Genomic DNA, 142278 nt, shown 5'->3' with positions numbered 1-142278 from the left:
ATTAACTAGTCTGTGTGTGTTTTTACTGTGTAGCCCGTCTTGAAGTTTCTAGTCCAGAAACTTCTTATTGCCTCTGTCCTTGTTTGCATTGGGCTCCCAGAATTAACTAGTCTTACTGTGTAGCCCATCTTGAAGTTCCTTGTCTAGAAACTTCTTACTGTATTGGGCTTCCAAAATTAATTAGTCTTACTGTGTAGCCTGTCCTGAAGTTTCTTGCCTAGAAACTTCTTATTGTCTCTGTCTGGGAAGTCTTCACTTCATTGGCAAACTTTACTATCTATTGAAACTGACACCTTGATTGTTGTTAATTAAGCGAGGTTGGAAGTCCCTGCGAGGCCTCTGCACGTCTCGGGTTTGACCCAGACATCTCTGCACGTCTCGGGTTTGACCCAGACACCTCTGCAAAGCAGAGGGAGGAAGTGCCTCTTTTCTTCGGAGTCTGAAAGAGTCAGACACTCATTATTACCATATTCTTGTTAACAGACCAAGCACAGACAAATCTTTCTAGCACCTCTCAGACCTCTCTCCCAAGAAGAAACAAAACACACACACACACACACACACACACACGTAGAGGTAGGGATACCTCTGCGCTGGGCTGGAAAGGAAAAAGAAAGAGAGCCCGAGCTCTGACGTGGACTCACCACTTTCTGGACGAAAGAGGAGTAAGTTTTCGATCTGAGTCAGGGCACCAGAATATATTACCAGAGAATAGCCTCTGTTCTTGTCTTTAGTGTAGGAAAGAATTCAAACACTGAGATAAAGAGTGTCAAGCAAGCAAGGGGTTTTATTAGTTAACAGAGACTTAACAGTGAAAATACAGCTGACCAGAGAGCATCAAGCGGGCTGCTCAGAGGGAGAGTCTGCGAGCCCTGATAGTCATTTTCTTAAGGTTTTTATACCCTTTTTCTCTTATTTCTCCCTGTTAACGTTTAACAGCCAAGTCAGGGACCCCTGTAGAGACCACTTCCTTAAGTTAAGGACCCTATCAAGTTAGGGACCCCTATAAGGACCATTTCTTTGGTTTAAAATTTAACTACATAAGGACCATCTTATTGAAGAATGTCACCACCCCCTGTCTCTTCCTCTTCCGGAGTGCAAGCTCTCCCACTCTCCCTTACATCTTTCCTATAGGGACCATTTTCGCGGCTTAATGTTTAACTACGTACGGACCATCTTACTGAGGAATGTCACCACCCACTGTCTCTTCCTCTTCCCAGGTGCAAACTCTCCCATTCTCCCTTACATCTTTCCTATAGGAACCATTTCCTTGGCTTAACGTTTAACTACATAGGGACCATCTTATTTGAAGAATGTCACCACCCTCTGTCTCTTCCTCCTCCCGAGTGCAAGCTCTCCTGTCCCCCTTATATAAAGAGCTCCCGTCTACTTCATCTTCCAAATGCACTAAACTACACAACACAGCCTTTTCATGTGCTTGTTTGCCACCTATATCTCTTCTTCGATGAAGCACCTGTTCTAATCCTTTGACCATTTGGGGAGAGGCGATTGTCTTCTTATTGTGGAATCGTAATAACCTATTTACATACTCTGAATGCAGGTATCTTATGAAATATTTATCAAATATTTTCCCCAAGTACGCAATTTATCTAGTCATTTACTCACAGCATTTCTTGAAGAGCAGCATATTTTAATTTTAATGAAATCTTTTTTTTATTTTTTAATCTTTTATGCTTCTTGTGTTGTAACAAATGCTTTCCAAATCCAAAGTAGTGAAAAGTTTTCTCCTAAGATTTCTTCTGGAGGTTTTGCACATTTAGTTTTTACATTTGGATCTGCAATTCTTTTTGAGTAATTTTTTTATATGGTGACAAAATCGTTTTGATTCTCCTTGAATCTGATTTTCTGGGTTCATAAAATTGAGGTTATCTACACAGGCCATCTGCCCTTAGGTACCTTTTTTTTTTTTTTTTTTTGCTGTTTATACCACTTTATTCAAACCTGAGCACCTCAATATAAAACTAAACACTGGGAAATGGTTTTCCTTACTAATTCTCAATTACTGTAAATATACAAGTTCTGCTAGCAGTTTATCACTTAAATAGATTAAATCATCTCTGACACATGGTAGATTTCATACAATGAAAAGAACTAAAGAATTAGTGCAATATACTGAACTAATCCAAATAACATGAACTTTGGGAAACAAAGCTGGCTGAAAGATCCTTGCTAACATCACAATACTTAGGTTATGAATTACAGATACATTGTTTATTATGGGTCTAGCAATGTAGGAACAACTGAAGCCCCTTCCTCTGAAAGGGGGAGAGAAATACTTAGCTGTTTTAATAAGTGTACATTTTGTACACTTATAAGCAACTCTTAAATATTACAGAAAAGTATTAAACATATATGGAGGCTACAATGCAGTACCCTATTTACAGTACATCTGAAGATCGAATTTAAAGTAATCAAGTTTGAATGTACATAATTGTTAGTGCATTGACTGTATTATGTCCCAAGGGAACAAGCTCCCTCCCTGCCCCCAAACAACAAAACCACCCTATGCAAATGGCCAGCAGTGATTAAACCGAAATCACAGACACCCGGACTGTTTCATTTTTATTGAAGAGCTCACGTTTGAAGGGAACACTACCCATCAAATGCGTTTATCAGTTTTCGTATTTCTAAAGCAAGATGGGTTACATCTGATTTTTACCACCATTTAAGAAATAACAGGACTGGCTATAATTTAGATACAGTCTGCCACCTGTGTTCATTTTTCCCCTGAAGATGTGGGGCTGTGTTCTTGTGGCTAGTTTATTAAAACGTGGAATGCACACTTTAAATACAGATACCAGGAGAAATTACCATTTGCCCGAATGTTGTAGCTAAACATAAATATCTTTAGAGTCTCCTAAAAAGACAATGTTTTTGAAAGGCCCAAATGAGTAAATTCCAGATCTTTCTCATAGACTACTGTACCAGTTTGGAGGAACTGGCTGCTTAACTGTGGGTCCAGACAATCATTTCTCTATGTCCCTGCTGATGAGAAATGATTCCCCTAACCTTCCAACGAAGCCAGTGTACACACAGCTCTTACTTCTCCCTTCTACTGCTGAAACATTAGTCAGAGGGACACATGCATGTTATTAAAAATTAAGTTCAAAACACTTAAAATAATTCTGTATTAGAAACTTGACTCTATCGTAAGTCTCTTCTTTTTGGAAGTCATACTGGGCTGGTTAAACGCTCCAATTCCATTGTTAACGTTTAGGAAGCAGAAGAATATTCCAGCTAGTTCAAACTAGAGTTTAGTTACTACAACACTGACTCCTGGTTGGCTGTGTGGGTTCCATAAGGTCTACTCCTTTTCCCCTGGTAGAATTGGCTCCTGGATTCTGTGGCTCGTTCTTTGGCAACTTTTTAGCTATTGCCATGAATATTTCATTTACATTCATTGATGTCTTAGCTGATGTTTCCGTGAATAATAAACTGTTATCATCTGCATAGGACTGTGCTTCCTGGAAATCTACAGCTCTTTTATTTGCTAGGTCAGCCTTGTTTCCTGATAAAGCTATTACAATGTTAGGACTTGCTTGCCTCTGAAGTTCTTTTACCCAGTCTTTTGCTCTTGCAAAGGATTCCTCATTTGTGATATCATATACAAAGATGGCTGCTTGTGCTCCTCTTTAGTACATTGGTGCTAGGCTGTGGTATCGCTCTTGAGCAGCTGTATCCCATATTTCAAACTTTACTGTTGTGTCATCAAGACACACAGTCTGGGTTAGAAAAGCAGCCCAATGGTCCTCTCCTGAAATTCATGAAATTGGCCCTTCACGAAACGAAGCACTAGGCTTGAATTGCCAACAGCAGACTCTCCCAGAAGTACTAGTTTGAACTGGCATATTTTATTTCCAGTATTTGGCCCGTTGGGTCTTGTTGCTCCTCGATTAGCCAGGTCCAAATTTGAAAGAAGACCCTAATTTCAGATGCTTAAGTAAACTTCCAGGATGCAAGGTGTCAGTTGTTCTTTCTGGAGGTAGTAACCTGCGACCGCAGCACGCGGGGTTGCGGGGCCAAAGCTTCCCGGCAGCAGATCCCAAGCCCGAAGGATGAAACTGAGGCTGAGGCTGCGGCTTAGGCGGCGGCGGCGTCTACTCCTTGCGCCGCTCCCCTCAGACTGGACGGTGCTCTAGGTATCCTTTTGGAACCTTGTAGGAACTGGTTCCCTGGAGTCACTTTCAGGTCAAGCAGTAGCCTAGTGAGCAGCTTAGTGGAGAATGTTTTGCCTTAGGCATTGAGTTCCTTTGGAAAATTATGCATGTGTAGCCAGCTTCCAGAAGAAGGAACTCCCAGATCTGACCAGAAGCTGCTTTAGGAGGTATGGCATGTCCTTGGCGACTGTTTCTGTAACCTGCCCTGTGCTTTGATGTTATCTTCTGAGAAATTATAACTCGCTTTAACTGTCCCCTCTTTGGAGCACCTTCCCGACCTGTTTGGGTGATGCTGCCTGATTCTAATTATATGTACTCTCCGTAAAAATATTCTGTTACACTAATTTTTTGGAGTTTCTCTAAGCAATTTCAGTTTTTCACAATGGTGGATGTTAATAGTCAAGGCTGTGTTTTGTATATGGATATTTGATTGCTTCAGAAATATTTGTCGAAAAGAGTGTTTTCTCCTTTGAATTACCTGTCACCTCTTTTGAAAATCAGTTAACTATACGTGTGTGGATTTTTTTCTGAACTCTATTTTGTTCCATTGTTCTATATGTCTCTCTTTATTGCAAACATGCTGTTTTATTACTGTTGGTTTGTAAGGGTCTTGACATCAAAAAGTATAAGTTCTTCTCTTTCATGGTTATTTTGGCTATTCTAGGTACTTTAATTTCCACATACATTTTAGAGTCAGTTTGTCTATATAAAAGAAAAAAGACTCCTGGAATATTTTACTAATGTTGCTCCAAATGTATAGATTAATTAGGGAGAATGAACATCTTAACAATATTGAGTCTTCTGATCCTTGAACACAGCGTATCTCTCCATTTATTGAGGTCTCCTTTAATTTCATTCAACAGTGTTTTATAATCTTCAGTGTACAAGTCTTCCATATATTTAGTTGTTTATCCTTAATTATTTCATGTTTTGATGCTATTTTAAATGTTTTTTTATATTTTAATTTTCAGTTGTTCATTGCTATTATAAAAACATGTAATTGACCTTTGTATGCTGACCTGATATCTATGACCTTTTAAAACTCACTTATTAGTTCTATAGACTGTTTTGAATTCCTTAGAATTTTCTATGTAGATAAGCACATTATCTGCTTTGAATTTACTTTGCTCTTTCTCTTCTAGTTTTTTAACAGTAGAAGCCTATACTATTTAATTATTATCTTTCTTCTTTTCTAATATAAACATTTAATGTGGTAAGTTTTTCCTTCAGCATTGCTTTAACTACATCTTACAATTTTTTATTTGTTGGTTGTTCATTTTCATTCATTTCAGAATATTTTATAATTTCCCTTGTAATTAGTTCTTTGGCCCATGTGTTACTCAGAAATATGCTGACATTTAGGGATTTACCAGATATATTTCTATTTTGACTGCTAATTTAATTCTGTATGGCACTGGGTTTGGGGTTATGGTCAGAGAACACACCTCCTCGGATTTTGATTCTAAATTTGTTGAGATTTATTGTATGACCTAGAATATAATCTATTTTGGTGACTGTGAACTTGAAAAGAATCTGTATACTCTTGTAGTTTAGCAGAGTGTCCTATAAATATCTATAGAACAATTTAGTTGATATTGCTGTTCAAGTCATCTATTACCTTACCAGAACCCTTACCAGAACCCTGGTGGTATAGTGGTTAAGAACTTGGCTGCTAACCAAAAGGTCAGCAGTTTGAATCTACCAGCTGCTCCTTGGAAACTCTATGGGGAAGTTCTCTCTCCTGAATTTTTGTCTACTTTTCCTTTTAATTACTAAGAGTGGAAAGCTAAAGCCAGCAACTATAATTGTCAATTTCCCTATTTCTCATTTCAGTTCTATCAATTTTTGCTTCATGTATTTTGAAGATCTATTACAAAGATCATACACATTTAGGATTGTTATGTCATCTCGAATCAATCCCTTTATCGTTAGGTAAATATCTCTGTTTATCCCTAGCACTATTCCTTGTTCTGAAGCCTGTTTTATCCAATATTAATATAGCAAATACTGTTTTTTTTTTTCATTATGGTTCGTATGGTAAATATTTTTCCATCTTTTTACTTCTAACTTACCTGTGTCATTTATATTTAAAGTGGGGTTTATGTAGATAACATATACCAAAATAATCCTGTTGCTGTCAAGTCTGTTCTGACTCATAGCAACCCTATAGATAGCATTTAGTAGAGTCTTATTTTTTCATCCACTCTAATGCCTGTTAACCATAACCTAGCTCAGGGTTTAACTTGTGCAGGGAATTTAACCTTAAACATGTCCTTTGCTTCCTGAGATGTAAAGCTTAGAATTCCCTACCTTTACTATCTTTTTAAAACTCCGGACTATACCCAAGGATTTGTGCAAATGAATGGGGGCCACAGAGACCACCTAGTAACCTGATGTCAGCAGATGTCAGAAAGAGGGACATGACTCAGTCAATCGTGTTGAGACTAGCCAACGGTTAACTGTCTACTCTTTTTCCTCCTCTTCTCTTTTAAAAGCCTCATTATAACTAGCCTAGATTGAGCCTGTTTTTTTTTTAAAACAAAATGGTCTCCATGTATGTATACTGATTAACAGCACAAATAAACCCTACACGATTTCTCTGTGTTTGATTATTTTTTAACAAACTTCAATACGTGAAAAACTCTTTAAAATCAATGGATGAAAGAGGAAAAACTCAGCAGTAAAATAGCAAAAAGACACTGTGGGATAAAAAAAATTAACTTTACCCAAAGAATTTGTTCTGGTGGACTCAAACTGCAAAGCTTCTCGTCAGCAGCCATAGCTCTTAACTGCTACACCACCAGGGTTTCCAAAATCATATTTAGGATGTTTTGAATATTTTTATAAAAGAAATATTTACACCATGTTATGTACATTTTCCTCCATTTTTATTAGGTCATCAGCAATGTCTTGGGACTGTAACTGTATGCCATCCGTTAGAGCTGTATTTCCTCATTTTACGTGGATACATATTATTCTATCCTGTGGATATATTAATTATTTAGCAAATTCCCTATTGAAGGACTGCACATTTTTCTCCATCTTTGGCCATTAAAGTATATTTCTACAATGAACATCATTGTCCATATGTCATCATATACCATTAATTTCCTCTCCATGAGAAAAATTCCTTGAAGTGAGAGTGCTAAGTTGAGAATATATGTAATTTTTAGCAGCTATTTTTTTATTGCCATATTTCTCTCCAGCAAAATCTATAACACTTTGAATTTCCACCAGTAATTTACAAGTAGTCTTTTTCCTTCATCCTTACTAGCAATAGAATTCAATTCTTTTGTTTCCAACCTGGTGAGTATGAAGAGCTTTATCAGCATTACTTTAACACATCCTTCTCTGACTATTTGAGAATTTAAATGTATTTTCTTATATCTATTGGTCATTTGGATTTGCTATTCTCTAAATTATCTAGCGTATCATTTGTCATTTTCCAACAGGGCAATTTGTTCTTGTTGTTGTTTCAGATTTGTTAAAAACTCTCTCCCCCATGGTATAGATCCTAAATCTTCTTTTTTTTTTTTTTCAGAATTATACATATATGTTTTCCAAATCTAAACATCTGGAAAAGAAATGAACCTCAATATTGCATAAGAAAATAAATTCTTAAAGGATTAAATGCTATAATATAAATAAATTTTCAAATCTTACAAGAAACTCTAAGGGGCATATACAATATCGAGCTGAGGAAGACCTTCGTATCTAGTCCTGGAATTTCAAAATTCATGAAAGAAAAGATAGATGTACTGACTACATAATAATTTTTTAAACTGCCTTATGTAAAATGTACCAGAAAAAAAAAAAGTTGCCATTGTGTCATTCTGATTCATGATGACCCAAGTTAATGAGCAATTTTCTTAACATACATTAAGTAGGGCTCTATTTTCTGGTATAGAAATCAAAGGCTTGGTGACATGACCTGATGTGGAAATTTAGACAAGTTATACATGAAATAACAAATTCCTGATGGAAAGAATTAGATGGCTTCAGAAAACTCATTGAATAGTTTTCAAAAGGAAACTAATCCCAATTCACAACACAAAACTCAAACTTTCTTTGATAGGGTTTATTAGTCCTACTGTAGAAAAAGTTGAGGATTCAGTCCCTAGAGAAAGATAGTTTTGCTGAGCAAATCAATGATGAAATACTGCTTCATAGAGATCTCCTCCTTCTCTCTTCCCAGTTGGTATGTGGTTAATTACTATAAACTACAGGTGAGAGTTTTGCAATTTAGTGTTTGAGACTTTTGCCAGAGACCAAAAACAAACACCAATATTGACAGAGAAAGTACACCATATTTCTTATCCATTTTGTAACACCGATTGGAAAAAAATCTCTGAAAATTGTAATTGATTCCCTAGCACTGAGCAATGTGATGAGAGCACAACACGTCCTGGTCATCTGCGATACTGCATTCTTATCCTCCAGTTTACTCTGAATGGAGACCGCATGACTTGCTACATATGGAGTGGAACTAAAAGAAGTTTAATGAATTTCATCAAATTAGTTATACAATTAAGTAGCATATGAAGATGTCATTGTATCTATGTTCTTTAAATTAGTTCTATTTGAATTCAAGGCTTTTTGGGCATAAAAATAAATTGATCCGTCTCTAGTGCTTAAAAAGGAGGTAAGTAGACTATATTTCAGAAAATTAGCAAATAATATGATACTAAAATTTGAGTATTCTAAGCATTCACATCTCATGAACTGTTCATAATTCACATCTCAAGAACAGACCATATTATCTGCTAGGAAAAATCTGATTCACTTAGCTTCAGTTTCTATGTACAATTTTTTAATATATAATGCTATTTTGAATATATTTGTAATCTCTATGAGAAATACGAACTTTAAAGCAGGTGAGGAGTTTTATGTTCTAATCTTCAGACCACTACTTACTAGCTCTAGAACCTTGGGAAACTAACCTCTCTGAGCTCTGCCTACCAAATTAAGGTTTCATAAACTGGAAATTTTTTTGGACAAACTTCTGTGTACTGTTAAGCCAAGCTGGGATGTATTAAATTAGCTGAGTGAAAAAATTCACTGCTATAATTCATCCTTATAGTCCAGCATGAAGGTAGACGTTTTATATGGTATTTGGAAGCCTTCCATACATACATAGGGATATGAGATAATTTGAGAAAGCATGAGAGTAATCAGTTTTTATCATGAAAAGAAAATAGAAAACCCATAATGTATATCCAGAACAGGCAAGTGTCTCTAGATCAAAGTTTATTAGTAGTTACCAGGGGTAGATGGGAGGGAGGGGGAAAGGAAGACATGATGGTTCCTGGACCCTGAGCTTCTGTTAAGGGTGATGGAAAAATTTGGGAAGGGTTAATGGTGATGGTTGAACAACATGATGAATGTATAATTAATATCACTAAACTATACATGTGAAGACTGTAGAAATAACAAATGTTTTACTACCTTGTATTTACCACAATAGAAAAGAAAGAAAATCCATAACGTTACAGAAGATAAAACTAACATCCAAAGCTATTAACTAACTGGTCCAATTGTACATTAACTTACGGGCAGATTTGGAAGTAAAACTCTTGTTACCTCTCTTATCTCGATGCCTTTTCCATAATGCAGATTAAAAAGACGCTTCCAAGGCTTTGATGAATCTTGTTTTTTTTAATGTTCAGGCTCAGATATGGAATGAGAAAATTCAATAGACAGGTGACAGACATAAGGTCAACCAATGTACAAGTAATAAAGGCGGTGATGCTGTGTTCTAAACTCAGGGTTAAAATATTCTAAGATGATCACTGATGCCCAGGCCAGAAGGATTTGTAAAATCCCATCAGCAGCTTTCTAAAATCTTTTCCTTCCATTAAGTTCTGTTGTAACCCAGTAGCTATGCTCCCTTTCTGATTCCCTTGGCACCTCACATAATTCAAATGTTTTGTTTTGCTGTCCAGTTGAATGCTTGCTACTGAAAATGAGAAAAACATTATCTGGAGATGCTGGCAAAAGTAGAGCGATCCACTCTATGGGCTTTGAAGTATTAGCTACAATTGCAAACAACTGGCACAGGTATTAACAGTAAATAATTAGTAGCCTATCTGATAGAATTTCAAAGTGCAGACAGAAACTAGTTTTTTTTTATTTTTTTTAGTTATTTACAGATACTTCAGTCCTAATAATAAAGACAAAAACCAAAATTCAAATTACTTAAAAATACTAAAATTCAAAACATGCCATAACTATTTAATCCGAAGATATGCTGTCAAGAGTGGATAAATATTTGAGGTTACTGCGTGTTTGGAAGATGAACAAATGTGCACAAAAGTGTGTAAAGCAGAAAAAGAGAAGTCAGTGCTCTGAAATCTACCAAGTTCCCCCCCCAACCCCACCTTTCTTTCCAGCCCCATTGTTCTTATTCAGCTCCAGTGCTTCCTGCTAGAGTGATAAATATTCTTTTTCACTTCCCTGTGACTCACTGGGAAAGGCTGATGGCATAGTGGTTAAGTGCTACAGCTGCTAAGCAAGAGGTCAGCAGTTCAAATCCGCCAGGCGCTCCTTGGAAACTCTATGGGGCAGTTCTACCCTGTCCTATAGGGTTGCTGTGAGTCGGAATCGACTCGACGGCACTGGGTTTGGGTTTTCTGGGTGACTCACTGACTACAGAACTTGGGGAGATATTCCATACAACAGGAAACACTAACCAATATATTGTATTGATGACAAAAGCAGTTTATTACTTTTATAAGTACTGAATTAAGGAGTGAGGTGGGTCAATTGATTGCAAAGGAGTTAACTGACTCCTCCTTCTGTAACTTCTACAGAGAGGGCCTCCAAGTTCTAGAGGAGAAGCGCCAGATTTAGCCCTGATCAGGAAAGGCAATTATCCCGGGTTAGAGGAGAAAACATGCAAAGTTCTCATTGATAAGATACTTCCTGAATAATAATATGAAAATTATTTCACTTTTCAATATTACAGTTAGGGTGAACTTATAACTTATCATCCAGACAGGAACACTCCTGAGAATGGGAGGGGATCTCTTAGTGACTATGCCAGGACAGCAGGAGTAAATTAAGCAGTCCTGGTAACAGGGGTCACCCCAGCTGCATAGACTTGAGGGGATATGTACAACACTCAAGGAAATTGTGAAGTATGTGAAATCTCTCTTTACTGATGCCATTTATCCCATTTTGCCAAATTCCTCAGCAGCACTATTTTGCCTTTCTTCAAAAGAAATTTTAAAGAAGTATTAAGAGTTTAAAAAATCAAATTTCTTATAAAGGTTTGCACTCTTTTGGGGGGTCAAAGTCTTAAACAAAAACAATGCTAGTTTGAGAGTAAAATACAGAAAGTGAGCTGGTGAGTAGATTTTTTTAATTATAAAATTAATGCCTGCTTATTAAAAAAAGTTAGAACAAAAAACATTATAAGTAAATTCTGCTTTACTCTCCCTATCCCCATTTCCCAGGGAAACACTTTCTTTTGTTTCTTTCAAGTAAACTTTTTATTTATATGTAAGCACTTGTATATATAAATATATGTAAAATAATATTATGAAACGATGTCCTTTCTCTAACTAATGGGACCATGCTATAGAAATGTCAGCAACTTTCTTTTTTCATTTAAACATGTATTTGAACATCATTTCATATCCGTGTCTATGACTATACACCTCAAATTTCTTATCAGCTGAGAGTAAGGGGACATTTTTGAGGGGATTAACAGCTCTGGAAAAGTAGAAGATTTAAATACACATTGCTAACAATTTGTTGAACATGAATACTAATGAAAAAATTATAATGTGTCATGGTAAGAGTTTGTTGTGATGAATACATTTTTAGCTTATGGAATTGACTTGTAATAGCACTTCTAGGAAATTTAGAACTCCGAATAGTTTCTGCCCAAAACATCTCAGAGTTCCTGCATCCCTGTCATACTTCTACTACACAGCTGTGTTTCTCTGTGCCAGGCACTAAGCCAGGCAATTTACATTAAAGATCACATGTGTACTTCACAGCAGATGGTTACTATGATCCCTATTAATGAGGTCTATGGTTTGGGGATTATGGCGGGAATGGAAAAGTGAGTTTTCAAATTGCAGAGCCATTTTCCATTAGTTGTTGTTAGCTGCCACTGAGTTATCTCCTTACTTACAGAGATCCCATGCATAACAGAATGAAAAGCTGCCCAATCCTGTGACATTCCCATGATTGATTTGAGGCGAAACCATTTTTCAGAAGCGGATCAGTAGGCCTTTCTTCGTAGTCTTTCTCAGTCTGAAAGCTCCCCTGAAACCTGTTCAGCATCACAGCAACACGCAAGCTTCCATTAATGGACAGATGGCGGCTATGCACGAGGTGCATTGGCCAGCTGTCCCGCATGGAAAGCAAGAATTCTACCATTGAACCACCACAGCCCTCTTTCCTTTCCATTGGTAACCCTAGGAAATTTAAAGTTCTAAAAATCTTAAGTAAATCTTCTCTGAGCCCCTCAGAAATCTTGGATCACTATAGTTTATATATATATACATATACCCAAAAACCAAACCCATTGCCCTTGAGTCGATTCTAACTCATAGCAACCCTATAGGACAGAGTAGGACTGCCCTCATAGAGTTTCCAAGGTACTCCTGCTGGATTTGAACTGCTGACCTTTTTGGTTAGCCGTGGTAGCTCTTAACCACTACACCACCAGGGTTTCCTATGTATATGTATTTCACACTGCTCTTTTCCTAAATGTCAGAGGCTAGGCTCTGTGCATTTAATAAATCACTTATATTTCACATCAAGACAACTTTAAACAGTATCGTTATCTTCATTTTACAAAAAAGGAGCCTGAAGATCAAAGGAGTAGAAACATTCCTAGGGCAATGTAACTAATCAGGGACCGTAAGAATATGAGCCCAGGCCTCTCAGACAGCAAATTCCCTGTTATTAAAAATCCTACACTACTTCTACGAGCTACTCACAGCAAAAGGATATGTCTCCTTCAAACATGTCTGACAACTTGCTAGATAGTTGGTAGATACATTGTTTTTTTGTTTATTTATTTGTTTTTGCAGAAGGTGTGGAGTTAAACAATTTAACTGATTCACATAATCAGGGAATCTCACTGACTTTGTGGAGAAATACCAAATGGCAGGAACTGTGTCTATATATACCTAAGAGTATGGAAAGAAGTGAGAACAATGTGTTTATACAACAACAAAAGATCAAAGGATAAATTCTGTGAATATTGAAACTTATGATATACTTTTAAATTTTTGAAATTCACTTTGTTGATATACTTTTACAAATATAGAAACTCACTTGAAATACTTGGAAAGAAATATTTATATTTTTATTCATACATTTTTCACATTATTGATAGTATTGTTATAAAAATTTCTGCAAATTGCTAGCAAAATGATTATAACTGACATAGCCAATAACTATGCCTTTATTGAATTGCTGGCTTTTTTTTTATTTCAGGGAACCAAGAGTTGAACCATTTAACATGAATAAGGTAAATGAGAGCATCCCATGGGAATTTATCCTGTTAGGTTTCTCAGATCTACCGTGGCTAGAGTTTCCACTCTTTGTGGTGTTCCTGGTTTCCTATATCTTGACTATCTTTGGCAATCTGGCAATAATTCTTGTGTCACATCTGGACTCCAAACTCCATACTCCCATGTATTTCTTTCTTACCAATCTGTCTCTCCTGGACCTTTGCTACACCACAAGTACAGTTCCACAAATGCTGATAAATACATGCAGCACCAGGAAGGTAATTAGTTATGGTGGCTGTGTGGCCCAACTTTTCATTTTCCTGGCCTTGGGTTCCACTGAATGCCTTCTCCTGGCTGTCATGTCCTTTGATAGATTTGTAGCTATTTGTCGGCCTCTCCGTTACTCAGTCATCATGCACCAAAGGCTCTGCCTCCAGCTAGCAGCTGCATCCTGGATTAGTGGCTTTAGCAACTCAGTATTGCAGTCCACCTTGACCCTTCAGATGCCACAGTGTGGCCACAAAGAAGTGGATCATTTTTTCTGTGAAGTCCCTGCTTTGCTCAAGTTGTCATGTGTTGACACAACAGCAAATGAGGCTGAACTATTCTTCATCAGTGTGCTATTCCTTCTAATACCCCTGACACTCATCCTTATATCATATGCTTTCATTGCTCAAGCAGTGCTGAGAATACAGTCAGCTGAAGGTCGGCGGAAGGCATTAGGGACATGTGGCTCACACCTAATTGTAGTGTCACTTTTTTATGGCACTGCCATCTATATGTATCTGCAACCACCATCCCCTGCCTCCAAGGACCGGGGAAAGATGGTGTCCCTTTTCTATGGAATCATCACACCCATGTTGAACCCCCTTATATACACACTTAGAAACAAAGATGTAAAGGGAGCTTTTAAAAGGTTGGTTGCAAGGGTCTTCTTGATCAAAAAAAAAGAAAACGATAGGCCTTGCTAAAGACTTGAAATTTACTTAGCTAAATAATCTAATTCTCTCCTGGTTGCTCTATTTTTGCTACTTTTAGAACTATTATGGTGATCGTCCTCAAATAAAATTTCATTGACAGAGAACATATTTTTTTCCTACTGCCTAAAGGTATTCATTGCACAAGTCCCCAAAACGTGTCTTTTTAGATTCCCAAGATAGTATAACCTTAAAATCTTTAAGGTCTCAAGCTTTATACCACGGTTTGTATACGTCAGGAAAAGTAGACATCTTTGAGACTAGAATAAATGCTAGGAACCCTTTCTCCAGAAGCATAACATTTTTATACACATACAAACAAATTTGCACATACAAACACACATGTAAAATTTTTTTCATATCATTGTAGGAGGACTCACCATCCACAGCCCTCTCCTCTTAATTATAGATGTAAGTTCAGTAGCCCTAGCTTAAATTTTTACCATCATTCCCCCATCAAGCCAGTAATAAAATCCACAATAAGTTTTCTTCAACAGTTTTACCCATATCTTTCATTCTCTTGCCATGGTTTTGCACTCAATCTACTAAATTGAAGTGTTCTATTTAATCCCCTCTCCTAAGTACCATTCCAGCTACATTTTGGGCCTTACTCAAATATTGTTCTTTGAAAAAAAAAATTCTTGATTCCTCTAACTCCTTTAACACACAAAGCACTTATCTAAACCAGAAAACACAGCACATCATATAATGATGTCTACTGCTTGTTTCATGCACTTTTCTCGTGCAAGATGAAAAGTTTTGTTAACACCATGTTAATTCCCTTGAGGTAAGTAGCATAGACTGTAATTTACACTAATTCCATCTTACCTTCAAGCTAGTCAAAACGCTGAGGACTATATTCACAAATTGTGCGTTGGTTGTTTGGTGTGATGTATCATAGAACAACCATCTGTACTCTAATTAATGTAAAATTGAGAGAGTTATTGAAAATATAGAATCAGCTTGAGTAGCAGATAGACTGAATGCCGTGCTGGGGAATCCTGTAATCCAATATGGCAACTCAGCACTGACATTTCATAAGGTGGGAACAAAGGATGTGAATCACCTTACTTGATTGGTATTTACTAACTTAGATCATTGAAAGACATTACTTGATTGGTAGTAGATCGTTTATAAGGTAGGACTTCCTGTGGTGGGAACTAACAAGGCAGGATTTCCTGTAACAAAAGCTCGTAAGCCAATTGACTTAAAAGGATGTAGGTATCTTTCTTAGATTGGTTAACCTGTTGCCATCCAGTCAATTAGCGACCCTACAAAACAGAATACAACTGCCGCATGTGGTTTTCAAGGAGTGGCTGGTGGATTCAAACTCCCAACCTTTTGATTATCAGCCGAATGTTTAACCACTGCACCACCAGAGCTTCCTTAAGTTGGTTACAGTTTGGTAATTACAAGGGCATATGACAGGGGTGGGTATTGAAGGATAGTTATGTCATCATTCTGGAAATTCTTCTCTTAGGGGAGTTGCAGTATAGTAGGTACATCATCATTACTAGACATTTCTTAGTTTCATGGTTACGTCTACATGGAAAATGGCTATTGCTAGCATGGAAACGAAATTAGCCACAGAGAAGTCGTTCTCAAACCTCAAGTCAGCCATTTCAGATTTTCTAAGATATATCAAATTTTAACATTCCCTTACACATTCTATTGATCAAGGATTTTGAAAGAAATTCTTTGATCAGTTCACTGACCACTATTCTGAAATAAGACTTTCTTCGGCATAGACTTTGAGCATATGTTTTATTCTGAATGGCTGCTTATTTAATAATCCTTTAAGAATGCAGACGCTGTGCTTGTGAAAAGGTTGTTATTGTTGTTAGGTGCCGTCAAGGTGGCTACAACTCATAGTGACCCTACGTACAACAGAACAAAACCCTGCTCAGTCTTGTGCTATCCTCCCTCCTAAGGAGCATTCTGTCTGTACTTCTTCCAAGACAGATTTGTTCCTTCTCTTGGCAGTCCATGGTATACTCAATAATCTTTGCCATCACCCTAATACAAAGACATGAGTTCTTCTTCAGTCTTCCTCATTCATTGTCCAGCCTTCACATGCATATGAAGTGATTGAAAATACCATGGCTTGAGTCAAGCACACCCCAGTCCTCAGCATGACATCTTTGCTTTTTCATATTTTATAAAGCTCTTTTGCAGCAGATTTACCTAAATGTAATATATCATTTGATTTCTTGATGGTTGCCTCCAGGGACATTGACTGTGCATTCAAGAAGGAGATCAGACAATGAATAGCAGCTATAAATAGTAGCAGAGTATTATGAAACAATAGCTGGGCACCATTTTTTTTTTTTTTCATTTTTATTGTGCTTGAAGTGAAAGTTTACAAATCAAGTCAGTCTCTCATAAAAAAAAATTATATACACTTGCTATACACTCTAGTTGCTCTCCCTCTAATGAGACAGCACACTCCTTCCCTCCATTCTCTAATTTTTGGCCATTCAGTCAGCTTCTGACCCCCTCTGCCCTCTCATCTCCTCTCCAGACAGGAGCTGCCCACATAGTGTCATGTGTCTACTTGGTCCAAGAAGCTCACTCTTCACCAGTATCTTTTTCTATCCCATATTCCGAGTCCAATCCCTGTCTGAAGAGGTAGCTTTGGGAATGGTTCTTGTCTTGGGCTAACAGAAGGTCTGGGGACCATGACCTCCTGGGTCCTTCTAGTCTCAGTCAGACCATTAACCTGTTCTTTTTACGAGAATTTGAGATCTGCATCCCACTGCTCTCCTGCTCCCTCAGGGGTTTTCTGTTGTGTTCCCTGTCAGGGCAGTCATCAGTTGTAGCTGGGCACCATCTAGTCCTTCTGGTCTCAGGCTGATGTAGTCTCTGGTTTATGTGGTCCTTTCTGTCTCTTGGGCTCATAATTACCTTGTGTCTTTGGTGTTCTTTATTCTCCTTTCCTCCAGGTGTGTTGAGACCAATCGATGACTCTTAGATAGCCACTTCCTAGTGTTTAAGACCCCAGACGCCAGTCTCCAAAGTGGGATGCAGAATGTTTTCTTAATAGATTTTATTATGCCAATTGCCCTAGATGTCCCCTGAAACCATAGTCTCCAAACCCCTGCCTCTGCTATGCTGGCCTTTGAAGCATTCAGCTTATTTAGGAGACTTCTTTGTTTTTGGTTTAGACCAGTTGTGCTGACCTCTCCTGTATTGTGTTGTCTTTCCCTTCGCCTAAAATAGTTCTTATCTACTATCTAACTAGTGAGAAGCCCTCTCCCTCCCTCCCTTCCCACTCTTGTAACCATCAAAGAATATTTTCTTCTTTGTTTAAACTATTTTTTGATTTCTTAGAATAGTGGTCTCATGCAATATTTGTCCTTTTGCAACTGACTAATCTCACTCAGCATAATGCCTTCCAGATTCCTCCATGTTATGAAATGTTTCACAGATTCATCATTGTTCTTTATCGATGCATAGTATTCCATTGTGTGAATATGCCATAATTTATTTATACATTCATCCATTGTTGGGCACCTTGGCTGCTTCAGTCTTTTTGCTATTGTAAACAGTGCTGCAATGAACATGGGTGTGCATATATCTGTTCATGTAAAGGCCCTTATTTCTCTAGGATGTATTCCAAGGAATGAGATTGCTGGATCATATGGTAGATCTATTTCTAGTTTTTTAAGGAAACGCCAAATCAATTTTCAAAGTGGTTGTACCATTTTACATTCCCACCAGCAGTGTATAAGTGTTACAGTCTCTCCCCAACCTCTCCAACATTTATTATTTTGTTTTTTGGATTACTGCCAGCCTTGTTGGAGTGAGATGGAATTTCACTGTAGTTTTGATTTTCATTTCTCTTGGTTTTGGCAAGTTTGATTATAATATGTCTTGGTGACTTTCTTTTAAGATCTACCTTATGTAGAGTTCGATGAGCATCTTGGATAGGTGTCTTCTCATGTTTCACCATATCAGGGAAGTTTTCTGCCAACAAATCTTCAACGATTCTCTCTGTATTTTCTGTTATCCCTCCTTGTTCTGGTACTCCAGTCGCTCATGGGTTGATTGTCTTGATAGAATTCCACATGATTCTCAGGGTTTCTTCATTTTTTTTAATTCGTTTATCTGATTTTTCTTCTAATATATTAGTGCAAAGTGTATTATCCTCAATCTCCCCAATTCTGCCTTCTACTCGCTCAGTTATTCTCCTCTGACTTTCTATTGAGTTGTCTAATTCTGTAATTTTATTGTTAATCTTCTGAATTTCTGACTGCTGTCTATGGATTGTTGCAGCTTGTTAAATTTTTCATTATGTTCTTGAATAACATTTTTAATTTCTTCAACTGCTTTATCTGTGTGTCCCTTGGCTTGTTCTGTGTATTGTCTAATCTCATTTCTGATCTCGTTCCTGATGTCTTGAAAAGTTCTATATATTAATCTTTTATATTCTACATCTGGTAATTCCAGGAAGATACCTTCATTCAGAAGATTCCTTGATTCTTTCTTTTGAGAGCTTGTTGAAGCGATCATGATCTGCTTCTTTATCTGATTTGATATTTACTGTTTTCTCTGAGCCATCTATAAGTTATTGTATTAGTTTATGTTTGCTTACTATATCCTAGCTTTTAGTTTTGTTTTGATATGCCCAAATACATTGCTTGAGTGAACTAGTTTGATTATTTTTACCTTTGAAGCTCTAACATCCTGTCACCGGATGGCTAGAGCTGTTATCAGGTATATCGGCCTAGAAGCCCATTCACTTTTCTTGTATGGATTTGGCTCAGGTCTCCAGGTAGTTGGTCATCAAGTGTGTGGTACAGGCTCTGTCCTACAGTCTTAGAGGGTCAGGGGTGATTGGTGTAGGTACCAGAATGTGATTGTAGCAGGTGGTCACACTTTGAACAAGGCAGGGGCTGACAACCAACACCCGAGTGTCTGTGAGGAAATCACGCCCCTGTTCCCTAAGCACATGGCTGGGTGGGTTTTGCAGATGGACCATGGGCACCCAATCCTTTTTGTTGTAAGGGCTGGGAGGTACCAGTTATCCTTGGACCCCTGTCATGGATGGCTGGGTGACCTGAGTGGAGCCACCAGTCCTTAGGCTTCTGATGTGGGTAAGTGAGGACCCTGTTTAATAGGCAAAGTGGTGTCAAACATCAAACACCCACCTCTCCACCACACAGCTGAAACAGTTGCAGTCTGCCAACAAGAGCCTATTCTCCTGAAATAGGCCCACACAAGTCCATACAGGGGGGAAAGTTATTCAAAGTCTGTGGACCGTTTATGTCCGGATAGGAGCCACTTCTGTCCTGAGCGCCCCAGGTTAGTGGAGCTGGCAGATTATCTTTTCCCCCAATTGTGAATTCATTCCTTCTCCAAGGCTGGGAGGATGGCTCAGGCCATGCAGCAGGACCTGTCTCAGGCCCAGGGAAATCAATAGCCACTGAAGCTGGCTTGGGGGTGGAGAGCACGGTAAAACATACTCAAGTACTTAGCTTTTGCTGAGAACGCCATTCTTATCTGGTTCTGGATGTGTGAGTAGGCTTTCTGGCTGGCTGTTTCTCCCTGAGGAAACTGCAGCCAAATGCTACCACCAGCCCACCACAGTCGCTCCCGGGAATGGTGCCTGAGGGTTCCCAGTGATTCAGGTCCGGCAACCTCTATCTGCTTCTGAACCATCTCTTCCTCCCCCTGCCACTCAGTCCATTTTCTAACTTTGCTTTTGATGTTCAGGGCTCCTAGCTTATCATAAATATAATCGTTTCACTTGTTTTTTCAGGTCTTTGTTGTAAGAAGGTTCACTTGAAACTTCTGACTACTCCACCATCTTGGCCCTGCCTCAGCTGGGCACTATTTGGCATCTTCACCATGCCATTGCTTTAGCCTCTTGCTTCTGTGGTTTTATTACTTGAGCGTTAGTGTAGGGCAGGCCACATTAGAGATATAACTGACATCTGATGGCTTACTCAAGGAGCATTATTCTTCTTGTAGGCATTAAATGGGTTTTTTTGGGTAAAAAAAAATTGTTAAAAGTTTCATACAACATTTACTACTTCCTACTATTATTACAAAGACAATGAGTATTTTGAACCTAGTTAACAACAGAGGCCTAATCCATGGCCCAACACCTGAGAGTAACTAGCTGAAAATATCCATAAAAGGGGAGCCTATGGGTGGAGGGACATGGAGCCAAATAACTGTTTGGCAAATTAGTCTAATATCTTCTCCTACCACTCGTGAGGTGTTTATCCAGGTGAAGCAAGACGTGTTAGCTATAGCACAGATCCTTCATTGCTGGGCTAACCAGAAATCTAGGAAAATTTGATTATCTAAAATTACTTTGATGAGTGAGTTCAGTGATTTCAGTCTTAACCACGCTTTAAGAACCACTGTGCTAACAGTTAAAGTAAATAAAAGTTTTTCCTGAGTTCCTGTCCTTTATTTCTATCAATGGGAATTGTGATTAAAAAGGAAAATGGAAGCCAGGCACTAGAAAAATGAACTGAAGTATGAAATAACTTTTCCCAGTGAAAATAGATCATATCTTAAAAGTCCAAATAAAAATATGCTAGGTTACCAGAGACAAATTTGGCTGTGACCTCAAAATCAGTGTACAAGAATTATGAGAGAATAGCAGAGAAATCAGAGTAATGAAAATTGAGCTATTTTATATATATATATTTTTTTAATAAGCCATTCATTGATTCGATACTTTAGTTTTTGGTACATTTGAAAGTAACTTATAGCAAAATTCTATAAATAGTTTATTATTAGCTAGCTTGTGATTATTAAAATATATGTATTCTACACATACACACACACACACACACATGATCCTAGAATCTGTTCCAAATTAATTTAGAACAAACACTAAACTAACTTTGCCTATTTTTATAGAGATACTAAACTGATACAGTTGTTGTTAGTTGCCACAGAGTGGCTCAGGCTCATAGCCACCATATGGTGTTGGTGTCATCTTGTGCCATCCAGTCTATTCTGGCTCATGACAACCCCACAAGTAACAGAGTAGAACTACTCCACAGGGTTTTCTTGGTTGTAATATTCACAGAAGCAGATCACCAAGTCTGTCTTCTGTGATGTCACTGGGTGGATTCAAAATGCTAACTTTTTGGTTAGTAGACAAGAGCAAACCATTTGCACCACACAGGGACCTTTTTGCATCCATTACATGTACATTTAAAAAATTAATAACAAAGGACACATTCAAAATGATACTCAAAGTTCTAAATTTCAACTTGTTTTGCCTCAGGAGAATAAAAATTTTATTAAAAGTCTTCTTTTTGGCAGATTAGGATACACATACATTGTAACATAACATCTTTATTTAGCAATATTGAATAACATGAAATTGAAGAGTGATATGTGAACATAAATTCAATACAATTTTCTCTCTTAGAAGTTTACAGTCTTATTAGGTAAAGAAGCATACATAAATGACATTGAAAGCAGAGATAATGTAATCACAAGGGCCAATGGGGAGGCAGAAACTATTTTGGAAATACTCCCATATCTGAAATGCACTAATAATAAAGACAATATGACAAAGGATATATTTATATGTAAAATTTATCCAGAGTGCTTCTTTTTTGGGGTATATTTGATTATATGCAGGTGAGTGCTCTGTCTTAGGCTGTTGCCCTGTCTTAGGTTGGGTATCTCTAGAGCAGCAAAACCAGTGAAGCATATGTATATACATACATGTATGTATGTATGTATATGTATATATACATATATGCATAGGGTTGCTATGACTCAGAATCTACTCTATGGGAACGGGTTTGGTTTTGGGTTTTATATGTATGTATATACATGTATGTATATATATATTTATATTTACAGAATAAGAAAGAGGGAGGGAGGGAGAGAGAGAGAGAGATTTATCTCATGGAAACAGCTCATGTGGTTGTAGAGGCTGGCAAGATCCAAGACTGTGGGTTAGGTGTCAGGCTAGAGGCTTTTCCTGTCTCATATAGCTGCAGGGGCTGAGCAACCTAAGATAGGCAGATCAGACAAGAGGCTGCTGGCTCACAGGCTGTGAAGACTGACAAATCCAAGATCAGTAGGTAAGATGTCAGGCTGCTGGCTCAGGTCCCATGAACCAGAGGTCAGGTGTTGATGAGCTGAATGCAAGATCCAGAGCAGAGCAAAAGCCAGCAAGCTTTGACAGAAAGTCCATGTATGTTGGATGCAGGCCACACACCCAAGAAAACTCCCTTTTAGATGATTGGCTACTCATAGCAGATCTCATCATGGAGGTGATTACATTATATCAGTCTCATCATGGAGGTGATTACACCATTACACAACTACCAAACTACATCATAACTGCCAAACCACTGAGAATCATGACCCAGCAAAGTTGACACACAGCCTTAACCATCACAAGTCCTAAAATGGGTATTAAGTTATTTAATTTTATAGCTCATTGTAAATTTTGATAGTACATTTTAAGTCTCAGATTACCCCCAGATGTTCCTTAATCTTGTAAATTATATTTGGAACAGCCAGCCCTTTCAAATGTTATACACTGATATCTCAAAACCATCCCTTCATACACCAAATTTAGTCCTTCATATACTGTCTGATAAATGATAGGCTCCTATCCTATTCTGCCAGGATAGAGAGGGGTTGATGAAATGATAGCAAGCTTTACAGTCAACATTCATAAGCAATTTCCCAACTTTTAGAAGCTGTATCCATTATTGCATACTATAAGCAGGGATGGATTACCTAATAAGCAAGGTATGCACAAGCTTACTAATCTGTAGTGCACAATTTCACCTGTTTTTCACCATATCAAAGACATGAAACCCATGTGAAACTGTGTACCACATATTAGGAAGTAAACAGAACTAAGCCCGTACATACCTTTCTTATTGTAAGCCTGTGCATACCTTGCTTACTGATTAATCCACTTCTGACTGTGAATTTTAGGGAAATCCATTAAGATATTTACATTTTATTCAGTGTGTCTAAAAAGTTGTTTTCCCATTGATCCCAAACTTTTTGCATAGGACAATTGTAGAGCTATTTCTGCAGATAAAATTTTTTACATGTATAGAATTTTGTGTCATTTCTCCCTTCTCTGTTTTGGTTTGCAGAGCCTACATGATTACCTCAACCTCTGTGATACCCAACATTTAATGGTACATCAAACCAAAACCCGTTGCCATCGAGTCGATTCCAACTCATGGAAACCCTATAGGACAGAGTAGAACTAACCCATAGGATTTTCAAGGCTATAAATCTTCATGGAAGCAGGCTACCACATCTTTCTCCAGCAGAGCAGTTGGTGGGTTAGAACAGCAGATCTTTTGGTTAGCAGACAAGAGCTTAACCACTGTGCCACCAGGGCTCCTATAATGTTATGTCAAGAGATAGAAATTTTTAGAAATTAAAAAACAATTTGAGAAAATGAAATTTCTGTTCACTATTCCATTTAGTTGACCAAAGCAATTTATTCACACATCAAAATGATTGAGAGCCATCGCTTTCCAGTCACAGTGCTGGCATACATAAAAAGGTGAATTAAGAATGGTCTTTGCCCTCAAGGAGCCCACAATCCAGGGGCTCCAACAGATACAGAAAACAAAGATGTTCCAATCATCTACTGCTGTATAATAAACTTAGTGGCATAAAACTACAACCACTTTATTATGTTCACGGGTTCTGTAGGTAAGGGATTGGGACAGGCTATAAGGTCGCTACGAGTCAGAATCAACTCGAAGGCAAAGTTTTTTTTTTTTGGTTTACATAGGAGATGGATTGTCTCCACAATGTCTGGGCCAGCCTCATCGGGGAAGACTCAAACAGCTGGGGGTGACTCAAATGGCTATGGATTGGACTTATATGGAGGCTTTTTCACTTGCATGTCTGGCACGTGGGCTGGAATGATTTGAAAGATCCACCCAGCTGGGAACTTTAACCATGACGGCTGTCAGTGGCCTCCCTGTGTGGCCTGGCCTTTCTTATAGAGTAATCAAACTTTTTAATACAGTAGCTCAGGAACTCCAAAAGTGAGTTCTAACCAATAAGGCGGAAGCTGCACGTCCTTTTTAGGACCTAGCCTCGGACATCACATAGTGTCAATTCTGTCATATTCTATTGAATGAAGCAGACACAGGTCCTTCTCAGATTCAAAGGAAGGATATATAGATCCAAATTCTCAATAGTAACCCTTCTCATTTGCAACCAAGATAGAGAAGCATGTGTTTTGATAAGGAAGACGTCGTAGGCACTGAAAGCCTTCATCACTCAGTGACAGACATTCCTCCTAGACTGTCTTCTACCCTCATCCTCTTTCTCTCTCTTTGCCTTAAGCCACCTTATTCGCAACAAGGAGAACTTTAAATGGACAATCATAGCTGAAGAGAAGAATAGGCGTTAAAATAGACTTATGACTTATGCTTCCCTTTCATAGATGCTAACATGGCAAACCAAAGAACAGTGCCCATGGCTTTTGCAGGGGTATTCAGGAAATGCACTATATTTCCTAACACAGTATCTTAGGCAAATCATTTGAACTTGATTTAACCAACTGCCAAAACAGGAAAATGCAAAAAAAAAAAAAAAAATTGAATAACTTTACTAAACTCACCCAATAAAATTACAACAATGAATGAAGGTTTGGAAAATTCCTCTAGAACCAAGGATTCTATGTTGATCTGTTGCTATGGTTTTATATTTTTTTGAATCCCTGCTCAATTCCAGTGGTTGCTCAGATCTTTTAATTACTACACGGCTTTGTAGTTCAGACATCTTTGCTCATGTGGAGGACACATTCATTTTCTGATTCTATTCTTCTAGTAGTCAGGGCATTTGCTTGTTTGTTTTGTTTTGTTTCTTGCTTCTTTTTCTTCTTCTCGGTTTGTAATTAAGATTTATATTCCTATTTGCATTTTCATTTTTAATACCAATTTTTTGGTATTCAGTAAACCTCCATTCATGATAATATATATAAGAGAAGATTTGCCATAACTAAATGATTTCATTTACATTTGATGGCCAAATTCTGTCTCTAATTTTCAAAATGTTATCTTGTTTTTTGATTGTTTAAGAATAAAAAGTTCATACAAAAGTGTAGGAACAAGCTGGAGGATAGTTCAGAGCCCACACTTTGGGTATGAATCTAGGCTCTACAAGTTACAATTTTGTGTGCTATTGGGCAATTCATCTAATCCTTGGTGCCTCAGTTTCCTCATCAGGAAGGAGGAGATAACAATAGGACCTACTTCACAGGATTGTGTTGTGAAGATCAAATAGAATAGTAAACAAAACAAGCTTAGCCCAGCATCTCCCCCCACTAGATTGGGCTAACACTTTGAGAATAGATAAGGCATATTTTTATCTTTTCATACCATGTGTCTAGCACAGTGACAAATAGATAGTAGGTGGGCAATCAGTGCCTAATGAATCACTGAAAGAAATCATATCTAGTAGAAACTGCTTACAGTTCAAATTTTTCTCTCACTATTAAACACTAGTTTTGTAAATAGAGTTCACCTGGTTTAAAATAAGGTACTCTAGCCTCCAGAGTCATTAAGTCCATCCGAATCAAATACATTGTTAAGTTTTAAAGTTAAGTTTTAAAATCAGGCTCAGCAAATACCATCCGTTTCTGAACTCTCAGGTAATTTTCAGTCTCCAAGCGTTTTTATCGTTTGCTTGTTTTGTTTGGTTTTCAGTTTTTGTTTTGTTTTTTTCAGGCCTGACAAGTACCCACCACTATCCAAGGTGCTTCGGGTAATTCAGAAGAATCACAACGCAAGCTGAGCTTAATAAATAATTTGAGAAATTTGAGACCTAGAGGAGCTAAGTGATTTGCTGTCTAACAGCATAAAAGTAACAAAATTAAAGTTCAAATGCAGGTTTCCTGATTCCCAGCCCAGTGTTCTGTCCACTGTGGAAATTTCTCATTTAAGCATAGGTTTTCATTCCAAAAAAAAAAAAGCAAAGAGAAATGTACACCTATCCTGCCTGACTTGATAGACTTACTTGGGGTACAGTATACTCTGCCTGCTGAAAAAGTGTAGCTTGTTGGAAAGATGCAAAGTAAATGAAACACAAGTCCCCTGCTTGAGGTCCTTTTCTGGGAGACTGCAGCTGTGATCTAGCCCAGGATCCATGTTAGCGGAAACTCAGGTTTGCTTTGTCCAGCTGACTGGGCAGGCAGTCCAGAGCTTCTGCTGAGTCTGCCTGAGGAACTCTACTGATGAGCATGGCTGCTAGTAACTATGGCGGGTTGCTGCCTATTTGGCAGGCCTGCCCTGCTTCTGAACAAGCTGCTTCTGTCCTCCTTTCTGAGCTACTGTCCATCCAGGACTCAAAGCTTCAAAGTCTGAATATGAATTGCAGCTTGGAGGATATATTTGAAGTCTAAATTAAAACAATAAAAAAATTAGCTTTTGAAAGTTAAGGGTGTTTGCATATTTCAGAAGAGAATACAAAACAAGACACATAAAACCAAAAACCCATTGCTGTTGAGTCGATTCCAATTCATAGTGACCCTATAGGACAGAGTAGAACTGCCCTATAGGGTTTCCAAGGAGTGCCTGGTAGCCAACTCAAAATATATATTGTTACCCAGGACATAGTTATGGCACAGTAATGATTACCAAACACTGACTAGGTATCAGGTGACTTTAGAGATGTTTAACGTTCATCGTTAATTCTTGCAGGCCATGAAGTTATCAATTAGGACATTAAAAGGGATAATTTAGTAAGCAGCTCCCTACAGCCTTTAATACATAAGGCAGTAACAAACAAAAACAAAATACAGTCATTAGAAAGGGATATTTAACTTGTATTACTGGCATGAGAACAATGTTAGCTCAACTATTCTGTTTAAATTATTTTTAAGGTCCACTCCTTTTCATTCCAATTCTACATGATGAAATAATCTAATTTTTTAAAGAAAGTTCATATGAAACCTAGGAGTTTGTGAGAAACGACTATACAGGCACAACATCTAAAATAATTTGGGTTTCAAAAAGTCATAACCAACCTGACTTTTAAAAAGAACTTAAAAATCTAATTTTTAGAAAACTCGTCAACATGGGTGTTTTTCTGATTATCTTCTGATAACATGCCAATATCGTAAAGGTTTTTTCAAGTGTGTATAAGTAGAGGCTATATAGACATATGAGAGTCCCTGGGTGTTACAATGGTTAACATGCTCACTGGAAAGGTTGGTGTTCACTCTGATGATCTACGTCCGAACAACCAGCCATCGAAAATGCTGTAAAGCGTAGTTCCACTCTGACACGCATGGGGTCGGTATGCATCAGAACCACTTCACGGACAACTGTTACATATATACTGAAACCTGTGGAAGCCAGAATTTGATGAGACTGCCTTGTTTTTCTGGGTCTCACAAGCTTTCTGCCTTTGACAGGGTGCAGTCTTACCACTTTTCTAGTGCTTGTTTTAGTGGAAAATATTTGAGCTTTCCTTCTCTGACAGGTTTCTGCCTTATGCAGGTTGTGGCTTTCACAGGTTTTACTGTACAGGTAATCTCTGACTTAAGATGTATTAAAGTTACAGCAAGCCACACTTACAACGGTCCTTTTCTTTTTGTACATCTTATTGTTAGTAATATGTATACATACAATGTTACAGCACATAATTTGCTGATGTTACCATTCTCAGATGTTCACTCGCAGACGTTCACTTTTATGATTGACTGTTCAAAATACTGCTACATAGATTTAGTTGTCTAAACTAAATCAGTGGCTTTAGTTGCTTGAAAACATAGACCCAAATGTTAATCACTTTTCTAAAGTCAAGAGGCAGATTGGGGAAGTGGTGAGATGTTAACGTGAAATATACGAAGAAAAAAAGAAAAGGACCATACAGATAACTCTCACTAATTTTCTGACTAGAAATGCCATCCTCATTTCCAGGAATAATTCAAATGATCCAGAACCTTCCACAAGTGGAATTATTACCACAACTGACAAAATGCCAACGTCGTCTAACTCTTCTTCAACATCGGAGTAAATGTTTATGTGTCGTGTATTTTTTATCTATATATGTATGTATGTATAAAAATATATCTGTAAGTTTATATGTAACGTTTCCAACCCCCAAAGACAAATAAGGATCGGATTTATAAAGATACTACTAATAAAAGGCAATAATAATGAAAACTAAGAAAAAAAATGAGGTATTCAACTTGCATCAGAACCAGCTGTGGACGGAGTGGTAAGAACAGAACCCCATCATAAGTCAGGGACTACATATATATACATACACAGCCCTACATGTGCAATAAATAGAAGAATGAAACCACCAAAATGTCAGTGGTTATCTCTGGATAACATTAAATTTTACTACTATTTTATTTTTTGCATATTTCTGTATATTTCCACAATTTCTACAGTGAACATAACTTTAAAAAGGAGTAGAACACCTAAGACATAGAATCAGACAGAATTGCATTCGAATCCAGGCACTGATTCTAATTTGTTATGTGATTGTAGAAATTACGCAACCTCTCTGGCACTCGATCTCTTTACCTGCAATTAATATCTTCCTTGTGGTGGCCTAGTTAACAGCAGATGATGATATTCACATTTAATTTAAGAGGGTTTCTTTGGATTGCCTGAGAGATCATGTCAAGGATATCACATAAATTTGATTTCTTGGGAAAAGTCATTATACAGACATATGTTACAAAAATATAAGCATGAAGAATTTTAGTGAAAAACAGCAACTAACTACATTTTTAAAATTCTGGACCTAAGGAACTATGAGATGAGAAAAACAGCATTTCAAGTACTGACTGATAGTTGCCATTATATAAAGTGAAAAGGGAAATTTTCATAGTCTTCCAGACCTGTGGCTCAGGTAAAAATCCCATTGTACTGAATTTTAGAATACACAAATTTAATGTAGTAAATGATTAATCATGTTGGTAGAAATTAAAAAGAAATACTCTGAACTGAGTGGAATAGCTTCCAATTAAAAAACAGTCTGATATAAAAAATTAGGATCTACTTTCTATCAAGATACATTCATAAAACAACCATTCAACAAATTTTTACTGGAGTGTTAACCAGGTCATTTTGCAAATGTTGTGCTGAGGATACTGAGACGAAAAACCTGCTCACCCAAGATTGGAGCAGTGTCATCCATCCACGTCATACATACCTTAATCACTAAAAAAAAAAAAAAAAAAACCACCCCATTGCCATTCAAACCACCAACCTTCTGTTTAGCAGTTGTACCACCAGAGCTCCTATACTTCAATTACGTTGTTGTTGTTGTGCACCATCAAGTAAATTCCAACTCACAGTGGCCCTGTTGGACAGAGTAGAACTGCTCCATAGGGTTTCCTAGCCTGTAATCTTTATTTTGTCTCAGAGAGCTGCTGGTGGGTTTGAACCCCAAAACTTTCAGTTAGCAGCTAAGCTCTTTAACTATTTCGCCACCAGGGCTCCTTACCTCAGTCACACAGGAAAGTTTTCTAAGGCCTTGGGAATAAATCTTTACAAAGGACATGTATTCATGTAAAGATTTATTCCTCCACCCTCGTCCACATGTGAGGATTCCTCAATCCTTGGAACTGTGTCTTTTAAACTATTGCTTTGCATCCTTAGCAATCTCTTCTCAGGTGTCTCTTTTCCTTAAAACTTAAGCTACCTGAAGTTTGGGACTGTTTTTTCTTCATCTTGTCACTCCTCTGTGTCTGCTATAGGGCTTTTGACACCCTGGGTCTCCATAAAGTTGAGTGGCAATGATATATTTTTGTATGTATAAAACAACAACAAAAACAAATACATTGCTGCCGAGTCAATTCCGACTCATAGTGACCCTATAGGACAGAGTAGAACTGCCGCATAGGGTTTTCAAGGAGCAGACATATTGGTTGACAGCCAAGCTCTTAACCGCTGCACCACCAGGGCTCCACCTTAAATGCATAAGGTATAGCTATTCCTGTATTCAATTCCTGATTTCACTCATTATCAGCTAAGTGATTGAGGACTACTGACTCAAACCCTGTCCTGCTTCAACTGAAAAATTAGAACAATACTTCCAGCCTCAGAGTTTTTTGAGAGGTGTTCAGAGAAGTAAGTGCTAGACATGTAACAGGCATTCAGCAGATGGTCTAATTTTGTGAATTAACATCATTTTTTTTCAAAGCCCTGTTCTCAAATGCCCGTTGCTCTCAAATGGTTAGATAGAACGCTTAAGGGGCAGTAAGCTTATGTTAATGGTGGATTAGCACTCAGAAAAGGAGGGTGAGAATGGCTGCACAACTTGAAGGTAATCAACGTCACTGAATTGTACATGTAGAAATTGTTGAATTGGTGCATGTTCTGCTGTGTATATTTTTTAAAACAAAAATAAACATATTTTTTAAAATGTACATTGCAATTGGATCTACCCCCTTCTCTGGGCCTCAGTTTCTCCTTCTGTAGAATGAAGAAAGTTAGGCCAGGTCTCACTCACCCCTGAGAGCCTTCCCCATGAAATCTGTCCTTAGGAAGCACAAGATATGACCAGAGGACAAGCCCTACATGGCCTCGCCCTTTGCTATGCCTGTGACTGGGGCACTGCGCAGTCCAATCACCTTTGTCCCAGGACCTGGAAACCCAAAGCCTCAGGTGACCCCCCAAGACGACCCTTACGCTCACCCCACAGGACTTCCACGCCCATTCCTGGCGTGGTCCTGTCTGGCTCCTGCCTCTCCGACTCCATCCTCAGAACTGCAGGTTGATGGTTGAACCGTCTTTCTAGGGAACCTAACGGCAGGGACAGCCGTTGCTGCACGCAGCAGGACGCGAGTTTTTACAGAAAGTGGCAGGTAAGGGTGTAGGGGCACAGGCTGGGGGCGCAGGAGTTTGTTCCACCCTCGTGCGCCCCCTGCGGACCACACTCTGTGTGCCGCGCTGGCCTTTGTCCGGCATCCGTGGTCCAGTGTCAGTTTTCCTGCTCCCGCTCCGCCTCCTCTTGGTTCTAGCTGGTTTCTCCTGGTGCTTATGATTGGCTGCTCGCCTCACTTATATACCTCTCCCTGTCACTCCCATCACTGGACCATCCCTCTTTGCCTAGTCCCTCGTGCTCTGTCAGGGTCTCTCTCATGGGGCTTCCTATGGGCCACTGCCTCTTCCCCTCCTGCTTATATATCTAATACTTACATATATGTAAGCCTGCCTGTGCATCTTATTTGTTTAATTCCTTCGTTGGTCTATCCCTAAGCCAACAGCAGACGATTTTAATAACTATACATTTATAGGAAATATAACCATCAGGTAAGCCAAGGCCACATCCATTACTTTATAACACTTATTCAGGTATAAAATGTACTTTTTTTTCCCCCATTAGGGATGGTTGAGTGCCTTAGCAGAGGTAATAACTGGCAATCTAGCATATCAGTCAACAGCATATCAATGGTATAGACCAGGGATCCTGGTAAACATTCTACAATAAATAGGCAAACCCAACAACAAAAATTACCTGGTCCAAAATGTCAATAGTGCTGAGCTTGAGAAATTTTCCATATACCCTTCACATAGCTCCTTTAAATGTTGACATCTACTTAACTATGGTTGTTAGATGCCATTGGGTCTGTTCCAACTCATTGTGACCCTCTGTACGACAGAACAAACCACTGCCCAGTCGTGCACTATCCTCACGATCCTTGTTATGCTTGAGTCCATTATTGCAGCCACTATGTCAGTCCATCCTGTTGGGGGTCTTCCTCTTTTTTGTTGATCCTCTACTTTACCAAGTATGGTATCCTTCTCCAGGAACTGATCCCTCCTGATAACACATCCAAAGGATGGGAAACAAAATCTTGCCATCCTTGCTTTTAAGGAGCATTCTAGTTGTACTTCTTCCAAGACAGGTTTGTTTGTTGTTCTGGCTGTACATGGTATATTCAATATTCTTCCCCAACACCACAACTCAAAGACATCAATCCTTCTTTGGTCTTCCTTATTCATTGTCCAGCTTTCACATGCATATGAGGCAATTGAAAACACCGTGGCTTGCGTCAGGTATAACTTAGTCTTCAAGGTGACATCTTTGCTTTTTAACACTTTAAAGAGCTCTCCTGCAGCAGATTTGTCCAATGCAATATGTCGCTTGACTTCCATGGGCCACTCCCATTTTACCCTTTGATTCCTGGACCCATGAACCCTGGCTATGGGAGAAACAGCACCATATATTGGACACTGGTTTAGAGCATATACAGTCTCCTAGAGAACATTGCCCCAACCCTGCAAGGTATTGGCACCTAACTGGAACTGTAATTGTGTCTTTAGAAGGCCATTCCATCATTCTATCAAGCCAGCTGTTCAGGATATTGGGGAACATGGTAACCAAAAATCCAAAATAAACCCATTGCTGTCTAGTCAATTCTAACACACAGCAGCCCTGTAGTACAGAGTAGAACTGCTCCACAGGGTTTCCAAGGAGTGCCTGTTGGTTAGCAGCTGTAGCTCTTAACCACTATGCCACCAGTGTTTCCAGGGAACATGTTAAGACCAGTGAATTCCATGAGCAAGGGGCCCATTGTCTCACTTCACTGGCTGTGAAGTGAGTCCCTTGATTGGAGGCGATGCCGTGTGGGATACCATGACAGTGGATAAAGCATTCTGTAAGTCCATGGGTGATAGTTTTGGCAGAAGCATTTTGTGCAGGAAAGCCAAATCTATATCCAGAGTAAGTGTCTATTCCAGTAAGAACAAAACACTGCCCTTTCCATGATGGAAGTAGTCCAGTGTAATCAATCTGCCATCTCGTTGCTGGTTGGTCACCTCCAGGAATGGTGCCATATCAGGAACTCAGTGTTGGTCTCTGCTGCTGGCAGACTGGGCAAACAGCAGTGGCTGTAGCCAAGTTGGCCTTGGTGAGTGGAAGTCCGTGTTGCTGAGCCCATGCATAACTTCCATCCCTACCACCATGGCCACTTGGTTCATGAGCCCAGGGGGCAGTGACAGGAATGGCTGGGAAAAGAAGATGACATGTTTCAACAGAACACATAATCCTATCCACTTGATTGTTTAGATCCTTCTCTGCTGATATCACCCTTTGGTAAGCATTCACATGAGACACAAATATCTTCACTTTTTTTGCCAATTCAGAGAGGTCTGTCTACATGTCTCATCCCTATACCTCCTTGTCTTCAATTTTTCAATCGTGTTCCTTTCAAGTCCCTGACCATCCAGCCAAACCACTGGCCACAGCCCAAGAATCAATATACAATCATACATCTGGCCACTTCTCCTTCCAAGCAAAGTAAACAGCCCGGCTCACTGCTCAAAGTTCTGCCCATTGGGAGGATTCCTCTTCACTTTTGTCCTTATGGGAGGTCCCAGAAAGGGGCTATAGTGCTGTTGCTGTCCACTTTCGGGTGGTGCCTATATGTCACACAGAACCATCTGTAAACCAGGCACGAGTTTTCTTTTCCTCAGTCAGCCAATCATAAGGAACTCCCCATGAGGCCAAAGGTGCAGAATGGGAGATGGTAGGTAATGTGACAGAAGTGCAAACCATGGGCATTTGGACCACTTTCTTGCACAACTTACTTGTGCCTTCAGGTCCTGCTTGGGACTATATCAACTCTCCAGCCCTGTGTCATAGTTTAGTCTGCAGGGACAAGGGCCAGTGTGACATCAAAGAATAGTATGTTATGTGTTTTTTTATCACAGCATGTCAGGTCAAAGTCATCATAACTTAAAAGTTGTTTACCATATTCTTCACATACTTAAATGATTCTATGTCTAAGTTTCTAAATTTTTTAAATAACTTTCTTATGACTTGTGGGTTTCTAATGACTTATAGTTACTCTCAGAGAGCATCACAAAGGTAGACATATTTCTAAGTTCATATTATGAGTGCTTATACATATTCATACTAGCGATTTACACATTATGTGATTTGGGATCGTTATAGAAACATACAGAATAGACATGCCCACCGTTGCTCCTTAGTCTCTCGTCTTCTTATGTCTTGTTGGAAAAGGGAGATCTCCAAGCAGATCTGCATTAACACCCTAGACCCCTAGGAGGCCACGGTGCTGTTCTTTAAATTCATACACCATTTGTTCATTTACTCGAGAAGTAGTTATCAAGCGCCTACAAAGTCTGAGATTATTGTAGGCACTGAGTACCCAGCCATGAGAAACCAGACACAAATCCTCTGTTCTCATGGAGGTAAGATTCATGTGTGTGTTTTGGGAAGAGGAGAGCGACAAAAAAAAAAAAAAAAACAAGTTAACTAAAACGTAAATAAAGCAGGAGAAAAGAACAAGACCAAAAAAAAAAAAAAACCAAACTCTTTGCCATTGAGTCAATTCCAACTCATAGCAACCAGGAAGAATGTGCAAATTTCTCAGACATTCTTGAGAAAGTGACATTGCAGCCATGACATGAAGGTGGTGAGGCAGCAAGCCAGGCAGATTTCTGGGGAGAAAATCATTCCAGGCAAGGGGTAAATGCATGAAGGCTGGAGCGTATTAGGTGTGACAGCAGGAAGGCTCATGTGCCTTAGTGGAGTGGGCAAGGGAAAGAGCAAAGGCAGAGAAAAGGTAGAAGTAGAATAGATCCCGTAAGATTCGACTTTTACTCTGAGTAAAAGTGCACCATTGGAGGGTTTGAGCAGAAGAGGGACATGGTAGATCATACCATAGGCAGGGCAGAAGCAGGGAACACAGTAGAAGGCTACTTCAATAATTCAGGCAAGAGATGCTCGTGTCTTTTGGGTCACCATGAGTCAGAATAGATTCAATGGCAACTGACAACAACACTTACTAGGTCTCTACTCTAAGCCAGTATAAAAATGGTGTGGGGCTGGCATCTGGCCCCCTCTAACTTCACAAGGGGCTTGGAGAATCAAGATCAACAGCCCAAGGTTGATTGCTTTGAGGCAAAGGTCACACATGCCTCCTCTCTCCACCATCTTTACCAATTCTGACACCAACAATCCTTCCCACAGCATTCTCTACTGTTCTACTGAGTTCAATATGCAATGGCCACGCAGAACTCACAGACAATACTCATGATTATGAGGTTTATAGGGAAGTTACAGGTTACAATTCAGGAACACTGAGGATGCAGTTCAGGACAGCCTCTTCTCAGCCATGCCTACAGGCAGAACTCTCTTGGCCCCTCAGCCTGGCCTCTGCCCTGCTTGGGTAAGAATTACAAAGCTCTTTTAGCTCTGCCACTAAGCACCAAGAGGCACCCCATTCTACCAGTAAGCCTCAGCCCGAAGGTGCTCAGCTCTAGCTCCACTAAATACCTGGAGGCACTCTACTCTGCCAGCAAACATCCTGCCCAAAGGGACTCAGCTTTATTGCTCTGTCGGCCAGGAAGCTCAATTCACTGTCTCCTGTCCATCTCTCTTGCCACCATTTCACTGCCACTGCTTCGCACCGTCTTCAGTGTTACAGCTCTTTCTCTCTCTGTCCCCTGGTTCCAGGAGCTTCTCAGCATGAGGATCCTCAGTCCAAAGGACGCGCTCCTTTTCTGGCTTTTCTTCCTTGGTGGGGGTAAGATCCTCCCTCTGCTCTGGAATTGTCTCTCTTTTAAGCGTAGAGTTATGGCAAAACTGATCAATCCCCTTGGTTGGCCACAATTACCTTATTCGCACAGTCCCACCCAATCACTTGGGTGGAAGTTACAAGTCTATGGCAAGAAAGGCCACACAAAAGCAATGCATCGCATTGCGGCCAGGCAGTGTACTAAATATTTATAACGGATTATCTCATTTAATTGTCACCAAACAAAAACCAAACCAGCTGTGGCAACCCCATGTGTTTCAGAGTAGAACTGCACCCCACAGAGTTTTCGTGACTGTGACCTTTCAGAAGCAGGCTTTTCTGTCGAGGCACCTCAGGATGGATTTGATGCATTAACCTTTCAACCTTTCCATTAGTAGTCCAGTGCTTAACCATTGGTGACACCCAAACCCATTGCTGTCTAGTCGATTCCAGCTCACAGCGACACCATAGGACAGAATAAAACTACCCTATAGGATTTCCAAGGCACAGCTGGTAGATTCGAACTGCTGACCTTTTGGTTAGTGGCTGAACTCTTAACCACTGCACCACTAGGGCTTCTAGGTGAAATCCAAGGACTTCTTAATTGTCACAATCACCTTATAAAAATAGATACTGTTATGCTTATCTCATAGATAAAAAAGTTGAAATTCAAAACAATGAATTGGCTCACCTGAAGACATACAACTACTAACAGGTATTTTCAAGATTATCCATTCCTAGCTATGCATTGATAGGTGGCTAATTTTCTTAACTAAAAGAAGGAAGGAAGTGAGCCTGCAGATAGCTGCAGAGCCACCCAGCCATGCCTATCCTAGATCTGCTGACCTTCAGCTAATCTGTAGATCCTCGGGGGGACAAGCAGTTTTTTAAGTCACTGTATGCTGAGGTGGATTGATAAGAATACAGCAAGAGCTAACAGATAAAACACCAAATCAAGATGAATTCTTTGAACTAGCTGTGTGTTGTAGAATAGTCTCTATTTGAAGCAGCATATCCCTTAGCTTTGAAAAAAAAAAAAAGACTCATGTAAATCTTCAAGACTTGCATTTTTAATGCTAGTCTTTGTCAATCATTAGTTTGCACTTGGCATTTAAGATTGCTAGGAGATATAAGGAAGAAAGGCCTGGTGATCTATTTCCAAAAAATCAGCCATCAAAAACCCTATGAAGCACAGTTCTACTCTGGAATCCATGGGGTTGCTGATGGCAACTGGTTTTGTCATTGTTGTTGGTTTTAGGAGATATAAAGAATGGGTTTTTTTTTAAAGAAAGGACTAAATAGGAGTGACTTTATGATTTTTGTTTTTGTTTTGAAAGGAATATAAATATTTTTTCCGACAGCAGTGGGTACCTTAATATAGTGGGGTATTTTTTAAAAAGTCAAATCAGAAGAGTAGATGTAAATATTTTACTTTGGTATCTCAGGAAAAAGTCTAAAATCTCCTTTATCTCTTTTCGGACACCTGTCCTCAGCATCTGCCTTTATCAGCTTCTGGCCTGCTGTTGTGGATTCTGACTCATAGTGACCCTTTAGGGCAGAGTACAACAGCCCCATAGGGCTTCCAGCCAGTGGGATCACTACGGGGTGCGGATCACAGTGGGTGACACTATCAGAGGAGATGACAGCAAAATGGCTGTTTATAAAATTTTTGTGCAGTATTTTCAGCAGAAATTTATTATTTTTTATAAAAATATCTGTCGTTAGTTATAACAGCAAAAACATTTTTTGTAAGCCCAGCTTACATCAATATACCTATAAGGCTAAAACTCTATGCTCATTTATTTTTTGAACCTTCTAATGAGTTCTGGTCAAAGCTGCCATTATTACCCAATTATAATGATGCTCAAATCACGTGGCTTCACCTGGACAGCAACAGGTACGCGCTGTTGTTTTCATTGCTGCTGGGGTTCTTATTGTCTTTGATTTTGTCAAACTTACTGCTGATTTAGCTACAACATTGTGGTGGTTAGTATTTGTGAACCTATATCAATAACTTTTTTGAGAATGAAGTAGTAACTAAAGGAAAAGGAGAAAAATCAAAAAAGCTTCCGCTCAGTTACTAATGATATTGTAATTCAATGCAAGATTTTACAGAACAATTTTGTTGTTAATATTCATATAATCTAAGAAATATTATGCTTAAGCATAATATTTGAAACTATATATATGTTAAGCATAAAATTTTAAACTATATTTATCACATATTGTTCCATGATTAAAATTAATGACACTTCTACAAAAACATTACTAAGGATTCTGTATGGTCTGGTATGGGGGGAGGTCCATGGGGGATAGTGACACCATGAGTTACTGCACTGAGTGACACCAACACTAGTGATGATGCTATTTCCAGTGAAAAGGAGGAAGACGCTCAGCAAGATGGATTGACACTGGCTGCAACAACGGGCTCAAGCATAGCAACAATTGTAAGGATAGCACAGGGCCAAACCTGTTGCCCTGTAGTCATAGCAACCCTACAGGACAGAGTAGAACTGCCCTATAGGGTTTCCAAGGAGCAGCTAGTGGATTTGAACTGCCGACCTTTTGTTAGCAGCCAAGTTCTTAACCACTGCACCACCAGGGCTACATAAATTACCTTCCCAAACAGGAAAGGACAATACTTGGCTTTATGGTCACATTGATGTTGTTCTCAGGTGCCATCAAGTCAATTTTGACCCATAGCGACCCTATGTACAACCGAAGAAAACACTGCCTAGTCCTTCGCCATCTTCACACTCATTGTTATGCTTGAGCCCATTGTTGTAGCCACTGTAACAATCCATCTTGTTGAAGGTCTCTTCTTTTTCACTGACCCTCTATTTTACCAAGCATATTGTCCTTCTCCAGGGACTGATCCCACCTGATAACATGTCCAAAGGATGTGAAACAAGTCTGTCCATCCTTGCTTCTAAGGAACATTCCGGCTGTACTTCTTCCAAGACAGATTTGTTCATTCTTTTGGCAGTCCATGGTATATTCAATATTCTTTGCCAACACCATAATTCCAAGACATCAGTTCTTCAGTCTTTCTTATTCACTGTCCAGTTTTCACATGCATATGAGGCAATTGAAAACACCATGGCTTGGGTCAGGCACAACTTAGTCTTCAAGGTGACACCTTTGCTTTTTAACATTTTAAAGAAGTCTTTTGCAGCACATTTGCCAATGCAATGCGTCGTTGTCATTTGATTTCTTGATCACCGCTTCCATGGGCATTGATTGTGGATCCAAGTAAAAAGAAATCCTTGACAACATCAATCTTTTCTCCATTTATCATGATGTTGCTTATTGGTCCAGTTGTGAGGATTTTTGTTTATTTTATGTTGAGGTGAAATCCATACTGAAGGCTATGGTCTTTGATCTTCATCAGTAAGCGCTTCAAGCCCTCTTCACTTTCAGCAAGGAAGGTTGTGTCATCTGCACAACACCAGTTGTTAATGAGTCTTCCTCCAATCCTGATGCCACATTCTTCTTCATATAGTCCAGCTTCTAGGATTATTTGCTCAGCATACAGATTGAATAGGTATGGTGAAAGGATACAACTCTGACCCACACCTTTCCTGACTTTAAACCACACAGTATTCCCTTGTTCTATCTGAACGACTGCCTCTTAATCTATGCACAGGTTCCTCATGAGCACAATTAAGTGTTCTGGAATTTCCATTCTTTGCAATGTTATCCATAATTTGTCATGATCCACACAGTCAAATGCCTTTGCATAAGCATAGGGAATAGAAACTGCAAAAGCCTGTGCTGGGCCTATGCTTGGAGGGTTCTGAAGAACTGCAAAGAAGCCAGCATGGTTGGAACATGGTGAACAAGGCCTGTGATGGGCAGAGATGAAGCGTGGATGTAAGCGTGGGTGTAAGTGGGGAGCAGGAGGGCACGTAGATCTTGTGGGTAGTTTTAAGGCTTTGCGGACAATCTTCAGGAATGCAGCTTGAGCTATACCTGTTTACGTGCTATACCCACACCACCACCATCGTAGCTGATCCCCTAAGTGAGGCCCTCATAAAAGAGGGGCTGCAGGTGCTCAGAAGGTTAGGATGAAAATGAATAAATGAGCAGCATGGGGAAGACAGTTCTTGATGAAGGCAACTTCCAAGTTAAAAGGAGAGCAGATACGGCAAAACTACTGGAGCAGGGACTCTTACCCTAGGTCCAAGCCCTGAAATAGATTGCAAATGTGTGTGTATACACAGGTTTCTAGGGACTGGGTCCAGATTTTTCATCAGGTTCATCTGTGAACCCACATGCTAAGAATCCCCACGCACATTTTAAGGGAACATGGTTAGAAACATCAGACCGTTGGCATTGAAAAATAGTGAATTTAACTTCAGAATTTGGCACTTCTGATTGTATTCATGGCTGACAAGCAATCTCCTTTAAAAAGAAGAGGACTGTAGGGAAAATTTCATGCTTCAAAGGAAAATTATAGCACACTCTTTTGTGTCATCTGATTCTAAATTCCATGGGAGCTGTTTTACAACTCTCTAAATTGTAGATAACTGATATCAGTGCAAAATAATTCATGAATTTAGACATGCGAATTATCCATCAGGTGGTAGAACACCCTCCCCCCAAAAAGTATTGCCCTTATTTACACATTTCAATATTCCTTGTTTATAAATGCTTCCGGCCTTTGGAAGTAGTAACTGGTGGTACTAACACTTCATGAATACTTCATTGATGAGTTGAATAAAATCTTTTAAATATGGGCCCTTTTTTATATCTATATCAGAGTCATGACTTCAACTTTAAAAAAAAAAAAAAATCCTTTAATGAAGGTCCCTGGGCGGTGCAAATGGTTTGCCCTCTGCTGCTAACCAAAATATTGGCAGTTCTAACCCATCCGGTTAGGCCATGGAAGAAAGGCCTGGCGACCTGCATCTTTAAAGATTACAGCCAAGAAAACTGTATTGAGCAGTTCTATTCTGTAACACATGGGGTCGCCATGAATGGGAACTGACTAGATGGCAAGGTGAAGTTTTATCCTTTAACGAGACTTTTGAGCTGGATTCCACTGAAAGGGAATAGTGCCACATCCGTAACTATGGCAACCGAAGCATAAGGCAAACCCTTAGAATTCCCAGATTCCTTATCTCTTCCCTTTTCTCTGGGGTAACCAATACAGGCAAAGCAAGGGTTCCTATTTCCCTTCCCTCCTCATTACTCCTTCCTCGCTTCCCCTTCTTCTTTTCACACTCCGGGCTCCTACCTCTTTTCCTTCTCTTTTCTCTCCTCCTCCAGAGATTCTCTCCCGACTTCCTTCCCTTCTTCTTCCCTTCTCGCACCTTCTCTTTTTTCCGCCTCTTCCATTTCCTCCAGAGCCCACCTAACGTGGAGCCTCCTCACGGTCAAAAATACTCCCCTCTTTGTTTTTTTTCTCAATCTAAAGAATTAGGCATCTTCCAAGGAGCTTCTGGGGACTCTAAAAAATCCGGAGCCTCGGAGCTCCACAGTGAGAAACCGACCGCCCGCGGGAGTGGGGAGCTAGCAGGGCAACCGCGCGACGGAGACGCGCCCGGGACTGGGCTGCCTACACTCCGGCCAGCCTCCAGCATTGCAGAGGCACGCTCTGAGCTTGTGAAAGAGTTTCCTTAAAAAAGGAAAGAGGGAACACTGCACGGCTATAATCAATAAAACCCGAAAAACTATCTAAAAAGGTTGTTTTAGAAAGTGTTTGGATACAAATAACAGGAAAAGGAAATCCTTTACTAGACTAATCAGGAGGCTTTGTACAAGGAAGCATTGGTGGTTCAGTGGTAGAATTCTCGCCTGCCACGCGGGAGGCCCGGGTTCGATTCCCGGCCAATGCAACGGCTACTTTTTTTTTTTTTTTTTTTTCCTTATATAACCCTTCCACACATCTTAAAAACGTTCTGTTTTTCAAAGGTCGGATGCTTTTCTGATCAGTTTTTTTGTTTGTTTTTGGTCACTCATACATTTTGTGACTATATAATAACCTGCAATGGCCTCCGCCAGGTGAAAGAGGCAGGCAGGCTGGCGGGAGGCTGCTTCCCTAGAGACACGGAGTTCGTTTGCGTGCAGAATATTTGGGATCAATGTACAAGTGTGCTCTGAACTTATCTTATGTGAGCCATGAATAGCATCACCGACCCTTGGAGAAAAAGATCGTTTCTTTTTGTAGCATAAAGAAACAGCAACCTTCGGAGAAAAATATAATAAAGGAATTACTTCAAGCAGTGGCAACCCCGTGGAGCAGAGTGGCGCAGCGGAAGCGTGCTGGGCCCATAACCCAGAGGTCGATGGATCGAAACCATCCTCTGCTAGGGCTTTTATTTCTATTAAAAAAATATATTGATGACATTAAAAATATATATTCACCGATTTTGCATCTACTGACCAAACGACAGCTTCCGAAACAGCGGACATAAGTTTTCACTTCTTAGGGACGTTTTGGAATGAAAATAATACGCAAGTCAGAAAGTAACTTCCAATTAAGGAATGTAAAATGTCCCTCTCAGCAGATAATTTATTCAAAACACCTCAGCTGAAAGGCCTCCGTCTCTGCTTACTGCCATATTGTAGAGGAGAATATATTTAGAATTCTAAAGGACCGTACAGAGCTCATTTCACTTTTAGAGATTCAGTTAAAGGCAATCGGAAGTATTTAAAATTGCAGCTCCCCCAGCAATCTCTCGCTCCTGTTCTGTTTTCCTCCGTAGCACTTAATCACTCTGTAGCATAAAGCGTATTTTATTTTATCAATTAATTCATTATTTTTCTCCTCCATGGTATGTAAATTCAAGAGGACAGGGATTTTTGTCTGTTTTATGACAGCGGTTGCAGCAGTACCTAGAACATGGCCTGATGCATCTTAGGTACTTGTGATTTTGTAAATATCACTTAAAAACCACAATTTCTGATTCATTAAACGGAAGTATTCTACATTTTTCCCCCTCCTTTTACCTTTTAAAAAATTACAGAAGAGAACAAAAATAACCATACAGAATTAACTTATTACTTCATATCATGTCATATTCACTACAAAACTTTTTTATAAAGAAAAAAAACACATTAAAATTAAAGTACTCTTCTACCTCATCTCTAATCCTTCCTCGGGGCAATTCTATCACGAGTTTGATGTGTATGTCTCCTATACCGTTTTCACTCTTGCTAACATGTATGGCCATGATTATATAATTTCCACCTGAGATGAATTTTAAAACAGTGTTCGCAGTAAAAAGCTTCCTAATTTATGGATCACATGGGGACAGATGTGATTTATCTAAAAGAAGAAAACTGCCAAGAAAGATGGAACTTTATTTTCTCTTGGGTTCTGTTTAAGAAATGGATTTCCAGTTTTCCAGTTTGTTCATGGATTTTGTGACCATAGAGAGAACATTCTCTCAAAGTGCTGAATTCAGTTTATCTCTTAATCTTCTACAAAACACTAATTCTGCTCTCTAAAGACTTTCCTACTAGCAATCATAAAAATGAAACCAGAGCAGCTATATTAAAGACAGCCATTTTGAAAAGGACCGGAGACTGTGGACCCTCAAAGCACACTCTCTTCGTATAGCATAATTTGTGCAAGATTGAAACAATTCTTGTCATAAATTACGTTTGTTACTGATAGCTCACGTGACCCACATGAAAGAGACTTATTTTTAGAAACATTTTTTGGTGGAAGAGACTTTGACAATCACTTTTATATGAGGAAAAGGAGACCAGCAAGATCATAGAATTCAATAAATTACATGGACAGTGGTGACAGCAGCTGGAGCAGCTGGAGTAGCGGTGGGGTTGAGGCTGGTAGAACTCAAGCTTTGTCATGGATCAGAGTTGGAATCTGATCCCTAAATGTTGCCCACTTCATAGATTTGAATGAAAATTATAGAGATTTTCAAACCGTAGATATCCTTAGAAAGGCCCAGAAAACTCTTTGTGGGGCAACATTCGTATGGCAGAGAGCTGAGTGTCTATTTTGTGAGACTTAGAGGAAAAAAATGTGATTTTTGCTCCGCACCTTTCTTTCGATACTTAGCACCAAGAATCATTTGCAGTTTATCAATATAACTCAAATTCTGTCTCTACAGTGTTGTAAAATAGCCTAATCAATCAAAGACGCACGCCCCCATAGAATAAAATAATCCCGGAGGCTCCACTACTCAGCACCCACACTTTGGAATCTCTTTTGTCCACTTCCAAGTCTTTGGTAATTTATTCTGGTAATCCACACCCCTTTTGTTAATAATCTTGTTTTTCCTTTTTAATTCTACATGCCAGATTGTCAGTTTCTGGTGCCAGCTTTTAACTCTAAATAAAAATAAGAGGTGGAGTTCCAGCACCCGGTCTCGAAAACAGGCCCCTCTAAGCGCTAGAGAGAGAAATCCCCTTCCTTGGAGCTGCAGAAGAAAAGAGCTTGTCAGGTATCATAAAATGGACCTGGCCACTGATATTTCTAACAGGAGATTTTTTCAAAGACACCCAGACCTCAAACATTATTACTATGATCTGTGGAAATAATCTTCAGCTTTTATCAGTTGTAATTCAAATCGATTGTCTTATAAAAAAAAAAAAGTTGCTGCCCTAGTAATAAGATGCAAATGGACATTTCTCCCCCACCCCCCACCCCTGCCCTTGATCTCTTAATCCTTGTGATATTTCTTTGCTAAATCAGAAGAGGAAAATTTGTTCTTCCTACTTCTCCCATATGCATGGAGGTAAAGTAAATAAGTAAATTAAAAGTAGTGATTTGCTAGGTAAATAGCTGATTTAAACAGCCTGAGAATCTGTGCCTTATTTAAATAGGCAGTAGGAGTCCCTGGGTGATGCAAATAGCTCAACTACCAGTCAAAATGTTGGTGGTTCAACCAACCCAGAGGTGCCTGTGAAGATAGGCCTGGGGATTACTTCTGAAAGGTCACAACCTTGAAAACTATAGAACAGTTCTACTCTGTGCACATGGCATCACTATAAATCCGAATCAACTCCATGGCAACTAACAACAACAAGGAAACAAGAGTTGAAAAGAGAGCGACAAACTAGATTCAGGAAACAAACCCATTGCCAACAAATGAATTGATTCTGATTCATAGGGACCCATGTGTTACAGAGTAGAGCTGAGCTGCATCTTGCCTGTTACCTTTACAGGAGATTTCCAGGCCTTTCTTCCACAAAGCCACTGGTTGGGGTTGAACCAGCAACCTTTGAGATGTCAGCCAAGAACAAACTGTTTACACCATCTATTTGCACTACCCAGGGACCTCTGAGTCAGAGTCTACTCAACAGCAATGTTTTTTTTTTGGAGGCGGGGGAAGGAGTGGGTAGGTACCTTTTCAGGAAACAACGGTGAGCCAATTTGCAGAAAGGATTAATACCAGGAATGGGAGAGGCTGAGATTCAGTTTAAGACTCTTGTGGTCATTTTACCTTTCTCTTTCCTTTTACTCATTGTAAGAAAGATAGGAGGCATGGGAGCAATCACTAAAGATAAGGAACTCTCAGAGACAGTAGAAAAGTAGGTAGATGAGAATGTATCACAAGAAACAAATGTAAAAAGAAAGGGTTTATATACCCAGTTAACTATCCAATCCATAGTAAACAATTCCAACACAACTTTTACCTCATTACTGATTGTGAATTTGAAGAATTTTTAAATTTAATTTTACTTCTCCACTTCTTTACTCATTTACTCAGCTTGCAGAAAATGCCTGCTGTGTGCAAGACTCTGTGCTCTGTCCAGAGGCATCAGGTGAGGGATGGATTCTTTTCAGCTGAGGATTAAGAAAACTGAGAAGGCCTGGGCACTTGAAATGGGCCTTGGAGGGGAGCAGAGTGGACAGCTTGGAATAGGCACAGAAATCTCTGTTGATAGCCAGAGGTCTTCACCTGTGAGATCAAGAAGACCTGATGAAGTTTGCAGACTTTTTTTTGTTGTTGTTTAGTCTGCACCATGTTATACATATTTTATTACTGTCTTAGTCATCTAGCGCTGCTATAACAGAAATACCACAAGTGGATGGCTTTAACAAAGAGAAATTTATTCTCTCACAGTCTAGTAGGCTAGAAGTCCAAAGTCAGGGCGTCAGCTCCAGGGGAAGGCCTTCTCTCTCTGTCGGCTCTGGAAGAAGGTCCTTGTCATCAATCTTCCCTGGCCTTGGAGCTTCTCCTCCTCGCAGGAACCCCCGTCCAGAGGACACGCTCTGCTCCCAGTGCTGCTTTCTTGGTAGTATGAGGTCCCCATGTGTCTATGCTCGCTTCTCTCTTTTATATCTCAAAAGAGATCAGCTCAAGACACAATGCAATCTTGTAGATTGAGTCCTGCCTCATTAACATTAACTGCTGCTAATTCCATCTCATCAACATCTTTGTTATTGTTGCTATGTACCGTGGAGAAAGGGCTTACAACACATAGGAAAATCACATCAGATGACAAAATGGTGAACAATCACACAATACTGGGAATCATGGCCTAGCCAAGTTGACAGATATTTTTGGAGGACACAATTCAATCCATGACATTTGCCAATGTCAAAAATTTAGAATATTTCCGATTAAAATGCATGTACTCTTAAAAAATCAGAAGACTCACTGTCCTTGGCCTGCATCTCCACAAAGCAGTTTGGTGAAACTGCATTGTACAAGGTGTATATTCTTCAGTGTTCTGCAGTCCCCAAGGGTCGCCTTAGTTTCTGAGTCAGCTGGCATTTATAAATGGTGCTTGTGCTGTGGCTTTTTTTTTATAGCACAATTTTGAGAACAGTGAAATATGTGTTGGTCCCTATCTCTATCAAAACTGGTAAAATGTAACAGAGTGTCAGAAAACTGTATATTTGAAGAAAAATAGCAAAGAACATGTTTCTTTGTAAACATGAAACAGGTTTTCTACCATTCAGTTAGTTTTGCTCTTCTCTGCTCAGCCCTTGTGGGCATTTGACTTTTAACCTCTGGTTTAGGGAATATTGCTACTGCGTCTTCAGCCACAGTTTAAGCAAAATGTAGACATTTTATGAAAGAGAATTTGAAATAGCAGTGATTTAGGAAATAATATCGGAGCCATTATTCCCTATCCTTGAGCACAGAGAACGTGACCCAGGTGGAACTGGGCTCACAAGAACTCACAAGGACACATCAACTGGGCCATGAGGTTTAAGGACAATAGGATAATCTTGGAAAATGTCTTTTAGGGAACCTTATTCACATAAGCCAGAACACAAAAGACCTTTCATTCTTATCTTTTTTCTATTAACATATACCAAAAACCAAATCAAACCCACTCCCGTGGAGTCGATTCTGACTCATAGCGACCCTATAGTGAACAGAAATTTGTTGGCCCAATGAAGACCCTTCTGACTGTCTTTACTGAAGCCTGTACCAGTAATTATTAAGAAATACAATTCAAAATATAGGATGACAGTTTCTAGCCAATCTGTGAAAAAGTGAAGCTTTCAGTGGTTTTGCCCATTTGTAATGTTAATATACACTGATGACTGTAACCTTCCTTGGACTCAGGCAGACATGGCTGTGGTGGCATGCTTGTCAGTTTTCCCATTCTTGCTTACTCTGTAATATTTCCTTGGACTTGGGCAGACATTAGTTCTGGCAGCATGCTTGTCCACTTCTCAACTTTTGTCTTTTTGAATATATGCTGAATAAAACTTTCTTTTTGCTTTACTAAACTTTGTGATTTTTTTTCCCCTACAACAGCAGTTTGGAATCAAAGCATGGGAAAATGGCCTCAAGTGCTTTAGTAGGGCATTTGACTTGGTTGGGAAATAGGAACTGTCAAAAGAGGACAAAGAGAAATATTTGGAAAGGAAAGAAACATTCTACTTGCAAAGAGGGCAAAAGTGTCAGACTCTTGAAAAAATCACAAGTATTAAAAAAAAAAAAAAAACTTGCAGAAATGACCAAGGTTACCAAGTTTACATAGACCTGTTCAGAGTGGAAAAAACTGCAGCTTACATAATTATCATATTCATAAAAGTCATGACAGATTTTCAAACAACAACCTAGCTGTTCAGGTTTACAAGGAACATTCAAGTTTTTATTATCTTGGTGACCAGAACTACAGAGCAGGACTCTATTATTTTTTACTTATTATAGGATGCAAAGTATCTTGGTTTTATATTTTTATTTTTCGGAATGGAGCGGGGGCAGCTCTTGCCAGGCCACAAAACTCGACACAGCACAACTAATGGTCTCTCTCTCTCTAATACGCTCTTTCGGTCTTCTCTTTTACACACCCGGATCCATGCACGCGTGCCCACGAGCGAATCTTGCAGAAACTAGCCTAAATTCAGCGGTTAAAGGGAAACAGAAATGGCGACCCTTCCCTACAGCTCTTCAGTAGAGCGCTGAGGTTGGAAAAGGGAAGCTTTTAATATGGGTCTGGGAAGCACAATGATTTGGATTTGTGCTTCTCTTTTGCCACAAGATGGCAGAAGAGGGCAATAGTCAGTATCCCAGCCGCTCCGGGTGGAATCACTTAGAAAATCTGTGAAGGATCGAAAGAAAAAAAATAACCTTGGAAACGGAGCACGGAATAAAAGAAATGAATGAGGTGCCGATGAGGTCTGGAACACAAGGAATTAGGGGGCCTCTTTCAATCAAGTATTGTGGCTTGTCTGTGGGCTCCTTCCCCAGTTCCCAAGGCGCAGAGCCTCAAAGACAGCGGCTCAGCAATCAGAGGACTTCATTTTAGGGACGTGAAGGACAAACTCGTATATTTCGCATGATCAGCTGACCTGTTGATAGGATTTTGGGGGAGTTTGTTGTTTGTGACAGGGACAAGACTGTTCGTCCGAGATAGAGCGCCCCCGCTCCCAACTTCAACGGACGAGACAATAGGGAAATACGGAAAAGGAAGTGGCAGGGCTGGGGTGGGGTGGGGATTGAAGCCTGAAGGAGGAAGAGGGTGGAGCTTGATATTTTGCTGTCTGACCCAAAAAAAATGGATTTACGAAATCAATCATTTACTTGAGAAAGGGGTTGACGGGGTGGCGGACGAAGTTAATATTCTGAAATGCAAGAAAGAAGAATTCAGACACTACTGAGAGGTTGGTGGTGGTGGTGGGAGGGTTTTGAAGGACTTTTTTAATTTACGTGAAAACTACCCACCACTCCTTGGAATTCTCCACACCCTAGTATTCTTAGCCAGCCCTTGTTTTGGCCTGCCCCCTAATCTGTGGTCTTTTCTGGGCTCCGCTGCTCCTTAAACACTGGGTTCTCCGACTTTTGTTTCAGAATACCTGATCGCGGACTCAAATTCCAGCTTGAAAGCAGCTCCCTTGCCCGAATAAATCCTGGCCTGGCTGCCTGATGAAAATATAAGACCGCGCTTTCCGAAGTTGCTGGGTTTGCTGCTTAACATTTCATCCTTAAGGAAATTCTCTGACCCAAAGGTCATAGCACTAATAACTCTATGGAGAAGTCCTACTCTGCACACGTGGGATTGCGAACAACTCCATTCAGCCCCTGTTCTGTAGTGAGTGGGAAGTAGATTGAGCCTTGGTTGTGAAATGGTGAAGACGTACGACTGCTAACCACAAGGCGAGCAGTTGGAATCCACCAGCCGCTCCTTGGCAACATTATAGGGATTTCTACTCTCTCCTAGAGGGTCGCTGTGAGTTAGAATTCAATCGACCGCAATGTTTTTTTGTTTTTGGGGGCGGGGGTGAGTTGGAATAAATATCCAGAAGTTAACTAACTTGCCCAGGATTTGACTGTAGAAAACAAGACTGTTAATTTACAGCTTCTGACTCTTGGCTCCAGAACCGGGGACATTTTAAGCAGATAACGTAAAATTCTAAAATGTACCTCTTCAAAACCCACAACCTGAATGACATACTAACTAATTGCAGCTCCAGGCGGGCTTTTCAAATAGTATTGCTGGCCAATAATAGAGGGCGTTACTCGCATTGGTGATTAGTAACCCCAAGCGAAATTTTCGCTACTGACGCAGAGAGTAAATTGCAAGCCTCTTAGTTTTCAAAGGGCGACAAAGAAACAATACTAAATTTGTATGGTCCACACGCCAAGAATGGGTGCGGAAATCTTTCTACATTTCCCCCTTTCCTGCTATCTGCCTCTACTAACCAGCTCCCCTCTCCCCCCCCACCCCGCCCAACACACACACACAAGAAACAAGACTACAGGCAAAGTGCATCAGCTATTTTCTGAGAATGTGGGTGGCTCTGAAAAGAGCCTTAGGGGTATGCATTGCCGAGGGCGGCTCGCTTGGCGCTGGTGTACTTGGTGCCCTCGGACACCGCGTGCTTGGCCAGCTCCCCGGGCAGCAGCAGGCGCACGGCCGTCTGGATCTCCCTGGACGTGATGGTCGAGCGCTTGTTGTAATGCGCCATGCGAGAGGCCTCACCAGCGATGCGCTAGAAAATGTCGTTGACGAAAGAGTTCATGATGCCCATGGCCTCGGAGGAGATGCCGGTGTCGGGGCGGACCTGCTTCAGCACTTTGTATACGTAGATGGAGTAGCTTTCCTTGCGGCTGCGCTTACGCTTCTTGCCATCTTTCTTTTGCGCCTTAGTCACTGCTTTCTTGGAGCCCTTCTTAGGGGCCGGGACAGACTTAGCCGGTTCAGGCATAGTTAAGAGGAGAAAAAAGTGCTCAAGAAACAGGACAAGCTGTGGATGCGTCGTGTTCTTTCGATTTATAGCGTCATAAGCAAATAATAGTAAAGTTCTGTGTCTGATTGGCGCCTCTTCCGTGAATGACATAAACGACAATATTGTCCAATCAGAACACTCATTTTAAAAAATTGTATTTGCATTGGTTAAAATGGATCTGCCGTTTAGCCATTGGCACAGCTTCATTTTCGCGCCTAGCAATAGCTATAAAAGGTGAGTTTTTATGTACTACTACTCACTTTTGGCGGGGGTCAAGATTAGTTCATCATGTCTGGACGGGGAAAGCAGGGCGGTAAGGCTCGCGCCAAGGCTAAGACTCGGTCTTCCCGCGCCGGACTCCAGTTCCCAGTGGGCCGAGTGCATCGCCTGCTCCGCAAGGGGAACTATGCAGAGCGGGTTGGAGCCGGCGCGCCGGTGTACCTGGCGGCGGTGCTGGAGTACCTGACTGCCGAGATCCTGGAGCTGGCGGGCAACGCGGCCCGCGACAACAAGAAGACACGCATCATCCCGCGCCACCTGCAGCTGGCCATCCGCAACGACGAGGAGCTCAACAAGCTGCTGGGCAAAGTCACCATTGCGCAGGGTGGCGTCCTGCCCAACATCCAGGCCGTGCTGCTGCCCAAGAAGACCGAGAGCCATCACAAAGCCAAGGGTAAATAAGGTCTAAACTCTATCACCAGTTCAGACTTCGAACTAAACCAAAGGCTCTTTTCAGAGCCATCCACCAGTTCTCAGGAAGAACTGAACACATTGTTTTCTGTAAACCTATAACAAATAACCTGGCTAAAACCAAGCACATAAAACTCACTTTGCTCAATTTAAAAATAAACAGCTCATCTTTATTGCCCTTTCCCCAGGAACATTTCGTTCTCAGTCGCTAAAAAACAAAGTTGTGACAGTTTCCTTCTGGAAGAATGTCACTTAGGTCATTTCTTTTCTCTGGGCCTTTACCAAAATTGTAGAACCTGATGGTTCATTGATACCTAAAACCTCACTCTTAATCCAAACGCTTTCTCAGTGCTACCCAGAATTACTGGTAAAGTCTTAATCACTGATGATGCAAACTTATTACCGCACACATACTGATTAAGAACACAGATTTTCATGTTGAATAGTCCAGTAAGTTCCTTGCATCAAAATCGGTTAATGAGAAGATAGCTATTCATTCGTTTCATTTAGTCGAGCACCTATCAAGCCCTCTTAACCAACGCCACGCTGGGCAAAGTAAAGTTCCACTGCTCCAGGGTCGAATGTTCCCGAGTCTACTTTTAAACTATCTTTGTTTTGAGTTTTGGTAGTCATTAAAAGCAGAGCTTACTGATACAGTGATGAAACAAAACTTTTTTCAGAGACTAAATAATAACGTTTTCTGCTGGAATTTTTTTCGCGTTACTGAAAAGGAAAAAAGGCTCCAGTGAAAATGCGTTTAAGGATCGTTTAGGCGCTGACTTCCACAAATTACTGGTCAGATTCCCTTTTCACTGGTGGAATCGTAATAAGGTGATTGGTCGAAGGCAGTAAACTCAAATAGGATGGGGTACAGCAATTATTCCTTCCTGTAAAAAATAGAAAATAAAACAATTATTCTTTCCTGTAAAAAATAGAAAATAAAAATGAACACCATGGAAAACAAAACCGTTTACATGGGGTGGAAGGAACCAGATAAAGAAAGAAGTAACCAATTATGTTACTGCTGTAATAGCTCTGACCAATCAGGGTCGGAGCATTAGTATAAATTCTGGTCCCAGTATCACTCCTTCAGTCGCTTCTTTTTAGTGCACGACTGTTGTAGCTATGGCTCGTACCAAGCAGACAGCTCGCAAGTCTACCGGCGGCAAAGCGCCGCGCAAACAGTTGGCCACCAAAGCTGCCCGCAAGAGCGCGCCGGCCACTGGCGGCGTAAAGAAGCCTCACCGCTACCGGCCCGGCACCGTGGCGCTGCGCGAGATCAGGCGCTACCAGAAGTCAACTGAACTGCTGATTCGCAAGCTGCCTTTCCAGCGGCTGGTGCGCGAGATCGCGCAGGACTTCAAGACCGACCTGCGCTTCCAGAGCTCTGCGGTTATGGCACTGCAGGAGGCGTGTGAGGCCTATCTGGTGGGGCTCTTTGAGGATACCAACTTGTGCGCCATCCACGCCAAGCGTGTCACCATCATGCCCAAGGACATCCAGCTGGCCCGCCGCATTCGCGGGGAGAGAGCCTAAACTGTCCATCTGGGCTTGCTAGTTTTTTTTCCCTTCCCAAAGGCTCTTTTCAGAGCCACTCACACTCCCACTGAAAGTAGCTGCAAACACAGTGTTGACGTTCTGGGGCAGAATTGTTGAAAAGGGGAGGAACGTTACCACCGAGATACCCAACGACTGAGATCTCATTTAGCTGCAAAAAAAAAAAGTTATAACCATCAATTTCACATTAGCTACAGTGGTTAGCAGTGGGTTAAGTCAATTTTCTTAAAGCAACTGTCAGCACAAATGAACAAAACCACTTCCCGGATTAAAAACTTCCCTAGGCCACTTGGACAATCTATATGTTAAAAGCTGTTTGGCAGTTTGTCAAACAGACTACAATGGGATTTAGAACACAGTTATTTGCATTTCCTTCTCTGCAGTGGTTAAAAGCTAGGCTGCTAAACAAAAAGTTTGCAGTTTTGCTCCTTGGAAACCTGTAGGGCAGTTCTCTCCTATAGGGCCACTATGAGTCGGAATCCACTGGACCGCAACGGGTTTTTTGCTTTTCCCCCACTTAGGTGGCTGCAACAATGGGCTCAAACATAACAACTATAGTGAGGCTGGCGCAGGGCCGGACAGTGTTTCGTTCTGTTGTACATAGGGTCGCAACGAGTCGGAACAGACTGGATTCCACTTAACAACAACCCCCCCTTTAGAATGTAAATGTCTGGGGAGATGAGTGCTTTGTTTTGTGTACCCACCGTGCCTAGAATGATACCTTAAACTTGCTCCATAGAGATGAGTTAGTTGAACGGTCTAGATTCCCAGGAGACAGAGGCTATCTGTAGTTAAGTGAATTCAGGCAATGTGGGTGTTTTTTGTTCGTTTTGTTTTGTTGCCCAGGTATCTAGCAATGGTTAGTAGACTTCAACTTGTCTCATACTGAATTTTATATATATATATCACTCCAAAAAGAACAAAAAACCTGAATATGATTGGACTTAATCAGTATGAGAGAAATGTTACTGTTCAAACTGTAACATTTGATTCTCAAGAGAGTCGTATTGCTTATTGTCTAGCAGTAATTTGCCTTCTGGCAATCCTACAGATAAAGCTCTGAAATGTTTACTATCCTTCACATTCACTCCAAGATTTCGATACTATAAAATTAGCAAATTACCCCATCCATCGATTCTTATTTGCCAGCTTCCAGGAGCCTGACAATGCAGAAGTATGTCTGAGGAGCAATACACAGGCACCCTGCCATCAAAACCTGGTTGCTGAGCCCTGCAGGCTGATTGCCTGACCTTATATTGATGACTTCGCTAAGGTAGAAGCTACAGCGGAGTTATTTGAGGCAACAGCTCCCACCCCCGCACCCCACACCTGAGGGCTTCCTTATGATTCTGTATCCGTTACGTGATGACATACCTACGTGTATGAAACACCAGATCCAGGAGATATGCATTCCCCCAAATCTAAAGAATTTTACTCATTTTTTCTTTCTATAGAATATACATGCCATAAGCCAAAGTTGTCTTGTTCCATTCACTATTGTATCTCTAGAATGGAAAGAGCCCCACATAGGACAGGTATCCCATAAATACTTGTTGAATGAGTGAATTTGCTAACTTGTATGCATTCTTTGCTTTAAAATTCAGAAAGCACTGGCATATATTATTTCCTTTGTTCCTCAGAGAACTTCAGAAAGGATAGATCGATTGTTTACAAAGAAATCCCAGAGAGGACTCAGCCCAAATTTTGTACCTTAAATAAATATACTTCATAAATAAGAATGGTTTTAGCTTAAAGAGATACAACGGTCTTTTATTTCCTACACAATAATTCCCCAAATTGTCCTGTTTTTAAATTCCAATACTCTCTTTAATCTGCTTTCCCATTCAGTCTCACACATTTCATCCCAGATGTGTAGCCACCACTATTTTTATTCTCCATGGTGAGTAGATGTCATATTGACAACAACTATTATATAAAGCTTTATAGTTTCCAAATATATTCACATGTGCATTTTGTATGTGACCCTGACAATAGTCTCTAGGGTTTAGAAGGGGTACAAGGTACTCTCTTACTAGCTCTGCAAAGTTTGTCTTTTCCAGTACTGCTTTAGTATTGAAGGACAGCCCTGGGCTGGTGGATACCAGTTCATAATTCTTTCCACAATCTCCGGCTGAGAGCAAAGTGGGAAGGAGATGATCTACATAAGCCTCCAATGGCTATAATAACCCATTGCCATCAAGTTGCCCCTGACTCATAGTGACCCTATAGGACAGAGTAGAACTGCCCCCACAGAGTTTCCAAGGGGCTGCTGGTAGATTCGAACTGCCGACCTTTTGGTTAGCAGCTGAGCTGTTAACCACTATGCCACCGGGGCTCCACAGGACAATAAATAAGGAAAATATTTAAATAAATAAGCTGGGAGGCAGAGAGCCCTGTTTTTCTTTAATAGGGAAGGCAGAAGTTAAATGTTTTTCTTATCTCTTTTAACTCCTCAGCATTCCAGGTCAACTACGGACTAGTGAGGATATTTTCAATTTGAAGCCTATATCTGGGTATAGAAGTGGTGGTTTTAGGAAATGTCCAAAAATTCTTTGATATGCCTCTGTATGTTTCTATAATGATCTCAAATCTCATAATGTAGAAGTCACTACTATGCTTTTGAAATATATATGTATAAGCACTCATAGCGTTAACTTAGAAATATGCCTATCTTTGTGAGGCTCTCTAACATTAACTATAAGTCATTAGAAACTGTTAAGTCATAAGAAAGTTATTTACAAAAGCTTTGAACTTAGACAAGAAACTTCAAGTATGTAAAGAACATAAACAACCTTTAAGTTCACTTTGACTGGCATGCTGTGACACAAGAAAATAGAACATAGTTAATATCTAAACAACCTCCCTAATCTCTAACCTTGAAGAAAAAGTGAGTCCTTCAGCTGGTTTCTAACCCCAGAGAAAAGAAATAACATCCTAATCTTTGATGTCACACTGCACCTTGTCATGTGGAGCCAAGGTAACAAATTCATATAAAACCAAGACTCATTGTCATAGAGTCGATTCAGACTCATAGTGACCCTTTAGGACAGAGTAGAACTGCCCCATACGGTTTCCAAGGCTGTAAATCTTTAGCAGCAGGCTGCCACATCTTTCTCCCACAGAGTGGCTGGTGAGTTTGAACCACTGATCTGTTGGCTGGCAGCTAAGTGCTTAACCACTGTGCCACGAGGGCTCCTCAAATTCACATATAAACCCTAAATTTCTGCTCACTCACAGAGAAAAGGCAGAGATGGAACTGAGATTCTGTCTGCCACCGCTGACCTTGAACTCTAGCTATTAGAAACCTCCACCTCCTTATAGCCAGTTCAAGCCACGGTTAAGCCTTCCTCCTGAGACCTACTATTAAAGGCAAAAGCCTGAAGTCTGAAGATTTGGACTCTAAACATTGAATTACCTTTGTTATTGTAATTGTTAGTTCTAATTCTCCTCTTCTAAATGAATGTTGTGAGATCTTACTTGTATGCCTTATCATGACTACCTTGCAATAAACTAAACAAATTTATGCATGTTAAACCTGAGTATCTCTCTATTAAACTTCTAAGATAAAATCTTATAACAGATTTTATCTTAGAACACAACAGGTAACTCCTCCCTTCAAAAAGCGGAGCCTAATTCCCCTCCTCTTGAGTTTTTTTTTTTTTTTTTTGTATGGGCTGAATTTAGAGACTGCTTTCTAACCGATGCAGTAAAGCAAATAACATAAAATGAAAGTGATGGTGAGCTACTTCAGAGACTGTGCTTCTTGCTTGCTCTCTCTCATTCACTTGCTCTGCGGAACCCTGCTGCCATGATGGGAGGACACTCAGGCCGCCCTGCAGAGAAACCCGCATGGCCAGAAGTTGAGGCCTTCTCCAAAAGTCATTGGGGAACTACCACAGCCATGTGGTTGAGCCATCTCTAGCTCCACTCAGTCAAGCATCAGATGACTGCAGCCCCTGCTGACAGCTTCACCCTTCACATTTGAGTCAGAACCAGAGTTAAGCCACTCTCTCTTTCCTGACTTTCAGAAGCTGTATGAGATAATTAATTTCTTCTTGCAAGCTGCTTGTTTTGGGGTAATTTGTTACACAATAAATAACTAATATAGTAGGAAGAACAAGAGTTAGGAGTTATGCAGTGAAGTCCAGCTAGACTACATGAGATGACCCCATCCCACAGTTCTGCACCTCACCACCGACAGTCTGGACCCGCAGGAATTTGCCTTAGTCATTGCCCAGGAATCAGCAGGATTTTCTTTTGCTGCTACCCAGAGAGGCTAAAGACAGGTTTAATGCTGCCAGAGATTTAGGAAGTGGATGAAACCTATTGGCTGCTCAGGTAGGGCTACTTTGCAGGTATGGATGGCTATCAGTTTTGCAGGGGAAAAATCTCACATTTCTTTTCAATTCACCCAGCAATAAACCAATTGCTGTGTGTTCAGACATTAACTTACAAACTACTGGTTCAGTTACCCTTGAGTCAATTCCTACTCATGGCAATGCTATGTATGTCAGAGTCAGAATGTGTTCCATAGGGTTTTCAATCCCTCCTAATGTGAGAAGGAAAAAGAAAAAAACCCACAGTATTTATTCCATGTAATCAACAAGGATTTATTGGGCAACTCGGGAATTAGCACCATTATCTGCTGAGGCAGACAAAAAGAAAACATTCAAGTAGTACTTCATTTAAGTGAAACAAGATTCTCAAACTCTTCAAGAAATCTGAATTCCGGGTCAGCCAGTATGTTTCCTCTATGCAGGTGGAAGAAACAAATTAACAAAGTATCTGATTTAACAAAAAGAATTAACAAGTATTTACAACTTTGGAAAAGCTAGATGACTATGCCTGTATCATTCTCAGGGCAAATTGCCAAGGCAACCAAACAAAATTAGACCTGTCAGAATACATTATATTCACCAGATAAATGAACACTCAGTGTTTCTTCATTAAAATAACATATTCAGGGACAGTTGCTATTTGATAAGGCAGAACACTGCCTGGTTTTTCTGTAGTTGAACAGGAAGAGGTAATTTTTCTTTTTTATTGCTAAGATTATTTCACCCGAAGAAATAGGGTTTACACCTTCAAGGTTAAGCATTGGAATTCCATTATTACTTAATAGAAAGAAAAAGAAACCAACCTAGAAGTTCAATGAGAAATGGATTATTAACTGATAGAACATGGGACATGTAATTTTTTGCATGTGCATTAATCATAAAGAGCTTACAATGTGCTTGGAAAGACTAAGTCCTAGGATAAAATTAGATCGTTTTTCAAGGCATAAAAACCAATCACACATGTTTGAAACAAAAGGTAAACATTGCTGACTGATACTCAGAAAAAGAGGGAATGTGGGAGAAAGGGCTGCCAAAGTTTCACAGGGAAAAACCAGAATCTGATACCTTGAAGAACACAAGCAAGTGGGGCCTTATGAAAATAATTCCAAACAGCTACATCTTGGAAACCAACCCAACACGTTGTCTTTTTAAACCCCACCCCCACCCCCCCCCGCCCCGGAAGAATGTAGTCCATGGTTTCTGCATTCTGAACGTGTAAATTCAAGGGATGAAGTTTCTGGGTGCAGTTGATTTCCTAGTTGAGAGGAGAGGAAGAGAGGAGTGTATGGAACCCCCTAGAGCTGAGCAGCATTTCTACCTGTTAATCGACTCTCCAGGGAAATGGCGGGGGAAGGTCTTCCTTCTTCAAAGAACTTCCTAAACTGTTTCTAAGTGGGATGAAGGGGGAAAAAAAGAAAGTTAGCCCTCCCCAAATATGTGACTGGGGGCGGTAATGGAAAAAGAAAAGGGAAGGCGATTGGATGAGTAAGGAAGAGGACAGGGAAACAATTTTGTTAAAAGTGAGGAGACTCACACTGAAGGTATAATCAAGGAGCGTTCATTGAAGTCAGCCTCTTCTCAGGCTGACTAAACATTATACGGAAAGCACTTTTGAGGAGGCTCATTAAATCGAGATTATATGGAAAGTATTTAGCATACGAGACAGTTACACGAGCAGCTGAAATGAGTGCAATCCTCCCTCTCAAAAAGGGTCACGCTATCCAGCAGCCAGCGATCAGTGCTAAGAGGTGACTGAGAACAGCAAACCGCATGGCCTGACCTGAACAAAGGAAGGGCCTTGCATTGGTGGGCGGGCGCAAAGCACAGTAGGAAGAGCTGTTGGACCTCTATACACCCAATAGTAATTCTTGCTTCGGCATCTTTTTGAAAGTAGGAGTTTAAGCACCGCCCCCCGCCTTCCCCCCACCTCCCCGCCCCCGGGCTCCGGATCTGAGAACTGAGGTGATACAGCTGGTGTAAGGAGTTCCCAAACAGGTCCGATTAACCACTATATAAATCGCTACCTCTAAAGCTTGACAGACTGTCTTCCGTCCAGCCATAAACATGTCTGGTCGCGGCAAGGGAGGTAAAGGCCTCGGCAAAGGCGGCGCTAAGCGCCATCGCAAGGTCCTAAGAGACAACATCCAAGGCATTACCAAGCCTGCTATCCGGCGCCTGGCGCGGCGTGGCGGTGTCAAACGCATCTCCGGGCTTATCTACGAGGAGACCCGCGGGGTGCTCAAGGTCTTCCTGGAGAACGTGATCCGCGACGCCGTCACCTACACCGAGCACGCCAAGCGCAAGACAGTCACTGCCATGGACGTGGTCTACGCGCTCAAACGCCAGGGGCGCACCCTCTATGGCTTCGGAGGCTAGAGATTTTGTCTACGTTCTATTCCCCAAAGGCCCTTTTAAGGGCCACCCACAAAATCTGTTAAGGAGCCGGGTACACTTTGAAAGTCAAAAGTTCCTTAATGATAGCTGGATCGTGTTTTTAATATACCTTCGGGGGTTTAACCAAACACTAAGGAAGAGAGTAGTTTAAATTGATAGTAAGCATTAAAGCAGTTACTCCCCTTCCGTTTGGCACGCCGGTAACAGCGTAACCAACGTCTCCGAGTCAATGAAAAATCCTGGGTCGGTAGACTAGCGCTGTTGGCCACATGCATGCCGCATGTGTCATTGCTCCTTTGTCCTATGACTGCTTTCGCGCCACTACATCAGTTCGCGGTACAGCATGGCTTGCAAAGCCAAAGGTAGTGACTGTAGATCGTTGTGTTAAAAAGCATGATTTTTAAATTTTAGAAGTACTAACATAGCACACTCGAATTTCGACCCACATTAGAAGCCCCCATTTACGAGTCAATTTCCTTAATCTCAGTTGTTCCTTTAATGTTATTCAATAAACTTTGTCCCAAGAATTCAGATACTCAAGCAAACAGGATTCTCTTGTAATTTAGACAGTGCAAACTCCAACAAGTTTTTTTTCTTTTAACCAGTAAAATACTTTTTTTTTTACATTTCCTAGGCTGAAATAGTGGCCCAGTGTTTAAGAGCTCGCCTCTCTAAACAAAAGATCAGAAGTTTGAATCCACCAGCCGCTCATTGGAAACCCTATGGGGCAGTTCTACTCTGTCCTAGAGTCCCCATGAATCGGAATCGACTCGACGGCAAAGAGTTTGGTTGGTTGATGTTTTTTGTTTTTAGTCTGAAGTGGGAGCGGGAAACATTTTGTATTAGGGGATTAATCTGGGGGCCAATTCCGCTTGCGTAGGCTAAGGCGGAGCAACAGTAGACGGTCCAATCAGAACGCGAGAGTCACTATAAATAATGCCACGACCACCTCATACCTTAGTCTCTCCAGTGCAGCAGTCACGACTCCTTACTCATGGCCCGAACCAAGCAGACAGCCCGCAAGTCCACCGGCGGCAAGGCGCCCCGCAAGCAGCTGGCCACCAAAGCCGCCCGCAAGAGCGCCCCGGCCACCGGCGGCGTGAAGAAGCCCCACCGCTACCGGCCCGGCACCGTGGCGCTGCGCGAGATCAGGCGCTACCAGAAGTCCACCGAACTGCTGATCCGCAAGCTGCCTTTCCAGCGGCTGGTGCGCGAGATCGCGCAGGACTTCAAGACCGACCTGCGCTTCCAGAGCTCTGCGGTCATGGCGCTGCAGGAGGCGTGCGAGGCCTACCTGGTGGGGCTGTTTGAGGACACCAACCTGTGCGCCATCCATGCCAAACGTGTCACCATCATGCCCAAGGACATCCAGCTGGCCCGCCGCATCCGCGGGGAGAGGGCATAAACAGTTCTCAATATTTTTCTCTAAAAGGCTCTTTTCAGAGCCCCTCAATTCTCCCCAAGAAAGAGTTGTTAAACTTCTAAAACACATACTGATATCTCAAAAATTTTTCTTTTTTCTTTTGCTTAAGTCCCTGCCACACCGATAGTTACGCAGGTAGATTATTCTAGGGTGTAAAATAGCTGTGCGTTTTGCAAACCCCCAACTTAACACATTGAGGGTCGGCAAGTAAAATTGTGCAAAAGCAGATGAACTTTCCCAAGGTACTTTATCACTATGCATGCCATTGTAAGGAACCGAACAAGTGACCTTACACTGTAGTTTTCTGTATGTAGGGGTTGGGGAGCAAGGCCTGGAGACTTAACTACCGACAACACTTATCTAAAATGAGCTGCCTCTAAAGTTATATGAAAATTATTTGCCGAGACTTTATCAATGCTCTTGTTATACCTCTGTGAAGTTGGTTTTCATGATTTTTTTTTTCTTCAGATACAGAAGCACAATGGAAATTAAAAGCCCAAAATGGCAATTGAAAGCAGTTCCTGGTCTCTGCACGTAGAGTTCAGATTTTCTAACAAGCACTCCATTTATTAACCTTATCCAGTATTTTACCTGTATACTACCATCACTACTTCATTTTACTGTTGACTTTTTTGGGTACATATCTTGAGTTCAGAAGGCGGCAAAGAGTTATATTAAGGCAAATTTTCTTCTGTTTTGGCACAGATCAGCAATCTCATTCTCTACCACCCTTTCCTCAATTTGCTCTTCCAAAGGGGCTGCAGTCCTAGCCACTGGTTCTTTCTAAAGATTTCAGAAACTATGGAATTGGTTCACAAAAACTGTTCAGAGGGAGGAGGTCAGGAGCCTCTTCCTACAGATTCTCTAACCTAGAGCTCCTTTAGTATCTGTCTGCTAGGGGGGTACCAAAAACCAAGCCCGTTGCCATCGAGTCGATTCCGACTCAGCGACCCTATAGCAACCCTATAGAGCAGAGTAGAACTGCCCTGTAGAGTTTCCAAGGAGCGCCTGGCATATTTGAACTGCCGACCCTTTGGTTAGCAGCCATAGCACTTAACCATTACACCACCAGGGTTTCCGCGGGGGGCGGGGGTGGGGGATCAATTTACTGCCTATTCCAAGCTTCAAAAATAGCCTTGCCCTCGGTCCCCACTCCACCCTCATCACTTTCCCAGCATAATAGTGTGAGGCCAGATGATCTAGGTTCAAATCCCAGAGCAGATAGTTGCTAACTTTATAACCCTGGGCAAGTTAGCGATCCACTCTCTAGGCCTCAGATGTGCAGCAGTGAAATGTGACAGATAAGTAAAAACCTGTAGTGCAGCATACTAAGAATGTTCTCTGGCACTTAGTAAATGCTTAATTTATTGTTATCTCCTCTCCCTACTTTAAACACAGCACCTCCCTGAAAGTTTTGATTAAAACCATAGAAATTACTTGGTTAGAACATTTACTTGTTAAGATCTCCTTTTCATTAGTTCTCAATTTGCACTGTTTCGAAAGAGTCTTGTAGTAATAGCATACCATCATCTGTGTCTATGTGGAGGCGTCCACAACACAGCAAAAGGACCAGATGGTGAGAACTTTAAGCTGTGCAGGTCACATATGATCTCTGTCATATATTCTCTCTTCCTTCTTCCCTTTCTTTCATTTTGCAGTCCTTTAGAAAGATAACTGTTCTTAGTTTGAGAGCTATAAAAACAGGCACTGTCCAGATGTGGCCCACAGGTGGTACTTTGCCAACTATTCCAGGTGCTCCCGGAGGGAAGATAAAGTGCATTGGCCATTTGAGCCTCCCCCCCCCACCCCCACTCCACCCCAGGTTTTCACTGGCAAGAATTGACTGTTGGTTGCATCAGAGATTTGAATCATCATTTGATCTCCTTTATCAAGTGGCCATAAAATCTTTTCATTTCTTCCCTTAAATAAATAGCAAACTTCTCCAACCTCATAGTCATTGCCTCAGTTCTCTTCAAAGTTAATGTTTTCCTGAATTCTTCTGAACCCCTGTAACCTCCAGCCCCTCCATACCTAATCTAACCTTCTCAAAATAGCCTGTTATTTTTCTAAAATATGCATCTGTCAGAACTTAAACACACACAAATGTTCACATTGATGTCTCCTGGCGTCTTGCAGAAAATGATTTTCTCAACTATGCAACTGGTTCAGTGTTGGTGAACATAAGAGGCTTAGTAAGAGCACTGGGAAAAATGTATTGAAAGCCTGATAGGATCCTGTCATCTAAACGTGCACTTCATTCTGGAAGATACTGTGAGCCCTCGAATAATTTTCAACAGGTTTGAGAGATTTTTCTAAAGCAAATTATCAGAGGCAAGCATTTTTTGGTCCTCATTTTCCTGAATTTGCCCAAGAACGAGAGAAAGCATCTCGATCAGATAGCATACCAAATTCAAATTTAAATCTGGGCTTTGGAATCTGAAGCAAGAGATCTCCGCTCTTGCTGCAACGGGGAAGAAGTCACACTGGCAACTGAGTTTTTCCAAGCTGCAAAGTCCTTTTTCTCTAAAGATATCAGCACGTGGAAACTCTGAAAAGGCAGAACAGATTTTTAATTTGGGGCGGTAGGAAACCAGTTGCTCTATATCTGTGTTACTTACAACACTTAGAAACAAAGTTTATACCAAACGCAAGAAACCTAGTGTCTTCCCTCCTGTATAAATCAAAAGCTGAACCTCTGAACAAATCCTTTTAGAAAACTTTTGTTTGATACTTAGTAGAAATCTACTGCAACATACAACTAACTACCGCAATGACCCCAACCGGGTGGATTCACACTCAAAGCTAAAGGGTTTTTAAAAAATATCTTTCAACGTCTGGTCACGATTCATGAAAACACGAATAAGTTTGTGAACCTGGAGGCTCTTTTCCTCCTTTAGAGCTTCAAGGAGCCAAATTCTGCACCGTTGTTTTTCTCATTTAATCAAATTTTGGCGACTAACAAACACAACTTGGGAGTCCAACTCCGAGAGGCGTCTGCCCGAGGGCGGTGGATTGGACTCTCCACCAATCACAGGCCAGGGCCGCCTTATATAAGCCCGGGGCTTGAACGAGCCAGCATTGCAAAACTTGCTCTCTTTGGATTTGAAACCTCTCCTGCAATTTCTCCTATCGCCATGTCGGAAACGGCTCCCACTGAGACTGCCGCCCCGGCACCAGTGGAGAAATCCCCCGCCAAGAAGAAGGCAACTAAGAAGACAGCTGGGGGCGCCGCGAAGCGCAAGGCAACCGGGCCTCCGGTCTCCGAGCTGATCACTAAGGCTGTGGCCGCTTCCAAAGAGCGCAACGGTCTCTCCTTGGCCGCGCTTAAAAAAGCGCTAGCCGCTGGCGGCTACGATGTGGAGAAGAACAACAGCCGCATCAAACTGGGTTTGAAGAGCCTGGTGAGCAAGGGCACCCTGGTGCAGACCAAGGGCACTGGCGCCTCGGGCTCCTTCAAGCTCAACAAAAAGGCAGCCTCCGGGGAAGCAAAGCCCAAGGCCAAGAAGGCTGGCGCCACCAAAGCCAAGAAGCCCGCGGGGGCCACTCCTAAGAAGCCCAAGAAGGCAGCTGGAGCCAAGAAAGCCGTGAAGAAGACTCCGAAAAAGGCGAAGAAGCCCGCGGCGGCAGGTGTTAAGAAAGTGGCCAAGAGCCCGAAAAAGGCCAAACCTGCCGCCAAGCCGAAGAAGGCTGCCAAGAGTTCTGCAAAGCCAAAGGCAGTGAAGCCTAAAGCAGCCAAACCCAAAGCCGCCAAGCCTAAGGCAGCTAAGCCCAAAGCTGCAAAGGCTAAGAAGGCGACTCCTAAGAAGAAGTAGGTAGTTGGCCTGGTGAAAAGTCTAAACCCCAAAGGCTCTTTTCAGAGCCACCCAAATATCTCTGACAAAATAGCTGTACACTATCCTAAGTATTTCGGTCTTTCGTTATCCCATTTTCACTCATACATTAGGTTGAACAGTGTTGAGGTTTTCCCCACTTTTAAATCTGACCATTTTTACTGTATGCATGCATCTCATCCATCTTTAAAATGTTACTTGAAGGAAGCTTATTTAAAAAGCCCGCGCCATTCTCCGATTGGCCAATAACTGCCACATTGTCTCTTCGGCGGAAAATTTTATGCAAGAATGTGCTTCGTGCCCCCCAGTACACCACATCTAAAAAACCTGTTGGGGGGAGTTAATATTTTTTACACTTTGACTTTAAAAAGGGTGACACATCTACTGGAAAATCTTAGTGACACCTACCGGACCTAAGATAAGTGACCGTAAATGTTGTGCTTTTACTGGCAAATACTGACTATAGGTTTAGGGTCGCTATTGAGCCGGAATCGACTCGACGGCAATGGGTTTGGGTTTTTTAAGTGACCCAACTCTTCCACAGAAATAGTGGGTGGCTCTGAAAAGAGCCTTTTGTTTGGACACTGCTATTTGGGACCTTATTTGCCCTTGGCCTTGTGGTGGCTCTCAGTCTTCTTGGGCAGCAGCACGGCCTGGATATTAGGCAGGACGCCGCCCTGCGCGATGGTGACTTTGCCCAGCAGCTTGTTGAGCTCCTCGTCGTTGCGGATGGCCAGCTGCAGGTGGCGCGGGATGATGCGCGTCTTCTTGTTGTCGCGGGCCGCGTTGCCCGCCAGCTCCAGGATCTCGGCAGTCAGGTACTCCAGCACCGCCGCCAGGTACACCGGTGCGCCGGCCCCGACCCGCTCGGAATAGTTCCCTTTACGGAGCAAGCGGTGCACTCGGCCCACGGGGAACTGGAGTCCGGCGCGGGAAGAACGAGTCTTGGCCTTGGCGCGAGCCTTACCGCCCTGCTTTCCCCGTCCAGACATGATGCGGCAGTAGTCACTAGCCTGAGCAAACTGTGAGGTGGAAAACCTCAATCTGCGGTACTTATACACATTGCCGGGCGCGAAAATGAAGCTCTGCCATTGGTTAAAGGTGACAATTACACTTAAGCCAATGGAATCGTGGTTTTGAAATACACTGATTTTGATTGGACAAAGTTAATATACTACGTCAATCAGAATTCGCCTCCAATCAGACACGTGATTTTACCGAACGCTTTCTTTGCATGAGGGCTGCTAATAAAAGGACAGCGTCCAGCTTCACATTCATTACTCCTCATTCTCTCGGGTTTCGTCATAGTTTTCTCTAGCCATGCCAGAGCCGTCCAAGTCCGCTCCCGCCCCGAAGAAGGGCTCCAAGAAGGCGGTGACCAAGGCGCAGAAAAAGGACGGCAAGAAACGCAAGCGCAGCCGCAAGGAGAGCTACTCTGTCTACGTGTACAAGGTGCTGAAGCAGGTCCACCCTGACACCGGTATCTCCTCCAAGGCGATGGGCATCATGAACTCCTTTGTCAACGACATCTTCGAGCGCATCGCTGGTGAGGCCTCTCGCCTGGCCCATTACAACAAGCGCTCAACCATCACGTCCAGGGAGATCCAGACGGCCGTGCGCCTGCTGCTGCCTGGGGAGCTGGCTAAGCACGCGGTGTCCGAGGGCACCAAGGCCGTCACCAAGTACACCAGCTCTAAGTGAGCTGCTAGCCTGTGGACCTAGTTAATTGTCCAAATCTACACCCCAACGGCTCTTTTCAGAGCCACCCATACTTTCAAAAAAGAACTGGGACACATTTTGTCCGCCCTTATAAACAATGATAGTTTCCGTCGGTCTAAAAACCAAACCCACTGCCGTCGAGTCTATTCTGACTCAGCGGCCCTATAGCACAGTAGAACTGCCACCGCCCTATAGGGTTTTAAGGCCTATAAATTTTTATGGTAGCCAACTGCCATATCGTTTTCCCGCAAAGGGGCCGGTGTGTTCGAATCGCTGACTTTTCTGTTAGCAGCTGAGCGCTTTAAGCACTGTGCCACCCAGGTTCATGTATCTTAGTGCTCAACTGGTATAAAAGTTACTATTTGGTTTTACTGTGTTTCAAGTGTCTGCTGCCAAATTTTCTATATTGTAAGCAATGGAAACTGAAATTTTCTTATTTTATCTAACATCCTAACTCGGAAATTAATGCTAAAACTCAACAGTTGACAAAGCTACTCGGTAAAGACCAAGCGCCATTTAAAAAATCTATCGGCTTCTATTGAAAATAGCTGAATGTCTGCTTCCCTTACAAGTTACAAGTCCATGTTTTCATGCCCTCAGTAGGGTGCTCCATGAATATCACATAAACATTGGTTTGAGAGAAAATCATCCCCAGGCCGTCTTCCCTTTAGATTCGTTTTGTAACATAAATATTGGAAATGTGCTTTCTTTTCACTTATAGGCCTCCAAACCAAAAACGCATTGCCGTTCCGAGTCGATTCCAGCTCATAGCGACCCTACAGGACAGAGTAGAACTGCCCCGAAGGGTTCCAAGGTTACAAATCTTTATGAAAGTAACCTGCCACATCTTTCTTCCGCAGAGCTGCCCGTGGGTTCGGACTTTTGGATTAACCAGGCTCCTTCTCCGTAAAGATTACAGCCTTGGAAACCTTATGGGGACAGTTCTGCTCTAGCCTATAGGGTCGCTATGAGTCAGAATCAACCTGACGGCAACCGGTTTGGGTTTTGATTATAGCTCCAGCCACATTGCTCCAGGTGAGGTCAATAAAGTACAGCAGAAATGATGGTATGTCACTTCCAAGATTAGATTATAAAAAAGACACAGAGGCTTCTGCCTTGACTACTCTCACTCTCTCTGATCAATTCCTCCAGAGGAAGGAAGCCAGCCGTTGTTATGAGTAGTCCTCTGAGATAGACACCCACATACTGAGGAACATGGGGAATTCATCCCTGGGCCACAGGGCCTGCCTGCGCTGACTTATCTAAATTTTACACAACCGTTTTTAAAGATTTTAAGGATTGGAAATCATAGACTAATTTAGATTCTGACACACACAAAAAAAACTTAAATTCTCTGCTATTGATTCTATTTCCAGTAGTGGTAAACAAGAAAACTCAGATCAACCCTGATGCTGAGAACTAGAACACAATATGACTGGAGGTATCAGGAAGCTATCAAGACAATACAGAATAACAGAACCAAAAACCAGGAAAAAAGAAAACCTAGAGTGTTATACAGCTGGAAAATATGAGGAAGAAATTCTCCACATACTATTATGGAATGATTTTCAGGATATACTTTTAAGTGAACTAAAGCAAGGTAGAGAAAATTCTGTTTAGAATGTTACTATTTATCTAATTGGGGGTAACGCAGTCCCAGTGCCCCAGAATATAAGTGAACATTTAATGCACTCAAATGCTAACCGAAATGTTGGAGGTTTGAGTTCACCCAGAGGCACCTCAGAAGAAAAATCTGTCAGCCTGCTTCTGAAAATCAGCCATTGAAAACCCTATGGAGCACAGTTTTACTCTGACACACATGGGGTTCGCATGAGTCAGGCGGACCGACTACAAGACAACTCGTAACTGGTAAGGATACATACAGGTATGCTTATAATTTAAAAAAATAACAATGGAAGGATGAATCATAACATTAAAACATTGTTACCTATAAGGAGATAGAGGCTGCAGGCTGAAGGAGACAGGCCTCTTTGAATAAATATAACTTGATTTGACCTTGGATCCATTTAAAAATATTTCACATAATGATAAAGCCAAATTTTAAAGAGCCCAATCCCTAAAACATCAACAGCAAAATTAAGGAAATTGATCTGCATATCCAGATTGAACCATATATACACAGAAAGGTATATTACAAATACTCTGAAAACCATTAATTTGAACATCTCTCATGTGATACACCCTAACGCGGCAGTTGTCAAACTTTCTGATCTCAAGACTCTTTTACACTCTTAAAAAAGTATGGAGGCTCCAGAGTTTGTGTTTATGTAGGTTATAACTGTTAACATTTACCATGTTAGAAATTAAAACTGAAAAAAAGTAAAATATCAATTTTGTTAATTCATTTAAAAATAACAATAATAAATCAATTTTATAGTAACATAAATAAAATATGAAAAATAGCTACATTTTTCAAAATGACAAAAAATAGTAAGAAGAGTGATTTGCATTTTTGCCAAACTCTTTAATATCTGGCTTAATAGCAGAGAGCTGGATTCTTGAATTTGTTTCTGCATTCAGTCTGTTGCAATGTAATCCTCACATGAAAATCAGAGTGAAAGAGGCAAGTTTTAGAATTAATATGAAAATAATTTTAGCCTCGTAGACCCACTGAAAGGGCCTCAGGGAACCCCAGAGGCCTCCAGACCACATTTTGAGAATCACTACCCTAAGGTCAAGCTATGAGTCAGAATCGATTGGACAGCAATTGGTGGTAGTAGTTCCCAAAGGACATAAAGGCAAACATTTCTTTGATATAGTAACCACATTGCTGGTGGTACTATCGGAGGTGGCTGTGGCAGAAGCGAACACACAGGGTACTTCGAGAATGCCTTGGGAGTTAAATTAGAATTTGGGTTCCCAGCAATAACAGCCATTAAGATGAAATTTGCTCCTCTGAAATGACATTTCAGTGATCAGTGCATCAGAGTTTCTCAGGGAGCTCTCTTTTGGCCCTTGATCTATGATAGCACTGTAGGAGGTGGAGACTTCCTTTACAATCTAATGAATTTACCACTTGCCCTTCTAAATAAAAATTAGCACTTGGCTGGTCATCTGAAAACAAGTAATAGAGAATTATTTGCATCTCAAAAAACTATTAAAAAAAAGACTCTGTGAACTGTTGTAACCACTAAACTTGGTTGTATTTGTTAGGTAACATTTTTGAAGAAAACTGATGATATGTTGAAATGTTTTTCCATCCCTTAAAGTATGCTGTTTGAATGTTCTGGATGCTGCAATATCAATATTTTAATATGATTTCTGTATTTAAATAATATAGCTTTTATTCCAGTTAAAGGATGAAACAAAATATTTTAGGCAACAAAGAGATATTGTAAGGATTAAATTATTTAATACATATAAAATCCTAATATCACTGTCTGGCATGTCGGGGGACAGCCCCAGCAGGGAAAGACCCTCACTGTGTGTCCTGGCAGATAATCCGAAGAACTGACACATGGTCCTTTCCAGGTTCATGCCTTCAGGGAAACTTACTGACACAGACAAGCAGCCGCTCTCCAGTGGCAGCTGGCTGGAGCATTTTCTGCAATCACCTAGCAAGGGACCCAAGCTTATATACCATTCCAGTTGGGATCAAGGCTCATTGTTTTCTCCCACACCCTTGGGTAGTCAGTGTTCCCAGGGACTTCACATCCAGGCCCAGATGTTTTCCTTCTTGTTGCTAAGGTATTCCTCAGCCTTGGCTGCTGGCCTAGTCATGCCACTCCCAGCCCAAGTCCATCCCGAATTCATTCCCAGCATGCTTCGGGGAAGAGCAAAGCTGATTCCATCAGGGAGGGGATGCAGATAGCTGAACAGCATTACCCCTGAATACCCTCCTAATGTCCCTACGATCTTACCGCCTGCTCTTCTGCGATAGCCCTCGGACTTGGTATGCAGAGAAGCGTTGCAAAACCAGACCACATATTCAGCATAACCACCAACACAGGAAAAGACATAGTAATAAGAGTTCTAATATCACCCAGAAGCCTGTTCACCAGGTGAATGGGAGGGATTGCAGCGAGCTGGAGACAGGGCCAGCGGTGTCATATTTGATAGCAGTGATGTGTTGCTGTAAGTCCTGCAGAGCCAAAGACATATTTTTAGAGGCATCAGGGATACGCATGCAACATTCAGTTTTTATCATGGCACAGGTACCACCCATACCCCTTAGGGTAACAGGCTACGTCCAATTTGCACAGCTGACCCTGCATTAACACTCATAAAGCCTGTATTTGTTTTACAGTTTCTGGGCGGGGGTAGACTTGGACTTTATCCATCACTGCTTCAGGCACCACTTGCATCTTACCTGACCAGATAACACCCAAGTACTTGACCAACAAACCAGGCCCCTGCATTTTTCCCTCGTTCACTGTCCACCCCCCAGCTGGAGGTGTATGGCTACCTTACCAGCTGCAGTCTGCAAAGAAGCAAACAAGTTAGAGGTCAGCAAGACATCATCAATATAGTGGAATATGGCCACCGCAGCAGGGGGAATCTACCGCTTGAGGGCAGCAGTAACCCTGCCATGGCATATGGTGGGGCTATGCAGGTACCTTTGTGGGAGCATGGTGAAAGTCTACTGCCTCACCTCTCAAACTGGTCCTGGATTTCTGAGTGTAGAGGGATGCTAAAGAAAGCATTAGCCAAGTCGAGCACATAGCGGTAGGTGCCCAGTGCCTCTTCTATTTGTCCCATCATCTGTGTGACGTTGGGTACAGCTAGCTGTAAACAACGGAGGAGTCGCCTTATTCAATTCCCAGTAGTCTACTGTGATTCTCCAGGAGCCGTCTGGCTTGTGCATTGGCCAGACAGGACTATTGAAGGGGCTTTTGGCAGGTCTCACAATCTCCACTGGGTGTAGTTCCTGCATGGCCTCAGTGATTTCTTGGTGCCCGCCACGGAGGCGGTACTGCTTAAGGGCCATGACCCGAGCTGGGAAGTGCAACTGCACAGGCGACCATTTAGCATTACTTTTTTTTTTGTACTACAGTTTTTATGGCTCTCACTTGCAGGTGGAACTCACTGGAGGTCTGTAGCTCTAGCCCCAACAAGATATCTCTGCCCAGAATATATTCTGGTATCGGGACTAAGTATACGTGGTAGGCCTTTGGAGGTAGCTTTCTAATCTGCAGCACTAGTTTGATTTGGTGCACCCTGACATCCCCACCCCTGTACCCATCAATAGCTCTGGTATCCACCAGAGCCAAACATGTTGTCTGTTAGTAGGGGTCCAGTGTACGATCATTTTAACGTGTGACCTCCGGTCCCCTGTCACACAGCAGAGGTCTTCCTGCACCTGCAGTACACCTTGGCCACACCCCTAGTCGAGGGGTGAGGGATACTCCCACACCTCAGCAGGGGGAGCCTTAGGCTTGGCCTCCTCTCATGGACTGCAGTCATTGCCTTTGTGGAACCCAGATCTTTTGTCAGGAACAATTCTACACCAAAGAAACAAATTTTATAGAAGAGACAGTTTGATCAAACATACTGCACAAATAAGAAATACCGTTACCCTTGCAGGGAAATGCTGCATTGAGACCCCAGACTGCTTGTCTGAGTTGCATGGTCCAGGCTGGGGTTGTCTTGTCCCCTCCCATCAGCCATTTAAACCTGTCCATTTTGAAGTGCTCATTTGCGCCTATGTCTTGGGGTGATAAAGAGTGTGAAGAGTTCATTCAAGATCCAGTGGAAGCCTCTGTATAGGATAAAAAGCCCCGATATCATTTACCTGTCGAGAACACCGTGGCCTGTTGGCTCGGGAATCTGTCCCTGCACAGATTTTAGCCTTGGCCAGGGTCTCGTAGCTTGGTCAGCTTTCCTGTGCTATCTAGCATTTTCTGATGACAGTGGTAGGCTGTGAGCGCAGACCCAGTCTAGGATGGTGTGTGAATCTCCATGGACAGTCCTCTCTTAAATCTAGAAAGGTGGTCAACTGCACATTTCTGCTCTGGAGCAGACAATGCTTCAGCCTCTGCAGTCGGCTGGTTAAACCAGTCTGCTTGTTGGCTGTTTTCTACTCCCAGCATAGGGACTTTTCTGATGATTATCCACACAGGTAACAAAAGCTTAGCGGGAGCAGAACTGATTTTTTTCTTTTTTTTGTCCAGATGTCTCACCTCTACAGGGCTTGCTTTATATGTCAGCCCAAGGGTTGTCAGTGACCAGATTGAATGGCCAGGCTTTTAGTTGTACCCCACATCACAGTTTCCTTGTGCCCCTCTAAAAACGGTCCTAACTACAGCAATTTTCATCAGGACTTGGAGGCAAAAGTTTACAAAGGTGTACGTTAATACATCAACATCATCAGTACATACAATAAGGATTTGTAGGGGCCCCAAGGGACTTATCTATAGTAAGGCTGGGGTAAGTGTCTCAATGATAGTGACCTCAGATCCAAAGTATACCTCACTGGACTTTGATTGTAACACACGGCCTTTGCTCCTCGCTGGTTAAGAAATAATCATTCTTAATTATTTCTGAAAAAAGATCTGGGAAAAGTTGGCAAAGCCCTCACTCATTTGTCGGGCCATGCCTCCACCACACCAAGTGCAAGCATGGGTCCAGCCCAGTTGCCTGGTAACCTGGAGTTAGGCCCCCTCTTTCAGTTTTCCCCTTACCATTGCAACTACAGCTAGGTTGCTGTTCAGTTACCTTGGCGGGGGCAGCTATCAGAGAATTCTGAGGTCTCTTCAAGGTCGCTCAACAAAAGCTATCTTGTAAGGACATTTTACTCTTTTTTTTTTTTTTTCTTTTTTCCCTGCAGTTTTAACTGTTGCTTTGCACTGGGTGTTACAGGGTGTCGTCAGCACTAACCAGCACTAGGGACTTGTTTACCCCCTCCAACTAGCTCCAGTCTCATGCTCTACCAACTGAGAACTGAGCTAGCTGGGCTTCGCAGGTCATTCCGGGATTTCTCCCACGAAAAAGCATAGGGGCCAGGCTTCCCCACACAGAGATCGCTGGCCACCCCGGGATTTCCCCCGAAGACGTCTTTTGTTTCTGCAAAGGGGGCACTAATGTTTCAGTGGAGGAAGAATACGCAGTATGCAAATCCTCCAGTTGCAGCTCTGCTTCCAGCTGCCTAATTAAGGCTCTAGGGACTGGCTCTGCATCAGACGCTTCCCTCAATGCTGCAAGTAGAAGCCACCCCACACAAGCCACCTCAGCGCGGCCATCTGGCTTTTGCCTTGGGGCCTCCCATGAATATTGCCATGCCCACAACAGTGGCCAGGCAACTCCTGCAACCAAAACACTAACGTCCCTCTTCTCTTTCTCGACATGCGAAGACTCTAATAACTGCAACAATCCCTGTGGCGTTTTCGAGGCGTCCCCGTACTCACGCACAGGTCCCCAGGCATCAACAGCCTGGGCTAGTGGTCCCAGGGCAAGCGTTCCTGGCCTCTCTGGGATTTCCCGCAATGGAACCCACTTTTCCCCACCCATCTGGGAAGGCCTATTGTGCTCCCCAGAATCCTGTCAACTACACCACTTGTTGGGGGACAGCTCCAGCAAGGAAAGACCCTCACTGTGAGTCCTGGCAGATAGGCTGAAGAACTGGCACATAGCCCTTTCCAGATTCAAGAGTTCAGGGAAACTTACTGACACCGGCAAGCAGCCGCTCTCCAGTGGCTGCCAGCTGGACTATTTTTCGCAACCACCTAGCAAGGGACCCAAGCTTGTATACCATTCCAGTTGGGATCAAGGCTCATTGTTTTCTCCCACACCCTTGGGTAGTCAGTGTTCCCAGGGACTTCACATCCAGGCCCAGATGTTTTCCTTCTTGTTGCTAAGGCATTCCTCGGCCTTGGCCGCTGGCCTAGTCATGCCACTCCGGGCCTTGTACCTTAGCCTGAGTTCACCCCAAATTCATCCCCAGCATGCTTCAGGGAAGAGCAAAGCTGATTCCATTAGGGAGGGGTTGCATATAGCTGAATAGCATTACCCTGCAGGCACATAGTCAATAATCATGTAATAAAAAATAATTAGTATCAATGTTATCAATAATTTCATTGGTATGTTTGCCTTATTAGTTTTTTATTTTAATTTTATGACCTTTCCATTTTGTATTATATATACGTGTTTATGTGTGTATGTATATATCAGTGTGGTGTGTTAATTTAAAACATTGCACCAGACAATGTTAAAACAGGTAAGGATAACTTTATTCCAAAGGATTATTATACATGAGGGGAGGGGAAAGGACTAAGGTGGGAAGGACCATTATAATAGGTGGGAAGGAGACTATTATAATGTGGAGAGAGACCAGAAAGAAGTAGAACTAAGTCTGAGCTCAGCTCCACTGAAGCAAAGGTTGGGAAAGTTTTGAAGGACTAAAATGAGCTAGTGGCAAAATACTGAAAGACTATTGGGGAAGTTAGGCAATGGAGTCTGTCAATCACATGGAGTTATGTCCTGAGTTAACTGTTCAGGCCAGATGAAACACGTTTGTGGTGCGATGGATCAGTTGGGGTGGGCTTTCTCGTCATGGTCTTGTCACTCCCACTCAAGTGATTGGGTGAGACTGTGCAAACAGGGCAATTGTGGCCCACCAAGGGAATTGATCAGTTTTGCCATCCTGCTAGGCTTGAAATGAACCATCCCAGAGGTGGGAAAGACAGGATCCACCACCACCAAGGAAGAACAGCCAAGAGTAGAGAACTTTGAACCTGAGATCCCTGCACTGAGAAGGTCCTGAAACTAGGAGAGAGATAGAGAGAGAGAGAGCTCTCAAGAAGCAGAGAAACAACAGTAGGAGATGGTGTGGTGGGCTTCCCATCTGGGGAGAGGAAAAGCTGAGCACTTTGGGCCAAGGCTTACGGGTGGATTAGAGTGCCTCTGGGAACTTATTGACAGAGTTAAAAGAGCTTTGTAACACTTGCCCAAGCAGGGCAGAGGCAGAGGGTATACCTGTGGGCATGGCTAAAAAGAGACTCTCTTGATGGAAGAACTGTAACCTGAACCTGAATTGTAAACTTTTGCTTCTCTAATAAACTCCATAGTAGTGAGTATCATCTTGTGAGTTCTGTGTGGTCACTGCAATGAATTATAGAACCCAGCAGAGAAGTAGAGAGTGCCGTGGGAGGGAAGATTGGTGTCAGAATTGGTAAAGGTGGTAGAAAGAGGAGGCATGACTGACCTCCACCTCATAGGAATGAGCCTTGGGCTGTTGACTTTGATTCTCCTTCCCCCTTGTGAAGTTAAAGGAGGTGTGGCACTGGCCCCATGCCATTGTAATAATGTTCAATGTGGATTCTGTACGGGCCAAGGAGAGGGAAAGATAAAAGGCCTAGAGTCAGGAAGAAGTCTGCCTAGTTTAATCAAGCTGAGGGGACTGTTCAGGGTGTCTTGGTCAGTCATATTCTAGAACATGAAAGTGTAAGGGATTTCTTTAACCATTACTGTTTTCCAGGATCACAGGGCTTTGGTAAAATTCTACATTATATATATATATGTGTGTGTGCGTGTGTGTGTGTACACACACACATATACTACACCTTCTCCTCACTTGTCCACTCTTCCATTGTTTTAGTCACCTAGTGCTTCTACAACAGAAATACCACAAGTGGATGGCTTTAACAAACAGATGTTTATTCTTTCATAGTCTAGTAGGCTAGAAGTCCAAATTCAGGGTGTCGGCTCTAGAGGAAGGCTTTCTCTGAGGGCTCTGGAGGAAAATCTTTGTGATCAATCTTCCCCTGGATTAGGAGCTTCTCCCCACAGGAACCCCGGGTCCAAAGAACGTGCTCTGCTCCCAGTGGGGCTTTCTTGGTGGTGTGAGGTCCCTCTGTCTCTCCGCTCTCTTCTCTCTTTTGTATCTCAAAAGAGACTGGTCAAGACACAATCCAATCTTGTAGAGTCCTTCTTCGTTAACGTAACTGCCTATCCCATCTCATCAACATCATAGAAGTAGGATTTACAACACATAGGAAAATCACACCAGATGACAAAACAGTGGATGAGCACACAATACTGGGAATCATGGCCTAGCCAAATTTATACACATATTTTTGGGGGACACAGTTCAATCCATGACCCTTGTTATCTGACTTTTCACTTTTACTATAATAATAAAAAATCTACTATCTGATTGTTTTGTGCATTAACGACTTATGTCTGGCATTAACAAACATACAAGGTGAGGGTAACACTGGCTATGATGGTTAAGGTTATATGTCAATTTGGGCTGCCTGAATTTTCAGTGGTTTAGCAGTTACGTAATTTGACAGTTATGTAATGATGTAGTTATCCTCCATTATGTAATCCGATGTGGTCTGTCTGCATTTTCACATTACGCCAATTCATACAACGACCTGGTCTTTGGAACCTCACCATGTTGGTAACTGAGGAGATAGTATACACATACACACAGTGCATTATATATACTGGCATCAACACACCACAGATTTCAAATAATTTAAATCATTTAGTGTATGTTCTCTGGCCCAATCAAAATAAGGTAGAAATCCATAATGAAAAGATAACCAGAAAATCCCTTGTTTGGAATTTAAAAATATCCTTCTAAGTAAGTTTGGGTCAAGGAATAAATTACAATGGAAATTAGAATATATTTTGAACTGGAAAATAATGGAACTACTACATAATAAAACTCATGGGATGCTGTTAAAGCCATGCTTAGAGGTAAAAATATAAATGCATAAGTTAAAAAAGAAGAAAGGGTTTTTAATTAATCAGCTAAGCAGCATATCAAAGAGTTAGAAAAGAAGAACAAATTTAACCCAAAGAAAGAAGGAAAGAAAAAATAATTATGGGAGTGGTAATTAATGTTGTTGAAAGTTTTAACAATTGGATTTCCTCCGTCTTGTACCAGGTGCTGCCTGTGCTCTCTTACTTCCAGTGATGGGTCCTCTTTGCCAGGTGATCCATTTCCAAAACTGCGTCTTAGTGCCTGCTTTGTCAGACCACTCCTGGTATCAACTATCTCAGGTTTTGTTCTCTGGGAAACCAACGGAGGCAGTTTAGTACACATGCGTGCAGGATGTTTATTAAGGTGATCCCTGAGGACCAACACTTTTTTAAGGTATTGAAAGGAAGTAGGAGAGGACAGAGAGAGAAGTCAAACCGTGATGTCCAGCCAATGACTACCTTGGCCAAACTCACAGATAACTCTGGAGCTAGAATGAGCCACCTTTCCCAGTTGTCCAGAGCTGGACTGAGGTGGCCTGGCCTTTATACTCCTACATTCAATTCATTGTTTGTGGACCACCGCAGGAAGGGAAGTGACCTTGGGTGAGGCAGTACTCTTTAACTGAGATACTCATTGATGGGGTTGACAGATGGAGGCTGTCTGCCAATAACACTCCCAGCAGCAGAGGTAAGAAGCCCTTTATTGAAGGGGGATCTGGGTGGCAGTCACATTGTCTACTTTACTTAGGTTGCTATGTGCCATTTTTTTTTTAAATATTTATTCCACAAGGACACCAAAAAGTACAAATACAATAACTGGTCAATTTTGATTATTCTAATCTCATGGTACAGAATAACAGTGAGATGGATGGAGAATACAAATAGATTCAATCCTTTGAGGTTTTAACTATATAATCCATGAGCCAAAATATATTTTATACACACATACGCTGAAATATACACACACACATATTATGGTACAATTATTTTAATTGAATACAGCATGGAATTTCAATTTCTTAGAGACTTTTGGTCAAATACAGTTATTCATCGCTTTAATATTCTACTGGTTTATTTTCAAAATGTCAGCTAAAGTGTAGGAAAAATTGCTAAATTAAGATAAAATTATAATGCAATTGAATTAACATCAAGAATTATTTTTAATTGCAACCAATGTCAGAAAACAATTCATGTATCAATTTTCGAATGAAAAACTAATTTGCATTTCAACTTTCACCTAAAACACAATAACATTAAAAATAATATAATTAAAAAAGAATTATTTTCAAAAGTCCATTGTTATACAACTTTACCTTATAAATTTGAGTGAAATGATACACAGTTCATATACAACTTCCTCCACTTATCTGTCAATTTGTGGTACTGTGGGGGCTTGCATGTTGCTGTGATGCTGGAAGTTATGCCACCGGGATTCAGACACCAGCAGGGTCACCCATGGTTGAAGGGTTTCAGCTGAGCTTTCAGATGAAAATGACTAAGAAGAAGGACCCTTTGGCAGTCTACTTCTGAAAAGAATTAGCAAGTGAAAACCCTGTGAATAGCGGGGGGAACATTGTCCGACCTAGTGCCAGAAGATGAGCCCCCCAGTTTGGAAGGCACTCAAAAGATGACTGGGGAAGAGCTGCCTCCTCAAAGTAGAGTCGACCTTAATGACGTGGAGTCTAGATTTCAGGACCTTTATTTGCTGATGTGGCATGACCCAAAACGAGAAGAAACAGCTGCAAATATCCATTAATAATCAGAATGTAGAATGTATGAAGTATGCATCTAGGAAAATTAAAAAATTGGAAATAGTCAAAAATGAAATGGAATGCATAAACATCAATATCCTAGGTATTAATGAGCTGAAATGGACTGGTATGGCCATTTTGAATTGGACAATCATATCGTCTACTATGTTGGGAATGACAACTTGAAGCGGAATGGCATTGCATTCATCATCAAAAAGAACATTTCAAGATCTATCCTGAAGTACAATGCTGACAGTGATAGGATAATATCCATATGCCTACAAGGAAGACCAGTTCATATGACTATTCAAATTTACACACCAACTGCTAAGGCCAAAGATGAAGAAATTGAAGATTTTTACCAACTTCTGCAGTCTGAAATTGATCGAACATACAATCAGGATGCATTGATAATTACTGGTGATTTGAATGTGAAACTTGGAAACAAGAAGGATAGGTAGTTGAAAAATATGACCTTGGTGACAGAAATGATGTCGGAGATTGCATGATAGAATTTTGCAAGACCAATGACTTCTTCATGGCAAATGTCTTTTTTCACAAACATAAACAGTGACTATACACATGGACCTCGCCAGATGGAATATACAGGAATCAAAATGACTACATCTGTGGAAAGAGACGATGGAAAAGCTCAATATCATCAGTCAGAACAAGGCCAGGGGCTGATTGCAGAACAGACCATCAGTTGTTCATATGCAAGTTCAGATTGGAACTGAAGAAAATTAGAACAAGTCCACGAGAGCTGAAGTATAACCTTGAGTATATCCACCTGAATTTAGAGACCATCTGGAGAATAGATTTGACGCATTGAACACTAATGATCGAAGACCAGGCAAGTCGTGGAATGACGTCAAGGACATCATACCTGAAGAAAGCAAAAGATCATTAAAGGGTCAGGAAAGGAAGAAAAGACCAAAACAGATGTTAGAAGACACTCTGAATCTTGCTCTTGAACGTTGAATAGCTAAACCAAAAGGAAGAAATGATGAAGTAAAAGAACTGAACAGAAGATTTCAAAGGGCGCTGGAGAAGACAAAGAAGAGTATTATGACATGAGTCGGAACCAACTCGGTGGCACCTAACAACAATATAAAACTTATATAGTTCCATATTCTTGAAACACTGTTTCAAAACAACCAACTAGTAATAGACACTGGCACATTTGGATTATAGCATATTTTAGGTGCAACTCCATATTCATATCACATATACCCCTTTGCCGTGGAGTCCATTCCTACTCATAGTGACCACATAGGACAGAGTAGAACTGTCCCATAGGATTTCCAAGGCTGTAATTTTTACAAAAGTAGACTGTCACATCTTTTTCTTGCAGAGGGGTTGGTTGACCTTCTTGTTAGCAGATAAGCACTTAACCACTGTGCCACCAGGGCTCCTTATATAACTTGATAAACCAAAAAGCCTGTTGCCATCGAGTCCGGCTCATAGCAACCCTATAGGACAGGGTAAAACTGCCCCATGAGGTTTCCAGGGAGCGGCTGGTGGATTTGAACTATTGACCTTTTGGGTGGCAGGCAAGCTCTTAACCACTGTGCCACCAAGACACCATATCACATGTACATACTCCTAATATTAATTGAGGTAACTGTGTAACTTTAGAGTTTTGTTTTTTTTTCCTTAGACAAGAACAAAGACTTTAGAAATTTACCATTATAGAACATTTTATTCTTAGGAAAAACATGAATCCTTGCATGAATAGGCCATGCCTATACTCTCGATTTTGTATTCTGAAATAATTTCATAATTAAAGCAGACGTTATATACAAAGTAATTTTTAAAGGCTTAAAACTCACACACACACACACACAAACCCTTTATTAATGGATTTTTTCTTCATTCTAAACCTCTGAGGAAATCTTCAGGGAAATATTTTGTCTCAATGTTTTATTATAACATACATGTAAATTATTCATTTTACTGTCATGTCGAATGTAAAAAATCAGAAATTTGGAATTACAAATCACCTAGATTAAAAAAAAAATACAATGTAGTTTCCAAAAAGATGTAGGCCATACATACTTAGCTTTCATTCTGAGGCCTTAAGCAAAGATTCAAAGTAGTTTCCACCCCCCGCCCCATCTAAAGACCTCAGGCTTGAGAAGCTTTTAATGGTCAGCCATTCATTTATGTCCTGGGCATATGAAATTTGAACAAAAGGGGAATTCTGCATCAGCTGGTCAATTGGTAGAATAGTGTAAATTTTTTTGTTGTTGTTGTTCTTGTGTGACAAGGTAGTTCATAAATTTACTAACTAAATAGATAAGAAATATATAAATGACTATATGGCACTTTGTCTTTGCCTTTTAATTTTGTTTTTCACAGTGATAACCTATAATGCTACCTAATTTTTATTTATTCCTTTTGTGAAAATGTGACTGTAGTTTTTTGTGTAATTCAAAAAGAAAGCTCTGGAAAGATACAAAGATTGGTCTATATAATCTGTTATTGTTTTGACTTCATATCACTTTAAGTGGCTTTCAATTTTAACCTTTTTTTTTTTTTAGATTCTTTTATGCAAAATTCAATTATGCTTTCTAGGCAAAATTTCCTCCACTTTAGGATCTTGGCAGTGATTCTCCTAGCAATGGTGATTGTTGAAAGAAAAGATCTTCTTATGTTGTTGAAATGTGTTTGATAGGCTGAGATTTAGAAGAAAGAACTAGAGATTTACTCACAGCACAAAGAAATCTCCTAGAGCAGAGGAATAAAGAACTCATTGATGATACCTTAAATGCTGAAAGGAAACTTAAAGACCATATTGTTAAACCCCTGCTCTATTTACAGTTAAAGACCAAAATATCAAAGACATGAAAAACCGGTGAAATTGTGCACTACAGATTAGTAAATAAGCACAATTAAACCAGTGTATACCTTTTTTTTTTTTTTTTTAATACCTTGCTTAATGGATAATCCATCCCTGGTTCCTTTGTTCAATCTGCAGTCTAGTCTTGGTAAACACACCATCGGTCAGGAGACTTGATCTTGATGCCGTGAGAAAGAGACCAGATGTTTGAACTTTGCACACACTTGATTCACATGGTGTGGTCCTTCCAATTGGACTGAACACTAAACTGTTAACTTGCTCATCTTTTTCCCCTTGCTTCTTTCTTGCTGTGTGTTTTCAACTGACTTAATAAAAAGTGTGAAATAAAGTATATGATTCAAACATTTTAATTTGGTCTGTGAGCCTTTCCGTGCTGTGTCCTCCTGGGATAGCCTGCCTGGTAGTGTACTTAGAGACTACCAGGGCATCAATCGTCATATGATACCAATAAGGGCCCCCTCTCACAACAAAAATATGGGAGAGAGCCCCTTGTAAGCAACCTACAGGAAGTGGGGAAAAATAGTGGAGAAGCATTTTGGTTAGAGGAAAAATTAAGTGCAAAGGGGCTGGGATTATTGAGTACTTCATGTTCATTGATCCCTAGGAATATTTCTGTGTGTGCTCAAATTTGTAGGAGTTGATAGGAAAAATTATTTTATAGTTATTAGCAAGTGTGGAAATTTTTCCTTTTTCTTTTTCTTTTCGGTGCTATATATCTGCTCTACCTTGTGCAGCCTCCCAATAGGTGCCGCCTTTATGATTTGATGACAATATCAAAAAAGGTGAGCTTCTGAAATAAATGTTAAAAGGGTATTAGGAAATTGGTAAACTTGTTATCTGCAGAAATCATACACATTTGAGAGGACGGAGATAAAAGATGAGATTCAGGTGTTTTTCACACCAAGCAATCTAAAATGTAACTAAGTTGTAATTGAAATAATGTAATGTGCTCCATACAATACCATAACTGAAAGAGAGTAAACTGCATGGAATTGAGAAGTGAGTGACAAAGAATTAAGCTTAGTCACCGTGTGCTCTGATTCCAAAGAGAAAAACGTAAATTTCTCTAGGCTGCAGAAGGGCCATTTTACTCATGAGAGACAGCTTTAAGAAATGTCCTTTAGGGTTTAATTCTTTCATCTATTTCTATGTTCCAATCTCCTCCTTTCAGCTCTCAAATTGTTCTTTAGGGAAAAAAATACAGAAAAAATTACTTTGGGTAGATTATGCCAATTAAGGTATAAATTCCAACATAAAATAATAAAGTAACATCTTGGTTTGAATTAGCTTAAATCAATTTCCCCAAAGCTGATCAGCAATGGCATAACTTAATCAAGACTTTTCTGCAACAGAGGGCTAGACACTTGGCTCACAATGGTGCAAATAACCCACAAGACGTACCTTCGAGTTCTCTCCCCCCTCTCCCCCTCCCGCCGTTTATGAATTTTAACTTTCTAAAGAATGAAGTTATCTGGCACCTGATGTATGAACCTTGTACGAAGGGACCAAATTCTCTCTGCATGCTTCCTTCCACTCTGCCCACAGATTTTACTGCCTCCCTCCACATATTCTTCTAGATACCTTTTCCCTGCTGACGAATTCAAGTAAGTCATTTAAGCAGTTTCTGATAGCTAAAGGCTTAGAATATATATACATATACATCCTGTGTATGCAATTTTAGTAAGCAATAGCTTCTGTAATCTTTATCTTGAGCCTGGAGAAAGTGTTTAGGTTTAATTCAATCTCTCTAAATCTTCTTCCAAACTCTCCTGAATTTTGATCTCCTAATACCCTCATTCTGTAAAATAAAAACAATGCTAGAATTAAATGCTAATTATCTGCATTAGTGAATAGGATTAGAGACATCCATACTATGACGAATAGTGATGAAAAAACCAAATGTATGATTCTGTTGTGCATAGGGTCACTATGAGTCAGAACCCACTCGACGGCACCTAACACAATGACATGGTTAATTTACTGCCCTCAAACATTTTGGGAATGAGTTGGTAGAAGAAGTGAAGATATACAAATGAAGAAGGTAAAATCTCTGGTCTAACAGAACACACACACAAATGCATACTAGATATACAAAATACAAACACAGACATAACACACACAGAGAACTGCCAGAGAGCTGCCACAAAGAGGTGAGAAGCTTAATGAACATGAGGTTTACAAGAAGTGGAGGACCTGAGAGATGACAAAGTTCAACCAGGCCAGGACAGTCTGGAGCTTCAAAGAGTCCTTGAGACTTGAATAGGCCTTGAAGGATAAGTTAAGATTTACATATCTGGCAAAGGAGGGGTGAACAGCATTTAATTAAGTGGATTTCATGAAGTACAAATTCAATCAATTCTGTGTTGCATGCAGATTCAATTACACCAAATAATGTTAAAAAAAAAAAAAAACTGAAATTAAGACCCATCACAATCCTTCAAGAACTCTCTGGGAATCAAGATTCTTGGTCTAGGGAACTTAGTCTATAGATTCAAGACCAGGGGTTTTGGAGACTGGCTGCTGAATCTTAATTTTCGCCGAAGCCTCGAGCTTTTGAAGCTACAGGATTTTTAATGACCTCTGTGAGTTTTCTTTTTCTCCTCCTCCTGCCCCCCCGCCCCCCATGGAAACCCTGGTGGCGTAGTAGTTAACTGCTAGTAGTGGTTGAGTGCTACGGTTGCTAACTAAAGGGTTGGCAGTTCGAATCCGCCAGGCGCTCCTTGGAAACTCTATGGGGCAGTTCTACTCTGTCCTATAGGGTCGCTATCAGCCGGAATCGACCCGACGGCACTGGGTTACTGGGCTAGGCCTGCCCCTCCTCTCTAAAAGAAATTAATAATATCTACAGGGACATTGGTGGTGTAGTGGTTAAGTGCTACGGCTGCTAACCGAAGTCCGCCAGGCGCTCCTTGGAAACTCTATGGGCCAGTTCTATTCTGTCATATAGGGTCTCTATGAGTCGGAATCGACTCAACCACAACGGGTTTAGAGGGACATTATCAGGTTTGGAGTTCTCATGTATGTTTTCTTTTATGACAAACTACATGATGCTTAGAACTTATTTTACAAGAGGGTTTTCCCCCTCTCTATTATATTTTTCAGTACGGTATGTGATATATGAGAGGAATATATGTAACATACATTTAAGGTATAAAGCAAATTATATCAAACACTTCTAGCCCCGAAACAAGGGTGTGGCCAACAATTTTATTTACCTTGGTGCTTTTCCCCCATCCCCTGGCCCTGCCTTTATCACCAAGATAGACATCCTCTTGATTTTTAAAATTAACCAGTCTCATTAAAAAAAAAAAAAATTATAATTACACACACATGCTTCTATATATGCTTAACTAACAGACAATTTGGTTTTACTTTTGACTTTTGACCCTTATAAAATGTTATATGCACCTTGGGTGATTTAACATGTTTCTGAAATTCAGTCATTGTAGTTCAATTACTTCCTCTGCTGTATGATATTCCATTGTGTGAATATACCTCAAAAATGTATTTATTATTTTGACTGTGAACATGTTGTTTCCAGTATTTTGCTGTCAAGAACAGCACTGTTTCATTGTTGCTTATCTCCTTTTGCATGTGTGCAGAATATGGTCTCATGTAAACACCTTGGAATGAAGTTGTTGGGTCACTGGAGCACCCTAACTGGATTAAAGATATCTTCACAAAATTGCAGCAAACAACTCAGTGTGGAGGCGTTCCCAAGCTGATTCCCGGCAAAGATCAAACTAGTTTTAAATATGGTATTAAGGATTTTAAATAGGAAGTTGGATTTTGATTTTCTGAGTTAGGAGTGGGGTGGGGAAGTGGGAAACAGCCCTTCTGCTTATTTTCTTTTGAAATTTCTTCCAGTTCATAAAAGAAACCTGTTGCTGTCGAGTCGATTCCGACTCAATGCAACCCTATAGGACAGATTAGAATTGCTCCATAGGGTTTCCCAGGAGCGGCTGGTGGATTTGAACTGAGGACGTTTTGGTTAGCAGAGGTAGCAGGCCATAACTCTCAGCCACTGCGCCACCAGGATCCCTTCAAGTTAATAAACAGTAAATTCAGTAGTAACATAGTGAGAAGGAAGACATGGAGCTGAACCCTGCCAGGAAAGTGACATTTAAAATCTTTCCTCACAGTTAATGCTTTCCCAGATAATGGGGAAAAACTGCCCAGAAGGTGGAAAATGTGTTTTAAAAGGAAGATTGAGGATAGGAAGTAGAAACAAATTCCATCCCTCAAGAGGAATTTCACTCAGAAATGTGGGTGGGTAAGATGTCAGGGTTCCTCCCACCAGCACACAGAGCCTGGAATCCTTACATGCGATTCCTTCATCAGGACAGACGCACAAAGAGAAACCGATGGACAACTTCAAACTACCCGCGCAGCGTCTGGATTAGCCATTGACACCAACTCGTCTCACGATTGGTGGCTTGCGAGTGTTTGAATCCGGTTCCAACTTTCTTTCCTTGTCTATCTTAAAATTTTGCATACCTAAGCTCAGGAACTCATCTATTGGGTCCCTATGAGTCGGAATCGACTCGAGGGCAGTGGGTTTGGTTTTTGGTTTTTAAGCTCAGGAAGATGGGAGAGCCAGCATCGCCCCAAAAGTAAATGATTAAAAGAACGCTTAAGGCAATCTGTATGTCTACCTTGTTGTGTGCCGTCAATTCCGACTCCTGGGGACCTTATAACACAGCATAGAACTCCCCCATAGGACTTTCTAGGACCGGCTGGTGAATTCGAACTCCCGACCAAAATGTTAGCACCCTGAGCTCTAAACCACTTGTTTACCTTACTATTTATTAAGCTCCTAGTATTCTGACTCATAACAACAACCCTATAGGACAGAATAGAACTGCCCCATAGAACTTGCAAGGAGCGCCTGGTGCAATCGAAGTATCGGCCTTTATGGTTAGCAGCCGTAGCTCTTCAACCATGATGCGACCAGTATTTCCATAGGGCTTCGACGGCACTGGGCACTGGGTTCGATAGTAGGGTATGAATGAAAGTGAAGACTGTCCAAAGGAAACATTCTTACCAGGATAGTAATTTAATGATCGGTAGACTGGTTTGGGATAAAGGGTTTTAAATTTTTCCCACACTGGCTTTCTGTGAGGCTAATCCTGACGCTTTTTGATATAAAGCTATATAAAATTTTCTCGAGCTCTGCTGCAGTACCTATTACGTTGTAGCTTAGTCATCTCTAATGACATCCAGATAAGTAAACGGAGAAAAGTAAATTGTTTCCTTCTAACAAGTATAAATCACTTACCGACAGTTAAGAAAGTGCCAGTTCTCTTTGGAAGAGAGAGTGGCTCTGAGAAGAGCCTTTGGGGTGTGGATGGGGCCGGGTCGATCGCTCCGCACAGGAACTCACTTGGAGCTGGTGTACTTGGTGACGGCCTTGGTGCCCTCGGACACCGCGTGCTTAGCCAGCTCCCCAGGCAGCAGCAGGCGCACGGCCGTCTGGATCTCCCTGGACGTGATGGTCGAGCGCTTGTTGTAATGGGCCAGGCGAGAGGCCTCACCAGCGATGCGCTCGAAGATGTCGTTGACAAAGGAGTTCATGATGCCCATGGCCTTGGAGGAGATGCCAGTGTCGGGGTGGACCTGCTTCAGCACCTTGTACACGTAGACCGAGTAGCTTTCCTTGCGGCTGCGCTTGCGCTTCTTGCCGTCCTTCTTCTGCGCCTTGGTCACCGCCTTCTTGGAGCCTTTCTTCGGGGCCGGAGCGGACTTAGCCGGGTCAGGCATGGTTGCAGGTTAACTGCGAAGGAGATAAACAGGAAAAATGAACGTGGGGCTGTAAAGGCTTTATACATTCCTGGACACGTCACGATTCCTGGACACGTCACTATTAACTTTGTCCAATCAAAATCAGTGTATTTCAAAACCACGATTCCATTGGTTTAAGTGTAAGTGTCCCTTTAACCAATGGCAGAGCTTCATTTTCGCGCCCGGCAATGTGTATAAGTACCGCAGATTAAGGTTTTCCACCTCAGTTTGCTCAGGCTAGTGACTACTGCCATATCATGTCTGGACGCGGGAAGCAGGGAGGCAAGGCTCGCGCCAAGGCCAAGACTCGCTCCTCTCGGGCTGGTCTCCAATTTCCAGTGGGCCGTGTGCACCGCCTGCTCCGTAAAGGGAACTATTCCGAGCGGGTCGGGGCCGGCGCACCGGTGTACCTGGCGGCGGTGCTGGAGTACCTGACTGCCGAGATCCTGGAGCTGGCGGGCAACGCGGCCCGTGACAACAAGAAGACACGCATCATCCCGCGCCACCTGCAGCTGGCCATCCGCAACGATGAGGAGCTCAACAAGCTGCTGGGCAAAGTCACCATCGCACAGGGCGGCGTCCTGCCCAACATCCAGGCCGTGCTGCTGCCCAAGAAGACCGAAAGCCACCACAAGGCCAAGGGCAAGTAGAAGTCGGGATTGCTTTCCAACAACTCAAACCTTCCATTCAAACCAAAGGCTCTTTTCAGAGCCACCCACTTTATCACTAACAAGAGCTGCGCTGCACAATTTCATCCAATAGCTAAAACTTTGTTGTTTTGAAATACCTCTTATACCTGGGTTTACTATAGAGGAAAAACAAAAGAAGAGAAGCCAAAAAATAATGGAGGGTTGCTTAGGGATATACAGTTGAAACAGTGAGTAACCTTTTTAAATCGGTTATATACCCTGAGCATAAAGTTATTTTTTAATCCTTACCCAGAGCCCCTGAATTCTAGAAATCGGGTAAACTCATCAAAATAGGGACCTTTATCTCCCTGTGATTCCCTCTGCAGGATTCAATGTCCATCTAGGGCAAAACTTAATGCACTGAGTGTTGGGCCTACCTTCCCCTCCCCTCCTAATTCACTCAAATCCTAGTACTTACCTACGTGGTAAACCAGGCACCCTGCTAAAGAGGACTACAATGGTATTTCAGATAGGTAACATCCCATCTTAATGGGAGTTTCAAGGACTGTTTTAAAAAAAATGATAAAGGTGGTGTGGAATTACATTATGAAGAGAAGAGCATGTCAACTGACAATAAATGTTATAAAAGATGGACATTGTGAATCGTATTCTTTACCTTACTTGCCAGGGTCATAAAGTCTGATTCCTGTCAATGGTTTTTACTGCCTCTTTCCCTGGCCATCATCACTCTCCATGCCCTCCCTTCAGAGTCACCCTAGCTAAAAAAAACTGGCTAGAGGCCCTTCAATTCCTCTCCACTTCACATACCAACTAATAACTACTTTTCCTCATGAAAACTTTTTTTTTTAATCTCCTACCTAGTTTTGCTATTTCTTGAATTTCTATTGCATTTCTAGTTCATTGGAATCAATTTACTTTCTGAGTCTCTTAAAATACTTGTACTACTTTTAAATCTCAACTGCAATCAAATGCAAATAATTTTCCTTTGAATAAAACAATGACCACAGCAATTAAAAAAAAAAAAAAAACTATTGCTGTGAGTCGATTCCAATTCATAGCGATCCTATAAGACAGAGTAGAATTGCCCTGTAGGATTTCCAAAGAACGGCTGGTGGATTCTAACTGCTGACCTCTGGGTTAGCAGCCATAGCTCATAAACCAAAAAAACCAAACCCTGTGGCATCAAGTCGATTCCGACTCACGGCAACCCTATAGGACAGAGTAGAACTGCTCCATAGAGTTTCCAAGGAGCGCCTGGCAAATCTGAACTGCCGACCTGTTAGTTAGCAGCCCTAGCACTTAACCACTACACCACCTGGGTTTCTGCCATAGCTCACAGGAGGTAAATAATACCTTTTTTCTTTTTTTAATCTTATGATCGTTTTGATGACCATTTGATGTTGGATGAACCGAATTCTGATCTCAGTGAACCAAATTATTCAATTGTTTCCTCTTTTAAAAAGTCTTCTGTATTACTGTGTGTATAAATTTTAAACAGGAGCCTTTGTGGCACAGTAGTTAAAGTGCTTGGCTGCTAAAAAGATCAGCAGTTCAAATCTGTTCAAAACTTGAAATTTCAAGTAAATTATATATCTCTTAGGAAGGTCAATGAGTTCTTTCTAATTTTAATAATAAAACATGCAGTTATTATTGATGTTAATGATGTAATTACTAACATCTGCTTAAATGCATAGTTTCTATTCCCCATAAGAACCACCGCACTGTTAAAATCATGCCATTATATTTATTGGTGTAATTTACGTAAAGACTACAATCAATAAATCCATAACCAAAAAATTAACAAATGAATGTAAATTTTCATATTTTAAATAAAACATTCAAGGGTGATATAGCATTGTTCATAATTCCACACATTAGCTGATTTTTTTCAATTGACTATTGCTCCAATCTCATTGGATAGAGCACCTACTATTCTCCTTTGGAAACCCTGGAGGCATAGTGGTTAAGTGCTACATCTGCTAACCAAAAGGTCAGCAGTTCATATCCACCAGGTGCTCCTTGGAAACTCTATGGGGCAGTTCTCTGTCCTATAGGGTCACTATGAGTCGAACTCAATGGCAACGGGTTAGGTTTGGTTTTTTATTCTCCTTTATCTTATACATGAGATAAACTATATGCATATCAGGAAAAATAATAAAACTTGTTTTTAAAAAGGAAGACAACAATACTTGCAAAAAAAATCTTGATAAAACTGTTTAGATAGTTCTAATTGCAATTAGAACATGAAGAACTATTTAGAGTGCACCCTGTCATTTTCATAAGAGATAAAGTTCACTTTTAGTGGCTGTTATAGATTGAATTTTGTCCCCCCAAAATGTGTTGTAAATCCTAACGTCTATGCCTATGGTTATAATCCCATTTGGCAATGGTTTTCTTTGTTATGTTAATGGACAGGATTAGTGTGGGGCCTGTTTTGAGTCAATCTCTTTTGAGATATAAAAGAATTTAAACAAGCCAGAGAAGCAGAAATTGGGGAAAATGACTGCCATGCCACTTGGGGATCACCAAGACGCCAAGGAATAGGAGCTGAAGAGACAAGGTCCTTCCCAGAGCTGACAGAGAGAGAAAGCCTTCCCCTTGAGCCGGCACCCTGAATTTGGACTTCTAACCTCCTAAACTGTGAGCAAATACAATTTTGTTTGCTAAAGTCACCCACTTGTGGTATTTGTGTTATAGCAGCACTAGATAACTAAGTCAGTGGCCAAAGATTTATGGAAGCATTGTTTAAACTTTTTCTTTCTTTGCCATTAATTTGTCTCTCCACAGTCTCTGGACAAACATAAAGGCACTTTGCAGTTTCTTCCCATACTAGAGTTAACGTGTACCTTATCCACTAGTTTACAAACTCCCTCTGGGTGGAGAATGGATTTTATTCACCTTATATTTGCATTCCCCCTAGACCCTACATCTACGAGAGGGCAACAGAATGTAGTCACTAAATTGTGTTAATTTCATAAAAATAAAAATCTTTATGAAGAAAGGAATAATATAAAATAAAAGCTAAAAACAAATTATAAACTAAATGTGGTTGAGTTTGCATGGAAGTCTATAGGTTTAAAGTAAAATGTGAAGGCTATTAAATGAATTCAAAAAAAGGTAAACTGGAGGAGACAGCCTTAAGATCAAAGAGATCAGAGGGGCAAAGACCAGCTGAAAAGACTTAAACTGCAGAAAATCAGTCAATAGACCAACTGTCTGATCTGCAACCAAGCATGGGGATGGTGCAGGACTGGGCAGCATTTAGTTCCAATGTGCCTGGAGGGCCCGCTCAATGGCACCTAAGAACAACATCACGTAGATACAGTAAATCATTTGGGGAAAGGTTGATCTGGATGTTGGTCTACATCGTGCTTCCTCTTTCAACCTTTCAGTCTCACATTTAAATAAAATGCTACTGAGGTTTATTAAATATTAATTATCTGGCCGAATAATGAAACAGCTTAAATGAATGATTTGGGGAACCAGTGCTTTGGAGAAATGTAGGAACTCTGGCATGCGGTAGGAACTAGGGACCGAGATTAAGGGATGCCCAGGGCACATACACATTTCCAGGGCTTCCCGCCCCCTCCCCCCCAAAAAAGCTTTTTTAACTCCATTTCCCCTAAAGTTCATTTTTTGTGCTTTTATAACTTTCTCCTCCTTCAGACTTTTTGTCTATGCTTACTATTGCAACTGTTTATATGAAAATGTTAGCTTTATTAAGCAGATTGCTAGGCCTGCCTTCCAAGGTGCCTCTGAATGCATTTGGTCCTCCAACCTGTCAGCTAGTAGTCCAGTGTTTAACCTTTTGCATGGAACTCCCTGTTTAGCTATTAAAATGCCAATTAAAAGGTGTTTCAAAACATAAAATACCTGGTAAAGATTTACATAAGTACATTAGAAATTTGCACAGAAGAATAATAGATGGTAGCTGTTTATTTTGTTTCAGCCTAACCTAATAAACATTAAAAATAAATTTTAATCAAAGGCAAATTGTAAAGAAAATATATAAACACATGTTTAAAATGAATGTTGACTCTGTTAATAATAAGTAATAATAACTACCATAAAAATAAAAATATAGTAAATATTAATTATAGTAAGTTTTTACTTACAGAGGTTGGAGGATCAAAGACACTCAGAGGCACCTTGAAGGCAGGCCTAGCAATCTGCTTGCAAAAGGTCACAGACTTGTAAACCCTATGGAGCAGTTCTACCCTGACACACATGGTGTCTGCGTGAGTCAGAATCAACCTGGTGGCAACTAAGAACAACAACTATAAAGTTGGAAATGTAATACTGTAGTTAAACATATGTGGAGAATTATCACATTAAGGAGCTCATGGTTACTCCCTTTACCAAAGTAAATATTACAGTAAAAACTTACTACGAAGTAGGCTCTGTGCTAAGCATTTTGCTTAAATTATGTCCATTAAATCTTATAGTAACCCTATAAGTACGTGTTACTGTCCCAATCCCACTTTATAGATGAGGAGCAAAAATGCGCAAGTCAGTTGAAGTCAGTAGAGAAGGTTTAATTTAAAAACAGGTTTTTTCTAACGCCAAAGTTTGAGCTCTTAACCAATCTCTAAAGCAAACCACCGAAGAACAAGAGTTTACAACGAAATAGGTATAAAACGCAAAAAAAAAAAGAACCCGTTGCAGTCGAGTTCATTCTGACTTATAGCGACCCTATAGGACAGAGTAGAGAACTGCTCCATAGGGTTTCCAAGGAGCGCCTGATAGATTGAAACTGCCGACCTTTTCATTAGCAGCCTTAGCTCTTAACCGCTACACCACCCCGGTTCCCAGAATAGTCATAAGAGTGTTAAAATTTTCATTTATGTTAGAATTTTAAAACTCCACAGTATAACCCTGGCTTGTAAAAAATACATATATATGCAAATAAAATTATTTCAAATGACATATATAGATCAATATTATATTGTTAAATTGAATTATCTTTGAGTCGTGAGACTGTAGATGGTCCCCTCCTAATCTGAATTTTTAAGTGTTCAAACATGAACAAGGTTTGCTTTTGTAGTAAAATAAGTAAACCTTATTGTATAGGAGCCACAAACATTACTTGGGTTATTATGAATCAAAAAGATATTTATTTTCAAATTTCATGAAATGATTCTGCGATTTCCCAGAAAAAAAATCTTAGTGAAACTAGCTTAAATTTTAGAAAGAAAAATGAGGACAAACCTGCAGTATCAAATTGTGAAGCCTCTAATTCTGCTACAATTTATAACGTTGATGCAATAAAAAAGAACAGAATTTTCAGTAATGGTTCCAAGTATAGTGAACAGGTAAATTTATGTTAAATGTGGACAAGATAAATTATTAAAAATGCAAAAACTAGCTCCTTGATGAATCGCTAAGGAATTGGTTAAAACTACTAAGGAGAATTCAAAAGAAGGAATAAGGAGAGAGTAAAACTCACTTTTTTGAAAATTCTTTAGATAAGGCAAATTGATTAAAATATAATCAATGCTACAAAAGTCCTTATACAGCATTATCTAAATTTCTTAGGAAATATTTAGGTGTGTATTTATTGGTTCACCAAAATATTGGCAGTAGTTGTTCAGGTGTGGTGGGATAATGGGTTATTTCCTTGTTTGTATTGTTTTGAATTTTCTACAGTATTAGTGTTTTGCTTTTGCATTGAAAAACAAAATTTTAAAGCCTTAATCCTTAACGCAAAACCACAATAATAGTTACCGTGTTAAAACACACAGGACAAGAAAACAAGGCTTTCTCCGCCCCCTTAAATTTCCCGCCCCCTCCACGGCGGGATTTTCCGTCTCTTTTCTTGAGGTTCTCAGTTCGGTCCGACAACGGACCTATAAAGACTGCCGCGGCCAGCATCACTCCAGACTAGTACCGCTTGGTCTGTCTAGTCATGTCTGGTCGCGGAAAGGGTGGGAAAGGCCTTGGTAAAGGCGGAGCCAAACGCCACCGTAAGGTGCTCCGTGACAACATCCAGGGAATCACCAAGCCCGCCATTCGGCGTCTGGCTCGGCGTGGTGGTGTCAAGCGCATCTCTGGCCTCATCTACGAGGAGACCCGCGGGGTGCTCAAAGTTTTCCTGGAGAACGTTATCCGTGACGCCGTCACCTACACCGAGCACGCTAAACGCAAGACGGTCACAGCTATGGATGTGGTCTACGCGCTCAAGCGCCAGGGGCGCACCCTCTACGGCTTTGGCGGCTGAATGCGCTTTTTTCCTTAACAAAAAGGCCCTTTTCAGGGCCCCCATCATCTCACCTAAGGAGCGGTGATGCTGATTGCTAGGACCTTTTACTGCCCCTTTTGGCATGGTTCCGACTCATAGGGACCCTAAGGGGCAGTAAAACTTCCCGGTAGTTATTTCTAAGGAGCCGCTGGCGGATTTGAAGAGCAGACCTCTTGGTTAGCAGCCTACCTCTTAAACACTACGCCACCAAGGCTCCAGGGTACCCACGGGAGAAAGACCTGGCGATATGCCAAGTATATTAGCACACTAGTAAGCTAATAGAATATTTAGAGGCAGGTTGCCAGGTCTTTATCCCTCGGAGCAGCTGATGGGTTTGAACCACTGACCTTTCATCGGTTAGCAGCTGAGCACTTAACTAAAGCGCTATCAAGGTTCCTGTAGAAGATTTAAAGGTTATGACACCAAGTTATTGCAACAACCTCCCCTGCTCCTGCCAAAAACACCAAAAAAAAAAAAAAAAAATTATGGTCCTGAAGACATTCAAATCAATAACTACAGTCGGTCAAAATCCCAAGGAATAAAGAATTTAGTCAAAACTTAGTGAATACTCATGAAATTAACAAAAATTAGCAGAGACACTCTTCCAGTATTTAAAAACAGCTAACTTAGGGTTTCATCTACAGCCTACTCATATCCCAAATTCTTAGAGCTCTAAAGATGTCTGAGAAAATTCATAGACACAAAATATAATCTTCCTGTAAGAAAGGAAAAAGAGTTACACTGATCGAAGCCAGAGAAAGTATCTTTATACTCAACTGTGGGCCAGCAGAATCCCTAGGGATGCCCAGGTAAAAGCCTGCTGGAGCCACTTGAACTGCTTTGCAGAGGAGTACCCCATATACTGTTTAAGCCCAGGAACTCCTTTTGGTTTCCAGGGTGAATCTCAGGTGGCAATCTCCTGAACTATTAACTAAAAGTTCTATTTCTGTAAGACTGGGGGTGGGGGGAAAGGAAAATAATTAGCTTTTACAGTAACTCCTTATCTATCTGGGCCAAGCGGCCTCTCAGTTACTGGCTTATTCATTTTTATTTTTCCCTTTCTTACACTTTCTTAGAAGATTCACAGCTTACTAAAATGTCACACTGTAACAAATCTAACATTAAAAAGGAGATAAAAGAAGCAACCCACAAAGTTACTACACACTTCAAAAAAAGTTGATGAGAAAAATATCAAACAGCAAAAACAGCAGAAAAGTTTTGGACACCAGGTGCCTAAGCCAAAAAAAAAAAAAGACATTCTGTATGTTGTTTGGAGAATGCATTGAACCCCTTCATTTCACCAAGAGTTAACCTTCTGAAGGTCTGGTATCATTACAGCTTCGCATCGGTTTTTTGTATAATTTTTGACAAATCTCTCATTTCAAAAGAAGAAAAAAAAAATCTGAGTATTCTGTGCATAATTTAAATAATATTATTATAGCTAAAATTTTAATAGTTTCTTATCTTTTGAAACCTATGACTTATGTTCATATCCCGATGTAATGAAATATTACCGTTTCCAAATCAAGGCCACAGACATTAAAAAATAAAACCATTAAGGCGTTATTTGTATCTAAACTATCTTTGGCGTTTCCCAAGTAGCCACTAGGCCACACAAAACATTTGTTCTCACATTTTATAAGAAGGTATACTTTATATTTTTAATTAGCAGTACACAATTATGAGAGCTGTCCTGTTACATATTGTACAAGATGAAAAAAAGGCTGGCAAATCAATAAAGGAAAATACACCTCTAAATTAATTAGGTAAAGTGTTACTAACATAAATGTTACCACTTATACTTGTTAAATTGTATAGAACATGTTCACATGAAAGACTAATACAAAAACTGCCAACAAACTGATTTTGTTCCTCCATATAAATGCCCTTGTCGTTCGGTGGCAAACACTATCAGAAGGCCCTGGATGTTTATCAATGTCCTCAATATTCATAGCATCATACCTAAAAAATATGATTCTATCCTTCTCCATATCGCTAATGTTGATTTATATAATAAATCAACCAGACATATACTGTCTTATCATCAACAGATGGCTCTTGCTTTTCTCTACATTTATCTAAACGTCCCTGCTACAAAATACAAATCTCAAGAAACATCAGAAGTAGTTTAATAAAGGACTGTAGAGATACCCGTCAGACTTTACCACAGGGCTGATTTAATATTTTTCCAGGACATCATGGAAGTAGATTCTCAACCCAAGACCATCAAAGCAAGAAATAATCACTTAGGACTGATGAACTGACTTCATTGTGGCTGCTCCTTGGAAACCCTATCAGTCCGTTCTACTCTGTCTTATGGGGTCACTATGAGTGAGAATCGACTCAACAGCCCTGGGTCTTTGGTTTGAAGTTTTTTTTACTAATGCCTTGGTAACATACATTTAGTTGCTCTCTTTTTCCAACTGACTCCACAAAACTTGAAAAAATATTCTATAAAAGATCCGATAAATTGTCAGGAAAACTTAAGAATAATGATTCTGTAGAAAATATATGATATATATTGATTGGCTCTGCAAAACACTAAGACTGATTGAATATTATTGAAAATGTTTTTATTAAAACTCATTACTTTTTATCGGAATGTAGTAATTAACATAAGAACTCATTTGTCTTCCTAAAACAAGCAAGCCTTTATCTCTCTTCAAAACAATATAATTAAAACAGACCAAGTAGAACAGAACATAAAATGTTAAATACTTTGTTACAAAATACATGTCCAAGGGACTGATCACATTTGATAAAAATCCTTGCTGTTGGTTTCCTGACATTTTCTCAGAATAAAAGTGTTGGATTGTCCAAAACTTGAAGATGCTATTCATCATATTTGTAATATGTACTTCCAGACTGTCATGTTTTAATGTGCTGTCAGTCGGTCTTAGTTTTTGGACATCTCAGAGAACACAACTTAATGACTTTAATAGGTGGGCATTTACAGAAACAATCTTTCAAATAAGGATGCACAAAAGATATGTGAATGGTATGAGATCAACACCAAAAAAGGAACTTTGGTGTTGGGAAGATAATTAGAAAAGATAAAAACAAGATGCAATGCTTGCAGCTACACCTCACCTCAAAGTTGGGAGAAGACAACTGCAATTCACACCCTTTGACTTTTGAAAAGACTGGGCTAATTGTTTGAAGAAGCTATGTCATATTGCTAGCTATAAATAATAATGGTGGTTTAGAGTTTTAAATTTATCTGAAAGATGGATTAAAGAACTGGAAATTCTAGGGGTGGACTGAAAAATGCATTTCTTATACTATTTGAGAATTTTCAGTTCTGCTATTTTTTTTTTTTTTTTTTTTTTTTTGCTATAGGAAGAAGCAAATGTAATGGATGAAACTCGTAAGGTGTTAAGTATAGATAAGTAGTTAGTAAGTAGATCATGTATGTGTTAAATGTATAGAGAAAGGGATAAAGGACCAACAGATATGTAACATTCATGAGGCATTCATTATGCATGAGACAGCTGGACATTAAATATGAATGAGACACTTGTGAGACATATATACAGCACTAAATATACCAGTTGGAGCCCTGGTGGTGCAGTGATTAAGCGCTACAGCTGCTAACAAAAAGGTTGACAGTTCAAATCCACCAGCCGCTCCTTGGAAAGCCTATGAGGCAGCTCTACTCTGTCCTATAGGGTTGCTATGAATTCGAATAGAATCAACGGCAACAGGTTTGGTTTCTTGGGTTATTGAAGCCCTGGTGGCACAGGAGAACTGTGATCCATAGGGTTTTCACTGGTTGGTTTTTCATAAGTAGATTGTCAGGGCTTTCTTCTGAGGCACCTCTGGGTGGGTTCAAACCTCCAAACTTTTGGTTAGCAGTCAAGAGTGTTAGCCATTTGCACCACCCAGGGACACCGTTAAATATACAAGTGGCACTAAATATTCATGATGCACTAAGTATACATGAGACATGTAGTGTGCTCAATATTCATGGTGACTTAAACCAGCTACCCACTGATGACATCCATTCTGACCCCACCTGTCCTTTGCCCCAGAAACCCAAGGCTATTCAGCAGGCTAATTGGTGAGTGTCTTAGTTATCTAGTGCTGCTGTAACAGAAATACCAGAAGTGGATGGCTTTAACAAAGAGAAATTTATTTCCTCACAGTAAAGTAGGCTAAAAGTCCAAATTCAGGGCGTCAGCTCCAAGGGGAGGCATTCTCTGTCTGTCTGCCTTCTCATTAATGTTCCCCCGGACTAGGAGCTTCCCTGCACAGGAACCCTGGGTCCAAAGGACACCCTATCCTTCAGGCACTGCTTTCTTGGTGGTATGAGGTCCCCCTGTCTCTCTGCTTACTCCTCTCTTTTATATCTCAAGAGATTGCCTAAAGACACAACCTAATCTTGTAGATTGAGTCTTGCATTACTAACACAATTACCGCCTATCCCACCTCATTAACATCATAGAGTCAGGATTTACAACCAAACCCAAGAAAACCCACTGCCGTCCAGTCGATTCCAACTCATAGCAACCCTATAGGACAGAGTAGAACTGCCCCATAGAGCTTCCAAGGAGCACCTAGGTGGATTTGAACTGCCAGCCTCTTTGTTAGCAGCCGTAGCACTTAACCACTACGCCACCAGGGTTTCTGGATTTACAGCCCATAAGAAAATACAACACATAGGAAAATCATACAATACCAGGAATCATGGCCCAGCCAAACTGATACACACATTTTTGAGGGAACATAATTCAATCCTTGACAGTGAGCTACAATACTTCTCTTTCCTCTTTGATAGAGCAAGTATCTGTCATTGGCCCAGGGTACCTTCCATCTTTGGTCCCTTTTGCTGAAAACTGAACTCAGGTCTTCATAACTATATGATCAGCCTGGATGGCTGCTGTGGCAGATAGAAAGATAGGCTCTACAAACATTGTGTAATCTATGATTCTGCTACTGTGGTCCTTCTGATTGCACCCTATCCTAAGTATTAAAAAACTCCATTTCTTTCCACCTTGCTTCTTGCTGTGTGTTTAAATTGGTTTAATAAACCATGCATTCCCAAAATTTTAATTTGGTCTGGCGGGTCTTTCTGTGCCATGATTCCTGGGAGAACTTGCCTCATAGTTACTTGAAGCCATCAAGGTAATTTCCACAGATTAGCAGGGAATCAGGAGTGGGAAGCAGGGAAAACATGAAGAGGCTAATGCTAGTAATCTACAGGAGAGATAGTAGTTGCTCACACCAGGGTGGTAGCATGGCAGCATTGAGAATTTGTCAATTTCTGTACATACTTTGAAAGCAAAAAAGAGTATGGTTTCTTGAATGGTTGAAAGTGGGGTATGGAAAAAAGATAAGGATAAAGTTAGAACTGAATGGGAAAGACAGTGAAAGAAAGTTGGAAGAGGAGTATCAGGGGTTCTGTTTTGGATATGCTAAACTTAAGACGGGAATCCTGGTGGCATGGTGGTTAAGAGTTTGGCTCCTAACCAAAAGGCTGGCAGTTGTAATCCCAAAGTGCTCCTTGGAAACTCTATGGGACAGTTCTACTCTGTTCTATATGGTCGCTATGAGTCGGAATCTACACGACCGCAACGGGCTTTTTAAGCTTAAGATGTTTACTAAATATCCATGTTAATAAAGAAAGTAGGGAGTTCGATATATGTCTGAATGTGAGAGAGGCTTGGGCTAGAGATATAAAATTGGAAGTCATTAATGTACAGATGGCATATAAAGCCTGAGCCTAGTGAGATCTGCATGGGAATGAGTGTAGAGGAAGGAGGAGCAAAAACTTAGCTCTGTGGCTCTTCAACATTAATGGGTTCGGGAGAAGTGGAACTAGCAATGAAGACAAAGCTACTGGAAAATAGAACCAAGTAAAGAATATATAAAAAACCAAAACCAAACCAGTTGCCGTCCAGTTGATTCCGACTCATAATAGTGGAGCTATTATTTCTTGTTTTAAAATGGGAACCAGTTGGAGCTGGACTCACAAGGACTTGTCACCTGGGCCCTGAGATACAAAGACTATTTAGCTAGGACAATCTTGGAAAACATCTTTTAGGGAATCTTTCACATAAACAAATCATAAACAACACAAAAGACTCACATATTTCCACCCTTATCTTTTTCTGTTAGCATTTGGTGAATATGAAGACCTTCCTGACTGTCTTACTGAAACCCATACCAATGATTATTAAGAAAATTCAAAATGTAGAATCACAGTGATTAAGCAGTTTCTAGCCAATCTGTGAAAAGGTGAAGCTTTCAATGGTTTTGCCCCTTTGTAATGTCAATATATATGGATCATTCTATAATATTCCTTGGACTTGGGCAGACACGGTTCTGGCAGCATTCTTACTCATTTTCCCACTTTGCTTATTGTGAAGTATTCTTTGGACTTGGATAGACATGGCTTTGGCAGTATACTTATCTGTTTCCTATGTTGCCTCTGAACATATGTGGAATAAAATCTTGCATTTGGCTTTACTAAGCTTTGTAGTGTTTTTACCCTAGAATACATCCCTAAAGATTTCAGCCTTGAAAATCCTATGGGACAGTTCTACTCTGTCCAATAGGGTCACTATAAGTCAGAATCAACTCCATGGCAGTGGTTATTTTTTTTGGATACTGTCAGTGGTAGACCTCTCCTGACTATACTCATAAACAATCCTTTACCAGTGTAGAGTCCTGAATAACCACTGAAATTGCCAAATCTGTGTTGATACATTCTAATTCTCAGGGCATTTAGTCAAGTTACCGTTTCCTGTTTGCTAAGGTTTTGGTGTGAGTAAAGACTATGGTTTGTTTTCAGGGGCTCTTTCCCTAGTATAACCGGAAAGAAAAGCCAAGCAGCTGTCTTGGGTTTGTAATGTCTTAACTCCAACTGCCGAACCTTGTTTACAGCAAAACCTATTTATGCAACAACCTTTAAGCCATCAGTAGTGAAGCCATCAAGCATAGATAAAACAAACCCATGAGTTTTGATCTAAATCCTTTAGGAGAAAAATAAGAATTTGAATTCCTGGATGGGACATGTATACTCTCTTTGAAATGAAGAATAATTTGCCCTTTGTCTCTTAATGTGGGTCAGAGTTTTGGGATGAGGGTGTAGCTGCTTTTGAGTGTGTCCTCTTACTTAAAGCTGACATTGATAAGAAGGTGACAGTAAAACACTGATATTCCCCCCTCCCCATTTGAAAAGTCCTGTGGGACCGGGAGGAGCCCTGGTGGTTAAGAACTTGGCTGCTAACCAAAGGGCTGGCAGTTCAAATATACCAGCCTTTCCTTAGAAATCTTATGGATTCTCTGTCCTGTAGGGTCACTATGGATCAGAATTGACTTGATGGCAATGGGATTTTTTTTTGTTTCTGTTTTTGGTGAGACCAGGTATCAATGGGAAGTGCTAATGAGACATATTTGAGGTTACCCATTTCTAGAGATTCTAATTTAACTGGTCTGGGGAAGAGCCAGTTATTGACATTTAAAACAAACTTTCATCAGTGATTCTTATTTGCTGTCAGGTCAGAGAATTTAAAACAAACTTTCATCAGTGATTCTTATTTGCCGTCAGGTCAGAGAATCTCTGGTCCCTGTAATGTCTGGGTTTCTTTTTGGTGGTAAAATTCTACGCTATGCAGAAAAAAGAGATGAGATTAATAGAAAGGCAGTGAGAACATGGAGTTAGGGAAAGACAAAAACCATAACAAACCTACTCAGTCACGCTGTAGGTGGCCATCCTCAGAAGAGTATGGAAGGCTCCTCCTGCCTTTCACTTAACCACCCAGAATGTGACTACGAAAGCAACAAAGCATGTGACATTGTAGGAATAATCAAGAAAATCTCTCAATTTGACAAAGTTATTTAAAAAAATGTGTTAATGACACTAGGGTATTTCTTATTGCTCAATTAGAGAGACGGGGGAGACTAGGCCTCTTTTAAATCCAAGTACACAATGGCTGAATCTTGAGGACTGGAAAGTGGTTGTTAGAAAAGGTTGCTGTCATCTAGGGGTCACAAAGTCAGATGCAATTAGGGGCCGGGCATAAACGAGTAATAACAAGAAGTGATTCATATTGTACTTATTGTGTATCAGGCACCGTACTAAGCACTTTTCATTTATCAACTCATTTGACTAAGCTAGGCACTGTTATCATCATTGTCACACAAATAAAGAAAATTGAGGCCCAGAAAGGATATGTAACTGTACTCAAGTTCACACAACTAGAAAATGATTGGTATAGGTTTGATTTCAAGCCTTCGGCTTCCAATGCCCGTGGAAACATTTCACCATGTTGCAACACTTTGGTAGTAAAGTTGTAAAACAGGCGATTTACATCTTAACTTTTTTTTTTCATTCGAAACAGAATGATTATTCTTTATGCCCAAAAAAACTATGTGAGCCCACTTAGCAGTGCCAGGTCTAACAATTTTTCCAGAGGTAAGAAAACTATACATTATTCATATAAAATATCTTTCTAAAATAACTGACAAAACGATTTTAAAAAGACCTGTGTGAAAAAAACACATCTGCACTCCATAAGTGGGGCCATAAGTTTTTCACTTTTGACTTAGTGGTTAAGTGCTATGGCTGCTAACCAAAGGGTCTGCACTTCGAATCCACCAGGCGCTCCTTGGAAACTCTATGGGGCAGTTCTACTCTGTCCTGTAGGGTCGCTATGAGTCAGAATCGACTCGACGGCAGTAGGTTTGGTTTTGTTTTGATTTTACTGTATATAAATCAATGTTACTGTAACTGCTCCTACTGAATTTTTATTTGGTATCGCCAGTGACACATTCGTCATTTTCATCAATGTCATAAAATAGCTAACCCCAGTGAGTGCTGATTATGAACTTCATCATAAAAAAAAAAAAATCTTGTTCAATAGTTAATTTAAGTAAGGAAAGCTCTCTCAAACCCCCTTGTGGTAAGATTTAGACCAGCAACAGTCTCTTAAATGTTTCTCCATGCACCGGTGAGACTATGCTGTTAAAGATAATCAAAACTCGAAGAAATTGAAACATGAGGTTTATTCTGAGCAGCTATGGCAGTGGCTATTCTATATGCATATAGGGAGACCATTCTGATTCCAACAAAGCAAGTGACTGGAAGTAGACTGGTTACAATGAGGCTTGTGAAGGGGAAGGAGAAGAATAGAAGATCATAACGTAATTGACTGAAACCTACCCTCCTCTTTTTACTGAGATCAAATGATATCTGGTCACAAGGTGGTCCTGGCCCTCCACCCACCCATAGCCATGATATCTTTTGAAATTTAAATGAAGGCAGCCTTTCTTCGAACAGGAAAGAAAACATTAGCAACTTTGGGTGAAAGAAAAACCACTGGCAGAATTTGGTCTGTACTTTTTATGGTTAATATTTAGTTTTGTGGGTAAGAAAAACCTTAAATTCAAAGTAAGATGTTTGCTTTAATTTTTCCCTTCAACAACACCAGTCACCCTTTTCTGATTGACAATAGGTGCTATATTTAGGAAGACCTTCATAAAAACTGAACTTCAACAGAAGCCTTAAAAAAAAAAAAAAAACAGACATCCTCCTCCCCTCTCCCCCACTACTTTGTGTATTCCTGGAAGCGCTTAAATTGCAAACAGACCAAATTGACTTAATGATCTCCAGTTTTAATTGTAGCTCCTAAAAAAAAAAAAAAAAAAAAAATTTTTTAGCTCCTGGGTGGTGTAAATGGTTATTAACACTATGGCTGCTAACAGTAAAGGTTGGAGGTCCAGCACAGCCAGAGGTTGACTCCGAAGGCCTGATGATCTACTTAAAAAATCAACCATTGAAAACAGGAGTGGACTGAATGGTAATTGGCCTTTCTGTTGTTTTAGCTGGCTTTAAAATAGCTTCTTATCTCACACGCTTTCCTCTCCTTCAAGTTTTAGATCTCCAGTGTCTACCCTTGTCTCCCAGGAACTGGGTAGCCTTATAAGAAAACATTTCAAGCACACTGGCCCTAATTGCAACAACTTCAGTCAATTACTCATTCTTTCTGGGACTCTGTTTTTAAAAGCTTTACAGCCCTTTGTTTCAGGGGAGTCTAGCCCAGATTTGTGTTTGGGTTTGCTTACAGCTACACAATTTCTTTCCCTTTTACCCTTTTTCTCTTTTTTCATGTTACTTTTTGTGTCATTTTCTTGCCTGTTTTAACATTCTCCAGTGCAATTTTTGGACACCCTTAAGAAAATAAAAATAACAATTTCACAATATAACTTCCCTAATTTGGGGTCTCTCAAGTTTTTCTTTTCAAACATCACTGCCAAGGCTTATTTTTTGCCAGTGGTACAGTACGCTATTGGAGTAAAAATGCCCCAATTATGTCTACAGACAATAAATTGTTAAAACCTACGTGGTTAGGGAACAGGTATTGCAACCCACAATACTGGTATCTAAAGGCTTTTTCCCACATTCTCTACGCTTGAACATGTAAGTCGTTAGTAAACTGCAGATACCCTTAAGCCTAGTAATGGAAGGCTGTCCCTTAATGAGCCGACTAACGATCCCGATTGACAACTTCAGCCATACCCTAGTGACATTGTGCACGCATGCTCATAAGTAGGCACAAACTGAGAAAGGGCAGAGCAAAGCAGGTCTGCAGAAAGCCAAGCACACGTGCTAAAAACTTCACTCATGTTAAACAACTGGCCTGAAAACATTAATGGACGCCATTTATAAACATTACCAAGTCAGCATCACGGCTCCTCAGCAGAGTGGGGAGGGGGCCCTGAAAAGGGCCTTTTGTTGTGAACGAAGAAAACGAGCACTCAGCCACCAAAACCATACAGGGTGCGCCCCTGGCGCTTGAGCGCGTAGACCACATCCATAGCCGTGACTGTCTTCCGCTTGGCGTGCTCGGTGTAGGTGACAGCGTCGCGGATCACATTCTCCAGGAAGACCTTGAGCACCCCGCGGGTCTCCTCGTAAATGAGACCAGAGATACGCTTGACACCGCCACGCCGAGCCAGACGCCGAATGGCGGGCTTGGTGATGCCCTGGATGTTGTCGCGCAGTACTTTGCGGTGGCGCTTGGCACCGCCTTTCCCAAGGCCCTTACCGCCCTTACCACGACCAGACATTGCGAAGTAAGAGACTGAACTAAGGCTTGTGACAGCTGCAGTCGCGGCAGAGTCTTTATACGCCGGTCGGCGGACCGGACTGAGAACCTCAAGAAAGAAGGCGGGAAGCCACGCCCCGGTGGGGGAGGGTAACCTAAGGGACGGAGAAGAGACGTGTTCTCGTCTTGTGTTTTGTAACATAGTAAATAAAATTGTTTTGAAGGCAAAAGTAAATATTGTAGGAAATTGAAAACAATACAAACAAAATTACAACCCGTTATCCCACTACATAGGGACAACTATTGCTAATATTTTGGTGAACAGATAAACGTACACATAATTTTTCACAAGAAAATATATATAGTGCTGTATATATCGTTCTCCACAGTGATCATAATTTAATCAATTTTTCTTATTTAACGACTTTTTTTAAAATTTATTTAATGTCTGCTAATTTTTTCTTACGAATTCTCCTTAACACCAATTCTCTAGCAATTTATAACGAGTCAGAATTTTTTAAGTCATCTTTTCACTGCTGATGAAGTACCACCTTTAACACTATTGTTGAAACCATTCCTGATATAACCTGACCTTTGTCCTGCAACTTTTGAAAAGATTCCATCATGTTGCCTAACAGTAACTTTTCAGAAACTTCAATAACTTCCTCTTGGTTGTGTTTCGTAAACCAACGGCGGTTGGCAGCTAAAACCAGATTCCACAGGCCCTCACCTTCGCGCATGCGCAACCCGGCTGGACTCAGCGGAACCAAGGTGCTATACCCCTTAATAGAATATTTAGTCACCGGACACTTGACGTTTGAGCACTTCCGCCCGCACTTGCGCAGTAATAAATAAATAAAAACTCCCTGGCCGTTTAAATAAAAGTGACCAGAGCTTTAGTAAGTCATCAATGACACCCAACCTTTATATGAACCTGTATAACTCCACTTTCCCGAACCCCATAAAAATGTAACGCTCACCCACCTCCGGGAATCAGATTTGAGGAAACTTCCTCTTGGCTCCTTGCTCAGCACTTTGCGATAAAGCTTTTAAAGACCAAACCCGTTGCTGTGGAGTCAATCCCGACTCATACCGACTCTATACCCAGTGCCATCGTGTGGGTAAAACTGCCCCAAGAAGTGCCTGGTGGATCCCGATTGTCGACCTTTTGGTCAACAGCGAACAACTACGCCACCAGGATTTCCTCTTTAAAAACCGGTATCGAATAATTGGAACTCTGTGCGAACCAGGCAGGAACCTACTTTTGATTCGGTAGCACTAATTCTTTTGTTTCATATTTTAATCAATTTCCCTGGTCAAAAGAGATCTGTGTTCATAGTTTAAAATTTAGAAAATTAACATAAAAATGATAGTGATTTTTTTCTCTGCTTAATATTCCATCATAAGGATTTTCTATAGTAAATTTAATAATGTATTTTATAGTTGTTTTCTTATTATAAAGGATACCTGTACATAAGTTTATTTCTTTAGAATAGCCTTCTTGAATTGAAATGCTTTGTCCTAGAGAATATCGATTTTAACACATATGATTTACATTACATTTTCCTCAAAAGTTTTATCAAGTTCACGTGCCAGCAATAATGGTTACGTATATAATTTCACCATCACTAAGCATTACCATTTTTTCAATCTATTTGGTAAATTCAGGGTTTACATTGGTGTAGATGATTGTTTCGTCTTTAGTTAATCAGCTGGATTTATTGTACCACCTTAATATAAATCAACTTCTTTATTAGTACTGGGAACTGTTACTGCTGTTTCCACTGAAAGATGTTTTAAACATTGTAACTTTAAAACTTGTTTCAAGTTTTTTTGTTTGTTTTTTAATGAATCCCCTTTGGGATTTTGGTCATAATCCCATTGCTTTTCTTAACTAATTGGGGCAGATAGATTAACATCTTTAAAAGACTGAGTTCATTAGCTCTGTTTACTGTCTATCTTTTACAGGAGATGAAAGATGAATTTTCGTGGCACTATATTTACCAAAGCCATAGTCTGACTTTTTCTCTTGACTTGCTTTTCCATATTCATAATTAATTTTCTCTGCATGCTCTTTCAGAACTCTGTGTATCAGTATTAAAGCAGCTGTTTTTGTCATCCTGATCCTGTATTACAGTTATTGATATAAACCTTGGTGCATCTCTCTGTGAATCCAAATCTTCATTTTTGGCCCAGGTAAGTTTTTTAGTTCTCAGCAAATCTACATCTGAACCTATATGTGCATATAAAATTCATGTATTATAATATGCATGCATAATATATAGTACATATTCTACTAGAGATAATTCATGTACATGGTTAAAAATTTTTTTTAATTAGGAAAAATGAAAAAATACCTATAATTTCATAATCCGAAGATCACACTATTAACTTTATGATATTTATGCATTGAAATATTTGTTTTTTCATATAGTTAATAATTTTTACATGCATGGAGATAAATATTGTGAAATTCTTTTAACTGTAAAGAAATTATAATAAATCCTGGTATCATTTAAAATATAATTTCTTGTTTTTCAATGTTTCTGTATAGATATGTGCTTTGGAAAGTAGTTAAGATCTCAGTCTCTGCAATCAAACAAACCTAGGTTTAAATTGTGGCTTCGGTGCAGTCACTTTTGCTCCGTTTTAGTTTCCTCATCTATATGATGATGACAAGGACAATACTTCCCAGGTATACTCTAAGAATTAATGGAGATAATTGAGTAAAATAGTTAGGCTAGCTTGTAGTAAGATCTTCCTAGTATTGTAGAGCTAAAATTTATGTTTAGTATTTGTTTATTAATATTTTGACATTCAATTATCTTTTTGTAGAGATGTTAATTCATTTATTCTATTTGCATTTATTAGTACAATAAAGTACTCATAACAATAAATTTTCTTGTTTAAATTTCTAATATATTTGTGTAAATCTTTACCTAGAAGTGTATGTTTTGAAACAATTTCTAAACAATATCCTAATAGCTAAAATATAATAGGATATAATCACATGAAGATCCTCTTGGAGGCTTCTTCTCCCCTATCTCCCCACCTCAAACATTACCACTAAATATACTTTTATATATACAGTTAAATGAAATTACAGTAAACTTAGATAAAAGACATCAGGGAAGAGTTAGTTATAAACCCAAGACCTGGTTTGCCTGGAAGCCTCAAAGAAAGTTTTGTTTTGTTTTAATCTCTAGACAGAGAAACTCCTTTTCCCCCAGGAAGATCTTGTGTAATCACAGCGTTTGCCTAGTATGCCTGCCTTTGTCTAAAACGTTATTGTTGTATACCCTCAAGTCTCCAAAACGTAAAACACCCAATGCAGTTGCCAGTGAGTCAATTAGAACTCATAGCGATCCTATAAACAGACCAACTAGACCCTTCAAAATATGGGACCCAAAAACCAGTTAAGTATTGCTCTTTTATTATTCCACAAGAAAGTCAAGTCCATTAACCATATCTAGGAGGAATTAATGTTTCTGAGACACTTCACAGTAGCTGGCCTAGTTTAAAAGTACCCAGCCTCCACATTCCTCTCTACCCTCCCGTACCCAAGCCCAAAGGCCTCTATGCAATCTCAGCCTCATTTAACTTTTAACTTTTTTTTTTCAGTTCTACATCACGATTTTATTTTATTTTTTTTTTTTGTCATAAGTATTTCTGTTAACTATTACATTGACACATTTTATTGACCTTATTTTATAGGGTCACCAATCATCCAGGCTCTGTGGGGAAAAAAAGGTGAATAAGACCCAGTCTTCATTCTGCATGACTTCAGGAAAAAAAAGACAGTCATCAACAGCTCTAACATCAGCTTATACAGTTCTATGCTATAGGGACAGGGCAGAGTTCTACATGTGTGTGGAGAAAGAAAGATTTAAGTATGGGTAAAGCAACTCGAAAAAGAAAAGTTTAAATGATGCTTTAGGAAGTATTCTGTGATCGAAATATATACATTTCACCTCGTCTAAAATGACTATATACAATTAGAACATAGATCTAAAGATTCCCTTGTGTTTGTCAAATAAACAAATCTAGACTTTGATAGGGAGAAACTTTATTCAGAAAGAAAAATGGGAAACAAAAAGAAACTAGTGTAATATACCAAAACAACTTGGTACAACCCTATAAGACAGAGTAGAGTTGCCCCATAGCGTTTCCACAGAGTGGCCGGTGAACTTAAACTGTCAACCCTTTGGATAGCAGCCATAGCTCTTAACCACTATGTCACCACGGCTTCTAGTGTTACAAGACCTACTATGTAGGGTTGCTATGAGTCTAAGGACACCCTGGTGACTTAGTGGTTAAGGGATACAGCTGCTAAACAAAGGATCGCAGCTCAAATCCACCAGGTGCTCCTTGGAAACCGTATGAGGCAGTTCTACTCTGTCCTATAGGGTCACTGTGAGTCTGAATCGACTCAACAGCAATGGGTTGTTATTATTACAATAGGGATAGCACTCTAGGCATAAGATCAGCAAGCATCACAAAGAGTTAGGGCATCCTTGAGTCTTACCTACATCATGTGGGAAGGGCGGTCATTTGCAGTAATCCATTTTCCTGAATGCAAAGTGGGGGTGGTTCTTTAACCATTGATCTTTCCCATTATCATAGGGTTCAGGTAAAATTTAACATTAACATGCTCCATTTACAATAAAAATAGCACACAAATTTACCAGATTTTCTGGAAAGTATTTTTCTCTCCTGTTTTAAAACTCAGAGGAGCTTTAATATTTCCTCCGATGTTTTAGAAAACGCATACTCGTCTACCAAGAATAATATCAATAATTAATAAAGTAAAAAGGGGAAATTATTTTTTAATCACATTTTGAACATTTTATTCTTACTTAAAACATGATGTATATCCTTTGCTAATTTTTATGATAACTTATTAAATGTGTCCTGAATTGGAACTTCTTAGCATAAACTACACTGAAAAAACAAAACCCCATTGCCGTCCAGTCATTTCCAACTCCTAGCGACCCTATGGGTCAGAACAGAACTGCCCGCATAGAGTATCCTAGGCTGTAATCCTTACAGAAGCAGATTGCCATATCTTTCTTCCTCGGAGCAGCTGCTGGATTCAAACTGCTGATCTTTCAGTTAGTGGCATTGTACTTTAACCACTGCACCACACACTGTTACAAAATGACTTTTCAGAATTTGAGGCTTCTTTTAAATAACTATGAGAATTTAAAGACACTTGCAAAGCAATCCGAGTGCAGATTCCTTTTGAATTCTGCGTTGAACCCACCTTCTCCTTGTAGATAAACTTCACATCCCTATTCAAGGCATACAAACCCTTGAGTCCCTCAGGGTCTTTTTTCTCTACTTATCCTTTCAGATTTATGTCCAGTCATTTCAGCCTCCAGCAACTGTAAAGGATGCTCCCAGCCCACTCTGTGCTGGGACCTCTCAGCCTTGAAATTGGGCAGGCACCATTTTGCTTTTTCCAGTTTCGGTTTTGGAGTCTTAATCGTCTTAAATTTTTCTTAGAAAGCTGTGGACTTTCTCATTGCAGGAACCTTTCTTAGCACATATTAGGCATCAGGACCTGTTTGCGGAATAAACGAGAAAGGGTGGAGAGGGATAGGTGTATTGAATAAACAAAGCTCGAGGTTTGCCTTAAGAACAAGTGATTTGCACACCCATGTTCATTGCAGCATTGTACAATAGCAAAAGGATAGAGACAACCTAGGTGCCCATCAGCAGATGAATGGATAAACTGTGGTACATACACACAGTGGAATACTATGCAACGATAAAAATGAATCTGTGAAGCATCTCATAGCATGGATGAATCTGGAGGGCATTATGCTGAGTGAAATAAGTCAATCAAAAAAGGACAAATATTTTATGAGATTACGCACAAAAAGAAACAATCTTTGATGGTTACAAGGGAGGGGAGGGGTAGAGAGAGAAAAGCACTAACTAGACAATAGGTAAGTGGTAACTTTGGTGAAGGGTAGACAGTACACAATACTAGGGAAGCCAGCACAACTCGTCTAAGTCAAGGCCATGGAAGCTCCAGACCGGTTAGACCCTATAGGGCAGAGTAGAACTGCCCCATACAGATTCCAAAGAGCACCTGGTGGATTCGAACTGCCAACCTTTTGGTTAGCAGCTGTAGCTCTTAAACCACTACCCTACCAGGATTTCCATGGAAGCTCCATTGACACATCCAAACTCCCTGGGGGACTGCATTACTGGGCTGAGAACTGGGCACCATGGTCTTGGGGGACATCTAGTTCAGTTGGCATAACATAGCTTATAAAGAAAATGTTCTACATTCTACTTTGGTGAATAGTGTCTGAGGTCTTAAAAGCTTGTGTGCAGGCATTTTACATACTCCACTGGTCTCACCGCATCTGCAGCAATGGAGAATGAAAAAAACCAAAGACACGAGGGAAAGATTAGTCCAAAGGGCTAATGAACCACATGTACCACAGCCTCCACCAGACTAAGTCCAGCACAACTAGGTGGTGCCCGGCTGCCACCACGACTGCTTTGATGGATCGCCATAGAGGGCCGTGGGCAGAGCTGGAGAAAAATGTAGAAAAAATTCTAACTCAAAAAAATAATAATAAAAAAGACCATACTTACCTGTCTGACAGAGAGTATGGCCCCCGGACACCCTTAAAACCAAAACTTGTTGCAGTCAAGTCGATTCCAACTCATAGCGACCATATAGGACAGAGTAGAACTGCCCCATCAGGTTTCCAAGGACTGCCTGGTGGATTTGAACTGCCGACACACTTATAGCTCAGTTTAATGAAGTCACTCCTGAGGTTCACCATTTAGCCAAAGATTAGACAGGCCCATAAGACAAAAAGGCTAAATGGGCACACCAGCCCAAGGGCAAGGACAAGAAGTCATGACAGGACAGGAAAGCTGGTAATGGGAAACCCAAGATCAAGAAGAGGAGAGTGTTGACATGTCGTGGGGTTGGCAACCAATGTCACAAAATAATATGTGTGTTAGTTGTTTAATGAAAAACTTAGTTTGCTCTGTAAACCTTCATCTAAAGTACAATAAAAAATGAGTAAAAATAAATGATCATGTAAAAAAGAACAAGTAAACTAGCCACACTTGTACTCTCCTGTTAACCCACTTTCCACCTCTTCCCTCTCAAGCAAAGATGTAATGCTAGTCCTTCCCTGGATTTCCTCCAGTCAGTGGTCCAGCACAGTCCTCAAATCAGACATGCCTTTAATTTCGACTTTATCGTCAGAGGTACCAGGTTGTCCTGCCAACATGGAAAAGAAAAAGAATGTGCCTCTCTGTTGTGAAAGTATTAAAAGGAACTTAAGAGATGAAGGAAAATTTTACATTTTCTTACTCTTCACACTTAGCCTGACAAAAAACTATTCTTTTTCAAACCACGCTTGTTACACCACGACTAAAAGCCACTTAATCGCTTTAACAGTGTTTGTACTTCCATAGGAGTTGTAATCCACTTGAGAGCAACTGGTATCATTATACTGTTGGGGGGCAGAGTGTGTGGTAAATTGTGTGGAGAGGCAAGAAACTAGAAGACAACCTAATGTAGTCAGCTGTTTTGTGACTTCAAATCACCAAATCTTCAGTCAGCCTTATCACAAGTTACCATAGGCTGTAAAGTCTGAGATTTTAAGAGATGCAGGGGGTTGTGAGGCTGCTGCAGCTTAGGGAGCAAGAAGACACTTTACAGAGAAATCTGGGCAGTGACGTTGCGCAGCCTCCACCGAGACCTACAAATTTCGTATCCTTCTCCAGCTCTCTTTGCTGTAATTACTCTATAATTAGCATATAGGTAGGTATAGGTAATTTTATAGAGAACCCTATTAACTAATAAGGCTTTCTGGCTACTGGTAGTACACCGCGAAACTTTCGCTTATGATCACAGCCCAGAGGCCGGGATGTTATTTGCATTATTAGGTCTTAATGAACCACACGAAATTTGTGATACTGAAGAGCAATTGCAGCTTAGAGATGCAAAAATATACATAATCCGCAAGTCCAAATACATGCCAAAGAACGACAAAATACTTCAGTGAAGATGTTGTGTTTATACACGCATGAAAGCAAAACCAAACCCGCTGACGTAGAGTCGATTTCTACTCAGTGACCCCATAGGACAGAACTCCTCCGGAACCAGATTGCCATGCCTTGGGTTCGAACTGCAAACCTTTTGGTTAACAGCCGAGCGCTTAATCACTGCGTAACCAGAGCTCATTTAAGAAAGCATAACAATAGCACAGTGGTAACAGCGACCTAGCTCTTTCTTGGAAAGCGTGGATGGCTCTTAAAAGAGCCTTTGGGGTTAGGAGCAAAGACGCTTACTTAGCATGTTTACTTGGAGCTGGTGTACTTGGTGACGGCCTTGGTGCCCTCGGACACCGCGTGCTTAGCCAGCTCCCCAGGCAGCAGCAGGCGCACGGCCGTCTGGATCTCCCTGGACGTGATGGTCGAGCGCTTGTTGTAATGCGCCAGGCGAGAGGCCTCGCTCGCAATGCGCTCGAAAATGTCGTTGACAAAGGAGTTCATGATACCCATGGCCTTAGACGAAATGCCCGTGTCCGGGTGGACCTGCTTCAGCACCTTGTACACGTAGACGGAGTAGCTCTCCTTGCGGCTGCGCTTGCGCTTCTTACCGTCCTTCTTCTGGACTTTTGTAATGGCCTTCTTAGAGCCCTTCTTGGGAGCCGGAGCCGATTTAGCTGGTTCAGGCATTGTGAAACAAAACACAACAGCTGAAAACAGAAGCTGCTGGTACTACCAGTCCTCTTTACTTATAGGCACTTATGCAAATAAGGGGAGTAAAGCTCCTCTAGTTATTGGTGGGGTTCCTGATGATGACGTTAATGTCATTTTTGCCCAATCAAATTACTCCTTATGTAAAACCCCGTTTCTATTGGTCCAAATGAAAATAACGTATTGACCAATGGCACCGCGTTGTTTTCGCGCCCAGACGTGGCTTTAAAGAGCGCTTTTGGCACCTTTGCTCCAGTCATTACTGACAGGAGCTGACGCCATGTCTGGACGTGGCAAGCAAGGCGGCAAGGCTCGCGCTAAGGCTAAGACTCGGTCTTCCCGGGCCGGTCTCCAGTTCCCCGTGGGTCGTGTCCATCGTCTTCTTCGTAAGGGTAACTATGCCGAGCGAGTTGGGGCCGGCGCGCCAGTGTACCTGGCGGCGGTGCTGGAGTACCTGACGGCTGAGATCCTGGAGCTGGCGGGCAACGCTGCCCGCGACAACAAGAAGACCCGCATCATCCCGCGCCACTTGCAGTTGGCCATTCGTAACGACGAAGAGCTCAACAAGCTGCTGGGCAAAGTCACCATCGCGCAGGGTGGCGTCCTGCCCAACATCCAGGCCGTGCTGCTCCCGAAGAAAACCGAGAGCCACCACAAGACCAAGTAAGGAACAAGTTTGGAAACTTAAAAAAACAAAGGCTCTTTTCAGAGCCACTTCTATAGTCATAAAAAAAGGTGACACGATCTATTGCATATTCAACTGCTTTTTATCAAGTGTTGACGCTTAGATATTTGGGTTAATCCTTACTAAACCCACACAGTTAGACCATTTCCACATATTTTATGTCCTTGAAAGGAACCTCAGCTAAGACATTCAAGAAACTGAGTTGATGAAAGTACACAGTTTCTTGGAAATGAGGCTAACTGAGGCCCACGTATGTGGATATTGTAGGTAAATAAGGTGATAAACCTTCCTGTCTAAAAGTTCAAAGGGCCTTTGAAGGACGCAGTAGTCGATTCCACTGATGCAGAGGAACCTATTGGGCTGTCAGGGTAGTAAGTCTTGTACTTAGCTTTAAAGAATTTTTAATTATGCTTACTGTAATACTCAAGTCGTATATACTCAAATAGAACAGAAATATTACTATCTGACATTGGTAAGTTTATTCGTTTTCCTCAATTGAGGGCAAATTCCTCATTCTATTTCCCCAGCGTCTAGAATCTAGAGGAGGTAACGGGTGTGTTAATAAAGAGGTAGACATACGTTGGTTACACTTTCAAAAATTTTTTGCACTTAGGGGAATTTGGAATAAAAAAGGAAATTGCTGATGAAAGCCTTAGAAATCATCGAATTAAGGATCTTTAAAACACCTATGCATTTCATGTAGGAACTCAGTAATCACGTCTGTTAGTGCAATACTGAAATAAAAATTTTATGAAATAATACTTGTCCTTATTTTATAAGATGTGTTCTGATATTTTTCTGTTCTACTCTATGATATTGTTGTACCTGGGTTTTCTCATATTCTAAATATGATATAATACTTGTCTCGTAAAAAGTCTTGTGATTAGCGTATGACTTAAATACTTGCTTAGAATACAGCCAGGTAAATAGATGGCTAAGCACAGTAGTCCAAGTGTGGTGGTAGTATGGATGATGATGATAATGACAAAGGTACTGTCTTCAGAGAAGGCAGAGAGCCATTTTGAGAATAGTGACAGAAGTCAAAGATCCTGAAATGTTCTCACTATTTCTAGGTCTTTTATTAGGGATCCTGGAAAGGACTAGAATATGCCACTTAACAGTTTTGTCGTCTCAAGAAATTCAGGTACAAAAATTAGGTCTTCTGTTTCCCCCTTTAGTAAATTTTAATGCACTTACGCATTCAATTAATATTTATTTAGCACTTATTTGTCATGCATCAAAGATGCAACATTTATGACACAGTGCCTGTCCCAAAGAAACTCAATCTACTGGGGAAAAACACAAAAAAGCAAGTAATTAAAGAACAATGTAGCAAGAGTAACCATGAAAGAAAGCACTAGAGTATTAGCATAGAGGAGGGTTAAGATCTCTGGCAGGTAACATCTGATCTGAAGATTAAAGGAAATTGGGTATTAGTGGAAAGAATGAGGATTCCAGCAGGAAATGAACATCACCAGAAGACTCATGGCTTATGTGCAGGGATGACAAGTCGTTCAATATTGGCAAAAAAAGCAAGGGATTGCAAAAGACAGGAGGAAGGAGACAGATGATCTGTAGATCACTCCCTTGGCTTTAAATACTTTTTATATAATAATGATTCCTAAATCTTTATCTCCACCCCAGATTTATCTCCTGAGTTCCAGACGTGCATATTCATCTACCTTCTGAAATTCTTACAGTTTTCCCAGGAAATGCAAAATGCATATCCCATGTTGAATTCAACACCTTCATCACCAATTCTGCATCTCCAGTAAATGACATCATCGTCTACCCATTATCATGAGCCAACATGACTACATCATTGAATATTCATTTTTGTGTGTCATTTCTATAGCAAAATGCAAATGCTTGACAGGGAGATGAAAGCATAAGTCCAAAAAGAGCTATAAGGCTACCAGACTACCATAGTTTGGAACATAGTGTTTTGAGAGACATGACATATCCACGTCCACATAACTAGGACTACCACTGCTCCTAAATAATTTTTCACATAATCAGAACTGAAAGGTTAATTTGAGTGCATATATCCAGGAGAAGGTGTCCTACTCAGCCAGCAAAAGTATTGATCAGTGCAGGCAGGATGATCTCTGTGTGGGCCTTTCCTGACTTATGAATAGCTCTTAGTTTCCCAGCCCAGAAAGAGAGAGTGCAGTGCTTACACAGTCAAGAATACAAATCTGTTTAGTAATTGACCCCAGATCAGATCAGCGGGGGCACCCAAGTGGTTCTAGAGAGAATGCTTTCCCTCCAAAATACTGTATCTATCTCTACAGAAGGCAGATTCTGGAGAAGGGACACTCAGTACTTTGTTTATGGTGTTGATTTCAATAGAAAATATTAGAATATTAATTTTGTAAAATATAAGAATCATCCTAAATTTCATATGTAGAAATCCTGGGTCCCATTTCCCATGAATTCACTCAAAGGAAAGTAATAAGTATGAAGATTGCAAAGGTTGCAACAGTGATTGCATTATCTAGTTACAAGCAAAGTAACCAATTCTGATAACTGAAGAGAACACATAAATAGCCAGGTGAACGAGATAGAGAATTCAAGCTGCTTTTATAAAGTTCAGTGTAAAACTACTATGATCTCCACTTAAAAATGCTCCCCTAACTGACAAGTTGAGGAGGGACAGAGTTGATGACACACATACACAAGCCAATTACCCAGAGGAAGTATTCTTGAATGCTCAGAAGATAAGCGTGGAAGAGAACCTAGAATTTAGATACCTAGAAATCTGAATATGAGAATGAGTGGAAAAATGCGTCATGGTCCACAAGAAGCTAGTTTTAGTACCCCTAGCAGGATCACAGGAGCCTGGTGGCACAGCAGTTAAAAACTCTAACTTAAAGGTCGGTGGCTTGAACTTACCTAGGGTGTTAAAAATAAAAGCATGGTGACCTGCTTCTGTAAAGAGTACAACCAAGAAAATCCAATGGAGCAGTTCTACTCTAACAGATGGAGTTACCATAAATCCTAATCAACTCAAGGCAACAGGTTTGGTCTTGTTTCTGGTTAGCAGGTTAATGTGTTACCTTCATTTAATGTTTTTAAAAGTGTTTCTTCTCTATTCTTTCGTGAATTCATTTATCAAAAAAGTAACAATTGAGCAGGTACTACACACCAAGTACTCTTCTAGGTACCGGTTATTCAAGAGTGGATACAGTGAGTGGAAGCAGTCTGAAAACGGCATTAAAATCTTTGTATTTTAAAGACCCAGGATGCGAACTGCACTGTATATTGTACTAGAAATAGGGCCTGTTTGCCCAAATTTAAAAGTATCAGTAAAGTACGGAAACAGTCCTTTTCCAGAGTATGTGGGTGGCTCTGAAAAGAGCCTTTGGGGACATGAACTTGCGAGTCTTGAGACTTAGGCTCTCTCCCCGCGGATGCGGCGGGCCAGCTGGATGTCCTTGGGCATGATGGTGACACGTTTGGCATGGATGGCACACAGATTGGTATCCTCAAACAGCCCCACCAGGTAGGCCTCGCACGCCTCCTGCAGCGCCATGACCGCCGAGCTCTGGAAGCGCAGGTCGGTCTTGAAGTCCTGCGCGATCTCGCGCACCAGCCGCTGGAAAGGCAGCTTGCGGATCAGCAGTTCGGTGGACTTCTGGTAGCGCCTGATCTCGCGCAGCGCCACGGTGCCGGGCCGGTAGCGGTGGGGCTTCTTCACGCCGCCAGTGGCCGGGGCGCTCTTGCGGGCAGCTTTGGTGGCCAGCTGCTTGCGGGGCGCCTTGCCGCCGGTGGACTTCCGGGCTGTCTGCTTGGTTCGGGCCATAGTTAACAGTCTTAGCTTGCGTCAGGAAGAAATGAAGAATAGGCGTAAAGCCGTCTATTTATAGTGAGACTAAGAACTTGATTGGATAAAAGGAGGCCCTGCCTACCCTCTCGGTAACCTGATTGGTTATGGACTCGGAATTTTTATTTGCCGGGCTCCAACTCCTGCGGTACTCTTGTCCTAGGCCTGAATTTTTTTCTGGTAGCTTCTGTTATTCCTGCAAATGCGTTCGCTCTACGCCAGAGCTTTCAAATAGAAATAAATGCGAGCTACATAAAGTTTACATTTTCTAGTAGCCACATTAAATAATAAGAAACCAGGTGAAATTAATTTTATAGCATTTTTTAACCCAACTTAGCCAAAATATTATCATTTGAACATGAAGTCAATATAAAAATTATTAATTCGGTATATCCCAGTCCTGGGTTTTTTTGATGCCTCGTTTGTTTTTGCACTGTCTGAACTCCAGTATATAGTTTATATTTACACATCTTTGTTCGGACTAGCCACATTCAAGTAATCAGTCATAATTGTCAAGAGGCTACTGTATTGGATAGCACAGCTTTGTATCCTCATTTCAATTTATTCTACCGACACAACTTCAAGAACTTTTTTTTTTTCCAGCAGGAAAATAAATTTGTTTTGGGATGTGAGGAATTCAAGAATAACTTCATTAAAAAAAAAGTTGCTGTAGACTCGACTCCGACTCATAGCGACCCTATAGGACAGAGTAGAACTGCCCCCACAGAGTTTTCAAGGAGCTCCTGGTGGATTGGAACTGCCGATCTTTGGTTAGCAGCCATAGCACTTATCCACTACGCCACCAGGGTTTCCACAATAACTTCATAGAACCATAGGAAAAAAAAAAAAAAAAAAAAAAAACCCGTTGACTTCGAGTCGATTCCGACTCATAGCGACCCTATATTCATAGCAAACCCAAATAAACCAGACCCGTTGCGGTAGAGTAGATATGGGGCAGAGTAAAACCGCACGCTAGGGCTTCCAAGGAACGCCCAGTGGACTCGAACAGCCAGCCTTTAAATGGCTCTTAACCACTACGCCAGCAAGGTTCCCTTTATAGGAAAACGCATTTTTAAACTTGTTTTCACTTTAAGATAACATAACAACTCTTTAACAACGTAATTTTCTGACTACTGTAGAAAAGTTCTGCCTTTAAGCTTGAAGAATCTAGCATTACATCAATGCATCGAAATATAATGTCTTGAATAAGTTTGAATAGAATTTAGCGTGTTTTATCCTGAAACAAATAGGTCATCACAACTTTATTTGTGGACAGGGTAAAGGGAATTCGGAAAAACGTTTGAGAAACCACATTTAAGCAACGTCCGAAGAAACGTGTTACATCCTATCCTCTTTTTTTTTCCAGTAAAACTTTATTTACAAATATAGACAGTAGGCCAGATTTAGCCCACGAGCTGTAATTTACCGACTCCTGCCATTGACGATACGTAGACGACCTGGCTGCCCTGGGGGCTGTGGCCCAGTCGGCTCCTCACCACCACCACCTGTAGCCATTCAGTCGATTCCCACTCATAGCGACCCTATAGGACAGAGGACAATTGCCCCATAGGGTTTCTAAGAAGTGGTTGGCGAATTCCAGATGCAGACCTTTTGGTTAGCAGCAGAGCTCTTAAACACTGCGCCACCAGGGCTCTGCTCCTCGGTGAGATGGGAACCACTCTCGGGTAGATGCTGTGCTGAGGGTTGTTGTTGAGGGCAGAACCAAACCATTAAACTAAATCCGTTGACATGAAGCCGATTGCGACTCACAGTGACCCTGCAGGACAGACTAGAATGGTCCCATAGGGTTTCTTTCCAAGGATGTAATCTTTAAAGAAGCAGACTGCCACATCTTTCTCCAGCAGAGGGGCCCAATGGCTTTGAAATGACGAGTTTTTGGGTTGCGGCCGAGCGCTTAAACCACTGCGCCACCCAGGATCAGAACCAAAACCAAACCCAGTGCTGTCGCGTCGATTTCGACTCATAGCGACCCTATAGACAGGGCTCCTTATTTGGAACTTTCTGACCAAGTGGTGGGCTCACAGCAGTGTGAGGACTGCGCCGCAACAGGCTGAGTCTTCCTCACGAGGGGAACCAACTACTTTATTCCAGATCAGGCCCAATCCTCTTACCCTCACATACACAAGGTCCCTTGGCCCTGGGAGGGCGTTACTATTACTGGACCCTCTTTGTCCTGCAGGAAACCCTGGGGGAGTACTGGTTAAGAGCTACGGCTGCTAACCAAAAGGTCAGGGATTCAAATCCACCAGGCGCTTCTTGGAAACCCTATGGGGTGGTTCTACTCTGTCCTATAGGGTCGCTATGAGTCGCAATTGACTCAACGGCAATGGATTTGCCCTACAGGATCGCTATGAGTTGGGCTCCACAGCAACGGTGTTTTTTGTTTTTTTGTGGGGGGGTGGAGTAGAGGAGCCCTTGCGTTATGGCCTGACCATCAGCCTTTCTCTGGTGATAAGCCAATTGTAGCTCATCCCCAAGTCCAAAGCTTCTTCCACCCACGCCTCCAGTTTTTCTCCGGCGATGACGTTTGTCACTGACTCCTACAGCTGCAGCACTTCCTGCTCACTGACCTGCGCCCAGGCCTGCGCCTGTGCGGCCTGGCAGGCCTGTTCCTCCGCCTGCCGCCGCTCCTGCCCCCTCACCTGCTGCAGCTTTGCCATCCGCAATTCATGCTGCAGCTGGCTTTCCGCCTGGTTCCAGGTCATCGGCTCGGTGCTGGCCGCCTCCTCCTGGGCTTTGCACTAGGCTGGGACCTCGACTCCGGCCTCTACTTCCGCACCTCGGCCACAAACGTCAGCGTGAGGACGCACGCGGCCTGGCTGTACCCCCCGTAACGCTTGGTCAGCACCAAAAACTCCGCTGGATCCACTGTGGGCGAGGTGGCCACGAGTCCGACCTTAGATTTCGTGGGAGGGTCTTAGCGGATCTTGCGGCCGGCCGAGGACGGTGAGCAACAGCAGGGCCCAGGGCCACTCGCCCAGGCCGCTCAGCGCGCGCAGCCTGACCCAAATAAAAGGCAGTCTTGATTTTAGATACACCTGGGATGTGGCCCTTCTGTTAACTGCTTATCCAAGTAAAAGGACGGTTCATTAAAAATGCTCTCCTAAATCAGCAATGTGAAAAAACGATACATTTACACGATATGGGATTAGACATTGAGTGGCTCCAAATAGTCTTTAGGCTATAACAGAGGTTTGGGTTGATCTCTACATCCTCAGGGTCTGCATTTTATTCTTTAATGACTAAAACCAGGAAAACAGACATCTTAAAATTAGATTCTGCTACATTTGTCCCTAAACCACCATCAGAACGTCATCTTTCAAATGCTCAGGTGTCTTGTGTTTAAAGCAATAGCCAACAGTGAATTTCAATGAAGTGGTCTCTTTATAACCCCTTAAATTATTACATGTTGAGGAAAACGAAAACTAGCGACTGGAGTACTTCATATATGAAGTGAGATAAACGGATACAGGTAGATTAACACTTCGGTAAATTGCCTAAACCAAGGTATCTGGCCCTAATCCAGCTAATTATAACTGGTTACCGCAGGTAGCCTTTCCAAAGACTTTTTTGCATTTAAGTGCTCAGTTCTTCTTAGGAAATGGTTAAGTGGCTCTGAAAAGAGCCTTTGGTTTGCATGGGAGGTTTGGGTTACTGCAAATCGATCCCGACTTCTACTTGCCCTTTGCCTTATGGTGGCTCTCAGTCTTCTTGGGCAACAGCACAGCCTGGATGTTGGGTAGGACGCCGCCCTGTGCGATGGTGACTTTGCCCAGCAGCTTGTTGAGCTCTTCGTCATTACGAATGGCCAACTGCAAGTGGCGCGGGATGATACGGGTCTTCTTGTTGTCGCGGGCAGCGTTGCCCGCCAGCTCCAGGATCTCGGCTGTCAGGTACTCCAGAACCGCAGCCAGGTACACTGGCGCGCCGGCCCCGACTCGCTCGGCATAGTTGCCTTTGCGAAGGAGACGATGGACACGACCCACGGGGAACTGGAGACCGGCGCGGGAAGATCGCGTCTTGGCCTTGGCCCGAGCCTTGCCGCCTTGCTTGCCACGTCCAGACATAATTAAGTGTCAGCTTCTGTGAGTAGTGACTGGAATGAAACTGCCAAAAGCTCTCTTTATAACCACATCTGGGCGCGAAAAGAACGCCGTGCCATTGGTCAACATGTCATTTTCATTTAGACCAATGGAAACGCGATTTTACAGGACACGTATTTTGATTGGGCAAAAGTGTCATTAACGTCCTCTAAAGAAATCACCAATAGCTAGAGGACGTTACTCCTCCTTATTTGCATTAATCTCTATAAATAATGATTAGCCTTCTTCCTACCTGTTATTTCTACCTTTTGTTCTCTTACTTTCCACTATGCCTGAACCAGCCAAGTCTGCTCCAGCCCCGAAGAAGGGCTCTAAGAAGGCGGTGACCAAGGCGCAGAAGAAGGACGGCAAAAAGCGCAAGCGCAGCCGCAAGGAGAGCTACTCCGTCTACGTGTACAAGGTGCTGAAGCAGGTCCACCCCGACACAGGGATCTCCTCCAAGGCGATGGGCATCATGAATTCGTTCGTCAACGACATCTTCGAGCGCATCGCTGGTGAGGCGTCTCGCTTGGCGCATTACAACAAGCGCTCGACTATTACCTCTAGGGAGATTCAGACGGCTGTGCGCCTCCTGCTGCCAGGAGAGCTGGCCAAGCACGCAGTATCTGAGGGCACCAAGGCCGTCACCAAGTACACCAGCTCCAAGTAAGTTGCCTGTGTAGGCACTGTAAAACACAAAAGGCTCTTTTCAGAGCCACTCACTTTCCAAGAAAGCCAGCTGTTATGCTTGCCTGGGGTGCAGATGTGACATTGCGTGTGAGGGAGGGGAAGTTGAGGGGATTGTCAATGGGTGGCGAGAATTTACAGCCGGGCTCTCTAACCAGTAGGCTTCTTTTATTCTCCTATCCCGGGACAGACGAGTTCTCCAGCTCTTTTAAGATAATGTGGGTGGCCCTGAAAAGAGCCTTTCGTAGGTGGTAGACAAAGCAGCTAGGCATAGTAAGTTATCTCAACCGCCGAAACCATAGAGGGTGCGCCCCTGGCGCTTGAGCGCGTAGACCACATCCATGGCAGTGACCGTCTTGCGCTTGGCGTGCTCGGTGTAGGTGACGGCGTCGCGGATCACGTTTTCCAGGAAGACCTTGAGCACCCCGCGGGTTTCCTCGTAGATGAGACCAGAGATGCGCTTGACACCGCCACGGCGAGCCAGACGCCGGATGGCAGGCTTGGTTATGCCCTGGATGTTATCACGCAGAACCTTGCGGTGACGCTTGGCGCCACCTTTGCCCAAACCTTTCCCGCCCTTGCCACGTCCAGACATGGTACTCAAAAAGTGAGTCTTAAAGAAGTCGAAAAGCTGTGTTAAGAAAAATGGCTGGCCTTTTATTTGAATCTATCGGACCAAACTGAAAACTAGAAGGAACACAGGCGGGAAAATGTCGCAGTTCTAGCTCCGCCCCCGTCATCAGTTCAAACGAAAGTGGAGAAGAAGATACCGGCCGGGGCTGCTCCGGAGGTGCTGAGGGTCAAAGGTCAGGTAGGTTGTGCGGTGAATCCTCCGAAGAGAAGAAAGGGTGCTGTTGGCTCTGAGATATGAATGCTTTAGGTAAGGAATTGAGATTGATCAATGAAAATGTGTCTCAGCTTTTGGTATTTAACAAACTGCGAAAGCAGTCAGGGTGGTGTAAGGAAGCTCACAGCCCAGGTTAGTGGGAATGGATTGGGTTTTTGGCCCCAGCTCCTCCTCTTGCTATGTGACCATAGATAGATAACTTAACCGGTCTAGGTATTTATCTGTAGAATAAATGTACTGTTCGCAAACGTATGCTGTGTCATCCCCATTTCTCAAATGAGGAAAAACAACAGAGGTAACTTACCCGAGGTCACACAGCAAGATGGATATTAAACAACCAAAAAACTCCAGTGTCCTTGCTCTTACCATTAGGATCTACTGTCTATAGGTCATAATACCCACCTCACAGGCTTCTTGTGCAAATGACCAGAACGTGGAAACAAAGCACTGAAACGGGCCTTTGCTTGTATAAGTCACCCTTGCATGATAACTGTTTATTCAAGACTTATTGGGTATTTACCATGTTTCTAGAGCTGTGCTAGCTTATTAGCCCAACTAGGCCATTTCTTGGATCTGTGACTTCCAGCAAGTTACACGCCCATGCATAAATCATTATAAAGAATCTGCTCTCAAATATCAGTAAAATATACATTTTGATAAATGTTTCGGTAAAAATCAATACGTACATGTTAACTAAGAACAAACAACTTGATAGCAGTTTTTAAGATTCACACAAAACTATTGCACTGGAGAGAATGACTCATTAGCAATACATCAGATCCTATTCTTTGATGACTCGTGAATGCTTCAGGGAAGGAGGACCACTTCCTTAGTTTTTTGAGAATCATCTTGTTTATTATAGACTTTCATTTTTAAGGCTGTTGAAAAGAGGAACTGAGGACCAAGTTGACAGATTCCTCTTGAGTGCATAGGAACATCCAGAACTCAGAAGTCATTATAGAATGTGCCCAAGAACAGATAAACATCTTAAGTTCTCAGAAATATAGGAGACATAGTGGAGACACGGTGACCATTAATACTCTGCAAATTCCTCCTTGTGATAGAACACCTGTTAACGATAAACTTAACCAAATTTACCTTGGGCAAAGAATCCAAGATAGACACCATGACAGAGCTCAACCAATGATTATTGCCACTCTATATATTCTCCCTTTTCTCCTTACCAAAAAAAACCACTGTAACCAGCCTAAGATAAGCCTTCCTGTTGTTCTGAACGGAAAGGTCTTGCTATATGCATACAGATTAATCAACCGAATAAACCCTATATGCTTTCATCCCTGAGGAGCTCTGGTGGCACAGTGGTTAAGTGCTCTGCTCCTAACCAAATGGTGGGTAGTTTGAACCCATGAGCTGCTCCTCTGGAGAAAGATGTGGCCGTCTGCTTCTGTAAAGATTATAGCCTTGGAACTCCTATGCGGCAGTTCTACTCTGTCCTATTGGTTTGCTATGAGTCAAAAGCGGGTTTTGTTTTTGCTGTTGTTTTGCCTTTTTTTTTTTTTTTTGCTTCGATTGTTTTGACAAGGCTAAATTCTGAACTGTATTAGTCAACATAAAAAAGAGCAGGCCTGAGTTCATATTTTACATGAAGAAATGGAAAAAAGGCTGAAGAGTATTTTATTCAATAACAAGAGGATAGTGGGCCTGTAGCATCTTTCACTGAGGTCCCTGGGTGGTGGAAACAGTTTGTGCTCGACTACTAAGCTAAAGGTTGGTATTTCAAACCCACCCAGCAACATTGCTGAAGAAAGGCCTGGTGATCTGCTTCCATAAAGATTCAGTTCTACTCTAAGACATGGGGATGCCATAACTCTTAATCAACTTGAAGACAACAAACATAGTTTTTTGTTTTTTGTTCTGCTTATTTTTGGTTTTTAGCATCTGTTATGGATTGAATTGTAGCCCCCCAAAATGTGTGCCAATTTGGCTAGGCCATGATTCCCAGTATTGTATGGTTGTCCTCCATTTTGTGATCCGACGTAATTTTGTGATCTGATGTAATTTTCTTATGTGTTGTAAATCCTAACCTCTGTGATGTTAATGAGGCAGGATTAGAGGCAGTTATGTTAATGAAGCAGGACTCAACCTACAGGATTAGGTTGTATATTGAGTCAATCTCTTTGGAGATATAAAAGAGAAGCAAGCAGAGAGGAGAGGGACCTCATTACCACCAAGAAGAGGGGAGGGTGTCTTTTGGACCCAGGGTCCCTGCACTAAGAAGCTCCTAGACCAGAGGAAGATTGATGACAAGGACCTTTCACCAGAGCCAACAGAGAGAGAAAGCCGTCCCCTAAAGCTGGTGCCCTGAATTCAGATTTCTAGCCTCCTAACCTACGAGAGAATAAATTTCTGTTTGTTAAAGCCATCCACTTTTTATATTTCTCTTATAGCAGCACTAGATGACTCAGACAGCATCCTTCAATAGTGCTTTATCTTCAACCCACCAGGAGATCTTTCTCTCATACGTACAGATTGTCTTAATGTCAACAACAAGGGCATTCTTTGTTTTTTGTCATTTTTATTTGATTAGTGTAGGCATGTTGGTTTCTTTCGCTATAACTTCATGTTCTCCTATTTGATCCTACCCTTCAATCTGTCTCAGAACATGTTCACAAGATATGAGCTATAACAAAGGTCTGAAAAATCCATAGAATTTAAAGCTGGAAAGCAGCCAGTCCTGCAAGCCTGATGTTCTCCCAAACCTGTCTTCTTTGCAACATTTCTGTGGTTTTAAACTGGATGTAGTAATGGAATCTTTCAAGCAGGGACTTTATTAGGATGCTTGCATCTGAGGAACATGTTCATGATAACAAAACTCAAGAAATCATTGTCAAACTAGAATCCAGTATATTAAATATATAGGGGGATGTGCCTGGCCTGAGAACTGATCACAAATAACCACCACCAGTTACCATCAAGCAGACTCTAACTCATGGTGACCCCATCTGTGTCGCAGTAGAACTGTGTCCATAGGGCTTTCAGTGGCTGATTTTTTGGAAGTAGATCACCAGGCCTTTCTTCCAAGGTGCCTCTGAGTGGACTTAAACTTCCAACCTTTCTGTTAGCAGCCGAGCATAATAACTGTTTGCACCACCCAGGAATGTCGATCACAAACTATTGACCAGGAATTGTTTTAGGGAGCAAAGAATCAAAATAAATGAAGTACCCTGATTCCTAAGGAGCATTTCCACAAATCTGTAATGGCATTTTAACTTGTCTCTCTTTACTTTTGGTATAACCATACCTTAAACAATCACACTGCCAATCTAGCATGAATTTATTCTGTTTTGCTGTATGGTGTTGGTAATACAGCTCACCGAAAATCTTCATGCTTCAGTTTTCCTTTGTCCAGATTCCAAGCATACCAAATGCACTCCCACACATGTATTTGTTATAAATTGTTGGAATTTCACTTTATTTTGTAATGTTGTCCATTTGACAGGAGAAATACTTATCTGCAATATAAGTCCTTATCTCTTGTTGGAAGTGTTTTGAAATAACTTCATCCACTTTATTTCTACTCATATTATAACCAGTGCTATTTTTGTACACTTTCTTCAAATTCTGGGAAAGAACCCAGTTTGAGGTTTACAAAACTGATTCCCTGATGACAGCCCTCAAAAGATGCACTCATATGTTGAAGAGGTTAGCTCTCAAATGTGTTGATCTGGTATCTTAATATCTGCGTGGACAAAAAGACAGCAGACTCAGGATATAAAAACATGGCTTTGCCCTTATGAGAACTGTGATGCAGGAAGAAAGGAAAAAAGACAAGAAGAACTAGAGGCTTAACCAAGCAAATGAGTCTAACCTCTCATTCAGTGGCCCACAGATCTTCCTGTGCCCCTTGATTCAATGAAGGTAACAGAATTTCTAGGTATTGGGACCCTGGTTCTTCCTCCCTCCCCCGCCCAAAAAAATCTGATGTTGCAAAGTGTGACTCACCACCACAAAAAGACAAATGCCATTTTGGCCACTGTGCCATCACAAATAAGTCAGTGAGATGTGTTATATCCAGTTTCCTTATCCGAAATATTGGGGGTAGTTGTTTGAACTGAATGAGATACCATAAGGCAATAATTTAAAAACATACATCAAGAGAAGAATATAGTTCCAAATCCCAGTTATAAGTCAGGGAAATCATTGTAGAGCCAATAATTTTACCTCTATGTGACGAGTCAGCCAGCTTACAGGAAATTCATGTATTTAATCATAAAAGATTGAGCACCTATTATAAGCCAGGATTTATAAAAAAAAAAAAAAAATTATTTATATGGTACCATTCTAACATTGAGGATACACAGTGACAAAAAATCTGCTAAAGTTTCTGTTACTGTGTTACTTTCAGGTGGGGAATGAGCCAGACAATAAAAAATAAATTATTAAAATATGTACTGTGTCAGTTCTAGTTAAGTTCCTTAGGTACAAATAGCACAGGGAAGGAGGTAGGGAGTTGAGGATTGCAATTTTAATCAGGTAGACAAGGCCTCACTGAGGTCCCTTTGGCATTTGCTGTTAGATGCCATCAAGTTGATTTTAACTCATGGTGACCCCATGTGGCAGAGTAGAACTATCCGGTAGGGTTTTCTAGGCTGTAATCTTTATGGAAGCAGATCGCCAGGTCTTTCTCCCACAGAGCAGCTGGGTGGGTTCAAATCACCAACATTGCATTAGCAGTAACTTCTTAACTGTTGCACCACCAGGGCTCCTTGCCATTGGCATAAAGACCTAAAAATGGTGAGAAAGTGTTGCTATCTGGGGGACGCTATTCCAGGCAGAAGGAATAAGTGCAAAGTTCCTGAGTGCAAGGTGCCTGCTTAGCATGTTCTAGGAGTACCAAGAGAGGTCAATGTGGTTGGAGCTAAGGTAGATATAGGGCAAAAGTAGGAGATCAAGACAGAGTGGAGAGAAGATTCTTCCCCTGCTTTGTCCCAGAGAACCCAGAATATACCATTACATTGATATTCCTGCTCTCTGGGTCCCTCTGCCCTCCATTTGCCCAGTCTCTCAAGCCCCTTCTAGTCTCTTTTTTTATCCCATCCAGCCAGGTATCCTCATCTTCATCAGTCTATGGCCAATAGCCTTGACTCCTGCTTCTCTGACCTTTCTGATGCATACACCTAAAAGTACCAACCCAAATCAATTTAGCTCTTGCAGTTTTAGCAACTGCACCTGGGCCATTGGAAGGTTGTTGGAGGAAACCACTCAAGTATACCAGTTTATGCTGCAAAAATTTATAACTTCCCACCTCAGCAGGGACTGCAATCTAATCAGCTCAACCTTGCCTTCCTTTCTAACCACCCACATGTGGGCTTTCAAAAGAAGACATCCTCCTTCACTTCTGAGAGCAAATTTAGACTGTTGGCAAAATTTCCATCACATTCTCAAGTAAAGATGCAAAACATCTTACACCCCATACTTCATTTTTAGAAATTCTCTCTGCCCTTTTCTTTCTACTTAGAAGTTATGAGCTTCACATGTCTGCCTCTTTTTCTCTTAGTCCAACTTAAATCCTGCATAAAGCCTCGAAAACTGACAGGTCCTCTAAATAGCTGCCGAAAAAAACATGCTGCAAGAGAGAAGATGGCCTGCTTCCCCTAGCATCTAGTTATAGAAAAGCAAATGATATATCATAAAACTATCACTACAAAGGTGTGTTCTAGCAAAGGAGTCTGGTTCTCAGCTCACAGCACCAAGACCAGTGCCTGGACTGTACCATGAATGAATGACACTCCACCAAATGCCTTTTTAGTGCTTAATATAATAATATTTTGGGGGGGTTTTCTATCCCTAACCATCTACACATGATTTTTACTTCTTCATATTTCATCCCACTCTTGCAGGCCATGGAAATCCTGGTAGTGTAGTGATTAAGAGCTAAGGCTGCTAGCCAAATGGTCAAATCCACCAGGTGCTCCTTGGAAACCCTATGGGGCAGTTCTGCTCTGTCTGATAGGGTTGCTGTGAGTTGGAATCGATTCAACAGCAACGGGTTTGGGTTTTGGTTCTTGCAGACCACAGGGCCAACAATTTTTGAAATAAATATCTTTGAAGATACATGACAACAACAACAAAAAAATCCTTAAATAGGCCCATCATCAAACCCGTTGCCTTCGAGTCAACTCTGACTCATAGTGACCTTATAGGACAGAGTAGAACTGCCCCATCAGGTTTCCAAGGAGCCACTGGTGTATTCAAACTACTGACCTTTTGGTTAGCAGCAAGCTCTTAACCACTGTGTCACTGGGTCTCAAAATAGGCCCATAAGGAGACATGAGTATAAAGCATTATTTATGGTGGTAAAAAAATTAGGTATAGCTCTATTGTGCAATACTGATGGAGTTGGATAGGTAAAAACTCCTGTTTCTAGAGTTGTTCCAGTTATTGTTACTGTGTCACAAACTACCCCAAAAGTTAGTGGTGAAAAACAAACCTTCATGGATTCTGTGGGTCAGGAATTAGGACAGAGCACAGCGGGAATGGCTTGTCTCTGCTCCAAAATGTCTGGGCCCTCACTTAGAAAGACTCACTGGCTCAGAGTGGTTCTTGGGGTGATGGCCAAGGGCATCTTCACTCACATGTCTGGTAACCGATGCCGACTGTCAGCTGAGACTTCAGCTGGGGCTCTGGCCAAAGCACCTGTGTGTGGTCTGGGCTTCCTAAGAGCATGGTAGCCTTGAGTGGTCTGACTTCTCATGTGGTGGCTCAGGATTCCAAAGGCAACCCTCCTAGGACACCTAGGTGGAAGGTGTGACTTCATATCTCAGAATAAAAGTCAAAATCCTACATGACATAGCCAATTATATGTGAGAGGACAATTCTGTGGGAGAGTACAAACCAGGATGAAGCAGGGATTTAGCTATTAGAAGAGGTTCCTGAAAACCCAGGTGGATCACACAAGGTCACTTTACAAAAGTCATGTAGGTTTCAGGATAATTCATTGTGCAGGACTGTCCCAAGCATTGCAGGACTTCCAGCATCACTCGTCCCTAGTCTCTAGTGTCCCTAGTCATTGTGACAACCAAAACCCCCACTCTTTTTCAAAATGCCCCTCTAGGGGGCAGTAAAGTTTTGCTGAAAGCAACTGCTTTAAAATTTACTGGGTAATCTAGTGACTCACAGATAAATGTCTGTCACAGGACAAACTTGTTAGTGACATCCGTGTGGTGGCCCCATGGTGTAATGGTTAGCACTCTGGACTTTGAATCCAGCGATCCGAGTTCAAATCTCGGTGGGACCTGGTAAGTTTTTTTTCATTTCTCCCAGAAATACCCGCCATACTTCATGAGTAGCGGAAGCTTTGTCACTTTGCTGAAGATTGAGCCAGCTTGACAAAGGGAGCCCATAAGCAGGAACCGGCCCTGCAACCCCAACCCTGTGATCTGTGCATGTGGGTGGGGCAGAGGTGAGGGAATTTTTCCCCTGTCCTTCCTTGGCTTGATTCTCAAAAAGGAATATGCAAGTGCATAAAAAAGGAATGCCTCCCCCCCCCCCTTAAGATTAGCCACATTACTCTGACTGGAAAAGGGAGTCTAAGCTGACGAGTGATAACTGGCTGGTTTGAGAGCAATAACCTTGTAGTGGTGCTGCTCTTCCTCTTGGCTTTACTCTTCTCCGTGGAACACATCTCAATGAGGATGATGTCAGGGATTGAAATGTGTCCCCCCAAAACATGTGTTGAATTCCTGGTCCCTAAACCTGTGGATGGAAACCCTGGTGGCATAGCGGTTAAGTGCTACAGCTGCTAACCAAAAGGTCAGCAGTTCAAATCTACCAGCCACTTCTTGGAAACTATGAAGCAGTTCTACTCTGCCCAGTACGGTCACTATGAGTTGGAATCCACTCGATGGCAATGGGCTTTTTTTTGTTATGTTAATGACCCATATCAGTGTAGGGTGTGTCCTAAACCTTATCACTTCTGAGTTATAAAAAGCAGATTAAACACAGGAGCAAGCACAAACTGGAGGGCTGGACGACAGCACGTGAAGATGGCCAAGGAAATAAGGAATGCTGGGGCTACAGAAACTGAGACGGGGATCTTGCTCCAAAGCTGAGAGAGCCTTCCCCTATAGCCAGTGCCCTGAATTCAAACTTCTAGTCTCCTGAACTGTGAGAAAATAAATTCTGTTGTTTAAAGCCACCCACTGTGATATTTCAATTAGAGCAGCACTAGATAGCTAAGACAGATGAAATTCAAGCCTGCACATACAGAGCACAATGTATTAGCAGTTTGTCACCTTAACTACACACTCATTAGGCCACCTCATCCCACCACAGCTGCAAAATTCTTAGGCTCTTTCTTAGTAAAGCTGCTGCACTTCAATCAAGTTGGTACACTGGACAAGTCCCTTCTTTGGGAAAGCTTTTTACATTTTAATGATTGCTGCCCTAACCTGCCCATATCTGTAGCCTCACCTGTCACCATTCCTCCCAGCCACATACACCAAAATTGGTTCCGAGTCTCAAGCCATGGTAAGATTTCTGTCCTTCCATCTTTCCCCCCTCCTTATTTTCTACCTGCAAAACATTTTTGAACACCCCCTGCTACCACCCTTCTGGCCTCACATTATGAGACCCAGTTCTTGACTCATTCCTCTAATATTAACTTAGACCTTTCAGTCTTCTCATTGAGGTCTGTGTTGGCTCCCTTTATCGGGGCTTAGGTGCCCCATCTGTTTCCTCAGCACCCTGAATTCCCTTTCCCATACTACCTCATGTTTTAATTGCTCTGAACCAAAAAATCCTGTTGCCATGGAGTTGATTCTGACTCATAAAGATGCTACAAAACAGAGTGGAACTGCCTCATGGGGTTTCCAAGGAGCAGCTGGTAGATTCAGTCAACATTTTGGTAAGCAACCAAGCTCTTAACCACTGTGCCACCAGGGCTCCATTAATTGCTCTAATTAAACAAATAAGTTCTCTCTTTCTTTAGACAACAAGTTTCCACAGGGCAGGGACCAGTACTGTGGCCTGTTCATCTTGCAGCTGAGACAGAGCCCCACAGTACTATATTCTTTACCTGGTTTCCTCCCCTACAGTACTGTATTGAAAAAATCATTTCCTTTGCTGCCTCCCCCCCTCCCCAACAGCTTTGCGTTTGAATCCTGTTTTTGCTTGGAGGTTATATGGAAATGCCATTGTGTCTGCATAGTATGATTAAGAGTGTTGCTGATTTAACTTGTATGAATTCCCTACTTGTAAACCCCTTTAAAAGCAACTTGTCTGCATGCCCTTGGCAAGCAGTCTTGGCAGCAGCAGCTCCAACTGACTCCATTTCCTCGTACAAGGAAGTAAAGGTGCCTTTCCTGTCCTCCCACCTTGGTCTGTTGTTTACTGGCCAATACAAGTCATGCTCAGTTAAAAATCTGGGGTTTCCAGCCAGTAACACAGCCCCTAGTGCCTGGACCATGTTGAACCCATTGCCATCAAGTCAATTCCAACTCGTAGCGACCCTATAGGGCAGGGTAGAAGTGCCCCATATGGTTTCCAAGGAGTGCCTGGTGGATTCAAACTGCCAACCTTTTGGTTAGCAACCGTAGCTCTTAACCACTATGCCACAAGGGTTTCCTGGACCATGTTAGTGAGACAGGGTTAACTGTGCTGGAGGAATAGAAGAGCTGTTAAAAGATTACCACCTGGAAGTTGGGCAAACAGAAACCACACTCTGTCAACATGAGAAAAGGTTAAAAAAAAAAAAAAAAAAAACCTTGAATTACTACTTCCTTCTTAGTGTTTTTCTAGTCCCTTCCCCCTCTACAGGCTCCGCATGCACAGAAGAACAAAGCATGACAGCTGTTTGACCTTCCTTGGCCCTCTGAAGGGGGCAATGTAGTGCAGAAGATCAGTGAGCCTGCACTATATCCCCTAATAAGTGATGCCAAGGGCTGCCGAGAGGACTCCATCCTGGATATCAGCGGGTTCCATCTTGGATTCCAAATGCGGGCAGCCTAATTAGTATCCACCGCCATTCTGAGGGGGATAGCTCCTTCAAAAAAAAAAAAAAACCACTGGATATTCATTTCTCTACTGTCCCCACAGGACCCATATAAGCCCTCTCCTTGCTTCCCTTTTCAAGTCAGTCTTTTGGAGCCATATGAACCCCCAATGACTCCTTTTACTTTTCACAAGTAAAATAAACCTGTTAGAGCTGAACCCAAAATTGTCTCCTCTGTGTATTACAAGAGAAAGACAAGGACCCATTGAGTCCAGAGGGCCACCCTGCCCTCAGCAGTAACAGTTTTGGCGACCCACATGGACAGATTTAGTCCCGGTTCGAGGATGCGGTGAACTCAGCCCACGGAATCCAGACCCTTGGAAAAGAACGCAGCCCCCCGGACTTCTTTGTTTGGTGCCTCTTCCAAGTGGTGAGTTTTCCTTGGGCTGACTGGCCCCACTCTGACAAGTTTAGGTTTCTTTTCCCTTTGATCTCCCCACTTTCACTTCCTAGTCTTCACCCTTTGTCTATAACACTTTTCTTTAAAGCACTTGGGTTTGTGGATGGGGTTGAAGACAATATACCTCTTTCGAGAGAAGAGTGAGAACTTCGCCCCACTGGGCCTGATCAGCCGGGGAGCCTTAGGGCCCGGTAAGGTTAGGGTAATGAGGGACTTAAGGCCCCAAGATATATCCTCAGGGCCTGATTTGGCTGCCTTGGGAACCGTGCAAACCTTTCCCTAACTAGCCCTGGGCAGGTGTTGAGAGGTTCAAGTCCTCAAGAAACACCCGATTTTTCTTCTGAATTCTCTACTTTTGATTTCTCCGTATTTTCATTTTTCCATTCTGTTCTCTTGGTGTTCAAGTGCCATCCAGCAGTGGCTAAATTTAATGCTGCCTGAAGTCCGGAGCCTTTGTAGAATCTCTTCTACTGAAGACCTTAAGGAGTGGCTGTGGGATTGTTGGGAACACCCTAGACCTTTGCTCTACTGATGGGTCTCTGACCATCTTACCCATCGCCTGTTAGAGGCTCATCACCCTGTCTTCAGCCGCTCCTACTCTCTTCCCTTTTGTCTTTATCAATTCGTATTCTGGCACTTGGATCTCGCCTGCCAGTGTCAGAGCTGGCACCCTGTCTCTGACCTTCAAGATTAAGCTCAAATAGGACTCTTAGCAGCCTTAGGCCAGACCTACAGAGAGGCTAAGTACCAGGCTAATGAGAGAATAACCTCATCACAGCCCGAAATCAGCCACGGATTATGAAGGTAGGATAGATCAGGGAAGAATAAGACATTTTATCACTTGCATCTCTGAGGGAATGAAGAAATGTGTGACTAAACCGGTTAATTATGATAAAGTTAGAGAAGTGACTCAAGAGAAAGAGGAAAATCCAGCTGCGTTCCTTAATAGGTTGACTGAGGCTTTTAGGAAATACACAAACACTGACCCTGAGTCAGCTGAGGGGAGAACCCTAGTGGTTATGCACTTTTTAACTAAGTCCTCTGCAGACATAAGGAGGAAGCTGCAGAAGTTAGAGGCAGGACCCCAGACACCAGTCTCATGACTGATAGAGGAGGTCTTCAAGGTGTTTAACAACCGGGACAGGACAGAAGAGGCTAAGAAAGATAGACGGGTAGAGTGGAAGTCCCAGTTGTTGGCCACTGTCACCCAAGGGACACCTCGAGATAACCAGTATGGGGTAAGAAGATGGACCTTCCAGAAGCAAGGGAGCCAACCACAGAGACTGGGACCGAATCATTGCAGTTACTGCAAGAAGGAGGGGCACTGGAAGAGGGATTATCCTGAGTGTCCCAAAACAGGGTGCCCAGTTGACCCCTCCAAAAGAAGCCTCTCGTTGCCGCCCTCTCGGGTGCTAAGGTAGAGCACTCCGACTGGTAGAACCCAAGGAATCGCCCAGCTCCAGAGTAGTATACCTTGATCATCTCTGCTGTGGAGCCTTGGGTTACCATCGATGTGGCAAGTAGGAAAACTGAATTTTTATTAGATATTGGAGATATCTGGTCTGTCCTGACCCATCACGGAGTCCCCTTCTCCACCCACAACTGCACCATCACTGGGGTCGATGGGAGCCAAGGGTAAGGTGCTTTGCTCCCCCCTCCCTTGTGAGTTAGGTCCCATTGCCTTGCTTCATTTTTATATATCCCTGAATGCCTGGCCCAGTTATTGGGAAGGGACCTAGGCTTCTAAGTTCTCATTAGGACAACCCCTAGAGGGTCTTACCCCCCACCAAGTACAGACAGTACTAAAGGTAAAAAGAAACTAGTGGCGGACAGGGGGACGTATCACCCAATACCAGGCCATTCTGCTAAACACCTCTGAAGTTGCCTTAAAGTTATGTCAAACTTTAAATCCTGCATCCCTCCTCCTGGTGAGTGATAAAACTGAGCTAGAACATGGCTGTGTTGAGATAATAGACCAAGTCTATTCAAGTAGGGAAGACTTGGGGACACTCCTCTGGAGAACCCAGACGTGGAGTGGTTCACTGACGGCAGCAGCCTAGTCCAGAATGGGGAGTGGAGAGCAGGATATGCTATTGTTAGCTCCCATGTTATTGAAGTGAGGAGTCTGCCATCTGGAACATTAGCTCAGAAAGCCGAGCTCATAGCCCTGGTTAGGGCACTACAGTTAGGGTGAGATAAGGTTCTCAACCTGTACACAGATTTTATGTACAGGTTCCTTGTTCTTCATGCTCACTTAGCTATCTGGAAGGAGATGGGGTTGTGCACGGCCTGAAACCCCCTCATTAAGTATAAGGAGCTCATATTAAAGCTCTTAAAAGCAGTACAATGGCCAAAGAAGGTGGTGGTGATACACTGCAAGGGATATCGGAAAGGAAATACTCAGATGACCCTGGGCACAGCAAAGCTGACAAGATAGCCAGGAGAACTGCCCTAACCTTAAAACCTGAACAAGTACTAAGCCTACTCCCGAGAAGTCAGGTTGTAGATAACTTGCCACAGTATAGCTCAGAATAGTGGCATAGGGCTAAAATACAGGGTTACAAGATGAATGCAGCTGGCTGGTTTGAAAATGAAGAAGAAAAGGCTCTGGTTCCTGCCTCTATAATTTGAAAAGTTGTGAAGAGTCTTCATGACGTTACCCATTATGTGCAAGAAGCCCTCACTAACTTGTTACTAAAGTGGTAAGGGAGAGACATTTAAGAAAGATAGTGGGACAAGTTGTGAAGACCTGTGAGACCTGCCTCCAAATCAATGCCCAAAGCCATCCAATTCCCCCTCCACTGGCCTGACCAGTTCAACATCAAAGAACATACCCTGGGGAGGACTGACAGGCAGATTTCACTGTGACGCCCCCAAAACAAGGATATAAGTACTTGTTTTTGTAGACACTTTTTACTGGGTGGGTAGAGACATTCCCCACTGGTCAGAGAAGGCAATAGAGGTGTGTAAGGCACTCCTTAAAAAGGTAATACACTGTTTGGGGTTGCCTAGATCACTTCAGAGTGACAATGGCCCAGAATTTATAGCTAATTTACCCAAGGCCTGTCCTCTGTCCTGGGCATAACTTACAGATTACATACTGCTTGGCACCCAGAATTGTCAGAGAAGGTAAAAAGGGTGAGTCAGACCCTACAGAAGACTCTAGCCAAACTTTGTCAGGAGACCAGAGAAACCTGGCTGAGACTATTGCCGATAGCCCTTCTAAGAGTAAGAAAGGCACCTAGAAGTAAGCTGAAAACTTAGCCTCTTTGCAATGATATACAGAAGACCGTTCCTCACATCTAATCTTCTTTTTGACCCCAACACGAAAGAAGCTCTACATTATCTTATAAATCTAAGACAGGTACAAGAGGCCGTTAGGGAGAGTGGAAATGCAGTACTGCCTGCTCTCACTAAGGGGGCAGTGGTGACCCTAAGCCCAGGTGATCAGGTGCTTCTAACATCTTAGAGAGAGGGCTCCCCAACAGACCAATTACAAGAGAAGTGGAATGGCCCCTTTCAGATCATACTGGCTACTCCCACAGCAGTAAAACTCAAGGGAGCGGGACCTTGGGTACACAATTCAAAGATTAAACTCTATTCCCCACAGGAGAGTAAAGACATTGCCAGAGACCCCCCAGAGTACACCTGTGAGCTGATCCAAGATCTCAAGGTCCTCTTCAAGAAAACAACCCCAGCCAACAGATGAGTAATTCCAGTGTTAGTGTGGCTGCAACTTTAGGAGTCACTTTTGCCCTTGTTCTCCTTATCCTCTTCATTTTGGCCTTTTCCTGTCAAATTCCCTTCTCAGGGTCTGATTACTTCCCTTGGTGTTAAATTACGGGTCTGAGTGTTCTTCTTCTCCTTCTCAGGCTCCAATTTGGTGCTACTGCCCCGCCCGGGGGAAATAACTTACTAGTTTGCCTGTCTGAGAGCATAGTTCATGATAGTAACATCTCTAACTGTTGGATATGCCATCATAACCCTGAAGACAGACCTGGAAGACAGTTTGGATTACTGGGAATTACAATTTCCCTTAAAAATTTGACTCAAAATCAGGTCCCAACCTCTTTCCTGAAACCCAGGGGCACCAAAGTCACCATCCTCAGGATTGCCCCATTCCTGTCCATCATGAAGAGGTCCCTGGGTGGGCTACTGCTTCTTTTGACCACCCAGACATCACATGGGACATTAACACTGAGCCAGCCACACAAAATAGGACACGTGATTGTTCCAGGAAGGGTTTGCTGATGATGACGGAGATTATGATGTTGGACCTCAAAGTGACACCTTTGCTTTTTAACACTTTGAAGAGGTCTTTTGCAGCAGATTTGCCCAATGCAACATGTAGTTTGAGGACTAAGGTGTGCCTGACCTAAAGAAAAGAAAAAAAGCCATGGTATTTTCAACCACCTCATATGCATGTGAAAGCTGGACAATGAATAAGGAAGATCCAAGAAGAATTGATGCCTTTGAATTATAGCATTGGTGAAGAATATTGAATATTCCATGGACTGCCAGAAGAATGAACAAATCTGTCTTGGAGGAAGTACAGCCAGAATGCTCCTTAGGAGCAAGGACGGTGAGGCTTCATCTCACATACTTTGGACATGTTATCAGGAGGTACCAGTCCCCGGAGGAGGACATCATGCTTGGTAAAGTAGAGGGTCAGTGAAAGAGAGGAAGACCCTTAACAAGATGGATTGACACAGTGACAGCAACAATGGACTCAAGCATAGCAACGATTATGAGGATGGCACAGGATGGGCAGTGTTTTGTTCTGTTGTACATAGGGTTGCTATGAGTTGGAACTGACTCAACATCACCGAACAACACCAACATGATGTTGGGGGTCTCTGGCCCCTTGCCGGTTTGCTGATGTTAAAAGAGATTATATTGTTGATGGTCTCTCAATACCTCCCCACCCCCAATTTTACTATTCAGAGTTTACCTTCCCCGTTTTACTATATAAAAGGCTCACCTCTCCCACAGAATGTTGGAGCACTTAGTAGATTCCTCTCTGCTGTGTTTCCCCAATTCGAGAATTGTATTACCCTCAATAAAACTCTTTGCTTTTTACTTTTAACGAATTCAGAGATCTTACTCTTTGACAGAGACATTAGCTTCTCAAAGCTGCAATTATTCTTCCCCTACTCAGTAGGAGTGGTCCCTGGGTGGTTTTGACTACTAATCTAAAGGTTTGAAACCCACCCACAGGCACCAAGGAAGAAAGGTCTGACAATCTTCTGACAATCTGCCTTTATAAAGATTACATCCAAGAAAACTCTTTGAAGCAATTCTACTGTGTAACACATGCGGTTACCACGAGTCAATTGACTCCATGGCAGTGGGTTTCGGTTTGGCTTTTTTATTTTTTTATCACATTTGGAATATGGACTAGAGTCTGGGAGGGCTTTAGGGATTTGGTCCTGCTAGACCTACTTGACCTGCTCGACCAGGAGCCTATGCTGGCTCAAGTCAGGGACACCTACCTGCATATGGTGCATTTTTTGTTAACCTGTCAGGAACTGTACAAGGTCAAGGCAATTTGAACTATTTTTCCCTTTGGCATTTGAAAATGTGATTGAACTAGTGGATTCTCTCTGGTTAGGTCAAGAGAGGGAGGAGAAATCTACAGGGCTGAAATCATCCTCCAAGTTTGAAATCACCCCTTTTGTAAGGACCTTTTCCTTCTGTCAGCCAGGGTTTGACAGTTTGGAGTCTCCATGGAGGTTTTTTTTCACTCCTGAGGGTTTCTTACTTCTTCTGTGCAGACAAGTATTAAGACAAGGTCAAGAATTGTTCTTGATCATCCTCGACCTGCTATAGGCTTGAGGAAAACCCCCAAACCAGTTTTCCAGAAAAGGCCAGATGCAAAGACTTTGTCCAGTGAGAGCCACCTTACAAAAACTTAGAAGCCTGGCATTTGCACTAAGAGGTACTGGTGGGTTTGGGGGGCTTGTTTGTTTGATGCTTTGTTTTGGTTTTGGACTCCCTGGGGGTGCAAACAGTTAACGACCGGGCTGCTAAGGAAAGGTTGGCAGTTCAAGTCCACCCAGAGGCACCTGTGAAGAAAGGCCTGGAGATGTACTTCCTAAAAATCAGCTACGGAGCTCAGTTCTATTCTGACATCCATCAGGCGGAGTCCACCGCAACTGGCTCGATTTTTGGTTTGATTTTGTTTTTGCACTTTATCGTGTGTATATACGACAGGATTCTCAGTCCTCAAAGAACACCTATTTTCTTGGTGTACAATCTGAAGTCTGGGAAACAAATAAAAAAGCCAACAAACCCATTGCTGTTGAGTGGATCCCAACTCAGAGTGACGCTGTATATAGGGCAGTAGGGCAGTAAAAGTGCCCTTAAGGGCTTCCATGGAGCGGCTGGCGGATTTGAACTGCCAATCTTTTAATTAGCAGTTGGAGCCCTTAGCCACTGCGCTACCATGGAAGTCCGGGAACACGGGCTCAATCCGCAAAGCATAAATCCAGTTTCCACTAAGCTGGCTCCTCATAGGACGAGAATTGGCTAGGCAAACTACTGGGAGCAGCGCTGGGCTCCCCCGTACTTACAAGGAGATTGCCGAAGTTCTCGCTCCTAAACTTGTGCTGAGAATTGTCGGTCTCTTAACTAGCCAACGGCCAGCAGCAGGAGCTTACAAAGATGCCGGAGCAAGACCCGACTCGAAGACACTCACCGAGACTCATCGCCGAAAAGAAACCGGTTTGTTCTGTGAATTTTCGCAATATGAGCGCCTGTGTGTGTGCGGTAAAGAGGTATGCGAGGCTGGGGCGGAGAATCTTCCTAGGGTCCATTTGGAGGCTTCCCTGCGCGCATTCCGGTTGGTGACAGGGGAGTAGAAGCAGGGCGGGCCTCCCCTTGGACCCCCGAGTTGCGCTCGCAGGGCTGCTGGGACCCTCCTCCAGTGCAGCCTCGGCGACCGAACACAATTCAATTTTCCGTAAACACCAGCGTCTACCTTGTGCCTTTGGTAAAATCTTTCCATAAAGCGTTCGCAAAAGCACCAAATACCACCCTAGTTATATTCGTGAAAGCAAATAGGACCTGATAACGAAGCAAAGTGAAGGTTCTCAGGTCTCTACCTCAGGTTTCTCATTTGTAAAACAGCGATATTGGTCCCCATCTCACGGGATTGTTGTGAGCCTTCGGTGAGGCAACGAATACAAAATACTTGCCATAAAACTTGGCACAGATTAGGGCTCAGTCTTGTTCGACGACGTCACTCGTTTTCCAAGGAAAAACTACAGTCCTCCTAGGGGGAGGGGAAG

The 142278-nt window shown here is 41.5% G+C and overlaps 14 protein-coding genes, 3 non-coding genes and 2 pseudogenes across 20 annotated transcripts; 12 read left to right on the top strand and 7 right to left on the bottom strand.

Annotated features, from left to right (window-relative positions):
- Positions 1 to 1930: 1930 nt before the first annotated feature.
- On the bottom strand, positions 1931 to 12596 carry LOC100673425 (ras-related protein Rab-5A-like; annotated as a pseudogene).
- Positions 12597 to 13502: 906 nt separating this feature from the next.
- Positions 13503 to 20093, top strand: LOC100673720 (olfactory receptor 2B6-like). Of its 2 annotated transcripts, XM_064295330.1 has the most exons (2): positions 13503 to 14580; positions 19870 to 20093. In XM_064295330.1, exons 1-2 carry the CDS (start codon positions 13597 to 13599, stop codon positions 19903 to 19905), a joined length of 1020 nt encoding a protein of 339 aa, XP_064151400.1. In that variant the 5' UTR covers positions 13503 to 13596; the 3' UTR covers positions 19906 to 20093. The 2 variants fall into 2 exon arrangements, with proteins under 2 accessions (XP_064151400.1, XP_010598992.2); XM_010600690.3 differs by lacking the exon at positions 19870 to 20093 and having other exon boundaries at positions 13503 to 15031.
- Positions 20094 to 41890: 21797 nt separating this feature from the next.
- Positions 41891 to 41961, top strand: TRNAG-GCC (transfer RNA glycine (anticodon GCC)). The gene has a single exon. It is a non-coding gene; the product is annotated as a tRNA-Gly (tRNA).
- A 402-nt stretch (positions 41962 to 42363) lies between these two features.
- Positions 42364 to 42435, top strand: TRNAM-CAU (transfer RNA methionine (anticodon CAU)). The gene has a single exon. It is a non-coding gene; the product is annotated as a tRNA-Met (tRNA).
- Positions 42436 to 50264: 7829 nt separating this feature from the next.
- Positions 50265 to 50846, bottom strand: LOC100673999 (histone H2B type 1-J-like; annotated as a pseudogene).
- A 44-nt stretch (positions 50847 to 50890) lies between these two features.
- LOC100655685 (histone H2A type 1) lies at positions 50891 to 51416 on the top strand. The gene has a single exon (XM_003421144.4). The coding sequence runs from the start codon at positions 51024 to 51026 to the stop codon at positions 51414 to 51416; it is 393 nt and encodes a 130-aa protein (XP_003421192.1). The 5' UTR covers positions 50891 to 51023.
- Positions 51417 to 52546: 1130 nt separating this feature from the next.
- Positions 52547 to 56926, top strand: LOC100655399 (histone H3.1). Its single transcript, XM_064282168.1, has one exon. The coding sequence runs from the start codon at positions 52551 to 52553 to the stop codon at positions 52959 to 52961; it is 411 nt and encodes a 136-aa protein (XP_064138238.1). The 5' UTR covers positions 52547 to 52550; the 3' UTR covers positions 52962 to 56926.
- A 2420-nt stretch (positions 56927 to 59346) lies between these two features.
- Positions 59347 to 94979, top strand: LOC135232753 (uncharacterized). Its single transcript, XM_064293616.1, is given in 5 exon segments — positions 59347 to 59678; positions 60670 to 61117; positions 65598 to 65990; positions 87118 to 87718; positions 94283 to 94979. Coding segments are annotated over 5 exon segments (2070 nt in total). The 5' UTR covers positions 59347 to 59383; the 3' UTR covers positions 94616 to 94979.
- Positions 64225 to 65109, top strand: H1-5 (H1.5 linker histone, cluster member). Its single transcript, XM_023540252.2, has one exon. The coding sequence runs from the start codon at positions 64271 to 64273 to the stop codon at positions 64946 to 64948; it is 678 nt and encodes a 225-aa protein (XP_023396020.1). The 5' UTR covers positions 64225 to 64270; the 3' UTR covers positions 64949 to 65109.
- LOC100655117 (histone H2A type 1-D) lies at positions 65399 to 65985 on the bottom strand. The gene has a single exon (XM_003421142.3). It carries the CDS (start codon positions 65956 to 65958, stop codon positions 65566 to 65568), a length of 393 nt encoding a protein of 130 aa, XP_003421190.1. The 5' UTR covers positions 65959 to 65985; the 3' UTR covers positions 65399 to 65565.
- Positions 66239 to 68473, top strand: LOC100660148 (histone H2B type 1-N). Its single transcript, XM_023540257.2, has one exon. It carries the CDS (start codon positions 66287 to 66289, stop codon positions 66665 to 66667), a length of 381 nt encoding a protein of 126 aa, XP_023396025.1. The 5' UTR covers positions 66239 to 66286; the 3' UTR covers positions 66668 to 68473.
- Positions 77342 to 87727, bottom strand: LOC100661012 (histone H2B type 1-H). Its single transcript, XM_064282188.1, has 2 exons — positions 87246 to 87727; positions 77342 to 79141 (listed from the first exon to the last, which is right to left on the bottom strand). Exon 1 carries the CDS (start codon positions 87725 to 87727, stop codon positions 87347 to 87349), a length of 381 nt encoding a protein of 126 aa, XP_064138258.1. The 3' UTR covers positions 77342 to 79141; positions 87246 to 87346.
- On the bottom strand, positions 87537 to 124368 carry LOC100663551 (uncharacterized). 3 transcript variants are annotated; one of them, XM_003421110.4, is made up of 4 exons: positions 124028 to 124368; positions 120367 to 120397; positions 118589 to 118929; positions 104617 to 105723 (listed from the first exon to the last, which is right to left on the bottom strand). In XM_003421110.4, exons 1-4 carry the CDS (start codon positions 124323 to 124325, stop codon positions 105398 to 105400), a joined length of 996 nt encoding a protein of 331 aa, XP_003421158.2. In that variant the 5' UTR covers positions 124326 to 124368; the 3' UTR covers positions 104617 to 105397. The 3 variants fall into 3 exon arrangements, 1 of the variants encoding a protein (XP_003421158.2); XR_010321418.1 differs by lacking the exons at positions 118589 to 118929; positions 120367 to 120397; positions 124028 to 124368 and adding an exon at positions 87537 to 87740 and having other exon boundaries at positions 105316 to 106032; XR_010321417.1 differs by lacking the exons at positions 118589 to 118929; positions 120367 to 120397; positions 124028 to 124368 and adding an exon at positions 101490 to 104267 and having other exon boundaries at positions 105316 to 106032.
- LOC100661296 (histone H2A type 1-D) lies at positions 87991 to 91490 on the top strand. The gene has a single exon (XM_023540254.2). The coding sequence runs from the start codon at positions 88006 to 88008 to the stop codon at positions 88396 to 88398; it is 393 nt and encodes a 130-aa protein (XP_023396022.1). The 5' UTR covers positions 87991 to 88005; the 3' UTR covers positions 88399 to 91490.
- LOC100662145 (histone H2B type 1-F/J/L-like) lies at positions 105571 to 118423 on the bottom strand. The gene is made up of 3 exons (XM_003421105.4): positions 114019 to 118423; positions 106672 to 111250; positions 105571 to 105842 (listed from the first exon to the last, which is right to left on the bottom strand). The coding sequence occupies exon 1, from the start codon at positions 114406 to 114408 to the stop codon at positions 114028 to 114030; it is 381 nt and encodes a 126-aa protein (XP_003421153.1). The 5' UTR covers positions 114409 to 118423; the 3' UTR covers positions 105571 to 105842; positions 106672 to 111250; positions 114019 to 114027.
- On the top strand, positions 114674 to 116985 carry LOC100662424 (histone H2A type 1-J). The gene is made up of 2 exons (XM_003421106.4): positions 114674 to 115092; positions 116759 to 116985. Exons 1-2 carry the CDS (start codon positions 114710 to 114712, stop codon positions 116769 to 116771), a joined length of 396 nt encoding a protein of 131 aa, XP_003421154.2. The 5' UTR covers positions 114674 to 114709; the 3' UTR covers positions 116772 to 116985.
- On the bottom strand, positions 121230 to 123043 carry LOC100662984 (histone H2A type 1). The gene has a single exon (XM_023540255.2). The coding sequence runs from the start codon at positions 123026 to 123028 to the stop codon at positions 122636 to 122638; it is 393 nt and encodes a 130-aa protein (XP_023396023.1). The 5' UTR covers positions 123029 to 123043; the 3' UTR covers positions 121230 to 122635.
- LOC100663269 (histone H2B type 1-C/E/F/G/I) lies at positions 123306 to 124055 on the top strand. Its single transcript, XM_003421109.3, has one exon. The coding sequence runs from the start codon at positions 123333 to 123335 to the stop codon at positions 123711 to 123713; it is 381 nt and encodes a 126-aa protein (XP_003421157.1). The 5' UTR covers positions 123306 to 123332; the 3' UTR covers positions 123714 to 124055.
- Positions 124369 to 131763: 7395 nt separating the features above from the next.
- Positions 131764 to 131835, top strand: TRNAQ-UUG (transfer RNA glutamine (anticodon UUG)). The gene has a single exon. It is a non-coding gene; the product is annotated as a tRNA-Gln (tRNA).
- Positions 131836 to 142278: the final 10443 nt, after the last annotated feature.

This window comes from Loxodonta africana, chromosome 1 (genome assembly GCF_030014295.1).
Source record: "Loxodonta africana isolate mLoxAfr1 chromosome 1, mLoxAfr1.hap2, whole genome shotgun sequence".
Classification (NCBI taxonomy): Eukaryota; Metazoa; Chordata; class Mammalia; order Proboscidea; family Elephantidae; genus Loxodonta; species Loxodonta africana.
This window is presented reverse-complemented; position numbering and strand designations above follow the sequence as displayed.

Excerpts from the sequence above, each read along its gene's own strand:
- LOC100663269 (XM_003421109.3), top strand. The coding sequence starts at position 123,333 with ATGCCTGAACCAGCCAAGTCTGCTCCAGCCCCGAAGAAGGGCTCTAAG.
- LOC100660148 (XM_023540257.2), top strand. The coding sequence starts at position 66,287 with ATGCCAGAGCCGTCCAAGTCCGCTCCCGCCCCGAAGAAGGGCTCCAAG.
- LOC100673720 (XM_010600690.3), top strand. The coding sequence starts at position 13,597 with ATGCCTTTATTGAATTGCTGGCTTTTTTTTTATTTCAGGGAACCAAGA.
- LOC100661296 (XM_023540254.2), top strand. The coding sequence starts at position 88,006 with ATGTCTGGACGCGGGAAGCAGGGAGGCAAGGCTCGCGCCAAGGCCAAG.
- LOC100662984 (XM_023540255.2), bottom strand. The coding sequence starts at position 123,028 with ATGTCTGGACGTGGCAAGCAAGGCGGCAAGGCTCGGGCCAAGGCCAAG.
- LOC100662145 (XM_003421105.4), bottom strand. The coding sequence starts at position 114,408 with ATGCCTGAACCAGCTAAATCGGCTCCGGCTCCCAAGAAGGGCTCTAAG.
- H1-5 (XM_023540252.2), top strand. The coding sequence starts at position 64,271 with ATGTCGGAAACGGCTCCCACTGAGACTGCCGCCCCGGCACCAGTGGAG.
- LOC100663551 (XM_003421110.4), bottom strand. The coding sequence starts at position 124,325 with ATGTCTGGACGTGGCAAGGGCGGGAAAGGTTTGGGCAAAGGTGGCGCC. Across the intron at positions 120,398-124,027 it reads CCAGGGGCGCACCCTCTATG|GTCGTCTACGTATCGTCAAT; the intron begins GTTTCGGCGGTT and ends CAGGGCAGCCAG. Across the intron at positions 118,930-120,366 it reads ATCGTCAATGGCAGGAGTCG|ACTGTTAACTATGGCCCGAA; the intron begins GTAAATTACAGC and ends ACGCAAGCTAAG.
- LOC100661012 (XM_064282188.1), bottom strand. The coding sequence starts at position 87,727 with ATGCCTGACCCGGCTAAGTCCGCTCCGGCCCCGAAGAAAGGCTCCAAG.
- LOC100655685 (XM_003421144.4), top strand. The coding sequence starts at position 51,024 with ATGTCTGGACGGGGAAAGCAGGGCGGTAAGGCTCGCGCCAAGGCTAAG.
- LOC100662424 (XM_003421106.4), top strand. The coding sequence starts at position 114,710 with ATGTCTGGACGTGGCAAGCAAGGCGGCAAGGCTCGCGCTAAGGCTAAG.
- LOC100655117 (XM_003421142.3), bottom strand. The coding sequence starts at position 65,958 with ATGTCTGGACGGGGAAAGCAGGGCGGTAAGGCTCGCGCCAAGGCCAAG.
- LOC100655399 (XM_064282168.1), top strand. The coding sequence starts at position 52,551 with ATGGCTCGTACCAAGCAGACAGCTCGCAAGTCTACCGGCGGCAAAGCG.